We start from the raw sequence: 144,179 nt of genomic DNA on the forward strand, positions 1-144,179 counted from the left end.
ATTATCTAATCTTTATTAAGAAATCCAAAAAAAAACGAGAATTAGCGTCAACATTTTGCAAACTCAATGACCATGTGGTCACTTACCTTACTTTTCATGTGTAACAAATAAAATAGCATTACATTTTTACCACATTATTACCATTTCAATCATTTCATGTTCAAAAGATGAATAAACACATGAGGTCGTCAAATCCAACCGTCAACGTTTGTGCCTTCGTATTGAAAAATGATACAATAAACGGCTTTTTAAAAAGCAGTCAGGCTGAAATGACACCAGTGTCAGGTTTTTAAATGGAGCATGTGATGTGATATAACCGTTACGATAACATTTAAGTCAGATCTTAATTTTCCTCTAACTTCCATTGCAGTTAATTAATATTCACAGCAATTTTAATTTAAGATATAAAGGACACTGACATCATGCTAACAAAGCCCTTTTCCAGACTACCTAATGCATTCAAGTGGTCTTAATAATGCTCGTAATGGAGACGCCTGATTGCAGTTGACGACGACGATATTATCAACGCGAGAAGCTATGTGTCACAACTAATATTAAATTAAAGTTCATCGACATTTAGGTACATTTCAATTTGCTTTGACGGATGACATGACAAGTGATAAAAATGCGACCATGATATCCGCGTAGGTCATGTTTTTAGTAGGTGTCCAGTAATAATGTAGGTATATGTAGGTGCTAAAAATATGTAACGTCAAACCCAGAACTCGGTAAACATATAATAATAAAACCCGGATAAAACGAGTTCCTCTAGGAAAAAAATGGTGCAAGTAAAAAAATCGTGATGATGATGATATAATTTTTGTGAACGGAATCATATTCGCACTTGGCCCTTTTTTGGGGGGTAGGTACACGAGCTTAATTAAATTAAAAGCTTCCGAAAAAGAGCAGGTGGCTCTTTCACAAACTGATTCGTTCATTCATGCTAGTCTATCCTTCCTTTACTTATTATTCATATAAACTACGGCGCTGTTATGAGTATTAACGATATTTAATTATGAATCACACAATAACAAATCAATTAAGTACTTAAATGTGTCATCGTTTGAATGGTGACCGTTCGTATATCATCTATAGGATAGTATTTATTTACCTTATAGTTCCAGGAGGACGTCAAGGCACATCAAGCGATGGAACATGAGTCACCTATAGCCATGGTGGTGGTTTAAATTTTGTCACGTCGTACTGACACAATCAATGAGTCATGAAATGCATGGTGTTCATGCTCACAAGAATTCTTATTTAGTTAACCCTTTAGGGCCACTTGCACCATCCTACTAACCTGGGGTTAACTTGTTAAACCATTAACCCTGTGTCAAATTGTACTGGTAACCATGGTAACTCCAGGTTTAACCGGTTAACTCCGGTTTAGTGTGACGGTGCAAGTGGCGCTTATAGAGCACGCTTAAGGTAGATATTAAACGGAAAAATTTACCACCCTATAACAACAACAATTTTTTTTTTCTTATACGACTTTTCAAAACTTTTAAAGAAGCGATGAAACTTAAATCGTATTTGTTTAAATCTGGTCTGTTAAAGGGCGACGAAAAATCGAAGGTCATATGAATATGATAGGGAGAAAGGTCTTTAAGTGGAGATCATGTACCGGAAAATGCATGGAAAAGAGTGACAAAAGACCCCAAAAGGTGGACCTACAATCTTGATGAGATCTCAGCCTATCTAGATGACGATCTTTGAGGCATTTTAAATTGTGATAAAGATAAATTGTTGATCAAAAATTAAGCGTTACTTTCACCGCGCGATTGATAGAGATAGGCCATTGCATAATGATAATGACATTTCATTATTACGCTGTCACGTAGACAAGGGCGCCAGCGCCATCATAACCGTAAATACATTACAATACAGCTACATGAATACATATTATGTAGGTGTCACTTTATGAAGCGTAAATTACATACTAAATAATATATGTCAAAGCGCTTTAGTTACCAGTTTAAGTACCTTAAGTTAGAGATCAGAGCATAGATTTGCAGTTGTTGATATACATTGATAGGTGTCACAACTAATTTAACTACAATCACATAGTTTAGGCACTGGTCCCACCGCGAGCTAGTAAGCTATGAGCTATCGGCTATAAACACCAACAAAAGATAAGCACTCCCGTGTAAATAAAAGAGACACGGCGATATTTATAGCTCACCGCTGGGCGAGTAACTATAAATATCGCCGTGTCTCTTTTATTTACACGGGAGTGCTTATCTTTTGTTGGTGTTTATAGCCGATAGCTCATAGCTTACTAGCTCGCGGTGGGACCAGTGCCTTTAGCTGTCTTGCTATGAAGCCGGATTGTACTATATAATATGCATAAAATGATTAGTTAAATATTGTGAAAGAAATTGTTGGAGAGCTTTAGAACTGTATAGAATTAATAAATTGGTATTACAGATAATGGGCCCGATTCGGATTTTGAAATAGACATCTATTAGATATATTTTAGACATCACCAAGATACGATAACGATATGTTTAAGATCTAACCTGTCAAATTTGACATTTGCGCGATTCTGGAGATCTGATACTCTTGAACGATTTCCACAGGATATGACTTAGAGATCCAATTCACGTCTATATAGATATCTTACTCTATCTAACGTAAAAGTGACATTGGTTGCCCGAATTGCGCTTTAAAAGAGAACTAGTTGATATCTAAACTATAACGTATCTATAGAATGGGTCTAGTACGTGTCGTCTCTTGTGAATATCTTGAAGTTCGAATACGGCAGAATGTTGCTATTGGTATCTGTGATTAGCGACCCGCCCCGGCTTCGCACGGGTAGTTCAACCAATTCACGCGAAACCTTAGCAAAGTAAACACCTAAACCACCCTCAAGAATTACTCTACTCATAGGTGAAAACCGCATGAAAATCCGTTCAGTAGCTTTTGAGTACTAATTTATTAGGTAATTCGATACAATTACGCTTAACAATTCATGGATTTTATATTTAATAAATATCTAGTAATATTTTTATACCTAAGGACATAACTGATATACATATTAGCAATTCCGACATATTTTTTTTAATGTTTAAATTGTGCATTGCATTCAATGGTTATGTGTGAGGGTGGTGTGAGGTGTGAAGGGCAAAGCAAAGGCGTAATTGATATTTAAGAGATTTAAATTTACATAATTTACAATGAACCAGGTATAAGCCCTCTTATTAAGATTAAAGGGGTCGCCGCAGGGTGCGTACGAGGATAGGGGAAGCGGGATTACTTTTAGCAATATACTTAACTGTATGGATTTGTATAACCAAGACGTTGTAGAGCTAATAATATTTTTGTCTGAATTGGATATTCAGAGAGACATTTAATACCGGCACCAATCATGAGAGATTTAATAAAAAAATTGCAGTATGTTTGATCCCACCAAAATCATTTTCATGTAAAATGTTGCCAAAACGAGACCATATGAGCCGCACTGTCAAACGCAAAAAATATCAGATGAGCTTGTAGAGTCAAGCTTCCAACATTAGATGCCCTAACTCTACAAGCCCTAACTTCACTAAACTCTACACCTCAATCAAAATTAGATATCAGTCTAATATCAGTGTACGTTCGAATTAGCCTCTATAAAACTTTCGCATTTCTGATAGGTTAGGTTAGATTAGTAGTACATATATGTCCTAAAATTTAGTCCAGTCTCGGACGATTCAAATTATAAAGCCACCTACCGGATATCCATGAAACACTAAAGTTTAGCAGTGAACATTTGTAAGTTACCTTAGCTTCAATCACAAATTAACGTACAGTTAAATAAGCCCCTAACTGTAGCACGTGGTACCACTTGAGTTCTGTAGATGGCACTGTATAAATTGTTTACATAGATGGCGCCGCTGTGGTAAGTTTAGTTTAAGTTTGCCTGGCGCCGAGCTCTACGTGTTTTCGAGAGCTTTACCACCCGACTTAGGTTCATCACGGGAAACTTTTTAGTAACGCTGTACAATGCGGCATCTATGATGTTACCAGCAGTAACGTTACATGCTAAGCGAGTAGTGTAAGACGGTTGAGGGTTTTATAATGTTATACACAAGATGTTTGTGTTTCGTAGTGAGCTGGTGGAGTTGAGAACGCGGGACCGACACCGGGCCGCCGGTGGCAGTAGATACGTGTTCCCCGCGGTGACAGGTGGCCCGCCGCCCTCACGCAAGTAACTCGCGTTCGCGAAACCGTCGCTTTTGTTTATAACACTTGTTGTGCTCCCGGTTCGATGACAACCAGCGGGGGAGTTTCCTAAAGTTCGTTTTGAAACTTGGAATGTGAACTTTCAGTGTCGTGAAGTGTTTGGGGAAAACTAAACGGCGCGATTAGTCATGTTAACAAGTACGATTAAAGTGAGATTATTAACATAACTTTGAAGATTTTGATTGACATAGTTCCAGCATGGACTTAGCTGGTGTGATCGAGTCGAGTTCTCAACAAATTTAGTCACCGTAAGTAAATTTAAAAGTTTGTTCCCACGTTTTTTGTGGGTAGTCGAGATGGAGCATAATTTGTGTGTGAACCGGAGCGTGATGAATAGGGAGTTCTCATGAAGTATATGATGGTGATGGAACTGTGTTGTAGAACATAAAGCACTAGCGTGAGGCCATGGTCGAGTTGAATGGCCGGCGCCGCGGGCCTCGGACGTCGCCGTGCATACCCAACCACCCGGCCGGCCGCTCGCGGTCGCGGTCGCAACGTTCTTACCGGGCTGTAATAATGTGATAGGTATTATTGTTATTACGGATCTAGTCACAACATAACATCTTAAACCATTTTATCACGACCATATAAATGCTTATTAGAATGAAATAAGAATTTATTATAAATTATGGGTTTGATGTGCTGGCTGCATAAACAGCTAAAATGTTTGAGGACAAAAAACTTAACTGTTCATTTAAATTTATTACGATTTCTACGTTTTATTTCTGTACCTGGCATATTCTGAAATGAAGGATGCTAAGTGTGATAGTTAGAATCTAAACATCTTAGATGCCTACATTAGTAAATACTAGGGCTAAGTTAAGAAATCCCCAGAATTACAAAAAAATGCTAAAAAATATAAGATAGCAATTCTTACATTGTTACTTGCTCTACAATGCTGATTACGGCTGTTGCCCAGGACTTTGTTTGCGTGGATTTTTATATTGGTTGCTCTACATAACTAGTCTACATGAAAACACGTGTTACCTATTTGTGTCACAATAAAGACACTGTGACACAAATGTCACGTGTTTTCAACTGCTGGAAGAAGACTTCCAAAGTTTCAACTCCCTCAATCGGAAAAATAAGTATTTGTGCTCGACACAAACTGTCAATCTAACTACAAATATAACATAAGTCATCTGATAAGTAATCAAAGATTATCCATGCACATAAGTAAACACATTTTTTACGAGACTGATCCATTAAACAAGTAGGTAGGTAAGCCAATGTTTCTCGAGAAGCGCTTTCTTATATCAAGATGGGGAAAAACCAATATGGTAACGCTTTCTTTTGCACTATGTGGGTAATGAAGCAGCAATTTCAACCAGTTCTGCAATAAGAACCCTGTAGCAAGGCAGGCTTTTCATTCAAGCGTAAATGATTTCTTGCTTAAACTTGTCGTGCTATCAAGTTTTTAAGATCAAAAATAAGAAAACCGTGTTAAGCAGTTGAGCACTTGTCATGTACTCAATTGCCGAGTGCCAAAATTCTATTCAATAAAATCACCCAACGCCTGTTTGATGCGTCTGGTGACCAGAGGGGTGGCAGCTACTTTCGCCAAGCGGCTAAACCTGGCCATTCCAAAAGTAAACGCTGCCAGCCTGGCGCCTTTGCCTACAAAGGAGACTCTAAAGAATAGGTACATACAATATAATAAGTAAATGGACATTACAATTTTGAACCAAACTCTTAGTTTGACGTCCCTTAGGTTCCAAAATGGATCGTGAGAAATAAGAGCTCATCTACGCATGCAGTTGCATTCAGGACGAATGTTAACTAGTACTGACACCCTCCTGGCTTTTTAAACTATAGCAGCTTTCTTATCGTTATTTCCTTATATCGAATCATGATCATAACTAACGGAGATCTGCCAGAAGATGATATCACAGTGTTCCGACATTTTCTCGTAACTGTCTATAAATAATAAGTTCCTACGCGGGTGATGACGGTCTCCGGGGGGCTGCCATCTTTCTTATTTTCGATCTGGAGCTGTCAGTGATAACGAGCTCCATTTCATTTATTAGCCAGCTTCCTTCGGAATTAATGTCTTTTACCATAATTATTTGCTATCACGATTTCCGAAGGCTGATTGATTCACGATGTCGTCTAATATTTTAAATGTTTAACCAACAGCACATACATCTGAATAATTTGACTTATCACTGAGAACCAAAACAGCAGATTAAAAATTAAATGCAAACAAGCTAAATGATTGTGTTCAATAAAACACAGCAAGTAAACATGTTGCAAGATGTTTTAACTTGCCTGAAAGATTTAAAAGGATTATTCTTTGACAGCTATGAGGACCATATTTCGTGTAATGTTAAAATAATTTTAATCTACTTACTAGAGCTGCGTGGGAATTATCGTGGGTCTAAAAAGAGTGAGAATGAGTCACAGCTAGCACATGTTTTCACTTGAAAGTCGGCAGTCGGGATACATACGGCCGGCGTCTTAAGTCTTGGCGAAGGGGTCAAGTGCCCTCTTGTCCTCGATAGGGATTTGTAAAATCACGATCCGCCTTGGCACTACACACTCCCGTGGTTCATTCCGTCAATAGAGTGTATATAACCTCTGTAGACATATTGCACAAGATGGACGGACGACCTTGTTAAAGCCGCCGGAAGACGCTGGATGCGGGTGGCTTCCAACCGGTACGAATGGAGGTCCAAGGGGGAGGCCTATGTTCAGCAGTGGACGTCTTATGGCTAAGATGATGATGATGATGATGAGACATATTGCACAGTAGGTACCTTATAATTAAAATGTACCAATGCATAAGTAACAAAAGGTAAAAATCGGAACAGAAGGTTCGCCTTATTAGCGGTGTGTAATGGAGCCCCCGAAAGAAAACCTGGAACCGTAAAATATTGTATCAGATGGACATATGCATGCTTAAAATATTCTTGTTAAAGTAAAAGTTAGTAAGTTTCAAGAAATATTAACAGGTAGATATAGATCCTGAGACGCTGTTAAATCCTATTTATTAAGATCGAAAGGTTTTCAAGTTATAATTAATAAATATTTATCAATATAAGTAAAACATATATAAATATGTATTTTAAAATGGTTAGGTTATGCAAGGGCACATATTATTATTTCGGACGACCGCATGTAAAAAACGTGTCCAATCAAAACAGACACATTCAACGCAAATCTAATTACTTACAGAAGTGGGCACGTTTTTGCTCGTAAATTTTAGCACAAATTAATCGAATGACGGTTTCCGTGATCAAACGGAATCTATGTGATCCAAATCTGTATGCATGGTGTATTCAATATGAATGTGCGCGGACGGCGGGCGCGCTGACCGGCAGGCGCGGCGCGGGCAGCGGGCAGTGGCCGGTTGACAATAGAAGCCTTTGTTGCACAATGCCCATTTCCGATTACCAGATTCACCAGATTCAATTGAACGCCGTCACTGCGGCTGTGCCTCCGGTCGTTCAATTGAAATGATTTTCGCATCATATGGCTCACATGCTCTGATGCTCACAAGCTAAACAGACAAATTTCAGAATCGTAGCTATCATGTTGTGGAACCTACTTCATGCAACCGGTTTATTGGGATTATTCCGTTTTAACTCTTTAATATTTCATGTTTTCAAATGAACTAATAGGTAGAGTTAAAAACGTCTAAATATCAACGTCTTAGCTTGGTACATAAATATTTAAATACTGTAAAAGCCTTACATTTCTGGATTTACAGGGAGTATTATTAGATATAATGATGGTTCAGTATTTATATAAACCAATTCAGCCAACACTTGCTATTTTACAACGGTAGCTCAGTGCTTTGAACTCGGAATTTATACAAGCATCAAACGCGTTTCCCATCAAAGCTGTTACCGTTTCAAGATTGTTTCTGTTCTCATTAAAGGCAGAACTATCGTCTGTCGCTATCGGAACATTGTTACGGTCGTGTGAGTCGTGTGACGCCGCATTTTTCTTCTGTTTATCTTCCTTTGTTGCGTCGCAACAATCTCACGTTACCGGCAATGGCTCTGACATCGTGTTTGCAATATGTTGCCTACCTCTTACGATCGATTCTTCGTAATCATTTTCATCGGATGTTGAACATTGCTTTGAATCACGGTAAAATAAATTCAATGAGTTGGACATCATATCACTACTGAACAAATTTTATCAATATTTACCGTATTATGTACCTAAGGTTGCCCCCAGTGATTAAGTTGTAGCTGATTATGCTTTTGGCTGTGTGATATTCTTCTTCTTCTTCTTCGTTACACTCTTGACAGAGTACTCAGACTTGAAGACTACTCAGTCGTGGCCATTATGTAGACTTTTGTGTGATATTATCATATGCTTAAATATATATAATAAACCAATAAATTGTTAAGATGCCACAAATACTCATATCATTCAATACCTAATTTATAAGCCAACTATTAGGTCATCGAGCCCTCTGAACTGAACTCAAATTTGATGACGTGTGAATATATATTTCTCTTCAATCGTAACCGTCTCCTTGAAGATCTTTCTGAACTTCATTGATCATGCCGCTCTGACCTCGACAGTTAGTGTCCAATGTCCAATAAAGACTTTTTGGCAGCATAAGTAGTTCAATTCTTTCCCTTCCTTCAACTTTACCACGCTGAATTAGCCTAGCCAGAGCAACAGATTGCACTAGATCTTCCACAATTCTCAAGTTATATCTGGTTGCAGATCCTAAAACCCTTCTAATGTAAGTATCTAAGTACATTATGTAAAATGCTATTGAAAATAAAGGCTAGCTACATCTTCCGTTGTATCAATAGACTCATTCAATGTGATTTAAAGTTAAATAGATTTGCAGACAAATACTCAAATTGATGAAATAAGTTTTCTACTAATTCCTGTAAACGACTGGGCGAGGCATAATTGAATGGTGGCTAGCTGACACGCTCTGCAACTAAGTCCCAAAGCTTGACTACAGTTTTGCGGTTTCCAACTTCACCAACTTGTCATAGGACCTGATTAATTGCTTATGTCTTGTAAAATGTCGTCGTAACAACTAATATAGGTACCTACCTATGTATGTTGGTTCAGGTTTGGCTTGACATACGTCTTATTTAATAGGTCGTAATAAAACTGTATTTCAAATTTCAATACACTTTTAATAACGTGCTTCATTTTATTACTATTACCATTAAAAAAAAAGTCTTTAATATCTCTTACACGCCACTGTTACCTAACTTCTATTAAATTCAAAAACGGAGGCCAAGTCGTGCCTGAGGTTTTCTTGTTATTTCATTTAACCTTTTTGGTATGCGGGTGAGGGAGGACATTAATTAACAACTTCCATAATTGTTTCGAAATTAATATTTTCCAGTCGCCACTCAGCCATTATGATTAGCTTAGGTATTTTGTTACTTGTTTTGTTTGTTTACCTTTTTGTCAATATTCTCTGATTATTAAATATTCTAATTGTTACATAATATATTATTAATATTATACTCGTAATGTAGGTCACTTATGGACAGCGTTACCTCGGATCACATTAAACTGATCAAAAAACAATTTAAATAATGTCACTGTAATAACCAATTTTATGAAACTGCCCACGGCAAATTGATCTGTCTGGCTTTACGTTTAAATGCCCCGGGCATTCAACACTACAAACGTTTACCATTAAAAGATAATGAGCAAAAATTAATTCACTGCAAGCAAAATGTCGAATGCACTAAGTAGAATTAAATTTAGCGAGATCATGCTTGAGGGGCTCGGCGTGCTGAACACCGGCTCGTTGTAGCGAAAATTTAGACGAATTTGCGACGATTGCGTTTCATTAAGAGGCGTTTTAGTGCAGAGGCGCTTTGTGAGGCGGTACGAGTGCGGCGCAAAACAAAGTTTAGACGGGTTCTTCGTTAGTTGCTCACTCGCAAGAACAGATTACCATGCTAAGACGCCACGTTATGAAGCGTTTACGAATACTTGAGCGGTAATCACAAATATTATGCGTTCTCTGTTGTCAACCATTGACGTATATCTCAGGACGGGCCTTACGGGCACTAATAATAGTGCTAGTTCAGCGGTGTCACCGGTGTCACTCACGAATTCGAGCCAATTGTGCAGACTAACGCAACTAGTTGCGACCAATCGCGCGTGTGATGCGAACTCATCAACCAAACGCGTTGTAGTGGTGTCACACCGCCGTACTGGCCCCATTCATTCACCATTCTTATTGCCCGTAAGGCCAATCCTGAGATACACGTCAATATTGTCAACGCTACGCATATGATGATCCGCATATCCATGAAACGGCATATACATAAATGCAACTGAATTTCGTCGTTGTGCTTTCATACTCCATAAGTCAAGAAGCACTAATATCTCGTCACTTCAACTGAGAATCGTGTAAACTCCGTCTTGCGGGTAAGTAATCTATGTTCACAGGTAGAGGCGCGGTGAATATATTAATCGCGAATGTACGAACTTTATTCTTACGCAAAGGTAACTTTATACTCCGCAATGCTTGTTACTGTGAGCTCCGCTGAGCTTAAAGTGCTGAATAGAATTGTGTGCCTACCTTGTAACGCTAGGAAAGACTAGCATTCTTTTTGCAAACGTAAGCGGAAAATCTTTGCGTAGACTGCTGACTTCGATGAAGAACCAATGGTCGAATAATTATACCTTAAATTAACAATTACTCAGTGAAATATAGGTATATATATAACCTCTGACTTAGCAAAAACTCATTAAGTTATTTTTACAAAAAATCCGTCATTGTAATTCAAGATACATATTTGTTATTGGCGTCTATTTTAATAATCAGCTTTATTAAATACATAATACAAGTATTTATAAGAAGCTAAAGCGCAAATATCAAGCAATAGATGGCTAAGGCACACTAATCTTCATACGAATTGACACAAAGGAAGGATGAAGAGACAGTGTTAGGGACGCTTCCATGCCTTCTCATCTTCATATTCACTAGCAAATGGTATTATAAAGGCGCCCCGGGTGAGGCCACAGGCATTATTAATATTCCATTTAGCCGCGCCGACTAAGCTCAGCAAAATCTGAGCGCAGAGAATCCTTACGTGATAACTGCAACTTTTTAATTAACGCTGATTTAAAGCCACAAAAACTTAACGAGCCGTCCCTTCCGCAAATCCGCATCCTTCCTTTGGCTTCCGAACGCCGAGCCAGCGAAAACTTGGAGAAAGCCACTGACACCAATTTTGAAGTCAGATTTCATAAAGCGTTTCGTTCACTTAATACTTATAGAATAGCCGTTGGCCTTTTTATTTGACAGACTGCCCAACAATACACCCACAAGAACCCAGAAGATGCCCGGGCTCCAGCATAATGACAATATAATTATCGGGGTCCATAATGAATAATACGAATCTAGCATTATCCCAGGCGAGTTGAAAAATGTTAAACTGTGGGCGTGTCCGGAGGTGTATGGAGCTGAGCCGGTGAGTCCGACAGCGCGCTGCTGATTGCCGCGGAGCGGGACCGCCGCGGGCTACCTGATGTAATTTGTGAGCCAACAAATTACTCATAATAATAATGTGCCTACTAATTTTAAAAAGCAGTCTTCAAATCCTTCCTCTCGGTTTGAAAGCAAGCTACAGATTATGTGTGACTCAGCGCCGATCTTGCATAAGTAGTTTGCGTCTTTCGGTCCCGCTTGTAATTTAGTAGAGTCGTGCTCAAAGCTCCGCCCACTTTGATACAAAGTAATAAAAATATTATCCTTCATCTGGCGCCGACGTAATAATTCACTTTTGTTAAGAGTCGTGGCACAAACAAGATTTGTCAAATGATATTTATATATTAATATTTGCCCAAATATTTGTATTTTCCCCTACATTTCACATATTCAATCGTCGCCAAACCAATATGTCACTCGTAAGCCATTCGTGACTTGTTTTGGCTTCCTTCCAACAAACTACTTGTATCCAAACCGTAAGTTGAATGTATTAAAAATAAAAAAGGAATACGTTAAACTTCTCCCCATGTAATCTTCCATAGAAGGGCAGTGTTGGTTATTTTAATTTGTGTAACTTCTCAGAAACCTTACATGCTTTATACTAGTATTCAGTAAATAAAAATAAAAGAATGATAATTCCGAAGTAGGTACAGGATGTCATTACTGCTGCGGTCTACAAAGGTGTTATTTTTGTTGGGTAAAATTGTTGAAGTTTTTTTTAAAGTAGCGTGATCAGTAGATTGGGCCACTAGTTGGTGCGTCGAAGCTTGACGAGTGCCCGAGCCCGAGCCCACATCCCGCAGCCTCCGCGGCGTGTTGTGCAAACTTTACGACGTCCGTCCGTCGAGATATGGCCTCTCTGATCAATTTATGCCCTATCGTTTTACATCACACACTGTACCTAAAAGGAAACACGCAACTTACGATTAAGCGTAGCGAATGACCGTAAAAAATCGATCGGTCTCATTTGACTTAATAGGAATACATGTAATTGGTATAAAGTACTTTGAAATTGAGGTCATATTTTATGATAGACAATCTGTTGCAAACGAAAGGTAATTACATAGAGAGTGACTTACATCCCATGTTCGACGAATCGATCGATATGCATCCAATTGGAATCCTCAAAATGCAGTTTGGGCTTTATTTAGTTCTGCTGCTACAAAGCTATTCATTCATTCATGCATTGAAACGAACGAAATATTCACGTCTCGTTAGTCAAACGCATTGACAGTGGCATATCTATCAATTTTCCAATACGTTTTAGTTTATAAATATGTAGTTGAGTTGATTTAGGTATTTTGTCCATTTAAAATATCAAGGTAAAGTAGGTAGGTACCTACCTAACTGGCAGGCGGGTGTAATATAACATAGAAACGAAATATACTTATTCAATATAACATACTCGTAAGAAAAATAGTAACTTTAATTACATAGGCAAAACAACATAAGTAAACACAAATATCGATTAGCTGTATTATAATACCGGGAGGCGTATTCTGATTGTAATAACAAGTTATGAATTTGATCTGAATTTGTTATGGATACGATCCGTCTGTGTCAAAAGTCTTACCACAATAATTATAGCTTAAAGTTGGCCACAAAAGCAAATTATAACCTAAACAATGTAAATTTACTATAACAACATGATAGGTTTTGTCGAATCTTGTACAGAAGCCAGAACAAGGAAACAACACTCCTATTTGGCTGAGAACGCTATGCAGTATGCTAACTTCAATCTTTGTATGCAAAATTAAATTACTCTAGGATTTTTATGAGCTCTTTGCCTTCTATATTTCTGTTACATAAAACGGGTTTATTATGTTTACATTTTGTTGTCAACTAGTCACTCTTTCCAGATGATGTGATAAAAACCGGGCAAGTGCGAGTTGGACTCGCGCACGAAGGGTTCCGTACCATAATGCAAAAAAAAAAAAGCAAAAAAAAAACGGTCACCCATCTAAGTACTGACCCCTCCCGACGTTGCTTAACTTTGGTCAAAAATCACGTTTGTTGTATGGGAGCCCCATTTAAATCTTTATTTTATTCTGTTTTTAGTATTTGTTGTTATAACGGCAACAGAAATACATCATCTGTGAAAATTTCAACTGTCTAGCTATCACGGTTCGTGAGATACAGCCTGGTGACAGACGGACGGACGGACGGACGGACGGACGGACAGACAACGAAGTCTTAGTAATAGGGTCCCGTTTTACCCTTTGGGTACGGAACCCTAAAAACGAATTAACTGGACTAGTGTTTTGAACCACGCAAGAACCATGTTTTTTCTTATATCTCTCTGGTTTGATATTGAAGCAAAGCAATAAAGTTGTAGAAGTAGTGTCTAAGCGGCCAGCGCCATCAGTATGCGAGAGGTCTGCGCGTGTTGGTATGCATTGGCGTCCGCTCGCACCTCTTTGTTGGTGTTTAAAATGCATAGCAACCACTAACCTCAAGTCAACCAGTGTAGTTACAATCTCTGATTACCCATACCTGTTACAAATCTCGAGGTTACACTTATACTTGACGAGTGAACGATGTGTATGTAAGCAATGGCCGCAACAAGACTGTTTATATTTTAACCATAATAAAGAGTTGCGGCCCGATTCGAACTTTCAGATGCGTCAATTAATAGATCTAGAAACGATATGGATATCGATATGTCAGTGTCAAATGAGACGTTTCTTCAAACAAAAATGTCACTTTTGACACTGACGCATCTAATCCATACCGTTTCTAGATTTGTTAATTGCCATATCTTAAAGTCCGGATCGGGCAGTTATTATCGGGCTGCAAACGCCTTCCCAAATTGAGGGAGGTCTGACGTTAGATATACATAGAACAGGAGTAAAAGTTTTAGAGCGCTCGTAATTTAAAGGGTATTTTTTGGGTAATAAACGGAAATTAGGTTGTGAAAAATTGGGGATTGCTAGAATGATATCATAAAAACGTGTCGATGTTATTTGGTTGGTTTTTTCGAAGTTACTTTGTTGCTTTCTCTTAAATGCAATTTATTTTTGGTAATAACAATTTTTCTATGTTGTAAGAAGAATTGATATATTAAAAAAGGTACACATCATTTTATAAAAACTTTTTACAAAAAAAAGAAAACCGACTTCAAAAAGGATGAAATAAAATATTATCCTTTTTAAGTCTATGCGTTACCAACTGATATGTTTGAAGTCGGTGCCAAGCCAACTTTTGAAGCATTGATTTTGGTGCGATTCTATAATGATTTACGTTGGATTGCCTTACACGACGACAATGAACGTACTTTCTGTAGGTACAGTCGTCGTTAAAAATATGTTTACACTTTTCGTCTTATATTACATATTACAAAGGAGTACGGTGCAAAAGTGTAAACATATCTTTGACGTCGACTGTACCTAAGAACACACGATCAAACCTTCTTGGTACAGTCCGTACCATGTTTGTCGGCACGCAAGCGTGGGATTGGGACTGAGTTATTTCCCGTCCCTTATTCAGAGGACTACATTTCAAAATATAAAACAAATCAAGGAATTTACGTTCTTGCCAAATTTCACCTAAAGCGGTTCAGTTGTTTAGCCATGAAAAGGCGACAAAGAGGCAGACAGAATTACTTACACATTTATAATACTCATTAGTACAGTTCTAATGGGGTTTAAAGCTGATTATTTTTGACGGGTATTGTTACTACTTGGCTTGGCACCGACTTCAAACATATCAGTTGGTAACGCATAGACTTAAAAAGGATAATATTTTATTTCATCCTTTTTGAAGTCGGTTTTCTTTTTTTTGTAAAAAGTTTTTATTTTTCCATTTTTAGTTTTTAACGCATTGTTAAGTGCGCGACGCATGAATGAAAAACAACATCATGATTAACACTAAATTCGTGTACCTACTTTAATAAATATGTACTTAATCAGGAATTTTTTCGAGTCCGTCTGGGAAATTATAATTCCTGTCACTACACTAAATCCATCCTCCGCCCCGCCGCTGACCCAATCCCTCAACTCCCCGATCACTCTACCTCACAGCGCATCAACCCCTGATCCATGAACCCCTCGACCCTGAACCAGCAGCCCTTCAACCGCCATTCCCTTAACTTCGCTTTGCCTTAACTCCTAACCCTAACCCCCGATCAGTAGCCTTACCAGCTTACCAAGAGTTTGACATTGATTTATTCGCTAGCGTGTGTGTAACTTACTTTCTTTGCATCTCGCTCGTACTGGCATATTAGTGCGAGCGAGATGCATAAATAGTAAGTTACGAAGACGTTAGCGTCGCTAACTTAGCGAATATGTCAATGTCAAACTCGTGGTAAGGCTACACTTGGCTACACTTGCACTACATCAAATTGGCGGTTTTCGGAAGCAAATGCTCGAGTTACTTTAGAAAACACCGAAATCACTTTACACGTGCCTTTAAAAACTGAGGAGTTCCCTCAATTCCTCATGGATTCCATCATCAGACCAGAACCAAAAATAATACGGAAACACCTTGGAGGTTCTCCTTCCAAACAAAAAAAGAATTACTCAAATCGGATCACAGGTGCCGGAGTAATTGCTGAACATACTACATTTAAAAAATCATCATCATTATCATCAAAACAATCATCATCATCAGGTCTACTTCATCAAAGTTGTGGTTTTCGGGAGAAAAAGCTCGAGTTGCTTAAGAAAACACCCAAATCACCATGCATGTGCCTTTAAAAATTGAGGAGTTCCCTCAATTCCTCATGGATTCCATCATCAGACCAGAACCAAAAATAATACGGAAACACCGTGGAGGTAACTCCTTCCAAACAAAAAAAGAATTACTCAAATCGGATCACAGGTGCCGGAGTAATTGCTGAACATACTACATTTAAAAAAATCATCATCATTATCATCAAAACAATCATCATCATCAGGTCTACTTCATCAAAGTGGTGGTTTTCGGGAGAAAATGCTCGAGTTGCTTAAGAAAACACCCAAATCACCATGCATGTGCCTTTAAAAATTGAGGAGTTCCCTCAATTCCTCATGGATCCCATCATCAGAACAGAACCAAATTAAAATGGGACCAACTCGGAGGTAGCTCCTTTCAAACAAAAAAAGAATTACTCAAATCGGACTACGGATGTCGGAGTAATCGGTGAACGTACATAGAAAAAAAAAAAAAATAGCCACAACCGAATACAGAACCTCCTCCTTCTATGAAATGGAAGTCGGTTAAAAAACGAGTTACTAACTGACTTAGTACAGTTTTATTGCATTTCATTTTACATGCAAAAAAGGGGAAGCGGGAAAAAGGTTTTTTATAGTTTAGGTACTTTATATCAGGATCGGGAGCTTTAGTTCGTAGAAAATTTTATTTTCTTTGACCTGACTCGCTCGTATAAAAAAAATTACTTATTAAGTAGGACCCAATTGACTCTGCATTTCACTTGCAATGATTTAGTGAAATGACACTTCAACATTTTGTTTGTCAAAGCGGTGTACAGTTAGGCGAACTCATAGTTAAATTTAACCTGAGGCCTCAGCTAAAGCCCAATATAAAATTCTATGTAGATCGGTTTGTACCTTTGATAACAAACCTATTTCAAAAAATTGTGATATCCATTATTGGAAACTCTAACTACATCAAACTTTTATTTAGTGGCGTGATAATCACAATACTGCCAGCCAGCACATACGCATCGCCGTATCTTTTTATAGTCACTCTTCTCTCGCTGCATATGTTGCAAAACGACAATTACTGACAATTTATATGTATATAAAATGGTCACAACACCGCGGAAACAAAAGCGTATAAAGCTGGCCCCCCTTTTTTTTTTTTTTTTTTTTTTTTTTTTTTTTTTTTTTTTTTTTTTTTTTTTTTTTTTTTTTTTTTTTTTTTTTTTTGACGGAGTGGGAATGCATTTACGCACAGTGTGTGGGACTCGCCGCTCCTTATCCCTCTCTTAGCGAGAGGGAGGGAGAATTTGGCCCTTTAAACCCACTCCGGCGTTTCACCCTCTTTGCCGTTCGTGAGGGCGCACTGGGATCGAGGTCATTCCACCACAGCGCCCTCCGGCAGCCCCGGCTTGTCGCCAGGGCACCCTCACAATGCAGGGGGGGACCAGAAACGCTTGATCCCCACCCCTACGACGTGTGTGGGGCCGATGCGATGCGGGTTCGGTACCCACTGGCCCCACTAGGGCTCGAGGCGAGCATACGCTCCTCGCCTTCGACCCTGCCGCCTGCGTCGGAGAGGAAGCGCGTCAGCCGCCGCTTCTCGCTCCCTCTCCGCCTCCTCCTTCTGCGACATTACTTCTTCACAGAAGGAGGCCACCGCTTCCCATTTCCTCTCGCTACCCAGCATCGCCGCTATTATGCTGTGTAGCGAGAGATCCGCCACCCCCGTCGCTGCCCTGAGGGAAGCTCTTTCCACGGCCCAGCGATTACACTCTTCCAGAGTGTGCTGAGCCGTATCATCCGCCGCGCCACATTCGTGGCACTGAGGCCCCGGCTCCCTCTGTATTTTGTGCAGGTAGTGTCCGAAACAGCCGTGTCCGGACACCACCTGCGTCACCCTAAAGGTCAGGGCCCCCATGCCCCGATCCACCCACTCGTCCATTACCGGGAGAATAGCCCCTATGGTTCGGGTTCCATAGTGGCTATCCTCCAAGGCCTCCCGCCACCTCTCTCGCAGGCGCTCCGCGGCTCCCCGCATCACCCTCTCAACCTCCTCCGCGCCTGGGAGCTCCCCACGCCCCCTGGCTTCCGCCCTCAGCCGGTACCTGTCCGCCAGCACCCCCGCTTCCAGCTCCCAAGGCGGGGTGCCGGCAAGGAGGCATGCTGCTGCGTGAGAGGTGGTGCGGTAGGCCCTCACCATCCTCTGGGCCACCACCCTCTGTGGCCGACGGAGCAATGCCCTCGCGCGTCCCGTCAGTCGTCCGGCCCAAATTGGCGCTCCGTAGAGCGCCATGCTCCGGACGATCCCCGCATATAGCCGCCTACATGGGGCATTCGGCCCCCCCAGATTAGGCAGTAGGCGGCCCAGAGCCGAGGCAGCACCTATGAGACGAGGAGCCTGTCTCGCAAAGTGCTCCTCGAATGTCCATCTTCTGTCCAGGACAAGGCCCAAGTACTTGATGTGGGCCCTGACCTGGACAGCTTCGCCCCCCACCCTCACTGCAGTGCCTTCCGGCAGCTGCCCCCACGCCCTCGTTCGCCCGAGGACCATGGCCTCGGTCTTCGGCAGTGCGACCCTAAGCCCCAGGAGTCCTATGCGGTGCACCGTGAGCTCGGTCGCCACCGCTGCCCTCCTGAGCACCTCTTCCAGCTCCTTTCCCCGCACGGCCACCAGTGTATCGTCTGCATAACATATGGTGACCATGCGTGGAAGCTGCGACCCCCGGATCACCCAGTCGTAACCGAGGTTCCACAGGAGGGGACCCAGGACAGACCCCTGTGGGACCCCACACACCATGGCCCTCGCGCCCCGGACACCCCTCTGCTCATAGAGCACTACCCGCCCCGTCAGGTATTGCTCTATTACGCGCCTCAGATAGTGAGGCACTCCATGGTAGCGGAGTGCCTCCCCTATGACCGTATAGGGAAGGGACCCGAACGCGTTAGCGATGTCCAATGACACCGCCACCACTCCCTCCCCCTGGCCTGCCGCAAGTAGCCCGAAATCCCTCAACGCGCCCACCGCGTCTATAGTGGACCGCCCCCTACGGAACCCGAACTGGCTGTCATGCAAGTTCGGACCTGTTTCCACTAGGTGCTGCTGTATACGGGAGGCCAGGATTCGCTCGAAAAGCTTCCCGACCTCATCCAGCAGCACGATGGGACGGTAGCCAGCAGGCGAGTCTGGTGGGCGCCCCTCCTTCCTCAGTAGGCACAATCGCCCCTCCTTCCAGCATCCCGGGAAGCGCCCCTCCTTGAGGCAGTCGTCCAGGAGGGATTTGAGACGGTTCCCGAGGTGCTTGAGTGCCAGGAAAAGCACTTTTCCTGGCACTCCGTCCGGTCCCGGCGCTTTGCGCGAGCCCCTGAGCCGGTCCATTGCCCACTCTATCTCGTCGTCGGTGATGGGGACGACGACGAGAGGTTCCACTGGGTCCACTATTGGGGGGGCCATCGCCGGTGGGACAAAGTGCGGTGCCTCCGGAAACAGGCCCTCAACCACTCTCCGGAGGAGTTCTGGGTCCATGGATTCCATGGGTGGGGCGCTCTGCATTTTGTTGCGCACCATTCTGTAAGGGCGGCCCCATGGGTCCCTATTGAGGGTTGCCAAGAACTCCTCCCACCCCTCGTTCTTCGCCTTCTTAATGGCCTGCTGGAGGGCCCGCTTCTTCTCTGCCCATGCGGTGCGGAGGAGCTCCTCCTCCTCAGCGGTGTGCCTCCTCCTTCTGCACCGCGTGTAGGCCCGCCGGGCATTGTTGGAGGCCGTGCGGAGGGCGGCGATCTCCGGGGTCCACCAATAGACTTGTTTTTTGCCCCGGGCAGGCCGGGCCTGGGGCATGGAAGCGTCACAAACCGTCTCCAGGGACCTTCTGAAGTGGACGGCCCTCTCCTCGACTCCTCTTGGGTCCGCCTGGGGAGCGTTCCACGCCTCGATGATGGCGGCCTCTTCCGCCATTTCTCTGTCGAGGCGGGCCAACGACCATCTTGGGAACCCCCTTCTCCCGGCACGTCGGCCGTTAGGGCTGGTCGGCGCGGCCCTCTGCAGTGGGGAGACCCTCATGCGGATATATAAATGATCTGAGAGGGTCTCTTCGTCCTCCAAAACTCGCCACTCGGCAACGCGCGCTGCCAGGTCAGGGGTCGCGAAGGATAGGTCAACTATAGACCCCCCATTCCAGCGGACGCACGTCTGCGTGTTGCCGCGGTTGAGGAGGACCAAGCCCGCCGCCGCCGCCCAATCCTCAACCTCAGCCCCTCTGGGTTCGGTGTTTGGGGACCCCCATGCTCGGCTCTTGGCATTGAAGTCTCCCAACACCAGGATGGGCGCCTGGCCGGCCCTTCTCACCACCCCTTCCAGGTCCCCCAGGAAGCGCTGGAAGGCATTCAGCGGCAGGTTGGGGGAGAAGTATACCCCGACTACTATGAGTCCTCCCCATTTAGCCGCCACGAATCCCTCCCCTCTCTCTATGCCTATGAGGACCTCCCCCGGCACCGGGGCCACCAATGCCACCCGGCCGTCTCTAGACCCTACCCAGTTGGGCCGAGGAGGGACAGCGTATGGCTCTGCCACCGCAGCCAGTGCAACACCCCACTCCGCCATGTTCTGCATGAGCAGATCCTGTGCGGGAACGCAGTGGTTGATGTTGCACTGCAACACTTCCCATGGACCTTGTTGCGGGTGTACTTGCATTACTGGTCCATGGGCTGTCCCTCAAACATCTGTTCCGTCGGAAGGGGGCTTGGGTCAATGGCCGGGGTGGCATTTTCCAGAGCCCCACGGTTCCCACTGCGGGCTTCCACTCCCCTGACCTTAGGGGGGTTACAGGAGAAACCGCCCATTCTGTGCCTCGCTGGCAATTTCGCCTGGTGGCAGACTGCGCAGAAGGCCTCTGCTTGACAGTCCGCCCCTCGGTGCCCCGGCTTGCTGCAGCGGAAGCACAGATCACCTCTTTCTACCGGGGAGGGGCACGTGGCCCTAGTGTGTCCGATGCCCAGGCACTTAAAGCACCTGAGCACCCCAGGTTCAAGTGCTTTAATTCGGGCTGACGACCACCCTATTGTCATCCTACCCATCGACGCGGCGGCGCTCGCCGCCTCTATAGGGCACTGTACAAGGGCCGAACCAGTACCGCTGTAGCCAATGCGGATGTCCCCGACCCGGACATCCGCATTCGAACAACCCCCTTTGGCCGCAATTGCCCTCGCCACTGCTTCCGGTGTGGCAGCCTCGTCGAGGCCGGAGACTCGAAGACGCGCCATTTTAACCGGTCTATAGACTCGGGCCGCGTCTCCTATGGCTGCCTCCAGGCGCACCTTCAGAGCATCGGCGGTGCGGCCATTGTCTTCCCCCGCCACTTCCAGGATGCGGGCCCCGTCCGCCGTCTTCCGCACATTAACGTGCTCGAGGCCTATCTCCTCTAGCCGAAAGGCTTGAGTGGCTCTCAGCATTACGGAGGCGTACGACTCCTTCGCCTCCGGCTTAAGAGCCACCACTACGGCTGCGGTTTTCGGGACCGCCAGCTTTTTGGCTGCCGGGACCGCCGGCTTATTAGCTTTAGTCGTCGAAGCGGCAGGAGGGGTGGCCTTCTTTTTCTTTCCCCGCTTCACCACCTGCGTCCATTCCCCCTGCGTGGGGGGTGTCTGTGTGGGAGGTGCAGGCACCGGCCGGACGGCTGCCGTCGTCTTCTTGGTCCGCGGAGCAGGCGCAGGTCTCGCAGGGGGCATGAGTGTCGCCCCCGTCGCAGCGGCCTGTCTGCCACTGCCACCCAATGGCCCCCTGTTCTCCCTCAGTTGCGGGCTGTGCTGCTCCGGGGCGGTAGGCGCATTATTAGGGCCCTCTGCCCTTTTTCTGTCTGCCGCTAACGGCGGGCGGAGGATCGGCTCTGGAGGGAGGCGCCTCTGGACCTCCTGTAGCCTGGTGTTCACCATCCCTCCGATGGAGGCAAACAGCTTCTTCTCTAGCTTCTCCCTGAAGGAGTCGAGAAGCGTCTCCACCTCGGCCCTTAGGAGGTCCCCTGACCCATTATGGTCCGCGGGGGGTGCCTGAGGGGCCGCCATTCCCCTCTCGGAGAAGGCTTTCCGGAGCGCTTTAGTCTCCAATCGCATGTTGGCGAGTTCCTCCCGCATCCTTTTATTATCCGCTCTGAGGGAGCGGATCTCCTCGCTTTCGTGCCGTGCCTGCAGCTGTTCCATGGCGGCCTTAATAACGCTGCAAGCGTCGTTGATGGCGCCCCTCACGCACCCCCCGATATCGGTAGACTTCGCTGTCTGCTCCAATACTGTCTGAGCAGCTCGGCGTGCCGCCTCAATGGGGTCCTTATCCCCCAACGGGGATGCCCGACCCTCGCTCCAGTAGTCACCGACCATTGGCTCCTCATCTTCCTCCTCAGGATCCCGGCCCACGCTGTTCCGCAGATTTTCGCGGGCGGCCGACAACCCAGCGTAGGTCCCAGCGGCCTTTTTCCTACGAGCCGGGATCTTTAGTTTAAGGCGAGGAGCGCCGGGCCCTACACCGCCGACCTTCCTCCCCCTCCGAGCCGAGCTAATTTTCGGCGGCTCATTATCGGGTTCCGGTTCCCCTTCGTCGGGGTGCACCCTTTTAGCCCCCGCCTTGAGCCCCCTGCGTCCTTGAGGCGCTTTTCCCGCCTGTCGGGACGTCACTTGCACCTCACCGGGCAAAATCTGGGAAACAGGGAGGCTGTCTCCAACGCCCTTAGTCGCCGCGTTGATTTCCCGGGCCGTTTGCCGAGTGAGTCGTAGCGTCGTTTCTTTCTGGGGATTATTCCCCGAGCTTGTCGGCATCAGTTTATCCTCGCCATTGTCGTTGGCATCGGTGCGCACCGTCGGGGTGCCCACCTCCACCGCCAGATTAACAAAGTCCGTTTCATTGCCATTGTCGATTGTGTTTTCCGTCCGAGTTTTGTTTTTGTTTTTTAATTTGTCTGCCATATAGTTCCCACGAGTATGGGACGAAAGGTTTGACGCATCGGGTAACGCCCATTCCGTAATATGCGCCAGCTATGTACTGTGCAGGTCGCCAGGTATGCACAGGTTTTTACGACTTCACTGTCGGGTTTTATAGAGTTTTCCTTCTCGCGGGCCGGCCAATTAAGGCAAGCCCTCCGGTCCCAGTACTCCCAACGTACCACCATCACGCCATAGGGTGGTGGTCTTTGAAGAAAGCACCAGGTTACGGGATTCAAGGGAAGCTGGCTAATGCTTCCCTCAGAGTTCCTTTCGAAACTCCCCCCTCTTAATCCTCCTCTCCTTTATCCCTCCTTGCTCCTGGTAGTGTCCCTCACCCTTCGCCTGCCCGGTATGGGTAGCCCTGTCCGGTATAGCCTAGGAGATCATAGAGACACGCCAAGAGCACCCCCCCCCCCCCGGGATGTTCCCGGGTGTCAGGTTATTAGCAGCACCGGTAAGCAAACCCCGTAGGAGATCACTTATCGCTGCCCCCAGGGCGCACCAGCCATAAGCCATTCCCTTGACTGCGGATCCGCGAGGATCAACAGGCATTGGAATGGCCCAGACCCTCGTGGAGGTTACCCGACCTAGCGCCCCATAAAGCTGGCCCCTGCGGCGTCGCTAACGCTTCGATAATTGGCCATATTGGCTTTTTCGTGCCTATACTTATACCTACGCTACGAACATGCACTCACGTACTAGCGTAGCGTTTACACTTTTCTCAAATATCGTTAAGATAGTATACTTAGATTTAAAATAATCTTTTGGTTCTTACTCGTAATCTGTTTGGGCATAATACTTAATCCATGCAAACTCAACTTTCCACATCCGCAGTTACTATTCAAGACTAAATTTAAAGAAAAATGTAATTAATACACAGAATTAACATTATATGTATAAGTCCCCAAACAAAGAATATAAGGAAAGGTAGTAACTTTAGGCGTTGTAGAACTGTTCTTAAGAGCATAATTTTGCAGGAATAGTATTTAAAGTGACTTATGATTGGAATATTATCAGCTTACCCGTTTCTTATTCGATTTACGAGCAGTTGGTGTTCAAAAGTGCGATGTGGCGCTATATTAGATTGTGGTTCTAATTACAGGACCAAATGCAGGCCCTTTATTCCACGATAACACAAAATGGTTGTTATGTGACCGTGATCGCTTGTGGGAAAGAAAAAATAACGCGACCCCAAGATCTCAGATAAGTGCAGCAAGCTGTCGACGACTTACGTTAATGTAATAACACCTAACGAGGTTAACTATGACTCGCTGTTACGTGACGGTGAACTGATGAATACAATGAAAATAAAAGAAATTCGTTGCCTTCAAGAATATTCTTAACTATTTTATTTATCTATGGGCCCGATTCGGATTTTGACAAAGACATCTATTAAATATCTTTTAGACATCACCAAGATACGATAACGATATGTTAAAGATCTAACCTGTAAAATTTGACATTTGCTCGATTCTGGAACTATTTCCTACTCTTGAACGCAGGATACTTAGATATCCAATTCACATTTAATAGATATCTTACTCTATCTAATGTAAAAGTGATATTGGTTGCCTTGCGAATTGCGCTGCACAAGAGAACTAGTTGATATCTAAACTAATAACGTATCTAGAATGGATCTAGCACGTGTCGTCTCTTGTGAATATCTTGAAGTTCGAATACGGCAGTTAATCTAATTCTGTATCTGGCTAGATGATGTGTTTTTGTTATTTTTAGACGCACTGTTAAAGTTTAGTTAGACTTTGTAGGTACATCGTTAGGTGTTAAACTCGCACTTGGTTGATTTATTAAGGCATACCTAGTTTACCTATGTACAGTAAACATTGTAAAAACGTCTTAATAAACGCAGCAGTTATTGCAACAGTGAACCAGAAAAAGCTCACAACAAGCAAACTGCTGTTCATTGTCGGTAATCTCGTTTGTGCACATGAGAAAAGGCACTCATGAGAACGGAGTGATGAATTGACGACTGCGTAACGATGTTATCGTGGGTACGCAGTGAGAATATTGCCGTTTCTATATTAACGGGCCTAATGCGGTATCTCTGTATTGCGCGTGATTCTCGAACAAAGGGGAAAAAGAAAAACGTAGGGTTTGTTATTCTCGTTACTTACTGAGTAAGTAGTTACTTGCTTTAACAGACCAATGTAAGTGTGGTCTAGAGATCCCTAACGACTCTGCATTATCGAAGATTAGATATGGTGTGTCTATAGCCTCGGAAGGCGATGGGAAGAACTGCTCGGGAGCGAGGGGACACGCTAAGATAGACGAGAATCCCACCAGTAAATCTGCCGCGTTATCTGCTTAAGATGAAAATAAATACCACAGCCTCATTATCTGACAAGTTTAATGACACTATATGTACATTAAAGTGACATCTGTGGATTTACAGGAAGAAACAAGAAAAAAGTTCATGAATAACGAATAACTTATATGTATTTATTTTACGAAGTATCTACGGCACCATTCCGCAGGGGGATATTTTGTAATTATTTATTTTAAGTTTAGTTTTATTTATTTTTAGATTTAGTTTTTAGGTTTGGTAGGTTAGTTATTTAATTATGTTTTTTTTTTTCATTTATATATTATTTTTATGCACTAATAAATCCATTTTACGAAGTTATTTTAAAATTCCAGGTGGATTTTTTCAACAATTTCTTTCTTCTAAATCAAAAAAAGGAGTTAAATATAACATTACTTTGTTTCAATAGAGTGATTCTTGAGGAAGGTTTACGTGTATTGGTTAACCCGTGCGAAGCTGGGGCGGGTAGCCACTGTAGCCAGTACATAATAAATAACAGATTTAAAAAATCTGAATGCCGCTCCAGATCGCGCGCGGGACTCGCTCGACCCGCGCCGCGTTGCAGCGCCACGATGTCAATCGCGACTCCTCTTTTTGCTTCCGCCCAGACAATGGCGGGAAAATGTTTTCCACGTGTGGGGTGGGGTCAGGGGGCACTAATCTCTGTCGGGCTCGTTCGGATTAATGGCTCGTATTGCCGTCTCTGTTCCGTTGTTTGCTGCCTCCAAGTTCTTGGCTTGTCTAGTTGTTGGAAGTTTTGCGATGAGCTAAACGTGTTGCGTTAATGTTTGGTTTTTCTTTTGCGCGATGTTTAGCGTCAGGGATTTATTTGTTACGTCTACGGGACATTTGTTGTAAAAGAGAAAAAGTTATGTATAATAAATATCCAAAATCTGAGAGATACAACTACTAATAGAATAAGTATGATGCATTATTACAAGGTCATGTCATTGAAATGTGATGTGGGTAACATTATGATACACAATTATTTATGGTACCTACCAAACAATGCCTCACAATGTCAAACTACGCCGTTATATATTTGGTTTAGGTAACTTGTGTCTACTCGTATGTCAATTGTCAATCATTTACAACTATAGCTATAAATCCTAACAGGCAGCATTAATTGATTTTTACTTTTGATTTTGTTAGGTAACAAAATGTTTTTTTTTAGACAAACAAATCTGAAAACTGACTGATTAATATAAAATGTATTAATAAACAAACTCACAAGTAATAAATCTAAATGTTTGTGGCAGCTAATTGTTTAACAACTTGAAATTGAAATGGGAGTTCTAATAAATCTTAGTCGAGTTGAGCTCCGTAAATAATACCGCATCGGCTCATCACGTAAAATCTTAATTAATTGCGTGTCTACTTACCCATAAATAACGCAAGATTCATTTTATGGTTATGTATTAAGGTAGGTATTACTGTTTATACAAATACAGGTTTAAATCAATTACCTAATTAATTAGGTACCTCATCTATTTCATTGACCATTCGAACGTCACGTACAATATCGCGCTTAATATCCCCAATGGTAAACATTCATTTCAGATTCAAATATGTTATTTCACGTTCCTATTCCTATTTTTCCTTTTCCAAACAGGCATTACGAACGTGGTCCTTACTGTTACTTTATCGTACGAAAAACCTTTTCGAGATCACAAAAAGTCCCGCCGAATCGAATACGCCTATTAGGGAGGGCGCTGCTACTAATTAAAACAAAATTGTTAAAACACACCCTCCCTGTGCGCTCGCTCTCCCCGACTAACTTTTAACGAGTATATATTTGGTTTCGACCAACCCTTTGGTGATTTTACTATTGAGTCTGACTGCAAATTCAAATAACTCCGTAATTGACTGCAAACAACTTCTGGCTTTACGGTTAGAATACTGGGATTTGTATTAGGCTACCTGCAAGGGTTTTAATATGCCCGAAAGCGCAAAACACAAATCCAAAATATGCAGTTTCATGTTATCTCGTAAATAGGTTGGCTTTATGCTTGAAACGTACTCTCGAACAAAGCACCTAATGAATTCATTGAATTATAACCCGGGTTCACTGCAACTAATGGGATGTTAATATGGGACTTTATTATATTTGTGTTGATTTAGATAGATAGCAAATCTATCTATCAAGCCCACAACCAGATAATTTATACCCATTCTTAATAACCCTCATAACCTTGGACTATTTATCTGGCCATACAAAAATATTAGTGCCACAGGCAACAGAGTAGCGCTAAAACAAGTATTAGCTGCTTAATTAAACAGATTTTAAAGTTAAAAGTGTGCTTATTGAACAACGTTCACATTTTCTAACACTCAAGCGAGCAAAATTAAGTACCTACTCGTAAGTACCCAATCAAATCAGGGGAGGTATAATAGTTATTTACGATACAAGTGCGTAAAAGAGAAAATTCGAAACGAGTAGCGATAAATTAAAACACGACCGAAGGGAGTGTTTTAAATCGACACGAGTTGCGAATTATATCTATTCGCACGTGTATCGTACAACGTTTTACAGTACATATGGCCGTTTAAACTTTTGACATCGCACGAAAAGTTTACGCACTAGTGCGGAAAAATAGGACCATATGTACTGTAAATACATTTTTGTAACGCGTTCGAATGTTACTAGGATTTCATAATCATAACATTCATACACCTTAACTGTATCTTAGCTTTATCTTGATTCATGCCATGCAGCCACGTATTTGAACATGTAATAATTTTTCGAACTGTGAGAGGGTCCATCCGGATTGTAGTGTATGTATGTATGGTAAGCATGTTGCTAACGTGTATTTCGTTGCAGGGCGCCAGGCGCACGCAGCACGATGATGGACTGCCTGTGCCCCGCGCCGCGCACGCTGGCCTGCCGCGTCGTGCTGCTGGATGAGCGAGAACTACTCCACGAAATACAGGTCGGTACTTAGGGCATACTGAAAATTCCTGGACTGGCCACTTAGAAAAAATAAGTCGTCTCATATATCAGAATCCAGAAACTTTCAGTGTGGCCCACGTATAATACTGCCGAGCTTTTGTCGAGGGGATACAGTATGAGGTTTTTCAAAACAGGAGTGTACTTACAGGTTTTTAAAGGGTCGGCAACGCGCATAACACGTCCATAGGCGTGTCAGGCGTCCATAGGCTACGGTGACTGCTTACCATCAGCCGTATACTTGTTTGCCACCAACGTGGTATTAAAAATAAAGTAATCATAGACATACTGTAAAAACACCCAATTCCTATGTCTAAGTCTGTGTGCCAAACATATATGCAAGGTGAATGTTCCGTTTCCAAATGTTACAAAACTCATCAATGTATCACTAATACTGTCTAAATGCACAATTACTTAGTCACTGTTGACAGCTGTTAGATTATATATCATATATCCATATACAAATCCAGATGAAATGTATAACCCGTTATTACAATTATAATAAGCCTCCCTGCCTAGGTTACATTGGAGGGCATTCAGTAAGGTCATACTAACATATAAGTACTAAGTTGAAATTAAATACTATTGTTAACCGCCGCGCCTTCTAGACATTAAAATAGTCCAGATACTCCAGACTCGATAAGGTCACATTGGAGAAGCTAAAGAAATGTGATGTACGCGGTATATTATTTTAGTTTGATAGATCTTACACAATTCAATCTAGTAGGTATAAGGTAGGTATCACAGTTAGCTGATATAAATAAATAGTTATACACATAGAAAACATCCAGAACTCAGGAACAAATATTTGTGATAAACACACAAATAATTATAGGTTTCCAAGATTCGAACCCGGGACCTAGCGACTAGTGCCAAGCCCGAATCTGATTTTAATTTCTGGTTCTGAATCAACTGTTATGGTTTTGATTCGACCTATCACGTATCAACATTTGGAGTGACAGTGACTTGGCAAGAAATTAAAATCGGAACCGGGCTGGAACCCCTAAGAGACCATTAAATGTCAAAATATTAATTTTGTTTTTATAACGGATTCGTTTTAATTCAATAGGTATATTTTATGGACCGCTTAGTAACTCGTTTTTACTTCATTCCTACCCTATCCTATTAAATCGAACTGCTACGAAATTACATTCAGTGAAGATATTTAGGCACCTAGTTATTGTTTCCTTCCTACAAAGCCAAACCATTAAGCTCGGGCGATAATTCTAGTGTTCCGTTACAATTGAAAACAAGTTCACCCTTCTCTGTGATGACTTCGATTACCGTTCCTAGCTTCCTAGTAGGAACGTCGAAATTGGCCGGGGATTATTTCGAAATTCAACCTTTGCCACCTCGTCCCGGCGGACACTGGCGGTATTTTCAATTTCCCTTGTATGAAACAAAGCGTGAATTTTTTCTCGGATTCCCTTCCCTTACTTTTGAAGTGCAGCAGCTATTCCGAGACGAATTATTTGAAGTACACCCAGGGGCTCGAGGAAGGTCTTTTATATGCGAAGCTCGGGTCCAAGGTGCGGACGATGAATTCACTGAATCGTACGTCGACTCTATGAATATTAAATTCTATTTGGCTGGCATTGTCGCTGCGTAGTGAATGTGAGAGTGGTTGTGTCCCGCCGCGCGCCTGCCGCTGCAAGCCTCACTATCGGCCAATTATACTCTCCCAGCTGGCTCATCATCGCGCCCCAATAGCGATTATTCCTTCTACTTGTTGAATGGCGTCCCATATCGAAAGCTCCCGTTACACTTTCCACTTCCACGTTGGAAACTTTGATAAAACTTTTTCCAAAGCCGAGATAAGTTATGGCTCCGAAAACACCCCCGTCCGCCGAGGAATAATGGCCGCCTCTGTCGACCTCACACACAATGTCTATTATCTCCAAAACTCAGACAAACTTGGAAATATAGAGCCACAGACTTCGAACGAATACCGACCAGTTACTCTGTCATAACCGTAAACAAGGACGGAATTTGTCCTAGAAATGCTTTTGTTTGGCATGCATGGATCCTCAACTTACACATCAAACAAATTCCCCAGAAAATATATTGAGGCCAACTCATCCAATTTGGGTAAAGTGAAAGCGACGAGAATGCGACATTTTATCCTAAATTGTATGGGTATTTTAGATAAATCGCCTTTCTTCCCTCAGTTTTCCATCTACAAAGGGACATTTGTCTTAAACGGATCTAACAAAAACTTTTCTCTTTTCACACATCCAATATCCAATAAAATATCGAGATTTGTTATTCACAACCCTCGGCTAGTAAGTTTGTGGATTTGATTTCAGCTCAAACTTCTTTAAATAGTTTAAATTGATTTATGTTAATTATGTTACATAAGTTATTATCTCGAAGCACAGCTGGTGGCTTACCTACCAGTAAGAGCGTGCGACTTACAATCCGTAGGTCGCGGGTTCAAACCTCTGCTCGTACCAATGAGTTTTTTGGAACTTATGTACGAAATACCATTTGATATTTACTAGTTGCTTTTCGGTGAAGGAAAACATCCTGACGAAACTGAAATAATCCAAATAAAACTTAGTTTCCTCTCTGGGTTGGAAGCTTAAATGGCAGTCGCTTTCGTAAAAACTAGTGCCTACGTCAATACTTGGGATTAGTTGTCAAGCGAACCCCAGACTCCCATGAGCTGTGGCAAAATGCCGGTATAACGCGAGAAAGAAGATCTACTTACAGTTATTTCACTTATCAAACAGGAAAAACTATATTTTTAAATGTTTAACAAAATAAGATAAAACTAATATCTATACACAATAAGTATAAAGAGTTAATAATTTAAAATTTACTAAAACAGTGGAGCTTCATTGATTACCTATAGGCGATCGTCGAAGTTGAGGGATAGCGGAACGTATTGTAATTGGTTGCGCTTATGCTTTTATTACGTTTATTACCGAAGATTACAGCCGCGGCAGACGATCGCTCTCAGCCGCGGCCGGCGCCGCCCAAGAACTAGGTTATTCCGATCACATGCCGACCCCAAGTTAACGCTAATCTGAGGGCAACATTTATAAGTTTGAGCACTAAAATTCGGGTGTCATTCTGAATCCCTAACTGGTTTGTCCTAATGGGCACATGCCCTAACGATCAATTGTCATAACGATTATCTTCTATAATGTAAGGTTCTGAAAAATGGTTTGGTTTTAGAACTTGCTGCCACAAAAGTGGGTTAGTTTAGGGTTGGAACTTCGACCCTCGCAAAAAAGAAAATATGCTTAATAACATTAGGATAAGTAATCAATATTTAGGGAAACCAAAATTAGGGTTTTTAGTGTTAGGACAACTGATCATTATGACAAACAATATTAGGAAATGCAAAGATAGGTGAAAAGACTTTAGGGATTCAGATATATAGATCCCTCAAATTCATGGTTTATCGGAGGCGAGAGTTCACCGGCGTTTGGAAAACATTGGGAATACATAGACGGCATATATTATTTCAAATTTTGCGCGTCAGACCAACTTAGTACCTACCTAAATATAAAGCGAACTAAGTAACTATAGTCATCATAGAGTAGGTATGTATGGTGTTATGGATCTCTGTCTTAGAGCCCGGTTGGTCTACAAATGCTGCTCAGTAAATGAAAGGAATTACCTCCCAGGAGACTTTTGCTCTTCTTATAATGTCCACAATAGTCCTAAATATTTGTGATTCAGAAGTAATAGCCAGATGTCTAAGGCGTGGCATCATATAACAATAGGCTGCTCAAACAGGATAACTACAACTTGATTCAAGCTTTCTAATGTGAGTTAAATTTAATAAAACCGTCGCCAGGAAATGTTTAATTAATTAAATTAATTAATTTTTTTTGTCATGTTTCGTCGAGTCACTTTGAGGAAAAAAGAATATTCCTATTTATCCTTCGTGTGAACTAGGTCAAAGACCAACTATACAATAGGTACCTCAATAAAATTCATAATTATAGCTCACAGGACTAACGGTTTGAGGAATGTAAATACTAAAGTAATTTTGATTTTGCTAATGAACTAGGTATCAATATTAGCTATAGTTTGATTTGAGTAGCTCATCATTGTTACAAGTTTTAGGTAATTGAAAATAGAAAGTTATTGGTTGATTAATCTTGCGTCATAATTTGCCAAGCGTCAAATTCTCTATAGGTATAGCTTTTATAGATACCTAATGACTTAGGTACCTACTTGAATTTTTTTATGAATACGAGTATAACTACCCACAAATTCTTGATCATGTGCCTTCTATAAGTACGATTGTTTTGTACATTAAGAACTCTCTAGGCGATCTCTTATGATTACCTACCTATAAATTAAGAACTGAAAGTAGAATTTTCAGTAAAAGTAATTAAATTATTATGAAACGACCCTCGATTTGAAGTAATATGTAAACACGCGGAGGCTTAATTAGCTTGTAACGTGTAAGCGTTTGACTAAAACTGTAAAGAAAATGGAAGTTATCTAGATGTCAGACATAAAAGCAAGGCAAATAAAGCTTTGTCGGACTTTTCTAGCAAAGCTGTTTTTATTTGACTTAAACACTAGACGGAAAGGGAAGATAAGAAATTGCGCAGCAATTTATGAAGCGAGCCTAGTGTCGGCGACAACCATTGTGCTGTATTGCAGGAGCAAATTGACTCTGCAGAGTTTCACGGTCTGCTGCCTAGTGCTGCAGCTACAACTACTTGTGTTTCATTGATGCCTTCCTTTAACTTCCCTTCGCGTTCTAGTTTTTCTTTTAAATTACGGATTTTTGACGTCGCGCGTAGCGCTGTGTTCACGGGTTAAAAACGCAAAAGCAATCACCACATTTGCAATTTATACAGAGTTGTATATTAGATATTAATTTTTTCTGTCTTTGAGTATTTAAATACTTTTGCGTGGATAAAAACGTGTGTACGTCATCAAAAAAATAGATTTCGTCGACCTATACGAAAACGATGTGATTAATTGTAAGTATGAGGATCATATTAAGCTTAATGTTTGAATATTTTATGCAAAAATTTTAATTTTTATTATATAATGATTGACACCGTTAGAAATAAATAATTACAAGAACTATGACACTATCAAATATTTTATCTTATCTTAAAGTTCATTGTTCAATTTCAAATAGCATCTGCAACATTTTTTTATTTAAAAAATTACTAACTTGAAGCACCTACGAACTAGGTCTAAATGCACCTAGTTCGTAGGTGCTCCAAGTTACTAATTTATTTAGTATGCACTGAAGTTATCAATCACACTACTTCACCACCTACAATCACCTACTTCATAAAGTATCAAGATCAAGTAGGTGTAGGTGTACGCAATCGTGTTACTATACCTACATATTTAATATTTTTTCTACTCCCGTACTTTTATTTGTCATTTAAAGGCTCGTCCTTTAAAACTGTACCTTATAGTTGTCAAGACAAGTCTTTAGTCTATTCCCCAAAAAAGAATTTGTGCATACACGCAGTATCTTTTTGGCGATTATACGATACTTCGTGTAATGACCACTTAAAAAATATTGAATGATATACAGTGTTGCCAACCTTATTTTAAATGTCATCTTTGACAAATAAGTGAACCATAGACATGTTTTTTTTTAAATTAATTCATTCTTTCATTCTTTTCCCGCCCGTACCTTCCATTTTGCTACTTCTTGAATTAAAAAGATTTGTTAAATTTTCAATTTTATTTCAAAGTAAGTGCTTGGTCGTAGAAAAAGTATTGTATGCAACGTTGTTTAACTGAGTCTCAAAATACTCGTGGCGTCTTTATTAACAATTTTCGGCTTCGCCTCAAATTGTTACTCACGCCACTCGCCTTTTTTGACCTCTCTTAAACAACGGTTGCATAAAATACTATAACAGTTTTAATATAGCTTTACTCCTGGTAATTCATGAAAATGTGAAACTCCTTGGTCGTCTTCGTCTACCAATTTATAAATTGACTAATTAATGAAGCGAAGCGAATAAAACAGTTTATAAGGTAACTGTATTAAATCCCAGCAAATTACATCTTTATCGCTCTCAATTCCCACGTTCAACTGAGAAAATTCCGAATTTATTTTATATTCAAATGTTTATTTACCTTTCAGCTTCAGACGCTATCTTTATAATTTTGCTTTCACAATTTTCCTGACATTAGAATTGGAAACATTGAGGGTGAATTTTTATGCAAATCCAAACATTTGCACAGATGCGGAAACAAAATTAGCCCGGCTTATCTCCGCGACACAGATGCCAGCGCACTCGTATACTGACCGAGACTACTTCTGGGAAACATAACTAACTTGTTTAACGTTTCTCGTCATATGAGTTAAACTGATTTAATTGGTTCAAATTACTCTGATTATCTCAACTTGATTCCATGTTGAGAAAATGTTTGTAGAGGCAGAAGGTATAAAGTAATAGGTGTATGTAGCATGTAATGTATGGAGCTGGCAGTGAGCGCGCGGAGGCCGAGCGCCCGCGGGAGAAGGATCGCGTGCACCGCCGTACATACCGCACTTTTTAAAATCGTTTGTTATTTTTCGACCCGAACGTACGTTGGGAGCAAACGCGCTCTGTTATTAAATCATTTATTATTCAACCCAACGAACTGTTTCGCAATTTTCCCACAAACTCGGAGGCTTATGTACCAAATACAGCTCTTCTGCTGATACCTACTTGTGTGAGTTGTGCTGCATCTGTTATTGTTGCGTTTCCATATTGTGGATGTGAAGGAAGTGAGCTCGGCTTAATTACGTATTCCAGTACGCTTTGATAGGAACTTGTCGTAGCAAAAAATCTCTGAATTGGTATTACGTGCACACTGAATTATTGTAAGTAGGTACCTACGTGACCTTATATAAAACTAGAAATTAATGAAGTTAGTCATAAAAAATAGGTCTATTAATTTATACCACATTTCTTTTACTTACTAATTTTAGCATTGATATTAAATAAGGAGCCTTAACGTAACTACCAGGTTTCGGTTGAGCACAAATATCTTCCATATCATTTTCCCACATCAGGTCATTGCCCTGATCTTTCAAAAAGCACGAACATCAATTTTAGAAGAAACAAAAGGCAGTTAGTAATTTCGCGGTTCGTTTTTATAGTAATTCTAGAGTAGTTATCGCGTCATGGGCACAGAGCTCGCGCGAATATTCCGACTGGTTTCGAGTCGAATTTTTACATGAACCAATGTAACTTGGTGCTGATGCCAATACCGTTAATACGGAATCGAAAAGAGCCCTTCTACTGGACGTCCTAATCCTTGCCCGTACTTGATTGGAATGACACAGTTGCGCGCGCACGCATCACATGCGAGCGTGCGCGTGAGACCAGCCCGCTCATTATAGTTGATATCACTACTGGTCTTACTGGTCCAGCCAATGGCATCGCGTGCGAATTACCCTAATTGTGGAAAGCCAGGCTTCGGAAATGCAAATTGGAGATAGTTACGTGCCAATACCGTGGGATATTAATATTCGGCTCTCGTGCGTCTTCGCTTTCTAATGTTTAACAAAATCGATGAGCTTTTGAACAACATTTTTTAATGTAAATTGAAATTGCTCTAGTCGTAGTAGTAGACCTATTACCATTTGAGACCAGTTGCTCAGAATACTCTGTGACCGGAAACCCTTGAATATCTATTGAAAATTTTATCAGCATAGGATATCATGACAATTATTAATATGATGCGATTATGATACATATTTATTTACTTGTGTACCTACAAGGATACTAACTAGGAGGATTAGGTATTTAACTTGTGGCTACTATAGTTTTTTTAATAATGTAAATTTTAGTGATCAATAAGTTTCTTTATTTTGCTTTTTGTCAGTCATAGCCCTGAAATTTTACCCTTGCTAAAATATTACTGTACTTTAAGGAATGATTATGTGGTAACCCATAATCGGTATTATTTATACTAAGTAAATTATCCCCCATAAACTAGTGTTCAAGGCAGGAGCTTCATATGTAAGCAGTTCCCGCGCTGTGTGAAAGAATAGTGAGGAAGATAAAAATAAGTAGTTCACCGTTATCATATTTTATTATTTTATCCTGAAAGTTACATAACTAAGCTGTAATGAAAACAGAAAAGCCAGAGTTAACCCAAGAGTAACGAAGACTCCGTTCCAGACGTTTAAATTTATGACTTCAAACGTAAAGTTATTTCAAGAAACAACAGGGAAATGGAATTGCGAACAGTTAGTAGGTATTCAGTTGGGGGAACAGTTCCGAGACTTTTGTACCGCCCCGAGCAGATATAAATCTCTTGTTAGAAAATTACCCAAGAACAAACGACTCTTCTAGTACCTCATTACTCGGCTTTAAAACCGTTTAGTTACCATGGTATTCGTATTAATAATGTTCACAATTATTCATATGTTTACGTTCTGGAAAGAAAATAACATCGTTTTATTAAATGCTCCTAGTTACAGTAGGTTTGTACGTACATCTCATGAATTACAATATAATATGGCAGGTCAAATGAGTTCATTCATTAAAGTGTCAAAACGTTTCATCGTCAATGTAAACTGCCTTTATAGTAAAGTTTACAACCCAATCCCTTAAGGTGGCCACTGACGAGCCTTCCAACAGTCCAAATTGCGTGGCTGCAATCCAAAATCGGTCCGTGAAGGTCAAAAACGTACAATGTTTAATATTGGGATGCCGTCCATTTGGATGAATGCATTGTAACGGCACCCATTTGGAAGGCTCGTCAGTGGCCTGCTTTATATTATATTTGTTAACTCAGTTTATTTGACTGTGACGTCCAGGTGATACAGCGTTGTTTTTATTACAGGATAACAGTACGGGGCAGGCACTCTTGGACGTGGTTTTCCGGCATCTAGACCTCCTGGAAACAGCCTACTTCGGGCTGCGATATGTTGACCAGGACAATCAAACTGTAAGTTGAAAGTACCTTTCGATATTGCACTAATATACATTCGATATTGATAATGAAACTTAATAAAATACTACTTATTTTAAAATTAGCAAGACCGTATAAGAAAAAGTGATGAAGAATCAGGGTGCATAGCCAACGTGGAATCGTTAACGCTCCATAGCAAACGAAACGCAACTGTCACTGTCGCACTAGTGGGGAAGCTGTGGGGAAGTAATAGAGACTACGATACGCTACGGAGCGTTACCGATTGGCACTTTGGCTACACGTCCTGGCCTGTAAAAGCACCAGTGAGAAGTTGTGTTGCGAAATAAACCCTTGTTACTTGGTACCTACTCGTTGAAAGTGGTCATCGCACCAATATTCACGCATGCCACGTCAAGAGAATGTCGAAATTTCTAATCCTACCTTAAACCGACCGGATTATAAGCTTAGATTGACGACCGGTCTGGCCTAGTGGGTAGTGACCCTGCCTGCAAAGCCGATGGCCCTGGGTTCGAATCCCAGTAAGGGCATTTGATTGTGTGATGAATACAGATATTTGTTCCTGAGTCATGGGTGTTTTCAATGTATATAAGTATGTATTTATCTAAATAAGTATGTTTATATGGTCGCCTAGTAGCTATAGTACAAGCTATGCTTAGATTGCTTAGTTTGGGGCTATAGGATGTTCTGTGTAAGATGTCCCCAATTATAAAGTAAAAAATATTGATTTGTATACCTATATATGTAATAAGAGGTAATTACGTAACAAAATCGAATTAACTAACGCATTGTGTTGTGCACAGCACTGGTTGGACGCCGGGAAGCGCCTGCGTCGGCAGCTGCGCGGCTCTGACCCGCACACCTTCTACTTCGGAGTCAAGTTCTACGCCGCTGACCCTTGCAAGCTACTGGAGGAGATCACGAGGTATCTCGGGGACTTTTGATATCATCATCAAATATAATTAATTCTATCTTTGTCTAGTGGACAATTAATTAATTAATTTTATATTGGTGGTCTTTACTTATGAGGTACCTAAGTAGGTACTCGTGTGTACATGCATAGGTACACTAAACATGGTTTTAAAAAAGCTTTAAATATACATCAGCCCTTTCAACTTTCCCGTCCAGGGTCTCGTTATGTTGACTTTTAGCTGCTACGAGTAGTTTAAAAGTTTCATTTTTTTTATTGATTAAGTAAAATACATACATTTGTACGTTATTAATTAATGAACAAGAACGCAAAGAGTTTAATAATAATAATGGAATAGGTACCTAAATTTACGCATTTTTGACGTGGCTGTGGTTAAAGCGCATAAAGTTTTAACAGTTTAATTAAAAATTCTACATTGTTTTCATGCGTTTACGATTATTTTATGTTTGCATAAAAATAGAATGTTTTGTTTTCTTCTTATACTTAACTGTAAGCGTCGATGTGAAACCAGTTTGCACAACAAGACAACTCGTCTTGTACCACTGACCTTATCCCGTATAGTGCGTATATATTTCGGTTATTATAAAACGGCCGTAGGTCAGGAAATGAATGCTCAAAAAACGTTGTAGAGGGAAATGCTAGGAACACAATTTTTGACTCAGTAACTTTCTTTGGACTAGTTAGGAGGTGAACATATCAAAAGTCCCCGGCTGTAGCCCCGCTGCTGGGGGGTAGAGGGGGGTAAGAAGGTCGAATTTTTCGGTTTTTCATTGATATCTTGGAAACTTTGCGTCTTAGCGACATGACTACTAAGACAAACCGAAAGCTGATAAAATTAGTTACAAGTTTTATCCAGTCAAGTTTTTCGATATCATGAATAGTTTTTGAGATACCCGCTCTTGAAAGTTTATTTAGGGATTTTAATTTTATCTTGATATCTACGTCAGTGAAGCTGTTAGGCCATGTTTGGTATCATTTTCGTATAAATCGGGGGTGCTGAATTCATTTATGGTATCACATTGACACCATTCCGAAGTAAAACCAAAATTTAAAAATAAATAATTTTTTAAATCCCTCTTCACGCTTAAACCGCTGAACCAATTTCGTTAAAATTTGGTATAGAAAAAGTTTAAATCTCGACACACGACATAGAATAGTTTTTATAACCAAAAGCATCTTGTGAGGGTGTGAAAAGTGGGGTGGAAGTTTGTATGGGGAGTCAATAACCGCTGAACCGGTTTAGATGAAATTTAGGACGGAATACATCTGTGATTTAGATGAAAGTGATACCAAACATGACTTCAAACCTTACCTTGAGCAGTATTAACCTCAGGAATTCAGTTTCGTCGACGAAGTTGAATTCCCCCCATACTCCATTTCACAACTTTAAAGGATGATTATTGAGATAAAAAGTATCTTATGTCCTGTCTCGGGACTCGAAATATCTGTATACCAAATTTCAATTAAATCGGTTGAGCGGTTTAAGCGTGAAGATGAATTTTAAAAAAAAGGTATTTGTTTAAAGTTTATATGTTTTTTCTGAGGAATAGTGTCAATGTGATACCAAAACTGAATTCAGCACCCCCGATTTATACGAAAATGATACCAAACACGGTCTAGCAGCGTCACTAATGTAGATATCAAGATAAAATTGAAAGCCCTAAATAAACTTTCAAGAGCGGATATCTCAAAAACTATTCAAGATATCGAAAAACTTGACTGAATAAAACTTGTAACAAATTTTATCAGTTTTTGGTTTGTCTCAGTAGTCATGTCGCTAAGACGCAAAGTTTCCAAGATATAAGTTAAAAACCGAAAAATGAGACCTTCTTTCCCCCCTCTACCCCCCAGCACCGAGGCTACGGCCGGGGACTTTTGATATGTTCACCTCCTAACTAGTCCAAACAAAGTTACGTAGTCAAAAATTGTGTTCCTAGCATTTCCCTCTATAACTTCTTATTGCTTGGCCTACCGGCCGAAACCGCTAACTGTGCTTTTGAATAATAAATGATCGGAGTACATTAATATTTAATGTGGCAGGTATATTTATTTTACCTTTTGTAGCGATTTCCAAATGGAAACACAAATAAATGTGTCAATAAAATGTAGGTACATATGTTACCAGTTTCTCATGTACTTACTTTAATAAAATGTACAAACTTTTTATTTATGTATACTACGCCTGAACAATTGAACGAGATAAAATAGTATTAATTCACATTGTGTCACATTACCTATTCGCACGTGTATCGCACAAAGTTTTACAGTACATATAGCCCTTTAAACTTTTGACATACGCACGGAAATTGCTCTTTGCCGCACTATTGCGGGAAAGTAGGACCATATGTACTGTAAAACGTCTACAGTACTTGAGTGTTATAATTTTTTTCGTCTTGAACAGAAAATATAACGAGATTTTACAAATGCCAATTTACCCAACATAAGGAATTATTCGTAGGTACGCTGATAATAATATGTGGCAGACTGGCTGGGATCGAAACTATAAAAGACATCTGCGCTTCACGCTACTCAGCACTTTGCCATCACCTCGGACCCCCGGGTTATTATTAAAACTATATACTTACTTCGTGTTATTCTGAAAGGTCGCTACATGTAGGGATTTTACAGGGGTCCTTAGGGACAGCTTTTATTTTGTCTCTGAATGTTAGTAGTTAGTTGATGGCTCTAAAACAAACTTTGTTTTAGTAGACTTTAATAAATTAATTATAAGCAAAAACAATAAAGTTAAAAGTAGCGTCTCTGTTTTAAAATGTATTTGAATGAAAATGTATATGAATGAAAATGTAGGTATATGAATGATGGTTTTCATTGAAAACATATTGAAACTTACGAATACTCGTAATCAAGACTTAACTCTCGGCCCATTAACTTTATCGGTAGAACAACCAAATGTAAGCAGACATTGAGTAGTGAGACGTAGGCTCACTGAATCCATAAACCAAACAGTTAGAGCCAGATAGATAGCGCACACGAGAGAGGGATCGCTCCCACGTCCACATGCGTAGCTCTGCTTAGGAATTACGTCATGGGAAAACCACGCATGACAACTGTTCCGCTTCGCAACAACCATGATCCACATGTGTTGCTGAAAATAATAAATACTCACTAAAATGTGCGATAAATATATATTGAAATATATCCAAACAACGTGTTAGTATCCAAGCAAAAACAATCTTTTGGAAGTACCGATTTTAAAATATGAATTAAGTACAGTATCAATTTTGATGAGTGATTATTTTTATAGCGGCCCACTAGCACAGAAATAAAATTCCTTCAGTTTTTTTTTAAATATGCGCACCCGACTAGTTAATAATAAAATAATACCTAGGTACACTTTTAACGATGGCCACAAACATCTCATTAATATATGAAACTTAGAAGTAAGTCGAGTTTTAGTGCACACATGAAACACTAAAGTGCCACCTACTTTAACAACCGTAGTTTTATTGGCGACTGCAAAATTTTATGACATAAATTACAATGCGGGTGCGCAATAACTTGTGAGCCTCATAAACCCCCGCACAACACAGGCTTAATAGAAACGCTACATTAAAAAACCCTTCTAATTCAATTCTATAATATTTAAGGCATAAAACGGAGTTTCCGTTTTAATTTGTCGTTAGAACGTGGACTGTTAATTTCTTTTTCTCATTTGTATTTTTTAAGGTAGGGTTCTAATTTTTGGTTTCCCTTTTACCTCGAAAGTTTTACTCTCAACAATGGCACAATTGAAGGCAGTTAAGTGGAATATTTGAAAGTATTCATTATACTTTATTTCAACGTAGGCTTGCTACGGGAATTGAAATGTTTTATTAAAATTTCGTTATTACGACGTCCGCCGCCTCCTAAGGGCCTACCGCGAACCACGTTCGACGTGTTGCCTCCCTGTCACACTTACGTACGAATTTACAAGTGCAACAGAGAGGAACGTGGTTCGCGGTAGGCCCTCTGTTGCGGCGGCTCTGCACGTGGAAACATCTTCCTGTAGATGCTTTAGATAAGAGCCACATTTAAAGCTCGAGCATTTTTTTACAGTAATGCTCTTTTAATATTTAATCTCCCATTAAGGGCTGTATTCCCTTAGATCTTTTTTTACTAAGCGCAATACCAGAAGGAGGAAAATGAGATACAAATTAATTATATTTCTCATTTAATTATCTCGAGCCAACTTTAACAAGCATTCCAAGCGTAACTTTCTATACATTTTTCTTTGAGAAAAAGGCTCCGCTTTCGTACTTGCTTTTCTCCACTTTGCGCGACCTATTAGGGCGTCCTCTCCTGTGAGCCCGTTTACGCTCATATCTGCTTTCATGATAGGTATCGAGGCATTGCTTTTTTGGTCTGCCTTGGGGTCGGGGCCGTCGAGGGCTAGGTTAATGCCTTAGCATATGTTTCCTACGTACCTACTCAGCTGACCTGCGACAAACGTGGTCGAACCACCGGAGGCGACATTCTAATAGCATATGTTATGTAATGTACGAGTGATAGATGTGTGTGTTGTGCAGGTACCAGTTGTTCCTGCAAGTGAAGCAAGACGTGCTCCGCGGCCGGCTGCCCGTCAACTTCGACCTCGCCGCCGAGCTGGCAGCCTTTGTGCTACAATGTGAGTACAATTACATTTATATCACTTATCATCCAATGCCCTAAGTAATATAAAATAAATATTGTAACCTGCGGGACTATCAAGTGACAATGGTTTAATAAAAAAAATTCTATCGAAAGCAAGTTTTATTATTTAAGTTTATTAGGTACTTATATGAGCGTGATAAATACATACGTACAAACGTTTATCCCTCCGATACATTCATGAATTCTAAACGATTGGCTACGGTACCCGGACCACTATACCTTACTCGTAAGAGTATGTTGAAAATTAAAACGAAGAGAGAAACATCAAATATTAATTAATAATGTTATATATTTATTTTCTGTTTCAAGTGGTTTATGATTATAGCGTTATATTTAATCGTTTATAATTCTTAAGTGTATCGGGGTCATAAATGTATGTATGTATGTATTAATTAATATTAATTAAGCAATACATAATATCAATATTCCATACATTAATAACTATAGAGTACAAGGAATTCAGTCGATCGACTAAATACGGCAATGTAACGAAAGTTACATGCAAGTTCTTCATCTAAACGGGGCTTTACAATTCCAATAAGTAAAGAAATTTGACAGTAAGCTGGTTGTAACACTTGTAACTTCTCACAAAAGTATTGTATGATGATCTCGATATCGTTAGCTGTCATTGTCATTAACAAACATTGCCGATGAAACTTGTTAGGTACCTTCAGCAGAAAGTAGGTACGAGATACACAAAACAAGATAGGGAACAACATTCAATTTTGCAATAACGTCAGAAACAGAAGCGAAAACACTGTTATATTGACCAAACTCTCTCGAAAATGTACACGGCACATTGCCGACAATATCCATTTGTTCTTCACACAGAATAAGTAAAGCGTTGTTTCTCCTTTGAGGCCAATAAGCGAAATGGACTAAAGTCATAATCCTAGTACCTACTCAAGGCGTGTAAAAATCCTGGTGCGAATTAGAGTTCCCTGGGCGCGAGTAGTAGCCGTATAAAGACGTGGGCCGTGCTCGGGTTACAAAGCGTGCTCGGTCAGTAACATGCCGATTCGTCGGGTAGGGTTATCAGGCACGAATTTGTCAAAAACTCATAAATTCATAATTTTTGTATGGAATCCTGTGATTTTTGCTACTATACTTGCTCTTAGCCGACTTGAATTGGTTTTACTTTTAGGGAGATGCAACTAGTGAATTAGTGATGTGACGCGTTCCCGGAAAAGAGATTCAGAATACATATCAGAGAATTCAAATGCTAATGTTTTTGTACAGACACATTAACTATCATTGAACCATCAATTAAATGGCAAGTTTTTAAGAAAAACAAACAGAAATTCCATATACGTAATAGGTACGGATTAGAAAATGCCTTTTTGATACGCATTTTTGACGTGGTTTTAACTAGTAAGTATATAAAATATTAACTAATAAGGCTACATTGTTCTAAATCGTTTACGATCATTTTAAGTTTAGTATAAAAAGTATGACATGTTAAGTGAAATACCATACTTAATCCAAACAAGCACCATGACTTTAAAAACATCTACGTACAGTCAAAGAATTTAATTTCAGACTCATTTTGTACCTTATTGTCTCAGTGACTTGCTCAAAAAAAAATAATCCTATCGTTTCCGTATTCGTAATGCTTCCATGACATTTTTGAGACGTCGTGAATAACCCAGAACTCTGATAACCCTGACACCGAGCACCAGTGTCGACACCCGTCGTTTACCATTTCACGTAAAAGCACAACTATTTTATTAACCCGATTGTGCAGCTCCCACTGTAAGTGGAAAACTACTCCATTTGCTTTGAGAAATGTGATCTATTGTTGTGGATTTTACGTGCAGTGCTCGCGGAGGAGTTAGCAGATTAATCGTGATTTATACTGAACCTACTTAATTTATGTTATTGTCACACACGATACATGCTCGGAATTTCTAGTTAATTTAGTAGTAATTAATATAATTATCATTTATTTTTATTAATTCATAATTTAATTGTGTAATAGATTTAGGCTGAGCACATTATAATAACTTATCATAACTAAATCTTACCTAAATATATTATTTCAATTTGAGGGTTTCTAAAATAATGTTTCGGAATGTTTGGCATAGCCCAGGAGGTGTATTCTGATTGTAATAACAGGTATGGATTTCAACTTGACTGGCTATGGATATAATATGTCAGTGTGAAAAGTGACATATCTCATATCTTTAACCAGAAACGTTACTTTTGATATAACATTCATAACATTTATCTAGATCGTATACATAAGAGGTTACTACAATCAGAATGCGCCTCCGGGATGGATGATAGTTGAAAGCCATTCTTTGGGCGAGTGCTCTGGCGAGATAAGGCCAAGCCACAACAACGCTCGGGATCGCCATCTATCTTGGGAATTTTAAACTATTTTACGTTGCTTTCGTTCTGTTTTTTGTATTTATTTACCCTTACTCTTACTCGTATTTATTTTTAACCGACTTCCAAATCTCAAAGAAGGAGGTTATCAATTCGGTTGTATATATGTTTTTGGTGTATTGAATTTAAATCAACCTAATTTTACCAAACGATTATTAAATTAATGATTTGTTACAAAGCACAAACCTAAATAGAAAATGAATAACATACTAATCATAATTTTCTTTCAGCCGGATTGTGAACATGAAATTCTTGTCTTAAATTTATCAAACTAGCCATGCCCTTAAGTCATCCTTTACAAAGTTTCAAGTCATAAATTTTGCACGGAGCCTGAACACTTGTATTATCTTTTGTAAACTTGTAAGTCTAGCTTGAAGTTATCGTGGTTAATACTTGGTTTAAAGATGTATTTTATTTATTCATATTTTTTATCAATACGTTAGACAGTGTAACCCCGTTTAACATAAGATCTTCTTTGAAATTATGTCTTTAAAACGAGTAAAAAAAATATTTTGACCTCAACCACTAGAACGCTTCGCTTCGCTGTTGAAAAACAGTGAGCAAAGTTTGATTTCGCTCACTGAGTGAATGTGAGATCCAGTAACAAATAAAACAAAACAGCTAGGGAATGGTCAAACCATTTAGGGAACGTAAATAAAACTGGGGTAGGTACCTGGAAATAGAAAAAGCCCCATGGGTAACAAACTGATTGAGTCTAAATCTGCGATTTATGTGTATAGGTACTAAAGAATCTATACCCCGCCATCTATAATAGCAATAATAGGTACCTAAAGATGGTTAGGATGGGTGGATTAGTAGTATTGTTTAGTGCTATTCGGTCTATAAATACAAAGTTATTGGCGTTATTGCACAATTGAATTTAGAATAAGAAGTAATCTCACTATAATACTCTCTCGATACAATTAATTATGGCGACTTAACAAGCTGAAACTGCAAAAGGGGTATTGACCCCTTTCCCCTTCCCCCTCGGTTTTGAATTGGCTCTTGGATTGCCAAGAGCCAAATTCAAAACCGATATAAATAATTTGATGCCTAATACTTAGGTCATTAGGATAGCTTAGGTATATCTATTTTAACAGATCTGCCTTACTCAAAGTCACATATAATATATGTAAAAGGCAGAGGACGGCAATGTTGGTTCCGTAATAATGGCATGGCAGGACCAAATCAGTACCCAAATAAATTAGGGGCTGCGTCAACAAAATACAAAGCAGATCTCCGTCAAATAAGTAATGAAACCCTGCTTTATATGATCTACGAGTATAGGTAAATAATCTATGTACCTAAATCTGTACATAAATAGATTCACATTGACAATCTATCGACGCGATACAACAACCTTGCAAATTGATGCGTGTTCTCTATTTGAGTATTCCAATTTCCTAATTATAATTACCATTACAATATTAAATTACAGAATGCAATTTACTGACTATACACAAACAAATGTTTGTGTATCCTACTCCTATTTAATTTATTCAAGAGATTTGTTAGTAGGCTATTTTATTTTACTTACCTAGTTTTTTTGTTGTCAAGTACACTTATGGTTAAAATTGTTTTGAGTTTTGACGATGTATACTTAAACATCGTCAAACCTAACCACCATTTCTCGCATGATTTCTAAATCTTTCTAAAGCTAACATCTAAGGTTTCCTCAAAATCATAAGGCGTTTAACTTTACCTGATATTAATAATAGCTCTGTAGCTCGTTCATCCAAAACCAATTTTTCAAAGGGCGCGTTTTTTACCTCGCCTCGGCCCATTTACGAGTAAGTGCCGTAAACATGAGCGGGGGTAATATCGATGCGTTATTCAAGAGGTAAATGAGCCATCAGCAGTGGCGTCGTTTACATCAGATAATCTCGACCTTTATGCTACAGATTATACAGTATCATAGCAGATCCGAAGAATCATATAAATTAACATCAAAATAATCTACTTTTCCCAAGCTCGATAAATTACTTATACCCGCGCGAAATCGCCTGTTCATACAAACTTAGTCCTCATTTTCAAATATTTATCAATTGAAAATATTTTGATAGAATTGGTTTTATTCATTATTATAAGAGTTAGGAGCATTCAAAATCTGTTTGCCCTCTTCATTTTTATAATAATCAAAAAAGTCAAATGTAGGGGCATAGCTATGGTTAATATACATCAAATAATGCTAAAACATTTTTCGTTATGTCAATACTCAGAGAGGAAAATGAGGACTAACGATTGTATGGAGAAGCGGCCTTCCTCTTTTCTCTTACATAAACTGCTGCGTGGGATCAGGCCGCGTAGCCAAGATGCCAATCGCTCACGCTCCGTAGCGATCGAAACGCAACTGTCACTGTCGCGCTAATATGGAAGAGTGATAGAGAGACATAATGCTTTTCGTTGTCGAAGCGATAGCGATTGTAACCTTGGCTAGGCCGGCAGTTACACATACGAGTATCATGTTGCGGTGTGGAGTTGCCACGAGCTTTTCATAATCGTTTACCAAGGTGATTTTAGCGTACCTACGATTGTTATCATGTTGTAAAATAAATACCTATATGACTTCTATTCTATTATATTCTATAAAGTTATGGACCTGTAGCTTTTTTGCTTGGAAATATATTAGCATAAAAAAAAATCCATAATATAAATATTAACATTATAGAACTGTAATCATAACTAGATAACACTCAGGTTTATTGCAAGAGTGGTGTATCTGTAATATTTTATGGTCGGAGCCTCAACCTTTGTGCCGCATCACCGGCCCACGAGACACACCGGCGTCTCGTAATCGTGGACAATTTGTACTAACTCCCAATTACAAGAAAGCGTTAAAGTTTACAAGACTTGAAATAACTTCATTAACAGAGCCACGTTGCCGTAACTACCCTGTAGCTGTATTAGATTGCTTAAAGTTCAGGATGGTCTTAGAATGAATGAAGCTGCAGGATGCTAACGATTTTTACATTTTATACTTTGATACTTTTTGAAATTTCTATTTTTTAATCAGATCTATTCATAAAAGGTAGGATCTTATAGAAGTGCTATACGAGTGCCTCCGTGAGGGACAAAACATACGCAATGCGACACTATGATTGGTCGAATTGATTTGTTGCCCGCCATAATCCATACTAAATTTACCGTGGGAAACAAATGAAATGTGAGACTATGACAAGGACAAACAATAATAGCTCTTTCGTTGCTACTCCTACTGAAAATACTATCCTGTTCGGTCACTTCCCCCACCCCTCATGCCAGATCCAGTTATATACTAGATTCATGGATCTATTACAGAATAAATCTTACAGTCTTAGACTTCCTTGCCTACTTAAATAAGTAAGTTGAAGAAAACCAAGAAAAGAACAGCGTTTCAAGCGTCCGTTTGTGTTTTTGACAAAGCGGTGTAACCTAGTCGTAAAGAGAAATGTTCTCATTTTCCGCCCTTTTTTACTCGAAATTATCCAAACCTGTGAGAATACCTTATGGTGAGGGCGCCCGGTTTCTTTATGAGACATTCTTATGCAGAAATAAGACGAATAAAAAGTCATATTTATAAATGTCCATTCATTTTTCCAAGTCTCAAAGGTTACGGTTTCTCGGAGACAATAATTTATAGTAAAATGCTGAAGATACTGTTGTTCAAAAGTAAACAGAAGCGCATTTCAGGAAACGGCATCGAACAATTTATTACCGCAGTTGGATGCTATAGTCTATTCTTAGTTTAGTCCCATATTCACCGGCGAGAGTAGCTTCTGCTTGCGAGATGGTATCGGCTTGGTGACAATACAGTGTTCTTATTCTCGTAGCTCAACGATCATTAGACTCGGATATAGTTTTGATCTCCAACTACACAAAGTTGGAACGGATAGCAAGACAGCAGTAGCATTGGTCCGCAAGAGTCGAGTATTCGCTTATGGTAAGCTGAACACCGAGCCTAGTACTTCGAGCGGGCTCGTTCGCTCGCAACAAGTAGCGAAACACTCCTCGCATTAATCAACCGGGTAATTGCTGTCTGCACCAAAATGAGACGCTGCACGATGACCACAATATGGATATTACCACTTTACTAGAACTTAATAAAGATGATAAGCACTTGAAATGCTACATTTGAAGCTTAACGACCCTCATGAATTTTAAGCGCTGCCGAGAACTTGAAATCTAAAGTTACATGTTCTTGGAACGTTTTTATGTGTGGATTTAAATGTTTTATGAAATGTTTATTTAGGCTATCTGTTAACACATGTGATAAAATTGTTATTTGTTTATAGAAAGAAGGACTTTAAAATGTGGCTACCGTAAGTGGATGTTGCATATTCTTAATACCCTACTCATTACGCGACTGCGGGTGAGTCAAGTTCGGTGGAACCACTACAACTCAACCTCAAGTTCCATAACAATTTTCAGAGCGCACTTACACTACTTTGAGCCTTTTATCTTCCCATTACTCGGCAAGCGATAGGTATCACATTCCTGGACGGATGGGCGGTCCGCCACTTGATCGATGTTCCCTCCACAGATCATTCACATCTAAAGCAAAACAGATTCTTTGCTCCTGACTTATACTGATGGTACACACGATGGAAACCATCAGGCGCTGAAATTCTTTGATGTCGAAATTATATAAAACGAAACGCGTGGAGTGTTTGCGCTTATAGATTTACACAGATTTGATTGGATATTTTTGTTTAACGTGCCAACAAATATTCATATCGTTACCGGGTAAAATCTGTTTGATTTAAATGCGTAATCTCAATTCCATCATGAATAATTCGTTCAAACATCAGGTTTTACGATTTACATATACTTAGTAGGTATTTTGTGAAAGGTATTATTAAATTACCGATCTGAGTGTTAAGCTCTACAGTGTAGGCACCATCTACTCGTATTAAGAGTTATTTTCGTGCGGTTTCTACGGTACATGTCTTATTATCGTTGCATTTTTAATTCCGCGCGGGACAATACTAATCCAAAACGTGTAATATTCATGACGTCTTGTCTTGAGTTCATGTTAAAAAATAATAAAATCGAATTTTGTTGAGTTGAAATTAGGAATATGTGTGTACTTGCAAAGTGATTTGTCTAATTTTATTTCAACCGACATTAAATGTAAAAAATGTACACATGCATGTTTTCGTACTATGAACACTCGTACCAGATGTGACGTGATGTCCGTAGCAAAAAAAAAGATATACGGCGGGAAATGACACTCGGCTCGTCCATCCTACTTTTTCTGGAGTGTTGTTCCTAACTTACTAAGTGCTGTCAAGTCAGACTAACCAAACCAGTATATTTAGGACACGACTTAGTAACGCGACAACTAGCTTAATAGTATTTTACGAATGTATGGTGACCGCGGTACGTAGTCCTTGAGAGGTAATCCATAGGCCACAGATACTGGATGGTCTAAGGGTGTGATTTGTTTTGGCAATGGGAATAAGCAGCCAGGAAGATTATTTATTTTGCCGCAGTTCGCACGTCTGCTAAACGTGGTCAGTACAACGGAACGTACGTATGATTAATCTTTGGCTAGGAACCATGAATAATACTGTTTCTTAAGTTAGGTCTTCAACCATAACGTGTCCGCAAATAAAAGACTAAAATGTAAGCTTGAATTACCCGTCCCAAATTAGGAAATATACCGAAAAAGCCCTCATTATGCAGCAGTAAAATATTACAATCACATCCCGAACTATATAAAGGCAGAAGAAAGAGACACGACATACGCAAAAAAGTTGAAATCGTTCGTTCCTTACAGAAAAAGCGTACTACTCTGTCACAGAATTCCTTAATGATAGTTTTCTTAAGTAAATTAATATCAATAATTTGTATACATTTAATTTTAAGGCTTGATTGTGTTCCTAAATAATTCGGTTGATACTTAGCTTAAGAAAATGGTTGCAACACCCTTCTGGGGTCCATGAGAAACTTTTATACTTTGTATTTTTTGTAACAACTGCTTACCATGGTGCAATAAACGATATTATGATTATGATTATGATTATGCAAATTATTACGCTCAAACTATGAACAAATAGGTACTCGTAGTATGGATGTTACCACTTATAAAGATTAACCCAACAAATTAACTATTACGGTATTACCTATTAGAAAAATATAGGTACCTATTAAAAATATACCGTAAGATTGACCGCGAGATCTAGTTTAGCCCAAACTCAAGGACTCTTTTTGTACGACTTTACGTAAGACTTTGTAGCCTTTTTTTCTATGACTTTGTAGTTAATTTAATACTAAGTAATACTTGGTTGTCAACCTATTCATCAGTGCAGTGAAAACCAGGGTGAAAACAGACGGGTCGGCGAGTTACACTGCTAATTGTTATCTATAACGTTGTTGTACTTAACATTTAATTGAATATATGGTTATTATATGAGCATTAATTCGTTAATAAACCGCACACGTAGTTCCATGCGATAATGTCAGACAGATAATTCCATTTGTATAATCCTGGGCACACGTTCGAGCGGTAACTTATTAGATATCTACGTAGATATTGGTCTTTCGTATGATTAGTGGAAATAAGGGTTCTCTAAAAATTACCTTTATTAACTAAGAAAATACACGATTGGTAGAATGGATCGCATTTGATATTTGATAATAAAACTGACTAACGTAATGACCTTGAGGTCATGGTTACGACCAAAAATGTGATCCGAGTTTCTGATCTTCATGTTTTCTGATCTATTTATTTCTAGTGCCATTGATGACGACAGTAATACTCAGTCGTGGGCTTAACAATACTTCATGAAAGTGTTCAATTCGCCTGAACTCTGTAAGGAACGGGAATAATTCGATCAGGACAATAATAATCGTGTTAACGAGCGTAGCTACTACATAATGTAAACATCGATATTTAGTTAGATATAGAGCCCTTTGAATTGATTGGATTAATTGTTTCTGAAGATAGGGGCGGCAGGTCGGCGTTGTAATAGTGTTACGGACATCTCTCGTATACTTATATCCCATCAAAAACATAAATGTAAAAAAGGAGAGCCAAGTTCAATACAAAAATTATGCTTGGCTGTGGGGTTCGCCGCAAAAAGAATGGAGATTTAAATGAGTGCCAAGTTCTATGCAAAATCCAAATATGTATTTATAGGAACAAAATAACATTATAAACAAGTATTAAACTCTATTTCTTTGCTTTATTGGATACCTATAACAATTGCTGTTATTTAAAAAAAATGCGAGATCTTAAAGCAGGTTAGATTTGACTTGGCCAGTTTTCATTACATCAGTCATTTTATAAAGTTATTCAACATATATATTTTGTAATTCTGATAAAAACTGGCCAAGCCAAATCTAACCTACTTTAAGATCTCACATTTTTTTTAAATAACAGCAATTGTTATAGGTATCCAATAAAGCAAAGAAATAGAGTTTAATACTTGTTTATAATGTTATTTTGTTCCTATAAATACATATTTGGATTTTGCATAGAACTTGGCACTCATTTAAATCTCCATTCTTTTTGCGGCGAACCCCACAGCCAAGCATAATTTTTGTATTGAACTTGGCTCTCCTTTTTTACATTTATGTTTTTGATGGGATATCAATACTTTTTGTAAAGAAAACTAGGCAGGTATTGAGATTTAATGTTTTTTCTTGTGTTTCCGCTGCATGTTTTTTACTTCTGTTCTTTGTATTAATTATGTGGTGCCGCGCGCCGCCAACGACACACCGTTGGCCGGTTGTTTAGCGCGTATTACAGGTTTTTTGTATGGGGACCCCCCCCTATTTTTTAACTTTTTTTATTTTTAGATTTTTTCCTACGCTTACACACAATTACCGAGCTGGATTCCAAATTTCATCCTTCTAGGTCATCTGGAAGTAGGTTAGGTTTAGGTACTATATGTCAGTCACAATAAAAAAGAAATTTGTATGGGAACCCCCCCCTATTTATTAACTTTTTTTTGTTTTTAGATTTTTTCCTACGCTTACACACAATAACCGAGCTGGATTCCAAATTTCATCCTTCTAGGTCATCTGGAAGTAGGTTAGGTTTAGGTACTTATATGTCAGTCACAATAAAAAATGGTTTTTTTTGTATGGGGACCCCCCCTATTTTATAACTTTTTTTAATTTTTAGATTTTTTCCTACGCTTTCACACAATAACTGAGCCGGATTCCAAATTTCATCCTTCTAGGTCATCTGGAAGTAGGTTAGGTTTAGGTACTTATATGTCAGTCACAATAAAAAATGGTTTTTTTGTATGGGGACCCCCCCTATTTTATAACTTTTTTTAATTTTTAGATTTTTTCCTACGCTTTCACACAATAACTGAGCTGGATTCCAAATTTCATCCTTCTAGGTCATCTGGAAGTAGGTTAGGTTTAGGTACTATAGGTATGTCAGTCAGTCTTAAAATTTACGACTTTTTGACCTTCATATCTTTATAACCGTTTGAGCTAGCTTCATGAAATTTGGGCTTCTAGATGTCCTTATGGATATAATTAAACACACGTAGTTTTATGTGTTTACGTTAAAGATGTTTTGAGTTATAGAAGGGCCAAAAGTGGCACCAAGTGGTTCGTGTAATATTACACTTGGCGCTGGCTAGCCAGTTCCTTTGCTTGAACTTGGCTTGACACGCTGCCGCGTGTCTAGATATTTGTAACACCATCAGGAGCATCGGTCGATCACAATCAAAACGCTTCTAAGTTCTAGGGAACTCAAAATATCCGAGCATACCTTAATGGCTCGGTTAATAGGATTGAACAAAACCAAAACAACGAATTCACAGAAAAAAAACTCTTTGGATCCCGAAAGTTAAAAAGCCTTTAGTTAAAAAGGTACTTAACCGGTCAGATTGGTGCCAAAATAGTAGACGTTCATTTCACCTATTTTGTTAAGTAATACCTTGTTCTGTGAAGTATCTATGGTTGGAACTCTATAGTCTCCTTACAATGTTTCGTCAGTATTGTAGGTATACATTCTGGTAGTTTATCGTAAAACTATTGAACGACATTTTTAGAGGTTCAATATCTAGATAGTTTCGAAAGTTTAAACTCTAGAAGATCTCAGTTTTCGATAAATCTGCATACATTGTAGGGACCGTAGGACTGAGAAATTGTCAATTGATGCTATCTAAGAATGATGCTGATTTTATTGACGATGATCGACAATCTTTTTCATTTAACTTGGTCTGATTTTAACAATTTTCGTATGTCTACCTATACATTACGGTGCTCCAAACAAGGCATTTGTTACTAAAACGGTCTGTCGCGCTCTGGGCTATTTCTATCTACTCGTTTGAAGTGTTTCATCACCTATAAATAGACGTATTAGACTTACTTACATGATACCAAGAATTTATTTGGTTTTATTATCCTCAGCAGTGTCCCATGTGTACAAAGTCGACAATATTTTAGTTTTAGTGATTGCCTAGTTGTTTTATGGAAGGATATTTTTAAAATAGATTGTATTTATTTATTGTTTATTTAGAAATTCTCCAAACTCTGACAGTCGGTCTTAATTGACTGCTTATTAGTTTAAATCTTCTCGCTCGCTACGAGTAGGTATTATACCAGCCAACTCTACATATAACTATAATCTCTAATTATTACAATAATTTCTTGTAATATTTTACCTACCTAAGTTTCCTTCTTTTTAGCCCAAACTGCGGGTACGGGGTAATGAACGTATTAGTTGGTTATATTGCTGATTTATATTTGTTAATTAATAAAACGATTTCCATAAAAATATAATTTTAAACTACGTACCTACATATTTCACGTTAGCCAACAGTGTTATAAATTTAAGCATCTCTCAAAATGTACCTGTCTAGCAAATAGATTAATGTAACCAGCGAACCAAAGGGTAGGTACTTTAGGATATAAGGCACTCGCTCGTGATTGATGTTAACTAAAATTTGAACTTACGTGTGAGAGGTTTGGTTAGAAACGTGTTTCGGAAACATAATATACCCCTCGATAGCAATTGTTTGTCGCTGCTTGTAGAAGTGGAATGAAATATATACTCGTATGTGTGCCTTGACATCTGTTGGAAGCATAAAGAGAGGTCTGCGTTTAATGACTGCTTCGAGTATCGCAGTAGTGTTCTTTATTTTATACTTTCCAGTATAGAGTCGATCAATAAAGTAATCAAACTAATGTTTAAGTGTCTAGTGATAGGGAAATAGACAACAACCATACTATATTAGTATAGACGGTTCATGCGTTTTGAGCAGGTACACAAACTTTTTACAGTTTAACAAATTATGGCTGTGTGTAGTCTACTAAATTCTTGATATAGTATCCACCACCGATTTAGCGATCATAAATTGTAGTGATATAATTTATTGATTATGATATTTGTTTAAACAGCGGAGCTTGGTGACTACGATCCTCGTCGGCACGTGTCCGGCTACGTGTCGGAGTTTCGGTTTCTGGCTCACCAAACCCCTGAACTGGAGGCCCGCGCTGCCGACATCCACCGTACGCTCACGTGAGTCCATCTATTACTTATAGACGACCAAACTATATGCACGCCCTTACATGAGACACTCCAGTCAGTATTTCCTGACAGCGCTCATAACCCTGCTAATTAAGTGCCTACAACTATATATCTATATCTCACAGTATATCTATATCTATGTTCCAGTAAAAACCAGTTTATTAGTAAAAATGAGTTTTCCCTAGTTAAAATAGTCGATAGTCGAATTACATATTTATGTGTGATTGGTACCTGCCTGTGTGTGTGTGAAACGCAGGCAAAACTAACAACAATAAGTTCTAGACAACTTTTAACTGAACTAGAAAACTACAAGTTTCTTCTACGAGTAAAATATGCAAGTTATGAGACAACGGAAAATCTTCACCCATGCAAAGTTTTAGACATGTGTGCATCTCACAAACAATAGTAACTTCAAAAGCAGCTTGGAACAAAAAGACGCGTACCTATACACAAGCTTGTATACTATGATCACGGTAAAGAGAGTAGCAAGTTGGTTGCATCGTCAGAAGAAAGTAAGTTTCAAGGAATTAAGATTTCAGAGGGAGCAGTTTCACGCCGGAAGAGTCCCCGCCCGCGCCGGAAATTAAACTTCGTCGCGCTTCTCGCCTAATTGAATGAATTTTTAACCGTACAAAGATGCAGTCTGCGGCCGAGGGCGCGTCACAAAGCCGCAATTACATGCAAATTACGTGTACTTAGCACCAAGTGCGGCCGAGGCAGCGAACGCCGCGGGCGCCGTAACCAACTGATTATTCATTGTTAGACTTTCCCGCATAATGCCACAATTTGTAATAATTCACTTCAGCTATTCTTTATTATTGTCTTTTGTTTCAGTTACCCCTTTCGACTAAATTGCGTTATTTGTTACAGCGGCATTTCGCCGGCGCAAGCTGAACTGAGTTACCTGGATAAAGTGAAATGGCTCGACATGTATGGCGTCGATTTGCACCCCGTTCTGGTATGATATTTGTCTGGATGCCTATATTATTCATACGTGTACCTTCCAAAGTAAATCTGGGTTTCAGGTTGAATGGAAATTTTATAGTGCAAAAGGCGATCTGAATGCATAGGTAAAAATTATGCAACAAAACAAAAACAACAAGCGATGCTGAAAAAATGCCGTACAAAGTTTAATTTAATTAAAGTTGTTGTAAAATTTATTTTGTATTGCAAAATGCATGCATGTGAGATCCAATAAAATTTTAATATTTTAACTTATCTAGTTTTTAAGCTTTATGGTACTAACAAATTTATGGATATAACGTCGGAAATAAACGATTTAATTTCATTTCAAAATAATAAAATACTACATAACATAATCATAAAAAGCTTTACGGCACTAACAACAGATATTAGAACCATATTTCTTTCTATTATTGTAGGCAACATTGAAATTCAAAATTGTAAGTCCTATATTTTGTCGCGTGTTTACCTAATTATGTCCAACAGGGTGAAGACAGCGTAGAATATTTCCTCGGCCTGGCGCCCAGCGGGCTGCTACTACTGAAAGGAAAACACACCGTCGCTAACTATTACTGGCCGCGCGTCTCCAAGTTGTATTACAAGGGGCGTTACTTCATGCTTCGCGTAGCGGACAAAAATGTAAGCACTCATCTTTAATTAACGACCACGAATATTTTCCTCTTGCGACAGCCGAAGCGAAAAATCCTGCGAAAAACTTGACTAATTGAGGGACGAATAAATAAACATAATCCTGAGTCTTGACCCCGTTTCTGGTTGGCAGCTATCTCATAATCGCGCTGTGAATAGTGAAGTGGTGCAAGACGTCCACCTTCTGAGGCTTCCTTGAAAGACATTCGTAGGAAGGCAATTATAGATAAGTCAGAGGACTGAGCGGCGTATTTACTGCGCTGTGGGCGGCTGATAACCGCGCGCCCGCTCGCGGCCTACGACTTGTAGCTGGGTATAATACCCAGCTATTAGCCTATTTTTGTTACGACGGAAATATTTTTCTATTCTATATTAAACGTGTAATGTATCATAGGTAAGTTAAGTATATACGATATAAAAAAGACATCTTCTTTAAAATCTTTTTTACCAAATTCTAATAGGACGATGCTGCAATGAAAAATATTTTATCAAAAAGTTTGTGTATTGGATGATTCTTTGTTGATATTTACTACATATTTCTACTTAGGATGTTCTGCTGTTTTTTGTCTTAACAGAAGGAAAAAACTACAATTAATTTTCATAGATTTATTACATAGGATACAGCGTTTACGAAACACACCATTAAATAATAATAATCCTCGAAAATTATACCAAGTCTGGATATTTATTTATATGAATAGTTGTCAAGCTTCTTTCTTAGTTAAGGTGTAAAGTAAAGTCTTGCTTAGCAAAAAAATATACAAATACATATTATAATTATTTATCGTTCATCAGAATGAGACGTCAACATACGGCTTCGAGTCTCCAACGCGCTCGGCCTGCCGGCACCTGTGGCGATGCTGCTCCGACCACCACGCCTTCTTCCGCCTCCAACAGACTTCGCCAGCCTCCGCCGACATCTTTGCTTTAGGAACTCGGCTGAGAAACAGGTTAGAAACAATACTAACATTAATTACGTATATAAGAGTTAAAAATAATTTAAAAAAAAAGTCCGTTAAAATAATAAAAAAATATTAAAAATGATAATTAAATTATATAATTATACTTACATCAACATACGGTTTCAAATCTCGAACGCTTTCTGCCTGCTCCATTCATCACGACTTCGTCCGTCTACACTGTACTACAGAATATGTTGCCGGCTTCTACCATTTTTTTTGTTTTATAATGAAAAACTTAACTGAGGAGTAGGTTAATAAGCGCAATGATAATTTTTTCAGTCGATTTAGGCCTGATTTTTTTTTTCCTATCGGGTAGGTAGCAGTTTCTCTCCTTCCTAAATATAATTATACCTACATATTAAATATGTTTATTTATAACCAGTTTATACCTAAGTGTAGAACTGTGAGTGACATATCTAACTCCTTATTAAATAGAGAGTGGTGGCGCATTAAATATCCTTTTATAATCGACGATACTAAGATGTAAGTTGTATTTACATCCTGGAAATTTATAAATTCAAATTCAAAATTTTTTAACAGTCATAAAACTTTATAAAACCTGCTTCAGTTCAAGGAAAAACTAAATTCCGAGCTAAAACTGTCTTTTAGATCACTCTGATAGATGTTAAAAATTCTTTATTGAACTTCCACGTCCCGTAGTTTTTACACTTCGCTCTCGTAGTTTTTACTTGTTGAACTTTTCAACAATCTTTTAAAGTCGTTTGGCACCTCTTGTTTTACATATAAGTATATAAGTGTACAGGTGTATGTGTAGGAAGTATAGTGCTGCGTACTTAATTAACATTTCGAACGACTGAATCGAGTAGCAATATATTTCGTAGTGAATAAAAGCAGATTTATATTGAAACATTTTACTAAATTGGAGCCTACGAACGCTATTAAGTAGTTACAAATACATCTGTAACTACTTTATAATTATGCACTACAGTGCATAATTATTTTTCATCGTCTTTTCACGGAATCGTACGAACGTGTCTTGCTATTTCAGCCAGTCTCGGTACAAAAAAGTACTGAGGTTGACTGAAGTAGCGTGATAAATAAATACGAAGGAAAACAATTGTGCACTACATTTGTACGTGAAGTCCTGTTTCGATATCACAGACCAAACATCAGCTTCTTAATATTTTCAAATGTTTTAAAAGAATATCAAAAGAGGCATTCTTGTGAAGACATATTATATATATAAATAACAACTAAATAAGTAAACAATTTGAACAGTCCGTATACAATAAAAATTTGACTTATGGTTCAGTAGAAACGAAACTAGATTTACTTAGAAACAATATTTTTATGTTTATTTTCTCTGTAGCTAACGCATTGTTTGTTTCGACAGCGGGAGAGGAGCCCGGCCGAGGCCGCCGCCAGCCTTCACACGCACGCCGTCGCGGCGTATCGCGCGGCCTCCACACGCCTCCATGCACGACGGTAAAACCAATTAAAACAAGCCAAAAAATTGATTGAAATTCCGTTCATATTTCCTATGAAATACTCGTAGCATGTTGCATATACGTTGGAAACTATTTTCTCTCCGTAGTTATAGGTACTTAATTAAAACTTCATTGTAGCTATATTATGTATTTTTATATTCAAAGAAAAATAGATATTTGTTTTTTTTTTCAGTGCACAAACTAGAAGACTTGAGAATAAAAGACTGTCCCCCGGAAATTAAACAACCTACCTCAATACACCGCCCCATTTCGTGAGTGTCAATTACCTACCTACTTCAGATAGATTTTGATTTGATTTAATTTATTGGTACGCGGCTTGATTGGAAATATTATGACGTGATTGATTGAAGTGATTTCGCTAGGGCTTCGAAGACTTTTCCGGGTGTCTTGTTAATAGAGTGAGAATTTTGTAAGGATCATAAACACAGTCACTACATGGTTCCATATTAGGCCTAGGTTCTACGAAATCGCCATAGTAGGTACTAGGTACCTATTAGGTTTTTATTCAATGTAACTTAATCCTGTTGTACTTAATTATCATGACAGTTGCTTTGAGAATTTCCACGTTTTGTAATTTTGTTGTCAAGTCTTGCTGCTTTATTTATTAATTAAATCTGTTAATTTAGATTAAGGAATCTAAATCGTATCCAAGGGGATACGGATGTTAACACAATCAGAAAAATAATTAATTATTTTAAATTGAAATCACTTTGTATAAATCGTTCCAATTGTTTTGATTTTCAACAAAACGGATTGTGGACTACTTTATATCTAAGCTGGCTTAGCATTGCGAGGAAAAATTTAAAATTGAAACCTTCGCAGCATGAGCGTCGAAGGGACGTTAGAGCCGGCGCCAGCACCAGGCTCGCCGCGGTCGACGCGCTCAGCCCCGGCACGGCGAGGGCTGTACTCGGCGTCGCCCAGCGCCACGCGACCACCACCAGCACCCCGCCACCGCTCTGCATCCGTCGACTCGCAGAGCTCCAACGACTCGCGATCCAACCGCAGGTAATAATGGGTGACCCCAGCACTCTTTAGCCACTTTACTGTCATCAGATAGATGGCTCGACTCTCCATCTGGGATAATTGATCACGCAAAAGTTCAAGTAGAGGGGAGTCCCCAACGTTGATAACCGAAGAACTGGTTTGAATAGAAAAGTTTGAAGTCTAGTGTATACTTACCCCAGTATCGTAAATTCTTAAACTTTCTTTCTAACTCTGTTCACGCAAGCACAAAACATAAACTCAAATGTTACTAACTTGAAATTAAGATAAGAAGTTTTATTCATAAACATTATCGGTAGGTACATTCAATGTCAACTTGCAATAGTTGTACCTATAGTATGTGTTTATATGACCAGGCATAAGCACCGGTCACGAAGACAGCAGTCGGACGCCGAGAGTGAAATGTCGCGCGGTTCAGGACGCTCGGGGCGGCGGCACCGGCGGCACCGCTCGCGCCACAAGCACGAGTCCGGCTCAGAACACGACTCGCAACCCGATACCAAGTAAGGGTCCTCAACGTTTGCACTCATTTTGCTAAGTTAAGGATGACTCACGTTAGACCGGGCCGTGTCCGGGCCAGAGCTTCCGGCGCATCGTTTTATATGGAAAGCATCACGTGATCACCTGTCGTGTCATAGAAAATTAAACACCAGAAACTCCGGCCCGGACACGGCCCGGTCTAACTTGAGTCATCCCTTAGAGAGTTAAAACTTGAGGCTTTATCTTTCTGTTAAAATACCACTCACGTTCTAAAATATCGCAAGAAAACGTAAAAGAGCGTTTTCCAAAAAAAAAAAATTAGGTACATTTCATTCATGTCTTCAAAATATTGACTTATTAAGCTCACTTCAATCATTTGTACATTCACGCCTCATACATGAAAAGATGTGTCCCAGAATTTTGTATGAAAAAATATTTATCCAGTGCGTTCATACAAATAAATATAAAATCATACAAAAATGTGACGATCTGGAAAGGAAATCTTGGGACACATTGTTTCATGTATGAAGCGTGAATGCTGTATACAAATGATTCTGAGTAAAATGAGCCCAAGAAGTCAATATTTTGAAAACATTAATGAAATGTACACTTTTTTTGGAAAACGCTCAAAACATGACATGTTTTGCAGAGAATACGAGCTGGTGGAATCTGAGTCCCAGTGGAAGGAGGTACTGAGACAGACGACCGCCGGCAGCGGCGTTCAAGTAAGTGCCGACCGTAAACATAACCATCAAACTGCAGACGCTGCGCTTGCATTATTCAAATCTTAAAGATTAAGAACGTATAGAAACGGACATAGAAAGCGATACGATGGAAATTTACATTTTAATTAAATCGTTCAATTTGTAGGTTGCCAACGTTCGTCGTTCACAAATGGAACCAGAAACAGGAACGCACCGATCGTCCCACAAACACAGAAGGCACAGGAAACATCGGTAAACATTATGCCCACTCTCATACGAGTCTACTTATTATTATCTTACATATCTGTATATTCTACATATATATCGTATATATACCTACTTTTGTTGTTATGGATAGTGACTTGGCCGAAAACTTTTATCGTAACCATTACACGAAATTGAGAAAGTTTTTATCCTGCCAGTCACTTATTTTATATTACAAATAAGAAGGTAGATGGGTAATATATAAACGCAGGACTTATTCTGTATTTGATTACTTACCCTCAGGCTGAGTTGGATTTATTAACCGAAGTCAAATTGAAATCTAGATCCCAGACGGTTCCATTATTTACTCTGTCGAAATCTTACGTTTGACTTTTGAGAAGGCAGGCTTATATTCATTGTTTCATTTGATGAATTCTGCTTGCAATTTATTAAAACTGTATTTATCATTAGCCGATATAAAATATATAGGTAGGTACAGTCGACGTCAAAGAGATCTTTACGACTAACGTTACAAAAAATTATTTACACGACTTTATTGTCATAGCATTTAGGTCGTGTAAACATTTTTTTGTTATTTTGGCTGTAAATTTCTCTTTGACGTCGACGTACCTACCTAATGTCCAATTCGATATCAGAGCCGTCAGCCGATATATATATTATTTATTTTATTTGTCGTAGCATACATAACTAAGCTCGCAGTTTTAAATGCCATTGTGTCTATATGTTAGGTCTCGGTCTGGATCTCCGAACGATAAGAAATGGCTGCCTAGCGAGCTGAAGCAACACCTAGAATTTTCACTGGTCGATACGGCGGGCATGACGGAGGAACAACTCAAGGAGATCCCCTACACCGTGGTACAGACTAGCCACGCGCGGCAGACCAAACTAAGGACCTCCTCGCGGCATAGACAGTAAGTAACAGATTATTTAGCTACATCAAATGGATATCATCTCTATAACAGAATAATAAATACTAGCCTCTGTGTTGAGACTAATCCTTGTATTTATCTCGATCCGCGTCTAATATCAAACTTGACTTTACCATATAGTACCTAGGTACCTAAGCGGTATTGAATTTACGCATCACTAAAATTATTTACATTTTAATCGTTACAAACATACTGATACTATTAAGAATAGGCAATGCAAACAGGGCAGTGTAAAACTAACTTCAGTTTTATTGTCTTTGATGAAGGTTTGATTCTCGCCCTAGAATAAGGCTTATTTTTATGTTTCTTCATTCTTTCAATCAAATCTTTGTTAGGTACTCGAAATGAAAAAATACCGACCCGTACCGTTACCACAGAACAAAATAATAACACAAATTTTGTTCACTGAAATGACAAATTCGCCAATATCAGACTTATTTATAGGACGGAACACGGGTCATTAGCGAGGCGAGAGAAGAGTTCCTTAACTCACAGCAAGAGCGCCCATGACAACCATAACCAAGGATCCCTCCGATCAAGCTCGAGCACCCTCAGCACGCACCGAACCGGCATCGAGAAATACGGAAGGTACGAACTCGGGAAACCGCAAAACAGATTTATACGGTAAGCTTCGGGGTTATATAATATTACAAATGTTTTCAGGCGTGTATACCCGAGCTACGACGAGACCGTCGGCCGGAATGGAGATGACTTCTTAACAAACAACGGATATAAAGGCAACGTGACGCCTGTCTCGAACAACAACAACCCTTACAGCCCAGTGACAAATAGCAATAGCAACAGCTCAAGCGGAGAATTGATATCAGGGAGCGCGCGGGTCTCCCACGAACACACCGACTCGGGCCTGGGGGCCGATCAGGATTACGCCTATTCTTCCGAAAGGTGAACAAGCAATTTATTTAATCGTTTAATCACTTACCTACATGCAAACGTCCTTAACCAGAGTACATAAAGTACGTATAGGTAGTTACTTTGGAAATGCGAATAAATTTGTCGCGTTGAAAGTTGAAAGGCGGTAAATGATGCGATCGACTGATCCGATCACGTGTCATTCAATGCGTTTTAAATACTGCACGAAACGAATAGCTTGTTGAACATCTGAAATTCAGTGCTGCGGGAATTTGGCAGATTTACAACGTTTTCATGTCGTTGTTCAGATTATTGTGCATTTGTTCGTTGGTGGATTGATATATGTTTTAATAAACAGAGAGTATATACTACCTATATACGAGTATACATACGAGTACTTACATAGGAACTCCTCATAACTGCTCGTAGATGTATCTAACAAAGAAAATATTTTTTTTTAACTTTTTTTTTTGTTCGACACTTAGGTAATCATTGTCCGAGTTCCGAGTGGTTGTAAATTGTGGTGGTGCACTAGGTATATACAATCTAGTTAATAATGTACCTATATAGAAAAAATAATTTTCGAACGAGCGTTAGACAAGTAAAAAATATATACTTACAATATTTTTTATACGAGGATTCACAAGTGTTACCTATAATGGTATATATAACTAGAAGCAAGTAGCCCTTGCTTTCGCGGCGACACTTGAGGGAAATCTCTTTTGAGGGAAAGGGACTTCAAGTGCTTCGTTATTTCATAATATTTGAAACCAAAATGATTCGCCGTTTATATGGGGTTTTTACAAGCTGTATTTTGCAAATTGTATATCGCAGGTCGAGCGACAGCGCGAAGTGCGGCGCACCGGTGTCGGCGGCGCCAGTGAGTAGGCAGTGGCGCGTGGCGGAGGGGCCGGGCGGCGCGGCGGTGGCGCGGCGGCCGCCGACGGCGCCGCGCGCGCGCAGCTCGGCGACGGGCTCGCAGCGCTCGCTGCTGTCCGTGGCCAGCGACAGCGCCACCTCGCGCCGCCCGCGCGAGCTCCTCCCTCGCTACTACCCCCATCCTGCGGACACGGGCTTTTCTCTCTTCGTGAGTGGGCGCTTCGCTTTCTAACCGAACTTCCGCGATCCGGCGGCCCTTGGCGAGCAGATAGTAATTGAGTTCTGAAGGCTAATAAGGGTTTATATATATTACCAGTAGGTAGGTACTACCGCAACCAGAATCGCGTAGTCGCCGTTTAACTTTAGCAATTAGCACAAGGTTCAGACCGAATATAGGCGATAAAACCCGCTGGAAATAAAGGGAATAAAAACAATTACGTATTCTATTGAGAAATCATTAATTTATGGAGTTTTAATTGTACCCAATTCATTGCAAAAAAAAACTCATAAGTAATTTTAAATTGTGTTGATAAAATGGTATCTAATTGAAGACAGGGATTGAAAAGAAAAAAGCATTTACAATGTACGGCAAATAAAAAGGCGGTATTTATTAAATTGAAGACTGGCGAGCCTGAAAAACGCCTTGAACATTTCTATTTTAATTGCTTCGGCGGCGATATAAAAAGAAGCCAGTAAAGTACAATAAATTACAAAGAAGCTTACAAGGGCCGCCGGATTAATCCGCAGCTCCTGTTTCTTGGTCGCTGACGAAGCTAACCGTGTACAGGCTGCTGCCGACATCAAACCATTTACAGTTTTATAAAAAAAGTACTGGGAAACACTCTAAATAATCTTCTTTTCTAGTTTTGGTAACAATATTTAACTAATAATGTTTGCAGTTATAGTAACTTGACTGCTTTATTTAACCGTTATCTGACCAAAGTTATAACGGAAGGATATTAAGAGGCGTTTCATAATTTACATTAAGGTTGATATAACGTGTGTACTTACTAGACTACGAGTATGATATGCGCATTTTATAGTAGGCCTGAGTTGAATAGTCTAATTCACTGACGCATATATTATTAGATTTGGTGTACATTAAAATATCATATACATACACTATTCTATGCTACGGGGCTTCCAATTTTCAAAATAGCAATACACTACGAATAATAAACAGCCTACCTAGTGATAATTTAACGTTGTTTATATTACTTGTAGTGTGTTGCGTCATTTATTGCCTCTCGCTATCTGGGGATATAGATATCTTTAATTACCTACCTATGTTATACTTACATGTATAATTTTATGCCACAAGTACTGTATAAAGCTATGGTGTGCACCGGTAGTCGTTGACGCTCGTGTGATTATGGGATACGCAGAGACATGCTAGCAACAACAACATATTGGTCGGCGAGCCGGGCGGGTCGCTGGCGCGGCGGCACGGGCCGAGGCCGCAGCCGCGCGCGCCGCGGGACTCCCGCGAGGCGCGCGACCACAACGCCAACCTGGCGCGCACGCACGCGCGCATCCACCGCCACGACAACACCCTCGACATTATCCTTAAGCCTCTCATAGAAAGCACGCAGTAAGTAAGGCTCGCGCCCGACCCACCTCTGTGTCGCAACATCACGTAGCGGAATGTCCTAGCTGCACGCAACCCCGGTTTGTTCATATGTCCGCCTCCCTGCCTGCGGAGGCGTCTGTGTTTTTTGTGCATGCCGGTTGAGGGGTACGTAGTGGTTAAGAATGTGGTATCAAAGTAGACTAATCCGATTTGACTAACATATTACTACAATTGTTAATTTTCGTGTTTTATCTTATTTTTATGCACTTGTGATTGTGATTAAAATTGTACGTAACTAAACGTGTGATTCACTGTTTTACTATTACAGTATTTTCTAAATATATTAATTTAGATTTTAACATTGTTCCTACAATTTGACTATTCGCTCTGGTAATACGACTTTCCACGAAAACAGGCTGCAGAGCAACTGAATTCTTCGAGCGAGGCGCCCGGGGGCTCGGGCGCGGACGGGCCGCCGCCGGCCGGCGCCAAAACTTCGGCCACGGCTGAAATGAGCACCGAGCTGTGAACCGGCTTAATTCTATACTTAGTATATTAATATATTGTGAATATTCAATTGTGTTTTTCCAAAATGTATGTTAACGTATGTTTATATTTTATTTTATTGTCTATAAGTAATTCTCATTATGTTTAAAAAAATCTTATTAGGTAAAGCATGAAGCTCACATCAGTATTTATGTTTGTGTTGTGTACAGGATTTTGTTTTAATTCGTAAATAGACAGATTTATTTTATGTTTATATCTTGAACTAATTTTAAACTATTCAATGATACCCATCCAAGATTGTGACAATTTAAGTATATAAAATCTCAATTATATAAGATCTGTGCCAAAGACTTGTTCTTACTCTTTACTTCTGGTTACTAGACGTTGTTACTATGCTCAGATTTAATAAGGTGTAATTTATTCGTCTTATTCGGGATATCAAATTTACACATATTTTCTTTACATTCAAACTTATATTATTTTTAAGTGAAATGATATTTTTTCGTGAAAAAGACGGGTATTATTATGTACTAGGTACTTATTATCACTATTATCAGTTTCACTGAACAAGTATTGAACCATGTACAGTTGTTATGTAGATTAGTATTTTTGGAATAACGAACAAATGTGTGAAGTGTGAACATGTTCACCAATATAAGTAATATAAAGTAACTATCAGTAATCTTTTTCTAGTAATTGATTTACATGTAAATGATACTAATGGAGCGGTGAAGCATTAGGTTTGAAGTTCGTATGCTTGTGTTTGTTGACTACAAAAGTTATTTCAACACGTTCACTGTCCCCATACAACATAATATGATAAAGTCACACGTCCAGGTATGCTTTGACTTTGAAGTTGGAAACCCATAGTGGAAGCACGGACTCCTGATAAAAACCCGGACAGGAAACGCGTTAAAGTACCTATCTCCACACAAGAAAATCATAATATGTACCTAATTCTGGATGTTATAAAATAATTGGTAAGCGCAAGTCACAAGTATGTTAGAGTAAGGGGGTCAATTGGTAGGGGAAAGTGGTCAGACTGAAACCCACTAAACCCGAAAATTTGTATCCAATTACAGTTTTATATGTATTTTTTCAAAACTGTTCCGATTGTCCACAATAAACATTACTATTTGGAAGCATTTGTTTTCTTATGTCTACAAAAATACCTGCTGTGAAAGCGATTGTCACCTTGGCTAGGCCGGCTGGTCGTTGTTAGATCCTCAGCGAGGTTTTCGTCTAATAACATAATCATATCATATATCATCATATTTGGATTAGATATGAATAGCAGTACCTACCTACTAATCAAAGTAATAATATAATACAGACATAGGTACATAAATAACAAATAGGACATAGCAATCCGACATTAATTGTAACTAAATCGTTATCAGAACTATTATAATAATTCGGTATAACAAAGGGGCCCGTGGCTACGGCATTAATTAAACCGCCGTATCCGGAGTATCGTTCCGACCGCCATTACCGTTAATGAGGGCCGTTCGATTCGTCGCCGAGCTGCCTTTCATTTCATTGAGATTCGCTCGAAGCAATACACGTCATAAATACGTAACTGTCAATGGATGCTGAGCTGTCGTCGAAGAATGAACATGGGTAAGTACTAAGTATATGAACAGAACTAAAAATTTAACGATCTAAGTCGTATTTATAACAAATAAACTTGGCGAAAATCAATCAGAGTCCCCTGTTTCACAGTTGTTGCCACCAATGACAATTCACCGTACATTTGCTAGCCCAAGAAGTAAAGTAAAAAGTGATTGACGTTGTTTGTCATACCTTAAACGTAACTAAATTTGCAATACATTGCGGCTTAGAATAAACTTTAAAGTGTATTAAAAATTAAACCACAAGTTATTTTTAAAAATTGCTGAACAAATGTTGGTCACTGTGAGGAGTACAGCCTACAGTTAAATTTTTAGCTCGTTTTACAGGCCACACCCGGTATATACAGGGTGATTCCGGGGTCGTGGAGCAAGCGATCAAGGCATGATACACAAGCCCATACTGAACAACTTTTACTATGGGACCAACTCCGAAATCGCGAAAAAAAAATTGGTAGTTTCATACATTTCGGCCGATCACTGTATTATGCCTTGATCGCTGGCTTTACTATGGGACCAAATCCGAAATCGCGAAAAAAAACTGGCCTTCCCATAGAACACGACAACATGTGATCGGCCGAAATGTATGAAACTACCAATTTTTTTTTTCGCGATTTCGGAGTTGGTCCCATAGTAAAAGTTGTTCAGTATGGGCTTGTGTATCATGCCTTGATCGCTTGCTCCACGACCCCGGAATCACCCTGTATAAGAGTAGATAAACACATCCATCGATTAGAATGTAGCCTAAGTTACCCGCGTTATATTAACACCTTTTTGACCACTCTATTTAATTAATACCTAATAAGATAAACTATGCAGATATAGACCAGCTATTAAGTATACAGTGTATTGTATGCTAACTAATCTTGACATGTAACTATAGCATAAGTAAATCGAGTACTTACATACGGCTAATTGGTGCAATTTCTCTGTTATCCCGGACCCAAACAAACGTTGTCCGATTGCAACCTCTAATTCGATTCAACCACTGGTTTTGGAATCGGAGCCCCTTCGGTCCCGTCTTGCTAACCACATAGTGATGCAAGGGACATTCGATAGTAGGTACTTTGCGTCTCTTGTGACCAATGAAACTAATCAAATCACGTGAACAAGACTACCCTTCAGTACAGCTGCAATTGTGACGAAATATTCTAAGTATCCTATTATGGATGCCATTAAACGCCTCGATATATATTCAGGTACATAATAACACGTTTAGCCGTATATTCTTATTCGCAGATTATTTTACCCAGGTTATTACCCATCACCCATTTGGTATCATTATGCCAAAGCACGATGTACTGATAAAAATAATTAATTGTTGTCGCTAATTGAAAGCCAAAAGCAATGAAGTAAATTTTTGCATTTATTCCGCCTAACTAACCGGACGCCTCGCTTTTGCTCAATTTGTCAGTAAAACCAAAAGACAAAACACGACGCGGGTGGCCGTCAAAGCTCCGATGTCCATTCGTCGAAGGGTGAAAAGTCATTAACCGTGTTTAATGAAAGGGCTTCTCTGGGCGTGTATGAATACTAGTTAATTGAAAGCCGGAAAATCAGAGAGTAAGACAAAGTTACTTGTAAATTGAAAATTTAACAGGTAGAAATTATGCTGTAGGTGTAGATATACCTACAGCTATGCTTATCTACACATTTTTCACAATGATAATATTAAATAAAAAATCTTACTTTAATACATATACAGATAGGTAGACAGTATTTTTTTTTTATTTCATTACAGCGTAAGTAAGAAAACAATAGCGAGGGAAGTTTTTGTGGTTTTTATCTCCAATAAATCTTTTCAACTAGGATTTGGAATTTCAATCCCTGTAACCTGTTTAAGCCTAAGCGCGCACCACGATTTTAATTTTTGCGACACGATTTTAGAATCGCGCTGTAATTTATCGCAGAAAATTCACTGCGCGCACTGCGATGAAAAGTCAACGATTTGTTCATTCTCGACATGGATTTCGTACCAGTCGCTTGTCGTGAAACAATATGCAAACGCTGTATGACTTTGAGTATTTATACCACAAAGGTGATCTCCTTCTATTTCTATAACTAAACGGTCAACATCTAGCGTGTCATCATGTGACTCCATTGGAGAAGCAGGTTCCGATATGTTGACGCTTGGAGAGCGAAATGCCGACTGAGGTCCGGGGTGCGATTTTATTATCGCAAGGGGCCGATTTTTGAATTTCGACCACTCGATTTCGTGTATTTCGTTAAATAATATCTCCACTACTAGGCATTCAAATTCTACTAATAGAATTGAAATTGAGTGTTCAATACCACGAGATTCCAAATTTCGATCGCTCGTTTTTCAAAAATTTGCATTTCGCCGTTTTCCACCGATTTTCGAGTGACGAAATCGAGCGATCGAAATTCAAAAATCGGCCCCCAGTGCGCGCGGGGCCATACAACTCCGTACGAGTATGCTGCAATTCACTTTGCGACAATCGCGTCGCGAGCAGTCGCGGAAAAATGTGACAAATCACAATTTTAAAATCGCTGCGATTTTTTTGTCGCATATGCGCGAACTGCCATATAAACACATTCGTTACATTTCTGCGACTAAATTCTCGCGCGACAAAAAGTCGTGGTGCGCGCTTGGCCTAAGTCGCTCAAATCTCATTATAAAAGCGTGGCGCAGATACAGATATAGACGTGTGAGTAATTGAAATAAAAGCATGACGTTTAATCGAATTAGCGATTTCGTCTTGTATTTAATCAAATTATCACCTACCCATTGAAATTAACGTATCGAAGGCTTAATCTTGTTCAAACGCCGTGCATATTAAAGTAATCGTTGTAATGTATTAAACAGGGTGAAACGGAAGTAATTGCCAATGAACAATTTAGAGGCATTATAAAAGGTCCGTGATCGACCTAAAACGTTTTCAATTCGATTGTTTATGTTCGTTTTAGGCTATAGAACGCACGCAACGTTGCGTTAGGAGTTTTATTTAAACATTATATACACGGTGGCTAAAAATAACTGCATTCCCGTTGCCAGGGAGGTTTTGGGATTATACTGAGCAACTTTTACTATGGGACCAACCCCGAAATAGCGAAAGAAAAATTTACCCTCCCATAGAAAATGGACCAGCCAAAATGTATGAATTGGCCAAATTTTTTTTCGCGATTTACTCCGCCTGGTACTCTCTTACCGTTTTTTCGTGGTCACGTGACTGACACAAGCCTACGTCATCATGCGACAGCGCTATATGGTAATATGCGATAGCGCTATATAAAGTGGCAATGTTATTGTGACGTAGGCTTGTGTCACTCTGGGAAGAGAAGACCATGTTTTATTAGACTATGAGTATATTTATCTGATTTTATTTCACAATACGTAGTCACGAGCGAGATGCACTGCATAGATATATAAATAAAAATATTATACAAAGATACCTCCAAGCGAGCTGTCACCGTTATCACTTTTGTTTAGTGTACGATTAACAATGTGGCCCACCTTGCTGTAGCCATGTCGATAAAGTCATATCGATAAACTATCGACATTTCTTGCAATTTTAATTTTACTTCAAAGTTTTAACGATACCTAAAATGATCAAAAACGCTTTTATTCTTTATTGTGGTTATCAGATCACAATCTTATCGTCACGCCCCAGCAGGGAACCAAGGGAAAGTTCAGATATTTAATTAAAATACATAAATACATACTAAAATATGTGTTCCGCATTAATTGAATTATTTTATTACATTATAATATATTCATTATCCATTAGCATTTCAATTATGTTTATGTTTAACAAAGATATTGAAGCTTCAATTAATCGCTATTTCGTTCCGCTGTGTAGCGTTTATTGATATATAACATGATTAAAATAGACTTTTCACATCTCTAAAAGAGCACACATATACACTTTTACGCACACATACACAACCTGGTTCTATCTAAAACGATAACACCTGGATTTGAAGTCCATCTTGTCAACAGTATGGTTGTCCTTTTTTGACAAACGGCATTTTTAAAAGAGCGAGGAGAGAGAAATGATACTAGTTGCTGCGCCGTCAAAGAGAACAGAAAACGTTGGGGCGTTGATGCACTGCGAGACTGCGACTCCAAATCTCAAATCACTAACGTGCTACGAATATCGTAGCACATCGTAGCGCGTGTGATTCCTATGTCACAAGGAGTGAAAATTCTGATGACCTTAAAAGGCATTACACTGTAAAATAATTACGTTAAAACCTTATAAGTATGTACCTACCCTACCTTACCTTACCTTACTTTATCGGAATCGTCATAATGTATTGAAACACAACGATTATACTGTCCGATTGTTAATCGTTCTTGATGCTGTAAATGCTTTTGAGCCATGTAAAGTTATTAAAGTCGTATTAAGAGTAAGTACATAATATATATATATCTTCACGAAAATATGGGCAAAATAAGATATCAAATAATGAATTAATTTGGTAAAGATGTACATTATATATATCGGATTAAGTAGTTTTATCAAGATTAACTTAATTATGTGCGCTGTTAAAATACTTCTCGTCTTCAACTATTTATTTATTTATTTAGAAATTTAATTTGGAAAACAAGGCCCATATTACAAATACCTTACAGACTAATATACATAATTTATTTATAAACTTAAAACAAAACACTATGTAGTCGACAAAACACTACCCCTACTACTACTACTACTACTACTTAACTAAACTACTGAGTTTTGTAACTATGTAGTTACAAAATATGGATAGCTTAAGTCAAATGCTGATGCTTTATTCCAATTTTTATACAATTCTAAGCATTGCTTTATGGCCGGTATACAATATGCCTGCACTTTGACTTTGCGCTAAAAAAACCCAACAGTCTAAGTTAATTAGGATTTTTATTTGAACCGAACAGAATCGCGTCCATATTTCATGAAATAATTCTTTTATTTGGACCCAAGCAGTGACCGAACAATCCGCTAGTCTCAAATATTTTCATCGCAATCACGCTGAGTGCTTGTCGCCATTTATTAAGTTCAGACGGGATTTACTAGTGTATTTAGAGAATTACGGATCCAATGTACCTACGCCTATATTATATCAAGAAAACATATGTCTTTTATATATTGTCAAGATGAAAAGTATGTAAGTGTACCTAACTACTATAATATCATTAATTTTGGCAACAAATTCATTTTATTTTGCGTTACGGCTTAAAAGATTTCAGTCCATAAAATTCAATGCAATTTATTTAATTTACTAAATCGATACTTGTGGGAATGTCGGATAGATAAATTTAAACGTTGTAAATAGGTAGTATTTAACCAAATATTTTTTTCTTCAAATTTTTCTTAAAATTAGGTACCTACCTACCTACTAAATTATTATTTTTGTCTGTAAGTAAGTTTTAACTGTTTACTTTTCGTGTTCTGCTGAGGCTGTTGCGGATGTGATTCGGCAGGGAATGGAATATTTCATTCCGTTCTCCGACCTATCGCTCGATCACAAGACCCGAGCATGGTACAATTCGGACTGTGCTCGAGCCGAGGCCCTTAAGCACTAAGCAGTCTGCATACCAGGCTTGGGTACTAGCCCGCGATACCAAAGCTGGAGCACAGAGGGTTCGCGCGAGGAAAAAAACCTTTAACTCAGCTGCCAAGTCCTGCAAACGGGTGCTTCGAAAGGCTCGATTCGACCACGTCAGTCGAATAGGGGCCAAACTCGCCTCCTACCCTCCTGGTAGCAAGCGGTTCTGGTCCCTGTCGAAAGCGGTCGAATCCAACTTCTGCCGACCCACATTGCCACCTCTGCAGAAACCTGATGGGACACTGGCCCACTCCGCGACAGAGAAAGCTAACTTGTTTGCTTCTCTGTTTACGAGCAATTCACGTCTAGATGCAGGCTCAAAACTTCCACCTACGCTACCTCAATGCAGTTCCTCTATGCAGAGAATTGCTATACATCAAAAAGAGGTACGCCGAGCTCTGCTGAATCTTGACGTGAATAAGGCCAATGGACCAGACGGTATACCTGCACGTGTACTAAAGCAGTGTGCGCCTGAGTTGTCTCCTGTACTGACACGCCGGTACCGCCTCTCTCTCCAAACAAGAACGGTGCCGAAATCCTGGAAGCTTACAAACGTGCAGCCAGTACCCAAGAAGGGTAGTCGTGCTGGTCCCTGCAATTACCGACCAATCGCCATTACCTCCATGCTCTGTAAAGTCATGGAAAGGGTACTTAACGGCAAGCTGTTGGCATACCTCGAAGCAAATGATCTGCTCAGTGACCGTCAATATGGCTTTCGCCGAGGTCGGTCTACTGGGGATCTTTTAGCGTATGTCACGCATTGCTGCGGCGAGGCCATCGAGAGGAACGGTGAAGCGCTTGCTGTTTCACTGGACATCTCGAAGGCCTTTGACAGGGTTTGGCACGCAAGTCTCCTTAGCAAGCTTCCTGCTTACGGCATCCCTGCTGATTTTTGTAGCTGGCTATCTGATTTCTTGAGAGAACGGTCGATCAGAGTAGTTATTGATGGCTGCTCTTCGGACCTCATGGCCATTGACGCCGGTGTTCCTCAGGGGTCTGTTCTCTCCGCAACCCTTTTCCTGCTCCACATTAACGACATGCTGCAACCCAGCATTGTAGGTTATGCAGATGACAGTACGGTTGTTGAGAGATATTTGGCTAGTGCAAGGGACAGCAGGGAGGACATACGTTCACAGAGAGAGGCCATGGTTGAGCGAATGAGCTTGACCCTTAGTCTCGTTTCCCAGTGGGGTGATGACAATCTGGTCACGTTCAATGCCTCCAAAACGCAGGTGTGTCTATTTTCCGCAAAACGGAGTCCATTCGACCTGACTACTTCTTTCCGGGGTGCATCTGTACCTATTACCGACAGCCTGGAACTCGTCGGCATGGAGCTGAGTTCAGTCCTTAACTTCGGCAGTTTCATTGAGTCTAAAGCACAAACTGCGGCCAGAAAGCTGGGCGTCCTAAATAAGGTGAAGCGATACTTCACACCTGGACAGCTTCTAACACTTTACAAAGCTCAAGTCCGGTCGTGTATGGAGTATTGCAGCCACCTGTGGGATGGCTCAGCTAAATACCAAGTCGCCGCTTTGGACTCAGTGGAGCGCAGAGCCAGGAGGATGATTGGCGACAAGAAGCTAACGGCTAAGCTTCAGTCTTTGGCCCATCGGCGGAAAGTCGCCAGCCTGTCGGTATTCTACAGGTTGCACTTCGGGGAGTGTGCCCAAGAGCTACACGAGCTCATTCCACCGTCCCCATTCTACCATCGGACTTTTAGACGCACGGCCGGTTTTCATCCTTACTTGGTAGATATTCCACCAATTTGCACGAAGCGCTTTGCTTCTACTTTCCTTATGCGCACTGCCAAGGAATGGAATTCCTTGCCGGCGTCTATATTTCCGTGTTCTTATAACCCGGCAACCTTCAAATCAACAGTGAAGAGGCACCTTCTGGGCGAGCTCGCTCCATCGTAGGCCACGTCTACGCCTCGGCTAGTCTGTGGCCTTGAGTAAGCCCATTCATAATAAAAAAAATAATAATAATAAAACTTACTTTTTAGGCATACTTGCATACATCATACAAAAAGATCAAAATGAAACTCGAATTTATGGTTATTTAAATTATGTCAACTTAAATTAACTTTGCAATAGTTTGAAAAATTACTCTTCCACACAGAGTGTGCAGAAATTCCTCCACTACTTACACATTTTTATTGCACTGTGGATGTGGAACCTGCAGCGTAATATCAAGACTACATTTCGAACTTATCGTGCACTTTTATTTTAAGAGCTCGCTTGCCACAGTCGTAAACAAACCTCCTTGCGAAATATTATAAGAGTTAAGAGTAATGTAAACATGTAAAGTTTGCTTTCGAGTTCAGGCGACTCTTAGGAAGCGCATTCGAACTCAACTGCGTGGAAAAAATAATTCGAAGTCGCGGTGCCGAGGCCTCTTCCGCTCCCCCAGCCTACGTTTGCCACTTCTAACAGCTTTACTCTTACTCAACGAAATAAAAACACTATAATTACTTCTGAGATCTTTTCACTTTAGGCATAAATATCGCCCACCAAATCTATGGTATAGGTAAGTTATAACTGAAGGATGAAAAGTATAACGAATATATACATTGTTAGGATGACAACTGGTCAGTATTTGAAAACATTTTCCAATATGGCACAGGAATTTAAATATATCCCTCGCTTTAAAAAGCGATGGCGAGGAATGAAATTCAAAATTGCATATTTGGCGCATCACATAGGTGTTGTACAGAGGGAGCGAGGACGCCAGTCCTTGGCAATTAGCAGCGTGACAATGACATTCAAAACGTGTGCAAATAGAGCAGCGGCCCCGTCCTCACGCCTTACCAACGTCTGGTCTGTTATCAACGTCGCTTACAAAGCAATCGGGGTAGGAACCAGTATAAAACCATTTTTGACAACAAACAGTAACTACACGTTTGTAATTGTAATTGAACTATACATATATCGTGTATCCACATGGCTTTATTTGGATCTCTACGTAGTTGCGTTACTTAATTATCAGTCTGGGCGTGCGTGACATCGCCGACAAAATGAGCCGATAGAAGGAGACCACCAGACTACGTCGGAAATTTAGCACTACGACTTTCCATCTCCGGTAAAAGAGGCAGGGGTAAACCGAAAACAAGATGGAAGGACGTAGTGCTAAAAGATATGATTGAGTGCAAAGTGTCCGAAAAAGACGTCGAGGATAGGGCGAAGTGGAGGCAAAAAACACGGAAAGCTGACCCCATCACCATGTGGGATATATAGCTCGGAAGAGAGAGAGGTATGGTTGAATTTCGAGAAGAACGTGCTGTGTCGCAGCCTGCCTAAGGAATCCCACAAACAAATGAACCTCGACAATTGTAAAATAGTTATTTGTACAACAAGAGATCAAAGTTTGATATTTCTTCGAGTGCTTATTTTGAGCCCCGTGCAAGCGAAAGATTCTATAATAGATTCACGAGCGTAGCGAGTGAATCTAATTTAGAATCTTGAGCGTAGTAAGGGATTCAAAAGCGCACGAGATGTAAATAACTTTGATCTCGTGTAGTACACAAAATTTTTCACCCTAAGCAGTGAGAACATACCTAGAGGGACAGAGATAATAGAACCCAAGTATATCAAACTTGTATTAGACCCCGCATGTTGAAATGACATTTGACTATAAAGGTCACTTGAATTACATTTTGTCTCACTCAGTGAGCAAAATGCGATTTTGCTCACTCATTTTGTCACACCCAGTGAGCAAAATGCGATTTTGCTCACTGAGTGAGACAAAATGACTCAGTGAGCAAAATCGTATTTTGCTCACTGTTTTTAAGAAGCAAAGTACCTTTGTTCGGGCTGCTGAGGTGAAAAATAATTAACTATTGCTGGCATTCACAAAGAACAACAAGCAAGGAAGGAATAATATTCGACTCAATTAAGAGTCATCAGAATCTAGCCGCCGCCATACATTCGAAGTTCTGCTCTGAATGGCAGCGGGAGCGGAGTTCGTGTAGTGATTCTTAAGTAACAGAGAATTTGCAAACGACGAATGAAAACAAATTAATCAAGTAACTCTTAAATTCAACATGAAAGTTTTACAGCAAAAAGGACGAACGTGAAGTATATATAGTTATAAACTTATCCAATTTGCGATCGTTAACAATAGCCATTGAAAATGTCCAGTGACTCGTAACAATAGGGCCAGAGTCCGGTACAGTGAAAACGTGCTGTCGCCGGGCGATGGTATTCACTCAAAAAAAATCGGCCAAGTTCGAGTCGGACTCACGTTCTAAGGGCTCCATTTTTTATATGTGAAACGCCAGAATTGCCTTTAAAAACCTGTAGGGGTCGGATCAAAAAGTAAGTAAGATTAATCCGACTCACGCTTGACTGCATATTTCTATTTTCTGTCATCTATAATAGGTAAAGCTAAAGACCCATTTTGTATATTATTTCAAAATTTTAGACCCAGTAGTTTGGAGATAATGGGGGGGGGGGGTCATTTTTTGCCTATTTTCTTAAATAACTTCTAAACTATTTATTTAAAAAATTACAAAAAAAATATACATATTTGAGATTTTCAAAATGAGATCTTTCATTTGATATGTAACACAATATAGTTTAAAAACATTATTTTTTAATTTTCTCATTTACCCCCCAAAAGTGGCCTCCATGTTTAAAATTCATTTTGTCCGTCTTTGGGTCGCAAATTCACATATGTGTACCAAATTTCAACTCAATTGGTGCAGTACTTTTGGAGAAAATGGGCTGTGACAGACGGACAGACAGACACACTAGTGATCCTATAAGGGTTCCGTTTTTTCATTTTGAGGTACGGAACCCTAAAAATAGGAAAAAACTTATTACATTCTAACTAAAATGTTTTATTCCCTATTCTCTTTTATTTGTATGGCGTAATTAGTGTAATAAATAGACATCAAAACTAGATTGTGTTCCGCATGTACAACGTCAACATAAGTAAATGGAAATACCGTATTATTTGTGAAAGAGTAGCTAAATCAAAAATCAATACCGCGGCTGCCTCAAGGAGTGCTAAAATTTTAATCCAATTAGCGAGAGTTCCCCTTATCTTTTAACGTCAAAATTAATTTAACAATAAATTTAATCTCCTAATTCAGCTTTGTCAGTGTACATTGTTCGGATGGTACATTTTTATTTGATTTTATTGTACTTATTACTGAAAAGGTTATTTTTCCTTTCAAAAACGTCACATTACATAACAAAATTAACATAAATTGCGACCACTTCAAAGCAATGATTAGTAACAAACCTTCGTCATCTGGCTAGATAGGTAGACAAAGAACGGGACAGGAATTAAATTACACAAAGGACATTGAAACATGGCTTAGACTAACTTGTCAGACAGGTACTTGTTTTAGTCGACGCGACGTCTGGCTATATAATTCCCTCTCATATGATTATTAGATCGGATACAATGTCGAAGCAGACTCAGCGCCGCGACGGAAATCACTCTCCGAACATAATAAGCTCAAAGACACACCTGTACCTGTCTGCTACACTTACGTAATATTGTGCCTTTAGATGTTAGGATAAATAAGAACACACTTAGGTAAATATATGTAAAATATGCGACTGTTAAGAACTTTATAGTTAAAAAGTAATACAAATGTAGTTATTTACATTTGAGAGTTTATTTAGTATAGGGAAGAAAGTGAAAATAGATAAACGTTTCTTTGCCCATTAAAGATACGGATTTTTATTCAATGTTAACCCGATAACGAACTAATTAGTTCAAAGAAAAACAAAAAGGTTTAGCCAAAAATTCCAAGACATGAATCTCCAGAGTCCCAACTTCACGAAATTATATCTTAAATCTATGGATTCCGCGATCTATGGATCACTGTTATACCTAACACAATTTTCTATTAAGATAAAATACACTTTATGATGTGGCTTTATTACGCATATAATATGTATTTGTTATTGAGAGAATGCTTACAATTGGTGAAACCTGTAGGTGCAAACGAAGGCCTGTAACAATATGTCTGTTATAGAACAAGTTTGATCCAATTAATCACCTAGTTAATACATGGGCGTACCGTACATTTAGACATCCATTATATATATTAAATGTGCTCACCTCAGTAACAAGCTCAGTTTATCAAAGGCTGCGGGGTGATTAAAGGCTTCACTGCAATTGACGTTTGATTTAGCTTTGAGGGCAACACGTAAACCAGGGCATGTCGGCATGCCCGGCCGTATTGAGCAGGCCGAGTTCACCTGTAGCCGCTTCGCAAATTAATTTCTATTCGAAGACCTTCGAATTCATGAGCGGGCCACAATCACAACCTGTGCGCTCTATTTTCCTTAACAATATTACAGGGCAACGGACGTATTCTGTAACTTTATTACAATTTCCTTGTTTGGAAATAACAAGCGGCAGGGATCCCGACCCCCGCCTCTAATATCTGTTTTGTTATTAATGTCCTTATCCGGATCTCCAATTATCTCGTAACAGCGAACCTCGCGCTTCAATAAGCGACGCAACATGTACTATGTATGTTTGCTATAATGAAATAACGCTTAATGGTGCTACCACATTGGCTGTTACAAAATGTAACATTTTGTAACATTTTGGGATCACCATAATACTTCCCTGTACGTATAAAGATAAAAACATAGGGTTGTTACTCTCTTATTAAGACGGACGACAATATGGGGTTAAATGTAGGCAAGTTTCTAAATTGTTCCAAAATTTTATAGTATTAAATAAATTCATATACGAAAGATTTTCATTACTATTTTCACATGAACGTAATAACCTACGTATATTTGTAATCACTTTAATTACAATCAATGTCTGTACAATAGCTGAAATCCAGCAGATACTCAACTCATTCCTATTAGCTAAGTAATATGTAGCAGTAAAGTACGTACTTTTCTTAGCTTTCTATGTAATAATATTTGACGGCAACATATTGCTTTAAGTAGTCAAAACAATTTTACTATAGATACCTATTAATAGTAGAGAAGATTGATTTTATAGAAATGGAATAAATGAAACATTATAGTGTAACAACATTACAGCACCAATTCTCGAAGTGTGTTTACGAACTAGACCAATTTAATATTATTGGCAAGAACATCTAGCGTGTAGACTGTAGTGCGATACGGCCACGTTACGTCGTCGTCTGCAATTTGTCTAGCGCGCACAGCCTGCGGCGCCTGTGATTGAAATTCTTCCCGCTCCTTCTGCAACACGACTTTACAAACGCCAAAAGTCCTACAACATGTTAAAGAATTTCTACACTTAAGTCTTTTGCGCAATCCACTTCAACGCAACCTGCTTCAAGTGTAGAGTTTTCTAGTCGTGCTCTTGTGTCGGATTTTTAAGTCACAGAATATTGGCAACGATATAAAATCGCCAGCAATTACGAAAACAAGAAACGCTATATAATTACTAGGTACTTTATACTGGTTGACTTCGGAAGTAGTTAAGGTTTCCTTCCAAGATAGTTTCGATACTACAACTCAGTACACTACTTGATTAATTTTGACGACGTCGTTTGACTGCGAAGTTTTCGTATGTAGTTTGCCCAACAACCACTATAAGTAAATGTGTAAAGCAAAACTGACCCGTGGACTAAGTCATATACTGACTTATACTGTAACTTACAAAGTAGCAACTACTATTATTATTATAAAATTATGTTTAACACTTTATTTTACCTAAAACTTCTACTTTGTGATATGACATATACGATATTAACAGTGAAAAGCCTTTCTTTCGTATATTTGTAAAATATTTGTTACTATAAATGATGCTACTTAGGATAAATATAAGGGTAATAAATAATGAGATAATGAATATCTCTTCAATAAAATATTATAATTGTATTGCTTCACCGCACCGCATTAACAGGATAGGAGAAAGGTGAAATAACGCGAAATGGGTCCTAAGAGTTATTTCCATTTGCGACGTCGTATTTCCTGGGAAACAAAGCGGGACTTTGAAACTGGCCAAACAGTAATAAATAATTTACAAAAGCGGTCATGTGAAAGAGAATCCCCTCTTCAGTGGGAGTAACCATGCGGTGGTTAGGTATTTGAATTGCTAATGACTTCCCGAACCGAATAACTTGGGGCACAGCGTTAACTGGTTTCGGAGACACGGGATACATCGCGCTCGTTGTTCTACGAGTTTGCGGGCACGAGGACCTCATACCAAAAAACTATATTTTTGGGTTGATGCTATGAAAATACACAATATTTTTTTTTCCTGGCAGTCAATTAATAAATCTCTCGCTGGTAATTTCCGAAATTAAACTACACGCAGATTGGCACTATTTAAATACATTTATCCAAAAATTGTAGTGGTTATATAGGAAAGCTAGCTAAAGTATGTAAAACAAACCGTATCAGACTGCCAGTGTCGAACTCTATTAGTTAATTACATCGCAAAGATTGGAGGCACAAAAAATCCCGACGCAAAATAGAATAAACAATTTCACGCACCCTATCAAATTGGGTGTCGTTGGAAAAGCTCTTTTATACGCCATGTGGATTTTTGTTTCCACCCCTGCTCTTTGAAGGGCCTAGTATGTTCATACTCGTAGTTATTTGGGAATAATTCATTAAAATTTTTAATACTTTATAAACGAGAATTTGTAATTTAACGATGTAAATTGAAATTTCGTATTTAGTTAAATCTGACCATGCTTTTCATAATGCGCGGTTAAATAACGCACGTGGGTTTGTAGTCGAGGTCTGTCGCGGTCGCCGCTGTGGAGTAATTAATTGCAAATTGTGGTAATTGCCCCTCGCTATATGTTTGTGTGTGTGAGAGCCTCCCGTCTGCGTCACTAGAATGCTACAATGCTGCAACACCCCGTGCTATTGTGGATGCCCGGCTTTCACCGGCCATCCGCCTATAAATAATAGGACCTTAATTACTTGTTAACAGTCATATAAATCGGAGCTGCTATAATTCCGCAATTATAATACAAAGTACCTCTACTACGGCTTTCTGTCTACCTATCTGTATTTTGCTTTGATAAAATATTTACTTTTGTTGTGTGTTGGAGGCTGCTCCACAACAGCACAAAAGTAAATAATACCACACAACAAAGCAATAACAACATTGAGAAATGAGGGACGAATATTCAAATATTGTGACTTTAAAGTAGAGATATTATTCTACATAGTTACTCGTGTCCACTAATTTTAGGGGCAGGTGCGTTATCTGCGACGAAGCAAAACATTGTTATTTCCTTCGGGCTGCTACCACGCAAAGTAATGATACGGGTTGGTTAGTAAATAACTTTGTGTACGAGTAAAGGCTGCTGGCAGGCTAAATTACAACAGAGTACCTACACTGTGAAATAGGGTGAAAAACATGTTTTGTTTAGGATGGGAAGCCTTAACAAGTGCTATTTTACTATACCTATATTATACTTAATCTATTTTTAGAAAAGACATTATCATAAAAAAATATGATTTCATGAAACAGAAATAGAGTATAATTTCATCAGCAAAATACTTTTAATGATAGGGCACTGATATAAACGCCTCCAGCAATTTAACGCCGAATATCAATATTCTAACTTTAATCATTAGGACTTTAATAGCTATGAAGATTAAAGTAATGTTAGTTCTTTATTTACTCGTAACTTCAGCACTTAAGGGCAATTTGCACATCGATAAAACTATTAAGGAGCGCCTTAACGGTGATAAAGTATGGTTTAGAACGTCGAAAACAATGTAATTTGTACGAAACTGTCCTGTTTGTGAGTAACGAAGCCATTGAAACAATATAACTTTATTAGTACTGAAAGAATATAAATACCTATATTTTAAGTAGGTACTTACGTACCTAAAGAAAATGTGTATTGTGTTCTGATTTTAAAGAGAGAAATAATAAATGCTTCAAACGCTCTGAAATTAACTGTTGTTAGCCTTAATGACCCTTACCATAATTATTCAAATCCCGCTTCAACTGAACCGATACATTTCTCCATTATTTTCCTTCAAATTTAAAATAATAATTTGACTCGGCAGACCGGCTGCGCTTTGCAAAACATAAATTAAACAAGCAATTATTTAGTTATCCATGGTAACTTCGGCATACTTAGCTATAAGTTTAACAGGCTCCAATTCATTGGTCGCTGCAGTTTGGTTTCAATTAGACAGAGTCAACAGCCGTTGCGGAGTGGACTTAATTGATTTTCTTCCGGTCAGTCTGGGAAATTTGATCACCGGACATTAAAGAAAAGCCGAGCTTTCCCAACGAAGTGCTTTAATGGAATCATTATGAAAATTGTTTGACTCGAACAAATGAACGATAAAATAGTCAAAAAATCTGTTGTTTTAAACGTTGTAAAACTACCATTGCACTAGTATAATAGTTATCGTCATTCCCCATTTGTAAAATTGCTACACTGTGGCAGACATTATTAAACGAACAATATTAATGTATATAAGTAAAATCATTTTTTTTAGAAATTGACAATTAATAAAATCGTATCATATATGCTACGAAGACGAGAACGGACTATTTAGTGGCTTATATGGTATGTTCTGTGTTATTTTCTTCTTTTATTTTACGCCTCGAATAAATGCTCTCTATTCTATTCTATTCTAGAATATATAAGCTTGGTCTAGTTAATTTTTTGGAAAAAAATCGCTTTCCTGTATTTTCTCGGTACTCGGATATTAAACATTGTGTGCGTAAAGTTGATCAAAATTGAAGATTTATTAAAGGACTACTAACAACTAAACAATAATTTTAAAAACTATTCCAAGCACTTTTCAATCAATTGTGTATTTAAAACACTGTTCTGACATATCCAAAGGCTCACGTCCTACAAGAAAGTCGTAAAAGAACGACGGTTTTACGTCGCACGTAGACAACATAATTTTCCCCCTTAAGTGCAGGAGTTAGTAGATTATTTAATACAGTTTTGACTTTATTACGATGGATTAAGGTACAAAAGTGTTAACATATCTTTGTCGTCGACAGTACAAACAAGTGCGGTGATAAAGTGCGCGGCGATTCGTAGTATTAGCGCAGAAGAGTTAAATCACCTGCCTGCGAAGCCATTTCACGAATTAGCCCACTACATTACACTACCCACTTATCGCGCGTGTAATGGAGCTTTGTTTGTTTGTATCCGACAACATAGTTCCTTAATCCCATTTCACCGGCCATTTGCAGGAGGACTTCGAAATGCTGTATATGTATTATTGCGTAGGTAAACTTTACGTTTAGAGAAAATATAGAGTGGTATCAAATAAGTAGGTAGTAGGCATCAAAGACTTTCTTGAATCACACATGGAATTAATCTTTTTTTTTTTCAAGAATACGAAGGTGATGGTAACAAAGGCTTTGCACTTGTTTGAATAGGAATGATGACAAATATTGAATTTTATAACAAAATTTAGATAGATAGCATACCTATACAATTTGTCATAATATAGTATATTGAACACTAAAAAATATGGAAATGATTAAAAATACAATACCTCAAAAATTCAAATTTAAAGTTATTTTTGTAACTATACAAAACCAGATGACTATTTAAATAAGAAGCGAACACAATTTTCAAAGTCTCTCCGCAAATCTACGTATTGTATGTGACTTAGATTTTTTACAAAAAGCTAGAGGTCTAAAAAGAAATTGCTTATCAGTTTACTAAAATGTACCCCGTATTCCACAACTGGCAGCCAAGGGGTCATTCCGAGAGTGAAACCCTTTCGCGGGCGTTGCGGGTCTAGCGGAAAATTGAATTGTAACCTTCGCCGGACTTATCTGCGCGCAACGTGTCGACTTGTGCTCCGCTGCAGCCGACGTCGCTACAAAATGCTCGCTCTCGTAGCCCCTACGTGTTAAAGATTTATTTCAATTATAGTAGCTCTACTGTCATGTTAAGGACGAAGAGTTCGCAACGCAAAGTAAATACATATATTAGCTCGTTCACGTAATGTATCTAAATGTATTTGTATTCTGTGAAAGATATTAACTTAGTTGAAAACACTGAGTTAATATCTTATGTAGCAACGCAATTTAACAAAAACTTGATAATGTTGTTTTGATGCAGTATAATCATAACTACCTACTTATGATTATGATTACCATATTAAGATTTAATTTTTTTAAGGATTGAGCCCGTAAGCATAGAGATAATGACGGGTAAGAATTAAATAAAACAGTTACATCTAAAACGCATGTAAATAATAAAATCGACGCACTGATCAATATTAATTTTAATTTAAAACATAAATATGAACCTCAAAATTGTATCCATATACATTTTCTCTTCCCCGAATGCCTCTCATATTTATACCAGAATCAATAACTCAAATTATTTGACAAACGCACTAAACCTCAAACCAAGGAAGAGGGAATATTCGGGAATTCCTTTGAGAGCGGAATTTTGATGTTCAAAGAATTTTAGCTTATGGTTGCGGGCGCAATCCAAACTTTATCTTGGCTCCTATTATTTTAAAACAATCATGAAAGGACCAGGATGATAAAACGCTTTGTTCATTTCTCGACAAACCGCCTAAAGCACAATATCTTGAACATTATTTCCATACTTGCATTTGAAATTAAAAATATCAGCAGAATTGAAATTGAAATTAATGCAATATTATTCATCAGCTGAGTTTTTAATTAAGATAACGAACACTTCTCGTTTTCCCTATTTTCAAAGTTTATTAACTGATTTATTAAAAATAAGCTTTGGTTTGATTTTATAAAAACCTGAATAACGCAATAAACGTTAACCGTTTTTAAATTTAAACTAGTGACCTAACAAATGTTATATCGGTGTGCAGGTATGTATATATATTTTTTTTTACTACAACATTACCAGTGTTTGGCCCTAGCTTCAAAATCTATTGGATCCGTTTGCAAGTGGTAATAGGCCTAAAGCACAGATATATATGAATATGAGTAGGTACTCTATGTATGCTCTGAGATCTAAAGTAAGTCTATAAAGGCTTTTAACTACTTATTACATTTTCCCGGTAGTTCGATATAAAATACACGGAGAGATACAAGATACAAGAAAAAACATTGTTTCGCAAGTCATCCCATGGTGGCAAAAAATTAATTCTGTTAAGAATCTTTTGCGAGTTAATAACTTTTGTCAAAAGAAACATTAAATACTGTCTGACCAGGCTAAGTGAAAAGCCGCGGTCGACGAGGGGAAAATTTATACTAGGCCAAGAATTTGTGCTCGGAAAACTTTTTCCAAAGAATTATTTTCAAGGAAAATACAAGACTTTTAGAACTATAAATTATTTCTGCAGGCACTCCAACAAGTTCAATTTTCAGTTTTGTAATATTAACGCGGCCTTTTTAAAATAGGGAGGATTAAATATTTAATTTGATCGTAAAGTCTGTTCGCTATTTTTATCGAATTAAAACCTCATCTGTGTTGAAAGTGAGGGGTAGAGCGTAATAACAGCATTTAGAGCGAGGAGTAAGGAGCAAGTGTACGTTAGAATCGCCCCGTCGGAAAACTTATTGCAAGTTGTTTACCTCCCTGTCTTCGTTGCCCTTTGTTCTTGGGGTGTTATACCAATCGCTTACCAAAAGGAAGGGAGTCGAATACTTTGACAGGCACGTTTAACAGTCACCTCAAGATATTTAAAAACTATGTGTAATCAGAGGTACACACTTAAACTGGTTTTTCTACGTTTGACTCACTTGCACACGGCAAGCGATAGGAACACGTAGCATGGCACAACTTCCCAGGCGCCCGCGGACACTTAATTCACTCCCTATAAATATAATTTACATTTATTACGCGCTCTCTCTCAAAACTCACGAAATAAGCACAATAATAGGTAGTTGACGGCAAATAGAAGCAAATTATTCAGTTTCTTCAGTTTTTGTTGGTCAAAAACAAAACATAGTCAAGTTCAGCTGTAGGCAGTCAACAGTCTGAAGGTAAATATACCTATAGTGAGTAGAGTTGACCAAGGTTTATTCCTACATTATTAGGTACTTACTTGGTAGTATATGTATACATATAAGGTCAATAAAGATTGTGTTATGGGTACTAGATGACGATATTTATAAATAATGTTTTATTTTTCTACAAAATACAGGATGACTTATGTCTGAATATACTAGGTGAATATTACGAGTATGTAGATTATATCAAACAACTTCTACTATGGACCAGCCCCCAAAACCTAAAAAAACAGCTATTGAAATGTATGAAATAGATGGTTTATAAAAGTTATTTAGTAAGACCAACAAATTCACCGATAAGTCTATGGTCAGATATGACATAATCTACCAGTAAGTATAGCGATAAACTAAAGCACTATTATTTATCTACTTAGCTAGTCATATATTAGAATGATCCAGTCACATGTCTTGTTTCTTAACATTGACTTAAATTATTAAAGGAACAAGCTAAAGACAAAAAATAAATAAATATAGAGGGAGTTTTAGTTACTAGAGTAACTATTAGCATCTACATATACATAAACATATAGCTTAGTGTAACGGGATGTAGCAGGAAATTGTCCGCTCTTAAAAGTTATTTACTTTTAGGTAATTCTATTGGCCATAAAGGCACGGCTCAGCAGAGAACGAAGTGGTCGTAAAAGTCACTTTTCGAGACAATGTCTGAAAATAACAGTCAGGGGTGGCAACAAACCGCTTACGGTGAGGCTAAGCTTAATGCATTTACACTATATCGTGCCCGAGGAGGCGTTTACGTTGTGTTGAGAACTCGTTTTTTTATAGAAATCTCTTAATGCATGTACTTATTGGTTTAAATATAAAGGGATCTAAGCAAAGAATATAATAAAACGGCTGGCAAGCCAGGGGTAAATTTATTAGCAGCAATAAAGCTAAATCAATCGCATTGAGGAAGAGGGATCTCAATCGGACCCTATCGGTCAGATCTCTTAGCAGTGCCGGTCCCTTGACTGCCCTAATTCCTATTTACAATGGAGAGTGGTCGAGGCGCAAAGCTGGCGGCGTGCACCGCCGTGTGGTTACGCAACGCTATTGAAGAGAATAGGGGAAAACTTATGGGGATCAGAATTTATAAAAACCGGGCAAGTGCGAGTCGGACTCGCGCACGAAGGGTTCCGTACCATAATGCAAAAAAAGGCATAAAAAAAACGGTCACCCATCCAAGTACTGACCCCGCCCGGCGTTGCTTAACTTCGGTCAAAAATCACGTTTGTTGTATGGGAGCCCCACTTAAATCTTTATTTTATTCTGTTTTTAGTATTTGTTGTTATAGCGGCAACAGAAATACATCATCTGTGAAAATTTCAACTGTCTAGCTATCACGGTTCGTGAGATGCAGCCTGGTGACAAAACGGACGGACGGACGGACGGACGGACGAACAGCAGAGTCTTAATAGGGTCCCGTTTTACCCTTTGGGTACGGAACCCTAATAATATATTATCTTTCGATATACTTAGTGGAGTTTTATTCACTAATTTTTATCGTAAGGCACCTTTTTATTTGAATGTTGCTTAATATAAGAAATACATAATACCTATGTACAGTCACCTGCAATAATATGTTACTCTCCGAAGGTCGCAAAAATATGTGACACACTCTTATGGCTCTACAAATAAGACCGTGTCAGATGTTTTTGCGGCCTTCGTTATGTAACATATTATTGCAGGTGACTGTACATACTTTTATCACTAATAATAAACTTAATATTTTTTCCATTTACAATCAAGTCTTTTTAAACCATCCTTTACTTTTTGAAGTACGGAAAGAATACTTTCGGAGGGTTGTACATATCTGACCCACAAATATCAACCTTTTATAGATTATTCACAAACATAGCTAAATTTCATGAATCAGAAATAATTGAACTCGGGCCTTAAAAAATACCTTTATTTCTCGACGAACGTCGATTTAAATCACATCGTGCATATTTCCGGCACGCCTGAGACATATCGATATGTGCTCTTTAAATCAACAAAGTCTCTCTCTAAGATAAACATTTTTATTTATCTTAGCAAATACTCTTTGCTAAGATAAATGTAATATTTGAACTGCAGCTGAAAAATGCGTCAAAGACAGAAAAGAATCTCGAAAAAGTAAATCTTAGAATGAGCACATTTCGCGGCTGAGTGCTCGCCGGATATCGACTTAATGAAGAACACTCCCCGGCATCAGCCGAGGCTCCACTATTTAACAGGACTGTTGCCTATTCTCGCTCCACCCTGGGGACCAAGAGGATCTCACGCTTTAATGAGCCACATTTTGATTAAAAGTCGGCAGAGATCTGCGGCGAAGAGGTTCGCGCTATTACTCTAATTTTTTTAATGGCGTAATCCGAGCATTTCATTAGAATGTCACCCGGCCGTAAAAAATAAGCGCACCGTTTTTATCACCCGGGAAATTCAAGAGGTAAGTGTCCGCTTATATTATACTAGCTTTTGCCCGCTACTTCGTCTGTGTAGAATGATGATGATAATGATCGATAAAAAATATCCTATGTCCTTCCTCGGGCTCCAGAGTATCTCCATAACGCAATTTCAACTAAATCGATTCAGCGGTTTAAGCGTGAAGAGGTAACAGACAGACAGACACACTTTCGCATATATATATATATATATATATATATATATATATATATATATATATATATATATATTAGTAGGTATGGGTTATTGTAGGAATTTCACTTCGATCACTTTTACGCCATATATTAGGAAGACAGACACATAAGGATTTATGAATTTTTATTATAATATTCTCCGCCACATACATGAAACGGTACCTATACCTAAAGAAGGGACGAGGGTTAGTTTTTATGACCATCTTTAACGGTTATGTCCGTAAATGAATGAGCATACGTCATAAGCTATAAAAGCATGGGAAGAGGAAGAAAAGAGGTTTATTATAGGTATCGACGCCACATCATGGAAGTTACAGCATTATTAAATACCAGCTTTATAAGGTAGGTATAGTCGCGATGTAGAATAAGAGCGATATAGGCAAAATGTTACATTAGTCATTTTGCGTTCTGGACCGTCCGCATATAACCTTTTTATAACAGACCCTTCAAAATATTCTTCGATAAGGTATGTCTTAGGTAAGCCAAAATCGAAAGTGACCAACGACGGAAGAACCCCGCTCGTGATTCCCTTAATCAAGTGCACACGAAAGGGCGCTCCGTTACCTTAACATATCGTCGATTCGCCGTCCGCCCTCCCTCGTCAATCTTCTCTAATAACCTTTATATGGTACATACTCAAGCGTACGTGATACGTTAGGAAAACTGATTGGAAAGCGCTTGGTTTCCGAGAAACTCTTTATAGTTGTTTTTCAGGTCTAAGTGTTGTAAGCCGGACCGTAGATTGTAGACCAAGCATTATTTGTAAAGAATGGAGGATTAAAATTTAATTTGTGAGATACGAGGCCGCGTTGATTTATGTTTATTTTTAACTTAGATTTTCTAAGACGCTTAAATATCAAATCATTTATCATTTTATAATTTGTATATGAGGATGTTTCTGGTATGCTTAACATATTAAATCTTCAACGTACCATGCTAAATTGCGTTGTGTAGCTGAGTTTATACGTTATATTACCATCGGTATATAAAATATGTTTTTCATGTAGCTCTTTCTTGTCATAATTAAATTGACGAGAGCCTATTTTCATGTTAATATTCAGTGTAGCGTGTTTTACGCTAATTATACACGGTTCAGTACACTAACGACATAATTGAAAGCCGTTTTCAATCCAAATATATTCAAAGAATACATATTGAAGTTATGATTGCTACAAATATTTAAAAAGAATTAAGAAAGATTATCGGCGGCATAAAGTATATAGTAAATAGGTCGATTTGCGTAGAGTTTTCCTTGATCTTTTTTCATATGCACTCAGAATCCGTGATACTTAGTACAATTGATTGTGCAACAAGAAGGGTAAGTGAAATACTGGAAACTAGGTCACTAAATTCACGACAGCCGCAAGCTGGAGTGAATTAAAGACTCGAGTCCCCCAAAGTTACACACGATGGTTTTTTGAAGAAAATATATATTTCTTAACGTCTGACGATACAGGCCTTTGTCCTGCATGAACTAAAATCTGTTTCGAGCAAGTGTGATGAAAAAATATAATATAAGTACATAATTTCATTTTCATAATACCTATAAGTACATAATTTCATTTTCTAATTTAATTAATCCACTTTGTTACGTACATCGAAGAGTGTTATGTAGCTGTTATACCTAGTCGTATTTATTTGTGGCTTTTTTTTGGTATTTGAGTGTTAAGGTAAACTACGCACTAGTACGTTTACCCTATACCTTATTCTTTAATGCCTATAATAGAAATGGAACATTTTAACATTTGAAAATCGACGTTGTGATTGAATAAACAGTATTGATCTGCGTATAACTTGTGATATATTTGTGATATATGTATGCAATATGCATTATTATTCACAAACAAAATACTGTACCGCCAATGACATTATTTAGTTATCATTCGACAAGTGAAACAAACAAGCTATCAAAAATGCGAAATAGCCTATCCCGGTTAAACTCGCTTAATTGAAGCAAACATGCACTATCGTGTATGTATTTATGTTTCATTAAAATACTATTTGTGTTTAAATATTTAATAAGTTAAAATTCGACTGCACCAAATTCATATAAATATATATTCCGCTCACGCATATACTTTATTATCTGCCCTATTTAACATCAAAGGCATTTTAATGGATATAAGTACCGTGTCAAAAATGGAAAATATTTTCGCGAGGTTTGTCCCGATGCTGGCGAGTTGGTGCGGGGGTGAGAGAAAGCGTTCGCAAATTAATTCCGGTACCGTTCTTTGATCTCGGCAGTAGGTATTGTTGGCTTGCAGTACAAATAAGCACAGAGGCGCGCCGCCGCCGCGCCGCGCCGGCCCGTCTGTGATGTCTCCATAATTGCTCTCTCCCAGGTGACTCGTGTCGACGGTGAACTCATATCACGGGACTGTCAATTTATACAAGCGACTTAGCTCGGTACATTTGCTACTCCTGATATAAATTCTAGGAACCAGGACTGTATAATGCCTATAGGGATTGTTTCATACTGAATGTATGCTGGCTAGGATGATGAATAAGGAAATATTCAACTAGGTATGAACAATTTATACCTAAATTGTTTTAATTATTTCATAAGTACCTACTCTATTTTTCGATGCGTTCTCTTATAGACAGGTAGGTCTGTACATCGTCACCAAAGTAATCAAGTTTCGTATTCTGGTTATCAATATTTGTTTTGAGATGGTTTGTGCGATTGCAAGTCGTATTTACGAATGGGGAAATGTATTTTAAAAGTCTCTCGTGTCGTGCTTGCAGACCGTCAATGAAAAGTGTGAAAGAAAAACATTTGTGCCCGTAATAGGATTCGGTCATTAAAAGTCTCTTCACATCTCATCAGTTCTAGTGTTGTTTCATTAGTTGATTTGAATATGCTTCAGTACCTATATTTTTTAAACGTTCGAATACTAGGTAGACTGCCTAGTCAATGATTATTTTTTGGACATGTTATCATCTATTGATAAATAATAACCTCTTTTTAGTGTTCCGCACAAAACTTTGTTCACGGAACACTTATAAGATCACATCAGTCTTGCAAATCAATTAAATGCGTTTTTCTCAGAGACCGTTTGAGAAAAACGCATTATACGACGTTTTTATAAAAAAAGAAACCAATCCAAAAGTATGACTGTAACTCTGTAAGATATATATCTAAGATCAGTGATGTCAAAAATAGATATTATGTTACCCTTTATACGAGTATGCTCCTTTTAGAGTTCATACGTTCTTTTGTCGTCATCAAAAAAATATATACACAAAAATAATGTGATTTATCAAGTGTCATTGTGAACTGTATCAGAGGGTTGTATTAAGGAAAATAGCCTTATCAGTGGCCCAGTGCCTCGGGAGCGGGAATAAAAAATAACAAAGTATCTGTTACACGGGGATAAGCCAGCAAAGGGGCAGCTTTCAATTCGCCGGCGCTATCTCGACGAGCCACAAAAACATCGCCCTAAGCCTAAGATCCTTGTGTTGCGACTCGTGGGGAAAACGACCACTACACCGCATACACGCCGCCGCGATTTATACGCTAGATATTCTTAAGCGCCCCATTATTTCCAAGGAAATTCTATGCTGTGAAGTTCTATGCGGTGTTCACTTAAAATTTGGAGATAAACGTGCACGGCCTGGCTTTTACCTCTAATCAGCGACAGAAAAAATACCCTTCAACGATTTGACATTCAAGTATTTGATTCTTTCATGTACCCATCCACCCATCTCAGCCATAAGACGTCCACTGCTGAACATAGGCCTCCCCCTTAGACCTGCATGATGGGGGGTGAATGCCATAATCGCCACGCTTGGCGGGCGGGTTGGCGATCGCAGTCGAGTAAGGTAAACGGCCCCAAGTTCGTGTTAGTACGTTATTTCGTTAGTTTTTTTTCTGGCGCAAATAATAAGGAATTCAAATATCTTTTATTCAAATTATACATATGAAAAAAATCTGTATTATTTAATCTCTTCAATAAAATGATAACCAATATTTTAGTGATTAAACTAAGAGTAATACGACGGTCGAAACTGTTAGACGGCCGCGAATAGCTGTGTTGTATGCGTGCACTTTTTTTAGGCGTAAGGTGCGCGCTCTCACTTGTTAAGCTTATAGGAAGGAAAAGCTAAACCCATTCGAATAAAAGTTTTTGGGAGTGTTTCTGTGGGTTCCTTAGTAATTGATTTGATAAGAAAAAAGATTGAATATATGCATAGAAATAACTTAAAATTGCAATAAATCGACTCACGAAATAGCGGTCATTTTATCTTACGTGTGTCTCCTATTTCGTGCCACTAACGAATCAAGGATTTTCTAGATACATTTTGAGTGCTTGTTTTTAAATATAACAACAAAGATAATTAAAAAAATAAATTAGAAAACAATTAATGTATTTCATGAAGTTTCGTATGAGCGAAATTCGGTATATGTTTTTTTCACTAGAATTCTCATAAAACGAGTTTGAATGTGACCCGAGTTAAAAATTTTAAGGTATGTTCCACGTATTCTCATATTAACTACTAGCACAATTTTATTTATTATTGAAATTTGATTTATTTTTGTGTATGTTTATTTTTAACATATAAGATAGTAAATTATTTTTTGTAAATAGTTATTATTTTTAATTATTTTTTATTTTTTTAATTCTATTTTTTTATTTTTTATTTAAAATAAAATAAAATAAAGTAAATTAAATAGTTTGACTTTTAATCAAGTATTAAAGTACCCATATGGTTTACCTAAGTCTTAATTCAACCATTAAAGTCGACGAGTACAAAAAACTTTAAGCTAGCTCTCAATTTAACCTTTTTTTTATTATTATTTTTAATTTGACCTTACAATTATTCGTAAGTAGGTAAGACCGTTAAATATTTAAAATGATTATCAGCAAATTATCAATTTATCACCAACTACTCTAAGAAAACTTTATGCCGAAACAGGGGACACGAATTCACGAATTTAGGAGCTGACCTAAATTTGTATCACGAAATGGGAGCCAAATAAGAGGTTCACGAAAAAATTCATATAAAAAAAAGTTTCAACTAAAACCCTACAGTTTATACATTAAATTATTAACAAAGAACTAATATATCATATTCAAAAGCTTTCAAGGTAATGATATGATAATAATATTTTAAACAAATACACAAACTCTCAACTCACTCTCAAGAGCCTTAACCTGCCGAAACAGGGGCCGTTTACCTTACACCGAATTTGAGGGACGCTGCTGCCCGTCCACCGGTGGTCTTGGACGTAGTTTAAGGACATACCCGGGTTCATGTACAGTCGACGTCAAATATATGTTTAAATTTTTCGCCTTATTGCAAAGGAATAAGGTGCAAAAGTGTAAACATATCTTTGACGTCGACTGGTATATGTTACCGATTTTATATTGTTTAACTGAATGATTTTAAGTTTGTAATGTCTAATGACTCTATGTGTAAGTATTTTAATTCATGATTTTTGGAAATGAAAACTTCTTTAGCGGCGGTGTGCACTTTATGTGACGGGGAAAAAATGTTAAACTCGCGACAGGTCACGCGACCGTAAGATTCGTAAGACGTAAGACGGACACGTGACCTGATCGAAAAACTGTTACAATGTCAACAGTTTTCACTTCTGCCGGCACTCCCGGAGTGCAACCCGTTGTTTTTAGGGTTCCGTACCTCAAAAGGAAAAAACGGAACCCTTATAGGATCACTCGTGCGTCTGTCTGTCCGTCTGTCCGTCTGTCACAGCCAATTTGCTCCGAAACTACCGGACCAATAAAGTTGAAATTTGGTACACATATGTAAGTCTGTGACCCAAAGACGGATATGTAACGTCAACAAATGAATTTTAAACATAGGGGCTACTTTTGGGGGGTAAACGATAAAATTAAAAAACAAAGTTTTGAAAACTATATCGTGTTACATATCAAACGAAAGAGCTTATTTTAAGAATCTCAAATATATTTTTGTTATAAATTTAGGATAAAAAGTTTAGAAGTTATTCAAGAAAATAGACAAAAAATGACCATTCCCCCCCTCTATCTCCGAAACTACTGGGTCTAAAATTCTGAAAAAAATACACAAAATAGTCCTTTACCTAAAGATGACAGGAAAACCTATTAGAAATCTAGAGTCAAGCGTGAGTCGGATTTAAGAACATAAATGCGGTTAACGTTTTTTTAGGGACACAGCCGCAATGGTTTAAGTGAAACGTGATGTAGACAGCTATTGCGAAGGCCATAGGCCGATATCCGCATAAGGCCGAAGTCCCGAAGCGTCCCAAAGTGGCGTGCCTTTAGCTTCAAGCGTGAGTCGGACTGAAGACAAAAAATGCAACTAGGCTGTAACTGGCGCATAGCCGCAATGGTACTTGTAGTACAGTCAACAGCAGAAGTTGCTAAGCGGGCGGGCGACAAGGTGTTCAAAATTACCTTAACATGCTCTTATTGTCTTAACTATAAAGTCGCGTCCAGATCATTTAAAACCACTCACCCGCTTAGCAACTTCTGTTGCTGACTGTACTGATTGATTAGGTTACTATTGTTACGTGTTTTAAAAAGCATTAGGTATACAGGGTGGCTAAAAAATAAACTAAGTGTATCCCGTTGCCAACGTGCAACCCTGAAATCGCGAGGAAAAATTTGGCTGTTTCATACATTTAGGCTGGTCCGTTTTCTATGGGAGGATACTTCTTTTTTCGCGATTTCGGGGTTGGTCCCATACTAAAAGTTGCTCAGTATAATCCCAAAACCTCCCTGGCTACGGAAATACACTTTTATTTTTGGCCACCCTGTAGGTATTATCTCTCTTCGGCCTTCGCTTTCAAAAGTTGTAGGAAGCGCGACCCGTCGGACGCTCGAGTTTTCACTGTTTTCAGCTCTACGCATTTGACTAGGGCATGCTCCCGGGAATTCCCGAGACTGATTGTTCTCGAGAATTCCCGGGAACGGGCACTTTCAGCCAGTATCGGAACTGGAGACAAAATTCCCGGAAAAATATCGAAATTTCGGGAAATTTATAAATGTTATGTTATATCGATTTATGTCTAATTGCGAATTGGCTACAAGCCAAAATTATGTTGTACATATATATATACATATATATATATATATACATATATATATATATATATATATATATATATATATATTTTTTCCTAATACAATATTTTGTTCAACAGACCAATGGTATATGAGTACGTTTTCTTCGACTGGTTACATTTGTAACAGATTAAGATCCAGTTTAAGTGACAGAGTTTAGATGCGATCAGTTATTTACCGTCAGTGTCATCTGTCCAGTCCACAAAAAAGGCTCGAAAAAGAGATGCTCAAACTATCGAGGAGTTGCTTTACTCACTACAGCGTACAAAGTTTTGTCCAACGTACTGCTCAAGAGGCTGGAACCATATTCTGAAAGAATCCTTGGGGATTACCAATGTGGTTTCCGCAGAAACCGCAGCACGACGGACCAGATTTTCTTGCTCAAAGAGATTATGAAGAAGAAGTGGGAGTACGCCCAAAGCGTTCACTCTTTGTTTTTGGACTTCACTAAGGCCTATGACAGCATAGATAGGGACGCTCCGTATGCCATTCTTGTAAATTTTAATATCCCTAGAAAACTAGTAGTACAGCAACAAAAGAGTGTAGGATGCGTGTCAGGGTAGGCGGTGAGCTGTCCGAGGAATTCAAGGTGATGACCGGTCTAAAGCAGGGAGATGCCTTATCACCCATGCTCTTCAACTTAGCCCTTGAACATGTTGTCCGAAAAGTGTTAACGTTGGACATAAGGCTGGCATTGAGCGGCAAACACAAAGTGATAGGGTACGCGGACGACCTGGCTTTATTAGGGGAAAGCCGCGATGAAGTAGTACAGGCAGCCAGTGTCTTGGAGCGAGAGGCCCCTAGGATAGGTCACAGGATTAACCAGTCAAAACTGAATACATGAAGCGCTACAAAAATACACGAGTTCAGCGCGGAAGTCTCCATGTTGGGGGTAGGAGGAGATCAATATTCGCATCTAAAACGCCATGCGATGCAGCGCAGCCCTCCATAAAGTGTTGATGTCCAGGCTTCTCAGTAGAAATACTAAGTTAAGGATATATAAGACCGTTATCCGACCAATCCTTATGTATGGGTGCGAGGCCTGAACACTAACACAAAAAGAGGAAAGTCAGCTCCTGGTAGCGGTAAGAAAGATCTTTCGCAAGATCCTGGGACCTATCAAAAGAGACAACGGCACGTGGAGGATACGGGAGAACCCCGAAATCGAGGAGTTTGGTGGCTGGACCCAATATCATCGGCGAAACGAAATCCCACAGACTTCGCTGGTTCGGTCACCTATTAAGAATAGGAGAGGATCGGGCTACCAAGAGGGCATACCTGGGAAGACCGACTGGTGGCCGCCCGGTAGGTCGACCCAAGTACCACTGGGGAGACAGTGTGGAAGCAGATCTGCGTCAGCTTTAAGCCGATAATTGGCAGGAAACGGCGCAGGATCGGGAAAAGTGGCGTGCTTTCGTTTCAGAGGCTAAGACCCTCTTTGGGTTGCTGAGCCGTATTAGTTACTTAGTTAGTTGATTCTTAGAAAACGTCTGAATTTGAATATTGACATTATAGATAGGTATATTTTAGTCGAAATATCAACCGTTAAGTATGATTTAGTTTAAAAACTAATAGAAATATTAACTAATCATTTGGTTATAATAATTTCAATCAAAATGTTAACCTTATTAATTTTCCCGAAATTTCCCGAATTCCCTGGAATTTTCGGAACTGGTCCTGACCCAATCCCGGGAAATTTGAAACCTTTCCCGAGACTGACATTGCATGCTCTAATTTGGACACTTGTACTATATTGTTCGGCATTTAATCTTCAGAGATGTAAAGATATAAGCCACCACGCCAGAAAACTTCATGTTACATCTGGTTTTTGATTGACCCATTCACGTACAAAAAAATGTTGAAAATTGTGTGATGTACGGAACCCTTGAAAGGCGAGTCCGACTCGCACTTGACCCGTTTTTTTTTTATTTGGTAACTATGTAGTATGTAAGCGACTTGGACATGATGCTTATTATGTATTATTAATAAATCAATCCATCATAACCCCGTTTTAGTGAAAATGCGTTTTCCCTGGTAGTTTTCCGTAAGGCTTCGGTAAAAACTAGTTTCAACTGGGATTTTTAGTCAAACTAGTTTTTGCCGTAATTTAGTGCGCGTTGTCAACCTTCAAGGAGTTTACAAACATTGAGTGAGAACCATTATCAATCAATATATTAATGTAGACGGTAATAGACGTTAGGTAGAAATTCGTTTAATATTAGCTTCAATTACATATCCTATCTCAGAAGTTTATTTTTATTAAGACATATTATGCCTTGTTATTATTTTTGTGTATTTATTAACACAATATTCTGTTATTTTATGCTTTCTCCAGTGACTTATATTTTGCATAGGTACAGCGCAAAAGACTTAAAATGAGTTTTCTATAGCTAAACTCGGGTCTTAATAAATTCTAATTAAAACTTCGTCGAGATACAGATAGCCAAGAGTTTTACAAGATGTACGGAACTTTTGACTTGCAACATGTTCCCAGTTTCGAGCTTGAAGGTGACGTTTCCATCAGCGTAGGAGCTGGAAATTCGGATTTAAAGTCTAGAACAGGAACACGGCACCGTGTGAGCGCCAAATGCGAAACACTTATCGCCCTCTCCGACTGCATATTGCTAAGATTTTCACGAATATAAGTGAGGCATAAAAATTTAAAACGAAATTACACTACGCTGTAGGTACTGTATGTAATAACTACGCGAGTTGGTTATGGTTCCTAAGAAGTATTTATAAGCATGCATTATTGTATGAAGAAATTAAGTGTAATAAACTAAGGTAGGTCATAATGAAGCCCCGGTGGCCTAGCGGTGAGAGCGTGCGACTTGCAATCTGGAGGTCGCGGGTTCAAAACCCGGCTCGTACCAATGAGTTTTTCGGAACTTATGTACGAAATATCATTTGATATTTACCAGTCGCTTTGGGCGGAGGCGGGTCCATATGCAAGGAATAATTTGCGGCCGGTCGCTGCTTGCGATGGGTCTGCCTCTATGGTAGCTACCTGTCCGGTAGTTGGCATGGTGAATGGTCTCGGGGGGAGCACAAGTTGCAGAGATCCTCGAGGCAAAACTGGTTGTGCTCCTTCCCGAGGTTACTGCCTGTTAACTGCCTGGTTCTACCGTAGAAACAGGCAGAACGGAAACAACCAGTTGAACTATCTCAGGGTGAGTTTTGCAACGGATCGAACGCCGGGCTCGGAAGTCGATGATGTCATCCGTATGACTTCATCTACAACGGGGCCAGGTAAGTGAACCAGTGCAAAGAACACCCTTCACGTAATCCCAACCTAGCCCTATCCCTCAGATGGATCTGTATTTGTGTGCCAACATCGAGAGGCCACTGTAGGTTCGTCTCCTTTGACGGAGGCGAGCATGCAGGGGCGGGAAGATTGGTGGCCGCAAATAACGATCCATATCCTACGTAACCAGCCGTAAGCGATGATGTGGCATGTCGCAGCGGGCTTCTCATCCACAAAGAAGGATGATTAGCGGTAGAATGCCACCCGCGTGTTTGTGCCGTGCGCGGGGACCCGTACGGGTGGAGAAGGAGATCCTGGGAGCGGGCGCGAAGCGGGGGTCTGTTGTCGTTATCCCCGTTAGAAGAAGTTCCTTTGGCTCTAGATTCATCTCACACGGGAGGTCTAGACCTAGCCAGTCAAGATCAATCGGCTGTTGTGTCCAGTCAGATGGCCACATGGCGAGTGTCCTGGGGTGTAGGGGTCCATAATCGGCGGAGCACGACTCCCATGTCGGCTGTGGAGCTGACTAGGGTTTTGGCACCGTGCGGATTCATGGGCAACGCACTTTGGGACGCTATATCAGCTTGGTATCCCTGATGCGTCAAAGCATCCCAAATGTGAGGCTCCGAGGAGGGTGGGGAGCCAAGCTGCTGAAATTTTCACTGGTGGTTTATGGACAACATAATACCAAAAACGACGGAAGGAGGAGAAGCCGGACCCGTACGGGATGAGGCAAAGGCGCATAGCGCAAAAGTTGCTGCACCAGCTCTTAGTGGGCCTGTCCCTGACAGGAACGCGAGAGTAGGTAGCGGTAAGGTTTGGAGGTCCGCGAGGACGGAGGACGCGCACGGCGCGAAAGGCAGAGGCCATGGTGGAGCAGGCCACTCCAAAGGTACCACTCGCGCCGAGCAAGTTCCCCCAGGGGGACCGACTAGCGCAGGTGCCGGAGGAGTAGGCAGCGGAACGATGGCCTACTGCAAGAGGCAAACGGGAGCACCGCTTCCAAATCCTGCTGGCGTTGCTCCGGGCGCCCTCGACAGCGCGGCCATGCCTAAGGGCGTGGACGTGCAGTCGGGTGGAGGAGCCGCTAAGTCCAGGAGGCAGAAGAGGCGTGCGAAGGCGCGACTAAGAACGGACGCGGAATCGGTGGCCGGACCCTCCACAAGTGGAGCGGGAAGGCCACAGAATAAGAGGTCACTGGGGGCCAGTGGCGACTCATCTCTGCTCGCCGGTGACTCCAAGAGAGCGAAGGTAGGGGGATCGTTCGCGGAAGTCACGGCGAGCGAGAAGATGGCCATCGTCCCAGTGGCCTTTCCTGCCGAGAAAGTGGTGCAGGAGCATATGTCGGCCATCGTAGGAGCTCTGCTCCTATTTCTTGACAAGGCCGAAGAACCCATGCCCGACATCACACTCGGCAACCTCGTGGGGGGCGCGCTCAACGTCACCTGCAAGGGGAGGGAATCCGCGGCATGGCTCGGCACGGTAATCGGAGGTGGAGAGATTGCCGGGCTGCGCCTGAAGGTCGTGAGTGCCAAAGATCTGCCGAAACCGGTCAAGATGGCCTGGAGAACGGTGGTCGATGGCACTCAGGACATGGCGAGAGCCCTCAGGGTGCTGCAGAGGAGGAACCCTAGGCTGCGCACGAGCGAGTGGAAGGTAGTCGACACCGTGGAGTCGGGGCCGAGCACCAGGCGAATCGTACTGATGGACCGGGTGTCGGCCGCCGTCATCAAGGAGGCCGACTACGTTCTGCACACGGGGCTCGACACCAGCCACTTCAAGCTTCTGGAGGAAGCGCGGGAGCAGGGGCCTGGGGTGGCTGAGGTCGAGCCGTGTAGGGAGGGGGGAGAGGGGGGGGAGGTAGCCCAGAAGGCTACGGTCGCTGTGGCGACAGGAGGGGCCCCGGAACGGGAGGCGCCACCAGCCGGTGACGCACCTGTGGAGGTGGCGGAGGACCAGCCGGAGGAGGCGGGGGGCATGGTGCAGCCAGGAGAGGACCATGCTGGACCGCGCATGACTCGAGCATCGTCACCGATCTCATCGATGGCGGGCTCAGAGGATCTGCGTGGTCTGGCGGAACTCTACCTGGAGGGTACCATGTCACCTATGTCCTTCGACGACACGGTCCAGGAGGTGGCTGCTGATCTCAGCACCACCAAACAATAAACGCCGCAATGGAGGGCTTAAGGTGCGTACAGATTAATCTCCAGCACAATAAAGCAGCCACTGCCCTTCTGGCTAAGCTGTTAAAAAGCGATAAATTCGATATTGCTCTTATACAAGAACCATACATTTACAAAGGTGAGATAAGAGGCTTAAACGGTACTGGCGGGACATTGTTATATGTTTGTCCTGAGAGTACTATGAGGACATGTATCTATGTTAAAAATGGCATTGACGCTCTGCTTCTACATGCTTTCTGTTCCAGGGATCTGACTACGGTCAAGATCCAAAACAAGGGGGGGGGTAAGGCACTAATCATCTCATCAGCCTACCTTCCCTACGAGGCAGCGGATCCAATCACTGGGCAACTGAGGGATCTCGCTGCTTACGGCAGCCAGGCGAACACCGACCTGATCATCGGCTGCGATGCAAATGCTCACCACGTCATCTGGGGGAGCTCGGATGTCAACAGAAGAGGAGAGAAGGTACTGGATTTTCTGGTAAGCTCTTCTTTACAACTATTAAATAAAGGCAATGAACCGACATTCGTCAATGCAAGGCGGGGGGAGGTTATTGATATAACGCTAGCGTCCAACAACGCGAGTAATAAGATTAGCTCATGGCATGTCTCTGGGGAGATTTCTTTATCGGACCACAGATATATATGCTTCAGGTATAAGACTAAAATCCAATTAGAAACTATACGCAAACGGAATCCCAGGAACACCAACTGGTTAGCATTCAAAAGTGACCTGGAGGTGGAACTGGGAGACCCTAAAGGCAAGTTAAACTCTATTATTGACATAGAACTTGAAACAGACAGAATAGCACAAGCTGTCTATACAGCTTGGACAAACAACTGCCCGGAAAAGAAAATCCTGGCGAAGAAGGTGCCCTGGTGGAACCCGGAGATTGCAAAACTCCGGAAGGAAACCAGAGCTGTCTTCAATGATGCTAAAAGGACCAATGACTTCGAGCATTACGCGCGAAAACTCACGGAATACAGCAAAGCTGTGAGGAAAGCAAAAAGGAAAGCATGGATGAACCATTGCGATCAAATCAGGTCCATACCGGAAGGCATGAGACTTACAAAGGCACTAGCTGCAACAAAGTCAGTTCCACTCACTTCCATCAGAAGAAGTGACGGAAGAATGACTGAAACGGGGCTAGAAACCCTCAAAGTTATGTGTGACACACACTTCCCAGGCTCGATAATACATCAGAGCGTATCGGACGATGTAGCAACCGGTGCAATGGAACAATCCATCAGCACGACCAGGTACAACTGGGACACGTCTAAAAAGGTAGTAGATCACGATAAGATACAATGGGCACTATCCACATTTCAACCATACAAAGCCCCGGGGCCAGATGGAATCTACCCCATACTACTACAAGAGGGCGCTAATGTACTAATACCGCACTTAGGTAGACTGTACAGAGCGTGCATAGCCTTCGGACACGTACCGCGTGTGTGGAGGATGGTAAAGGTAACGTACTTGCCTAAACCAGGCAAAGCAGATTACACAGAAGCCAAATCATACAGGCCGATAAGTCTGTCATCGTTTTTCCTCAAAACACTGGAGAAACTGGTAGACAGACACATAAGGGATGGTCCTCTTAAGAGGCATCCGCTGCACCAATTGCAGTGTGCGTATCAGCCGGGTAAATCGACTGAAACGGCACTACACCTGGTGACAACCAGAGCGGAACAAAGAACTATGTCTGGCCACTTTTATAGACGTGGAGGGGGCATTTGACCGCACCACGTATCAGGCAATCAATATTGCAGCATCTAAACATGGCATAGAACCAACAATCTGTAGATGGATTGGTACTATGCTAAATAGCCGACTAATAAAATCCTCCCTTATGGGAGATGAAATATTAGCTACGGCTACGAAGGGTTGTCCACAGGGTGGGGTTCTCTCACCAACTCTCTGGAGTCTGGTAGTTAACTCACTGTTGGAAGAACTAAACAAAGGCCCAATACATACGGTAGGGTACGCAGATGATTTAGTGATTCTTGTAAACGGGAAATTCCCGGGAACAGTATCGGAAATCATGAATAAAGCACTGAAGCAAGTGGAAAGATGGTGCAACTGTCATCAACTCTCCATAAACCCAGGCAAAACAGTAGTAATACCGTTTACCAGGAAAAAGACCCTTAATGGCATGAAGCAGCTGAAGCTTTATGGAAGGGTACTGGAAATGTCCAATGAAGTGAAATATCTAGGCGTTACACTAGATAAAGAGCTGAACTGGAGAAAGCATGTCGAACTAACAACCACCAAGGCACTTAGAGTGTTTGGAATGTGTAGATCGGCTTATGGCAAAACGTGGGGTCTAAACCCAAAGGTACTAAGATGGATCTATACCATGATGGTAAGGCCTATCATCTTGTACGGATGCCTGGCATGGTGGCCAAGGACACTAAAGAGCACATGCAGGGATGCCCTTATGAAAATACAAAGAACGGCATGCATGGCTATTACTGGTGCGTTTAGAACGACGCCAACAGCGGCGATGGAGGTACTGCTAGACCTCTCGCCGCTACACCTAGTGATACAATCTGAGGCGCGGAAATCGCTACACAGGTTGACCCTAACAGGACTCTGGAGCGATAGCAAGCCAAAGACCAAACACACAAACATGGAATGCGACAATTTCATGGAAAGGATTACGAACATGGGCTGCGATAAGATGCAACCCAAGTTTGTGTTCCATAAGAATTTTAACGTTAAAATTCCAACAAGGGCTGAGTGGACCGAAGGTCTTGAAGCACCAATCTCTGATGAAAACGACATTATATGGTACACAGATGGGTCTAAGACAGAATCTGGTACGGGGGCAGGCATTTATGCAAATGACTTTAGTAGTAGCATAAGCATGGGCAATTACGCCACTGTCTTCCAAGCCGAGACATTCGCTATAATTGCCTGTGTTCATGAGAATATAGTTAGGCGAACCCAAGGGAAGAATATCTAATTACTCAGCGACAGTCAGGCCGCTCTCAAAGCGCTCGAAGCTCCCAGAGTGGACTCTAGACTGGTATATAATGGCGTCCAAGCTCTGAACCAGCTTGGAAGGCAAAACAGGGTGCAACTGGTATGGATCCCAGGGCACGAGGGATTCATAGGCAATGAAAATGCAGATGAACTCGCCAGAGCCGGATCTGTAAGTAACCTTATAGGTCCGGAACCATTCGTGGGGCTCTCACAGGGAACCATCACAACGGCTATTAAAGACCATACCAAAACTAAACACCAGGAAGAATGGGATAGTCTGACGGGTCTAAAGCATGCAAAGCTCTTTATGCAAGGAATAGACTCCGGCTGGAGCAAAAAGCTTTGGAAACTTAGCAAAAGACAACTCCAAATCATAACGGGGGTGTTTACTGGCCACTACGGGGTCAAAGGATTTCTGGCCAAGATGGGACACTCTGACAACACCGATTGTCGTATGTGTGGCGAAGAGGAAGAGACAGTAAGACACTTAATGTGTGAATGTCACGCCCTCGCCAGACAAAGAATGAAGGACTTTGGAGCAGGATACCTGGAACCAAAGGACTTTAAAACGCTACCCATGAGCTCCATCATCCGACACATGGATATGGTGGGAAAAGCTCTTGAGTAGTTGACGGATCTCTTCTAGGGGGTAACTGCACAAAAGATCCCTATGGGTCGAAGTGTATCCGCAAGGGCCCCCGAAAACAATAAGATAAGATAAGATAAGATACCAGTCGCTTTTCGATGAAGGAAAACATCGTGAGGAAACCGGACTAATCCCAATAAGGCCTAGTTTACCCTCTGGGTTGGAAGATCAGATGGCAGTCGCTTTCGTAAAAACTAGTGCCTACGTCAAATCATGGGATTAGTTGTCAAGCGGACCCCAGGCTCTCATGAGCCGTGGCGAAATGCCGGGATAACGCGAGGAAGAAGATAATGAAACTGGGCTGGTGGATGGTGCAAATGGGTCCGGTCAAACCAACGACCGACCTCTGGTTAGGAAGCTTTACCGACCAGTTACCAGCGCTTCACCTTTTCTTAGTTAAGGTAATTAAATGTATAATTATTAATTTTACTTAAAATGTAATAAGGTGCCAATTGTTATAAAAAAAATCGAAACTGATGAAATTAAACCAATAAGTCGGTCAATGTTCTGAACCAATCTATGGTGCCCTGCCGGTGGTTTGATGGTTATCAATTATTTACAGGGCCGGGTATACAGAGTATTTTTTTAACCCTTGTTAGCCACATTCTGTGCGGGTCATACTAAAACATTTCAGTATGAATCTAACTTATCAAAGTTCGCAAAAAACATTTTTAATGCCCCATAAAAAAATCGACATCTAATCTACTAGATTCTTGAAACGATTTTTTTTGTATTTTATGTGTTTGGTCTAAATAGGACCTACTCGTATGTACATAAAAGTAGTTCAGTTTGACTTATACCTATTCACGTCGCACTAAAGGTTAAAAAAGCATCCAGTATAAAAATAACTATTAACTGAGTATAAGAAATACAATTTTCTTGCAAATCTCAGAACTTATATTATCACAATGATAACCGAAGCGATCCTATTTGGGGAATAGGCAATAGGAAGCTGGCCGCCAGGCAGTCGCGCCTCGGCCACGCGTGCTCACTCCGACCTATTTGCCGGAATAGCACAGATATCCTGCCATTGAGTAGCAAATTGCTCTCCATGAGCGTGATCCCGCATTTCATTAAGTGTTTGTTAGCAAAGGAAATGGATACAAATTTCTTGCTTTCTAGACAATATGTTTTGATGTGCAGATAAGAGATAAATTGATGCAGAAGCGATGGAATCGATGCAGTGACTTTACCTGCTACTTCCAGAATAATTATTGTGGTAACCTTTGTATTTATGCAATTATACCTGTACTAATACTCTGATAGTAGAGTAAACATACTTATTTGCTTTATTTTATCATCTATGTCGAAAATCCCGTCCAGAAGGTCTGGTGACGATCGCTATTTTGTCAAATTCTCCTGAATTTGATCTACTCTAGAATAGATGAATCGATGTGTCCACGATATTCTTAGTATATTACACTGAAACTACGCAGATATCAGATAGATAGAGATTTTACGTTTACAAAGCTAAGTAAAGTATTACTTATTGTATAATGTAAACCTGTTTATATTTATTGATATGTTGAAACTAGTAAGTCACATTTTCGGCCTCTTAGTTAGCCTAGTCGATAGTAACCCTGTACACGAAAGTACACAAGCCTTACCTATTGAAAGTACCTACTATTGGATTAGGTCAAGTTGTGTTAAGAATGCCATATAATATACTTACAAGGAAGGGTACCCAACTGTCCGGCTCCGATTTTATTAATTTTTATATTCATATTTTATAGAGTAGTCTAAAATAACGGACACGTTAGACAGGCAATCCAAAGTATTTCGACTGACTCTATACGTACAGGAACCTTGTTAGATTGCAAGCACTTCTCTTCCCCGTCGCTATGAGAGGCTGGAGGTGCTTTGTAACTTACCGATGTATTTGCATAGGAAACACATAAACAAACACGTTAAGCCATATCAAACCTCATACCTAGGCCATTAAGCGCATATTTCCATAATCCAACCTTGTGACACGAGTGATCTGACCGAGTATGTATGCAAGGTTTACGCAGTAGCAACATCAAATACGTAATAAGGAATGTTTTCATTCGAGCATGAAGTGTGCAGGGTCAAACGTATAGTAAAACTCTATCACAAATATATAAGTAGGTGCTTCTGTCGAAAATAAAACTGTTTCTGTATCATGGCGTGTGAAGCAAGTGAAGTGGATAAAAGTAGGAGTGATAAAGGTGTTGAAAACGAATTTTCATTATGGTACATTTGGTAGGAAACCGTCTTAACTTTTTGAATTTGAAAAGACGAAAATCAGCCACTTCGCTTGTTCCCAATGCGAATGTTTCCGAGCACGCTGGAGAAAACTCAATCTGCCCGATTCGAACTTTAAGATACGTCAATGAATAGATCTAGAAACGATATGGTTGATGAGATGTGTCAGTGTCAAAAGTGACGTTTTTGTTTGAAGAAACGTCACATTTGAAATCGTTACTAGATCTATTAATTGACGTGTCTTAAGGTTCGAATCGGGCCGAATGTTTGTTTATGTTCCCAAAATAACGTAAAATTTTCCGCACAGTGGATTCAGAACCGATTCGAGTCCGCGCAAACAAGGAAACTTTGGCTATTTAGTGCGGTGGGTGGGAAATTTTATACGAGGCGCATTAATTCGAGACAAGGCACTATGGAGCGGCCGGAAACTATGTAGTTGCATCTTCCCCGGAAACGGAAATACTCCAACTGTGACTTTGATGGAGAACAATGCCCTTTGATGTTTATTTAAACTATTTTTTTCATAAAAAATGAGCAATAAACTTAAAAATAAAACCTCATACAGAATGAAATCAACCAATTTTAACATACTTCAGAAAATACAAGTAGAAAAGGAGTAGAATATTTTTTATTCATTTAGCTTATGGTAACAATTGCCTACGCAAACATTACCATAATTACCCAACAGATATAGGTATAAGTAATAAGTAAGTCTAACGTAAGCTTCCTGCCGACTATTTTTCGATGGACTTACAATGGGGCCATTAAAAAAGAATTGCATAGGTTCAACGATTGACAACGTACATGTGTGTAAACAACACCTCTTGATTAAAAATCATCGTATATAAATCGGTTTCTTCAAAGTTAATTAGATGATAATTACAAAGCCTTTTAATTACTTGTTAATTACGCAACATAATACAAACACTTAAATATGACCCAATCCACTTATTAGAATATAGGTATATTGCTTCCAAGTATTCAGTAAGTAAATGGATATTAACTGGATATTAACTGTTAATACCCTCAACACCGGTCAACCGTACCTGGTTTACCAACGGTCTTATTCGTGATCGAAAATTTACTATTTCTAAACAAAATATGAGTGTGTCACACTCACACACATGTGCCAGCCTTCTAGTGTGAGCAAGCGAATTCAATGCAAGTTCATGGGTTCAATGCACGTTCTAGAATAGGGGCCCAGTCAGCTCGTATTACTCAGACGCAAGATTTTCCAGGAGGTATTCCATTAACTAAGCTTGTGACGGGACGCGGTAAGCGGATCAGAGAATAGGTTTACGTCTTGGATAAACGTTAAACGCAGTACCAGACATATTTACATGGATATTTGGTATACAAGTGTGACCCCATAAGACTAAAATCATTGTTATGAGTAGGTATTTATAAATATCTATAATATTTCTTTCGACTTTTACATATTGCCTCATATTATAACTTACTACAACTTACAACTTTTTTTAATCTATAGATACAATATTTAGACATTCAATTTTATGAAATTCTAAGCGCCATGATCATTAAATTTACAACCGAATACCAACTGAAGTTAGAAATGTGGTGACTAGTTTCATGTTTGAGGTTTACTCCTAGCGTCGACGCTCAGTGGATAGATATTTGAGGTTCCAGCTTGTAAGTGGTTGGAGAATTATTTTATACTTACCTACCTCAGAATAGCTCGACATTTATATTAAATTATATAGTCCAGATAATCTATAGATATCCAAAGTACAATGAGCAAACTGCAAAAATCATAAGTTTGTTTTCAGCGATCCATGATCATAATCAGTGCCTATGATATGAGTGATGTGACACCTACAAAGGAACTATTTCCTCTTTTCGTAAAATAGACCAGGAGACAGAATAAATATAGTTAACTCGGCTACTTACAGAAACGATGATAAAACTTAAGAAATACGCAATGTTTTGTTGTATCCATAAACGAGATTTCCTTTTATGATTTCCCATGAGTCCTTACAGAAAATGTTTAGGTCTGATATTATTTTATTTGTGATTATTATCCATTCATGTAATATAGAAACCATACATACATAGTATAGTACTTATATATTGTTCACACAAACTACTGGGAATTTTGGTGTTCGCTGTAGCATCGAACATGATACAATTAAGCACATAGGTAGAATTTGAGTTATATTATTAATACACGTCAAATTCTTCTGTACTTAAGTAAATACTTACTTTTCTGTTCTGACTGAGTTCTTCGGGATTGACTATAAGTATTTTTCCAAAATATGTTATTTAATTTCAGCTACATAACAACTTAATACATCCTTCAAAGAAATTCTACGCTACATTATATGAATAAACGCGTGCAAAATGAAATGTTTGGCACAAAAACGACGTTCTGTGCCTCTACTATCAGTTGGCAGAGTATTTTTCACTTACTTTCAGTGAATAAACGTGCCGTGTGTCACGTTTTACGTTTCTTTACGGTCTTATGTACCTAACTTCACTCCACTCCAAACGATGTTGTCCCTTTCTAAGTATACTATAAAACAGAGCAAGAGTTATATCGGAGTTTTATACAGCGCCTCTAGGATTCACCTATAGAACTAAATAACAAAATTGACACATTTTCTCACGTCTACGTAATTTACTATCTATGCATCTCGCTCTCGCATATTAGTGCAAGTGAGATGCACAGAAAGTAATGTTACATATACTGATGGTAGCCGTGAATATGGAGGGTAGAGGTAAGGAGAATCCTTTATGACTTTATGAGAAAACTCCTTTAAGGGAGAATATTTGCAAAAAGTGGGCACGCTGTCAGCTATTATAATTTTTCTAAATCTCTCCAGAGTAGCGAAAATAAGAAAACCCATAAACCTAGTTTTTCATTGTATCAATACCGTACTAATAATCATGGGGAATGGAAGATACTCGTATTTACAAGTGGAAAAACGTTTTCTCTTTTTGTATGGACGATTACGTAGTATACTTCCCTCTTAAGGTTTTTGACGGCCACTTTTTCATTATTAATTACATTGAGATTGTATTCCTTACCTCTACCATCCACTAAGAGCATTTAGAAGGGACATGTCATCGCTGTCATTTTCTTTACAAAACAGTCTGCCGATTTTTGCGGGGGAGGGGACGTCAAATGTATTGCTATTTCTACATGATTTGTACGTAACGTACAAATAGCCATGTCAGGCCATACAAAAGTTTGCACAATTGTGTTTTTCGGCAGAGGGGTAAGTAATAATGTCAACAAAAAAATAAAGAGTATACCTACGAGACTACTACGACTATGATATTTGATTTATTCGGTTGTCAATATAAAACAAATGTAGGTGTTCTTTCTTCCCGTATGAGACGCCATTACTATGTAGTCTTGCTTGAGATTAATAAACATTACCTATATGGTGTTAAAACAAGCTTTTCTTTCCTGCTTGGAACCCTAATCCTAAATCCTAACAGTAAGCACTCAATGGCCACTCCAGTTATTAAATGCTCTAAGACCAATTTTGTCACTTTGTTATTGACTCAACCTTCATTCTACAATTTTTTAAAGATGTGACGTTGCCATAGTTACGAAAATAATAAACACATCAATGTTAGTAAACAATGTATAAATTATAAAAACTTTTTACAAAAAAAAAGAAAACCGACTTCAAAAAGGATGAAATAAAATATTATCCTTTTTAAGTCTATGCGTTACCAACTGATATGTTTGAAGTCGGTGCCAAGCCAACTTTTGAAGCATACTATGACTTTGGTGCGATTCGATAAGGATGTACGTTGGATTGCCTTACACGACGATAATGAACGTACTTTCTGTAGGTACAGTCGACGTTAAAAATATGTTTAGGTACACTTTTCGTCTTATTACAAAGGAGTAAGGTGCAAAAGTGTAAACATATCTTTGACGTCGACTGTACTAAGAACACACCTCAGAACACACGATCAAACCTTCTTGGCACAGTCCGTACCATGTTTGTCGGCACGCAAGCGTGGGATTGGGACTGAGTTATTTCCCGTTCCTTATTCAGAGGACTACATTTCAAAATATAAAACAATTCAAGGAATTTACGTTCTTGCCAAATTTCACCTAAAGCGGTTCAGTTGTTTAGCCATGAAAAGGCGACAAAGAGGCAGACAGAATTACTTACACATTTATAATAGTTATTAGTACAGTTCTAATGGGATTTATAGTCATAAAGCTGATTATTTTTGACGGGTATTGTTACTACTTGGCTTGGCACCGACTTCAAACATATCAGTTGGTAACGCATAGACTTAAAAAGGATAATATTTTATTTCATCCTTTTTGAAGTCGGTTTTCTTTTTTTTTGTAAAAAGTTTTTATTTTTCAATTTTTAGTTTTAATGCATTGTTAAGAGCAGGACGCATGAATTAAAAACAACATCATGATTAAAATTAAATGCGGGTACCTACTTTAATAAATATGTAATCAGGAATTTTCTCGAGTCCGTCTGGGAAATTATAATTCCTGTCACTACACTAAATCCATCCTCCGCCCCGTCACTGACCCAATCCCTCAACCCCCCGATCACTCTACCTCACAGCGCATCAACCCCTGATCCATGAACCCCTCGACCCTGAACCAGCAGCCCTTCAACCGCCATTCCCCGACCCCTTAACTCCTAACCCTAACCCCCGATCAGTAGCCTTACCAGCTTACCAAGAGTTTGACATTGATTTATTCGCTAGCGTGTGTGTAACTTACTTTCTTTGCATCTCGCTCGTACTGGCATATTAGTGCGAGCGAGATGCATAAAAAGTAAGTTACAAAGACGTTAGCGTCGCTAACTTAGCGAATATGTCAATGTCAAACTCGTGGTAGGGCTACACTTGCACTACATCAAATTGGCGGTTTTCGGAAGCAAATGCTCGAGTTACTTTAGAAAACACTGAAATCACTTTACACGTGCCTTTAAAAACTGAGGAGTTCCCTCAATTCCTCATGGATTCCATCATCAGACCAGAACCAAAAATAATTTGGAAACACCTTGGAGGTAACTCCTTCCAAACAAAAAAATAATTACTCAAATCGGATCACAGGTGCCGGAGTAATCGCTGAACATACATTTCAAAAAATCATCATCATTATCATCAAAACAATCATCATCATCAGGTCTACTTCATCAAAGTAGTGGTTTTCGGGAGAAAATGCTCGAGTTGCTTAAGAAAACACCCAAATCACCATGCACGTGCCTTTAAAAATTGAGGAGTTCCCTCAATTCCTCATGGATTCCATCATCAGAACAGAACCAAATTAAAATGGGACCAACTCGGAGGTAGCTCCTTTCAAACAAAAAAAGAATTACTCAAATCGGACCACGGATGTCGGAGTAATCGGTGAACGTACATAGAAAAAAAAAAAAATAGCCACAACCGAATACAGAACCTCCTCCTTCTATGAAATGGAAGTCGGTTAAAAATATATTGTATTCAAGACAAAAATTGCAAAATATGATAATTACGTAAACATCATTAATAATCGAGTTAAAATTATGACTTTGCGTGTTAAAAAATAGGAAGCAAAGTATACGGCGCGATTATACAGGCTACTTTTGGCTACATATTTATTACCTATGATGATAAAAACTTTTTACAAAAAAAAGAAAACCGACTTCAAAAAGGATGAAATAAAATATTATCCTTTTTAAGTCTATGCGTTACCAACTGATATGTTTGAACTCGGTGCCAAGCCAACTTTAGAAGCATACCATGATTTTGGTGCGATTCGATAAGGATGTACGTTGGATTGCCTTACAATGAACGTACTTGCTGTAGGTACAGTCGACGTTAAAAATATGTTTACACTTTTCGTCATATTACAAAGGAGTAAGGTGCAAAAGTGTATAATACATATCTTTGACGTCGACTGTACCTAAGAACACACCTCAGAACACACGATCAAACCTTCTTGGCACAGTCCGTACCATGTTTGTCGGCACGCAAGCGTGGGATTGGGAATGAAGTTATTTCCCGTCCCTTATTCAGAGGACTACATTTCAAAATATAAAACAATTCAAGGCATTTACGTTCTTGCCAAATTTCACCTAAAGCGGTTCAGTTGTTTAGCCATGAAAAGGCGACAAAGAGGCAGACAGAATTACTTACACATTTATAATAGTTCTAATGGTACAGTTCTAATGGGATTTATAGTCATAAAGCTAATTATTTTTGACGGGTATTCTTTACTACTTGGCTTGGCACCGACTTCAAACATATCAGTTGGTAACGCATAGACTTAAAAAGGATAATATTTTATTTCATCCTTTTTGAAGTCGGTTTTCTTTTTTTTGTAAAAAGTTTTTATTTTTCCATTTTTAGTTTTAACGCATTATTGTTAATAGGGCGACGCATGAATGAAAAACAACATCATGATTAACACTAAATTCGTGTATCTACTTTAATAAATATGTAATCTGGAATTTTCTCGAGTCCGTCTGGGAAATTATAATTCCTGTCACTACACTAAATCCATCCTCCGCCCCGCCAATGACCCAATCCCTCAACCCCCCCCCCCCTTCAACCACCATTACCCGACCCCTTAATCCCCGACCCCTTAACTCCTAACCCTAACCCCCGATCAGTAGCCTTACCAGCTTACCAAGAGTTTGACATTGATTTATTCGCTAGCGTGTGTGTAACTTACTTTCTTTGCATCTCGCTCGTACTGGCATATTAGTGCGAGCGAGATGCATAAAAAGTAAGTTACGAAGACGTTAGCGTCGCTAACTTAGCGAATATGTCAATGTCAAACTCGTGGTAAGGCTACACTTGCACTACATCAAATTAGCGGTGTTCGGAAGCAAATGCTCGAGTTACTTTAGAAAACACCGAAATCACTTTACACGTGCCTTTAAAAACTGAGGAGTTCCCTCAATTCCTCATGGATTCCATCATCAGACCAGAACCAAAAATAATACGGAAACACCTTGGAGGCAACTCCTTCCAAACAAAAAAAGAATTACACAAATCGGATCACAGGTGCCGGAGTAATCGCTGAAGGTGGTTCGCCTAGGTTACTCAAAACTTAACTCTCGCTAGATGGCACCACTTTTGCAAAATTTCAGATTTAATTTTTTTGTGAAATGGTCTTGGTATTTGTATACTTAAAAGTATGTTTCGCGCACTCTTTAAGTAAATATTGAACTATTAAAATAAACATTGAATACTTCATTGTGCAAAAACCACCTTTTTAATTCGACGGAATGTTGCTGTCACGTTTTTTCCTACTATTACTCACACATGCAAACAGTGTTTCCGTGATCCTTGTAGTAGACAATTTCACACAACGTAAGTATGTTGCAATAGCGTAACGGTATGTTCGTGGAAATACGTGCAAGAGGATTGGGGTTCAAGACTGGTGCGAGTAGGTAGTTTCTTTTTGTTTCTCCTTTGTGTTATCTTACCTTTAAACGAGCAATTATTAGATATATAATTATTTATTTATATATTTGGATGGTATCAGAAACGGCTCTAACGATTTCGATGAAATTTGCTATAAGGGGTTTGATCTCTTAGCTAGGTCTATGAGAAAACGCGCATTTTTGAGTTTTTATGTTTTGTAAGCTTTGGTCGGTCTCCCAGATATTCAATCTCCGCTTGGCAACTAATCCCAGAATTGGCATGCGCACTAGTTTTTACGAAAGCGACTGCCCTGACCTTCCAACCCAGAGAGTAAACTTATTTGGATTAGTCCGGTTTCCTCACATTGTTTTCTTTCACCGAAAAATAGGTATCGGTGTATAAATAGGTAGGTATCAAATGCTATTTCGTACAAAAGTTCGAAAAATCATTGGTACGAGCCGGGGTTAGAACCCGCGACCTCCGAATTGCTTTCCGCTAGGCCAGCAGCGCTTCCCCCACATACTCAGTGTTATCAGGTTTTTTAAAAATCAAAAACGATTACTTATGAAAGCAGAAGAATATAAATGATCGTATTAGATTTATAATTGTTACATATTTGCCGTAACTTATTTTTAAAATGTGTTTTTCAATTAAAAGACACGTCAAGATTGTTTACCTTATTTCTAATGCTAAAAAAACAAACTATAGTAATAATTGTGTTTTTCATTCATAGACAAAATCCATTATTTTTAACCACAGGAAATTTTATACACTTCTTTTTAGGGTTCCGTACCCAAAGGGTAAAACGGGACCCTATTACTAAGACTTCGCTGTCCGTCCGTCCGTCCGTCTGTCACCAGGCTGTATCTCACGAACCGTAACAAACAACAAACGTGATTTTTGACCAAAGTTAAGCAACGTCGGGAGTGGTCAATACTTGGATGGGTGACCGTTTTTTTTTGTTTTTTTTTGTTTTTTTTTTTGCATTATGGCACGGAACCCTTCGTGCGCGAGTCCGACTCGCACTTGCCCGGTTTTTATTGCAGTGAGGATGTCCTGATTGTAAAAATCAGAGAGATTAGGTAGAGTATAATTTCTAATTATCTTTGTAAAAATAAAAGAATACGTGTAGCCCATACTTAATAATCGATTTATGATAATAAGAAAAATTAAATAAAAATAAAAAAACAATACGAAATTTAGGTGTAACAAAAATACAAAAAGTTATGTTCCAGCATACAATATGACTGGGGATCGAACCGGGAATCTTCCGTTTGCAAGCAAAAAAGCGACTGTTTGCATAACACGCCATGATAGTTCTTAGCTAAGCTGACGAACTTCTCGCTTAGGTCAATTAACTACCTGTCAAGTATCAGTGTCAACAAAATTGCACTAAACATGACGGCACTCCAAATTCGAGCCGTGGTCAGCCCGGCAACGTCGGAAATGGTATGGCAACGTCGCATATGTATCTGTACACGACATTTGTGACACACACATACGTAAAATTGATGAAAAGTTAACTATGATTTTTGCATGATTTCTGTATGAAACATTGTTTTCCTGTTAATTTCGCGCAAACGAATATTCGAAAGAAGATAAATGCGGAAATATTTGTGTACTAATAGTGTGTAGTTACTTAATGAGCTTTGATTGAATTTTGTATGAAAAGCGAACCACCTGAACGTACTACATTTAATAAATCATCATCATTATCATTAAAACAATTATCATCATCGGGTCTACTTCATCAAAGTGGTGGTTTTCGGGAGAAAATGCTCGAGTTGCTTAAGAAAACACCCAAATCACCATGCATGTGCCTTTAAAAATTGAGGAGTTCCCTCAATTCCTCATGGATCCCATCATCAGAACAGAACCAAATTAAAATGGGACCAACTCGGAGGTAGCTCCTTTCAAACAAAAAAATAATTACTCAAATCGGACTACGGATGTCGGAGTAATCGGTGAACGTACATAGAAAAAAAAAAAAAAAAAAATAGCCACAACCGAATACAGAACCTCCTCCTTCTATGAAATGGAAGTCGGTTAAAAATAGTACACACATGAAAAGAAATCTTAAAATATTAAAATCGGTATGTATTATAATGGTCCGCATCATGACAGCGGCCGTCTCCTACTGCTAAGTAACATTATCTAATAGAGTGTGCGGAAAGAGAAGAGTCGTGAAATTTAGGGGAGCCCATACATTATACCTACGACTCTTCTCTTTCCGCACAGACCCTATGTTAACCTTAATAGCGATCTTAATTTTATACTACCTATATGATCTCGAGTATATTTCAGTCACAAGCGCCCCATTTCCAATACAAAATGAACCCACGCAGCGGGTTTTTGGCAATAAATGTGTTTTAAATTTTCAGATTCTGAACCACCAGCAAAAGTTTTTGAAGAAAGTTTTATATTTCCTGTTACCAAGTTGACATGAAAAACGAGTACCTACCAAACACAATAATTTGAACAACGGAAAATAAAATAATACTTAGTAAAGAAAAATAAATAAACTCACAGAACATTTGTATGTTTTATTTTATTTAAGATAATAATGCTTAGTAAAATACGTAGCAATTCTTGTGTAAATATTCTTACTATGTGTTATGTGCACCCAGCAACAAAAACAGCAACATGTCTATGTACCGCTCCTTGTATTGAGCCTTAATTCTTAATACATATGTAACTTCTACATGCATACGCATGCATACATGATGCAATCCGGGTTTTCAGGGAAATGTTGTTTTCAATCAGCTTCTTGCCTAAAACCAAAAACTGCTCGTAAGCAATGTGATTTTCGCAAATGTAGCAGTAGAAATAGGAAAATATGATGTCAAGTATAACTCATTACCTTTGTACTAAATCAGCCTTTTATCGAACTATTAATTGATTTATCCCTTAAAGTTTTGCTTGAAGTTCACATACTGTTATAAATTTATACATATTACGTTGAAAATTGCATTAATATTCGTGAAAAATCTGCGTATTTGTTGTGTTTACAAGTTGACAGAAATGTCACGTTGGAAACGCACGTATTTTTCCATAACATCTGTCACGTTTACTCGCGTAAAGTATTTACGCAGAATAATTCTGGCTCAGTTTTCATTATATAATTAGAAAGAGAGCGTTGGTAGTGTGTTTGTGCCGCTTTTGGATCAGAACTTTTCCGCCAGAGGGCGACAGTATGTATGCGCAAGGTAGTGACAATTTAGTTCACCCTACTCCTCGCTAGATGGCGCCACTGTCTATGCGCAACGTTAGTTCCAAAGGTCTCCGCTAGATGGCGCCACTGGTTAGTTCACCCTACTCCCCGCTAGATGGCGCCACTGTGTATGCGCAGCGTTAGTTCCAAAGGTCTCCGCTAGATGGCGCCACTGGTTAGTTCACCCTACTCCCCGCTAGAGGCGCCACTGTCTATGCGCAACGTTAGTTCCGAAAATATCCGCCAGCCCCGCCGGAGGGCGACAGTATGTATGCGCCGCTGGTTAGTTCACTCTACTCCCCGCTAGAGGCGCCACTGTGTATGCGTAACGTTAGTTCCAAAAATCCCCGCCAGCCCTGCCTGGGGGCGACAGTATGTATGCGCAACGTTAGTTCTAAAAATCCCCACCAGCCCTGCGTGGGGGCGACAGTATGTATGCGCAAGGTTAGTTCTAAAAATCCCCACCAGCCCTGCCTGGGGGCGACAGTATGTATGCGCAACGTTAGTTCTAAAATTCTCCTGCCAGAGGGCGCCTTCGTCGGTGGACACCGCTAGTTAATTCCAAAAATCCCCGCCAGCCCTGCCTGGGGGCGACAGTATGTATGCGCAAGGTTAGTTCTAAAAATCCCCACCAGCCCTGCCTGGGGGCGACAGTATGTATGCGCAACGTTAGTTCCAAAAATCCCCGCCAGCCCTGCCTGGGGGCGACAGTATGTATGCGCAACGTTAGTTCTAAAAATCCCCACCAGCCCTGCGTGGGGGCGACAGTATGTATGCGCAAGGTTAGTTCTAAAAATCCCCACCAGCCCTGCCTGGGGGCGACAGTATGTATGCGCAACGTTAGTTCTAAAATTCTCCTGCCAGAGGGCGCCTTCGTCGGTGGACACCGCTAGTTAATTCCAAAAATCCCCGCCAGCCCCGCCAGAGGGCGACAGTATGTATGCGCAACGTTAGTTCCAAAAATCCCCGCCAGCCCCGCCCGAGGGCGACAGTATGTATGCGCGACGTTAGTTCCAAAAATCCTCGGCTGAGGGCGACAGTATGTATGCGCAACGTTAGTTCCAAAAATTTCCGCCAGCCCGGCCAGAGGGCGACAGTATGTATGCACAACGTTAGTTCCAAAAATCCCCGCTAGCCCCGCCTGAGGGCGACAGTATGTATGCGCAACGTTAGTTCACTCTACTCCCCGCTAGAGGCGCCACTGTGTATGCGCAACGTCAGTTCCAAAAATATCCGCCAGCCCCGCCGGAGGGCGACAGTATGTATACGCAACGTTAGTTTCAAAACCATCCGCTATGAAATGAATAGATGTCTCCACTTTGTATGTGAGTTGTTGAATCGCTTAAATGAATAGATATCCCTAGTGGCGCCTTCGTCGGTGGACGCCGCTAGTTAGTTCCAAAAATCCCCGCCAGGCCCGCCAGAGGGCGACAGTATGTATGCGCAACGTTAGTTCCAAAAATCCCCACCAGCCCTGCCTGAGGGCGACAGTATGTATGCGCAACGTTAGTTCTAAAATTCTCCTGCCAGAGGGCGATAGTATGTATGCGCAACGTTAGTTTCAAAACCATCCGCTATGAAATGAATAGATGTCTCCACTTTGTATGTGAGTTGTTGAATCGCTTAAATGAATAGATATCCCTAGTGGCGCCTTCGTCGGTGGACACCGCTAGTTAGTTCCAAAAATCCCCGCCAGGCCCGCCAGAGGGCGACAGTATGTGCGCAACGTTAGTTCCAAAAATCCCCGCTAGCCCCGCCTGAGGGCGACAGTATGTATGCGCAACGTTAGTTCTAAACTTTCCCCGCCAGAGGGCGACTGTATGTATGCGCAACGTTAGTTCTAAAACCATCCGCTATGATATGTATAGATGAGCAGCCGTCTGAGTATTTCTAAAAAAGTCCGCAGAGTCAGAGGGGGTTCATGGTAAGTTAATTAATCTTGGTCAAGCAAATCTAGTCAGTAGAAAAAGGCGGCAAATTTGAAAAATCGTGGGCTACCAACACTACGTTTGAATAGTTCGAAAATCGTGTGTCATTTATATCTTATCTGTGGAACTGTTTTGTTTACATTTCATCGCTGTTCGATGTACATTCCTGCCTTTTGTTCGTTTCCTAGGGTTACCATACTTTAGTTTGCTTTACATTGCTTCTGACATATCCGGCTTGACAGACTATCGATTCGCTTAACAATATAGATGTCGCTAGTGGCGCCTCGTCAGTGGACACCGCTAGTTAGTTCCAAAAACATCCGCTATGAAATTGCAAAAAGGCCCATCATGTTTGTTTTAAAATATGAGACATATATCGGCGTTTTTTGTTAATACCACGTCAGTGGCAAACAAGCAGACGACCCCGCCTGGCAGTAAGCAGTCACCGTAGCCTATGAACGCCTGCGAATTCTATAGTTTACACGGATGCACTTTTATTTGCGGTTGGTTTTGTCGCTTGTGCTTATCAAATGTATGGAGTTTGTAGTTTACCAACCGTAAAGGGGTTTTTCTTTTATTATACCACATTGGTGGCAAATAAGCATACAGTCCGTCTGATGGTAAGTTGTTACCGTAGCCTTTGGACGCCTGCAACTCCAGGGTGGATACAAGCGCGCTGCCGACTGCCCAAAGATTCAATAACTTTGTTTTAAAATATGAGGCTTATATCGGCGTTTTTTTTAATACCACGTCAGTGGCAAACAAGCAGACGACCCCACCTGACAGTAAGCAGTCACCGTAGCCCATGGACGCCTGCGAATTCAATAGTTTACACGGATGCACTTTTATTTGCGGTTGGTTTTGTCGCTTGTGCTTATCAAATGTATGGAGTTTGTAGTTTACCAACCGTAAAGGGGTTTTTCTTTTATTATACCACATTGGTGGCAAATAAGCATACAGTCCGTCTGATGGTAAGTTGTTACCGTAGCCTTTGGACGCCTGCAACTCCAGGGTGGATACAAGCGCGCTGCCGACTGCCCAAAGATTCAATAACTTTGTTTTAAAATATGAGGCTTATATCGGCGTTTTTTTTTAATACCACGTCAGTGGCAAACAAGCAAACGACCCCACCTGACAGTAAGCAGTCACCGTAGCCCATGGACGCCTGCGAATTCAATAGTTTACACGGATGCACTTTTATTTGCGGTTGGTTTTGTCGCTTGTGCTTATCAAATGTATGGAGTTTGTAGTTTACCAACCGTAAAGGGGTTTTTCTTTTATTATACCACATTGGTGGCAAATAAGCATACAGTCCGTCTGATGGTAAGTTGTTACCGTAGCCTTTGGACGCCTGCAACTCCAGGGTGGATACAAGCGCGCTGCCGACTGCCCAAAGATTCAATAACTTTGTTTTAAAATATGAGGCTTATATCGGCGTTTTTTTTAATACCACGTCAGTGGCAAACAAGCAGACGACCTCGCCTGACAGTAAGCAGTCATCGTAGCCCATGGACGCCTGCGAATTCTATTGTTACCACGGATGCATTTTTATTTGCGGTTGGTTTTGTCGCTTGTGCTTATCAAATGTATGGAGTTTGTAGTTTACCGACCGCAAAAAGATCCAGATTTTTTTTTTTTATATACTACGTCGGTGGCAAACAAGCATCCGGCTCACCTGATGGTAAGCAGCCACCGTAGCCTTTGGACGCTTGCAAGTTCAGACTTTTGAAACCTATACATCATCATCATCATCATCATCATCATTATTATCATTAGACCCTCAGGAAAACCTCGACAGGGGACACCTCCGGCCCCCCTGCTCATGTAGTATTTAGGGTTTCTAGCACACTTATTTACGGTTGATTTTGTCTCTTTTGGTTATCAAATGTAGTTTGTAGTTTGCAGACTGCAAAAAGGCCCAGACTTTTTTTTTTTGATAATACGTCGGTGGCAAACAAGCATCCGGCTCACATGATGGTAAGCAGTCAACGTAGCCTATGGATGCCTGCAACTTTAGAGTTGTTACATGCGCGTTGCCGACTGCAAAAAGGTTCAATAAGTTTTTTTTCTTTTTTTATATACCACGTCGGTGGCAAACAAGCACACGGCCCGTCTGGTAGTGAGCAGTCACCGTAGCCTATGGACGCCTGCAATTTCGAGATGTTACATGCGCGTTGCCGATCGTTGAGATGTAGACCGTGACGTTCGAAAACAAAAAGTCGTATGTGACTGTAAACTTCCATTCACCGTAGAATTTGACAGATAGAGAGAGTTTGAATTAAGTATTGTAACCTTAGTCAGATAATGAAGCTTATTTGAAAGATTATTAACTCTAAGTACTAGAAATAAAGTAGATTTTACTAATGCTGTAATTCTGTAATGCGACATGGTCATGAAACTCGTGCGATGTTGGTGGTATACTCTTCAATCTTTTCAATCGGAATGGTCAGAGGTCAGAGTTCAGAGGTCAGAAAGTCCGTGAGGGACAGAACATACGCAAAGTGAAGAAATTGAAAACACGTTTTAATATACCTGACAACATATCAAGCATAACCTACGTAACTTGGTCGGGTTATTTGTTACCTAACATAAACCATACTAAATTCACTGTGGGGAATTTAAAAAAAAATGTGAGTGTGTGACAAGGACAAACAATAATAACGCTTTCTCTGCTACTCCTACTGAAAGATTACATAAGACTATCTCGTTTGGTCATTTCCCCCTCCCAGTCCCTCCCCCCACCAGTTCCAATTATAATATCATAAATGAGATCACAATACCTGCAACCTGTAACTGACGCATACGCTTTCTAAAATTAATTAAAAAATCAGAAAATAACAATGGAGTACGTCATTGAACTCGTTGCGAGGCTGTGGTTTAGTAACAAGGGGTTAGGGTACAATTATAAATGTGGAGATAGCGACGAAACAAATATTGCATTCATCTCATCAATCGAGGCGCTGGCACCTGACGTGGACATTTACAAGTGGGAGGCGGCCCGGATCGATCTCAAGAAGCTGATCAAAGAACTTCTGGAGGAGAGGAGCATCCTTCAGTTACACTCGGGATACCATGCGGAGGGGCTTTTGCTGGAGGTGCTAAGAAAACACAACATTAGATCATTCCTCTCCGTGCCTCTTAAACAGAAAACTTTAATCTGGAAAGACGCGGGGGTGTGGTTCGTAGAGGTGACCAACCCGAAAATCATCAAGAGAACTTATGTGTTTTTTGACTTCGAATAAGTGTACGTCTGTGTATGTCTGAAATAAAAAAATGTTTAAAAGTGAATGACTATTTATTTATTTACCAATCATTTAGGTATTTTATAATGTTCCCAATGCGAGTACAAAAAAAATGCAAAAGCTGGTTTTTCAAAATTCGTTGTTAAGGGGCTCCATGGCGCTAATGACATTCGAACTGAATCCTTTAGTTTTCTAATGTTTTTAAAGTGAGAACTTCTTTGGCGGCGTTGGGCACTTTCTGAGACAGCGATCACGTGATCGTAACGTTTAGATGGCCACTCAAATAGATGGCAATTAAATCAATAAAGAAAAACTCAATGACATTACATGAAAAAGGTTCTAATCTTGTACGGGTTGAAATACGAGGATCTCACAGTTACATTCAAACTTTATATCACTCAAATATAATTCAATAAAGCTACATCTTGATGAAATCGCTAATAAAAGTGAACTCTAGTAATGGTGAATAAAACTCAAAATATCATGATCAAATATATTTAGATGCGAGATCTGCAAGGTAACTTTACAATTTCTATTCGAATTTTAAAGAATTAACTGTACAAATTTGAATTTTAAACAAGCTCACTGACCAGCAATTTCGGACTAAAGTTTTTCAATAGAAAGGAGGATACATAGTGCTGCAGACATTTTGGCCTAGTCATTGAGTTTTCACTTCTGTCGGCACTCCCGGAGTGCAATCCGTTGTTTTTTTGTAGCTATAATAGCAACGACTTTTAGCAATATAGTATGCCATATTTACTTCAAAGTTCATTGTCTTCGAGATATTCGACATCAAGTTGAACAATTTTAGGCCAACAACCTGGTTTTCAGGCCATAGCTTTTGTGTTAATTATTTTAAAATTTACATCTCTGACCAGTTTTTAGACACGTCAAAGACAAACCCAAATATGCAGATTTCGTACATGTAAGATCCTTCACAGCAATCCAGCTACGAAAAAAGTGTTATTTTTAGACAATGTTTAAAAAAATCATAAAAAAATAAGTATTCATTAGTTTCAAAATCCGGTAGACAAGAATGGAGATTAAAGATTGAAGGATCGGTAGCCATTTGTCTTATAATTCTATCTGAAGTGTAAATGTAGAAGTAACGGCTCAAACCTTGTCAAATATCGATGAAAACCGCGGGGAGCCCCTTAAGGTGAGGTTGTGTAGAGCAATGTTTCAGAGTTACTAAGCGTGTGTCATCATCGTCGTTAAAAATATATCAAGTTCGATTTCAAACAAAAACAAGACCTAACCTAATCAAAGCAAGTGCTATACCATCTACATATTATGCATAGTAGGTTCTGCCATCTTGTGGGTCCCATTGGAAGTATAAACGTCACATTTACGTCTCGCGCCAAAAATCAGATGGCTCCTATGCTGTATAGTTCATGCATGCTCCCTATTGTCAGTTCAGTACGGTGGCGCTTAAGCAATGTCAATGTGAAAACAAATCCGTTTAAAATTACAAGGAGGGATTTCATATCATCGCTAAGTAGGCGAAAGTGTGTCTGTCTGTCTGTTTGTCTGTTACCTCTTCACGCTTAAGCCGCTGAACCGATTTAGTTGAAATTTGGTATAGAGATAGTTCGAGTCCTGGGGAAAATCAGGGATATCATTCCTGAAGAGAGTGCAAAGGCGGGTGGAATTGAAAGGTTTAATGGCATTGCCTAATAATTGAAGTAAGCAATGAGCATATTGAATGATTGCTATTAGCATTATCCAGGCGCTATACCTACTTTAGCTGCTGTCACTAATTCCACGCAGACGAAGTCGCGGGCAAAAGCTAGTATTTCAATATTTTCGCTAGGATTTTTTGATTGTTTAGTACAAAAATCAACTTTACTTAAATGTAATAAGGTTGACATCTGTTGCGGGGTAGCAGAACTTCTGTGATTGTAGCTCAACTATGCGACGCTAGATGGGCTACTCGTATCTTCAAAAATAAAAATCGTAGATGCAATTTCGACATAATTTCCTTTACTGTAAAGTTCAAATTATTGTAATGGGCTAGGGCTCATAGGATAATCTCTTTCGAAATAAGAAAATATGGTCAATCATCCTTTAGATAACGTTGCGTTTGTAGTAGTGTGCATGTTGACGACATAGGTTTCCAGACCGCAGGGAAGCATCATATATTTGTTAATGCCTGGAAGATTGAGGCCTGTCTGCCCATGCTGATGCTAGCTCTGAGCTTATTGAATTGCCTTTCTTGGAACTCTTCAACGTACTTTCGGTCATTGGTTCATTTGTCTTAGAGTTTGGTAAAATGACATTCGGTGTATATGTTCAGTGGGCATGCTAAGGGTTATATTTGCAAAAACCCAGGTGTTGAGTTTGGTTAATGCTTGAGAGCTCCATGTGCATTTGGCCTGTTTAGTGTCCATATTATGCAGACGCACTGCTTGCCACCATTTGAATATTGTCTTTAGAGCTCTTTGCATTAGGTTGGATATCGTGTGGAAGAAGAAGTTTTGGGTAGAAACGATGTTGGACTAATAATGGACTGACGGATATAGGCTGTCAGTAGTCCTTTTTCCCTGCTTTTGCTATGAAGTTTACCTTGACCCGAGTCCAATTATCTGGTACGATTCACCACGCGAAACTTGCTCTGAATATTATGGCCAGATGCAGATTGCTGTAAAAGCGCCGCTGATTTAAATCAAAAAGTTTGGTCTAAAGATGTTTCTTGCTATATTCCAGTCGATATTGCGTGCCACTGTGGATTCGAGGATTCCTATGGGCGCAAAGCTGTGTTTATTACTGGTTGAGTATGAACCGGGGAAGTGGGTGTCTCTGAGCAAGTTCCTCTTCCGTGTTCATAAATGTGCCATCTAGTGTTTAAGGAGACCGAGATAGTTGGTTGGTGTCTTGGAGAGTATTATGTAAGTTCATGCTCCTTTATGAGTTTGGGCAATATCAGGAGGCACCCCGTACGATTGCCCTGTCTAGACGGAACCTTCTCCATTATCTTATTTTTGCCTCCCATATTTGTTTATTATATTCAGTAAATGCTCTATGATACGCGTAGTACCATACCCATTCTGTTAACAATTAAAACAGATCAATTCCAAAACCTGTTCTGTTGTGATCTGTTCTGTTCTATCTTGTTCTGTTCTGTTCTATCTTGTTCTGTTCTGTTCTATCTTTTTCTGTTCTAACCTGTTCTGTTGAGAGCTGTTCTGTTGTGATCTGTTCTGTTCTAACCTGATCTGTTATGATCTGTTCTGTTGTGACCTGTTCTGTTGTGACTTGTTCTTTTGCCGCGCGCACCCGAGTTGCATACATTGCCATTGTTAGTAGCTCGGTACCACTTACAGGGCTAGCGGGTCTTATTTGAAATGTTCTTTGTCTTATGAGCAGTTGTGTTAAAGTCTGTCACAACCCTACTGTGTTCTTATGCGGTGTCTGCATTAACGCATATATCAAAGGCGTCGGTTCACTGTTACTTTTTATACTGTGGTTCCGTCTAGACAGGGCAATCGTACGGGGTGCCTCCTGATATTGCCCAAACTCATAAAGGAGCATGAACTTACATAATACTCTCCAAGACACCAACCAACTATCTCGGTCTCCTTAAACACTAGATGGCACATTTATGAACACGGAAGAGGAACTTGCTCAGAGACACCCACTTCCCCGGTTCATACTCAACCAGTAATAAACACAGCTTTGCGCCCATAGGAATCCTCGAATCCACAGTGGCACGCAATATCGACTGGAATATAGCAAGAAACATCTTTAGACCAAACTTTTTGATTTAAATCAGCGGCGCTTTTACAGCAATCTGCATCTGGCCATAATATTCAGAGCAAGTTTCGCGTGGTGAATCGTACCAGATAATTGGACTCGGGTCAAGGTAAACTTCATAGCAAAAGCAGGGAAAAAGGACTACTGACAGCCTATATCCGTCAGTCCATTATTAGTCCAACATCGTTTCTACCCAAAACTTCTTCTTCCACACGATATCCAACCTAATGCAAAGAGCTCTAAAGACAATATTCAAATGGTGGCAAGCAGTGCGTCTGCATAATATGGACACTAAACAGGCCAAATGCACATGGAGCTCTCAAGCATTAACCAAACTCAACACCTGGGTTTTTGCAAATATAACCCTTAGCATGCCCACTGAACATATACACCGAATGTCATTTTACCAAACTCTAAGACAAATGAACCAATGACCGAAAGTACGTTGAAGAGTTCCAAGAAAGGCAATTCAATAAGCTCAGAGCTAGCATCAGCATGGGCAGACAGGCCTCAATCTTCCAGGCATTAACAAATATATGATGCTTCCCTGCGGTCTGGAAACCTATGTCGTCAACATGCACACTACTACAAACGCAACGTTATCTAAAGGATGATTGACCATATTTTCTTATTTCGAAAGAGATTATCCTATGAGCCCTAGCCCATTACAATAATTTGAACTTTACAGTAAAGGAAATTATGTCGAAATTGCATCTACGATTTTTATTTTTGAAGATACGAGTAGCCCATCTAGCGTCGCATAGTTGAGCTACAATCACAGAAGTTCTGCTACCCCGCAACAGATGTCAACCTTATTACATTTAAGTAAAGTTGATTTTTGTACTAAACAATCAAAAAATCCTAGCGAAAATATTGAAATACTAGCTTTTGCCCGCGACTTCGTCTGCGTGGAATTAGTGACAGCAGCTAAAGTAGGTATAGCGCCTGGATAATGCTAATAGCAATCATTCAATATGCTCATTGCTTACTTCAATTATTAGGCAATGCCATTAAACCTTTCAATTCCACCCGCCTTTGCACTCTCTTCAGGAATGATATCCCTGATTTTCCCCAGGACTCGAACTATCTCTATACCAAATTTCAACTAAATCGGTTCAGCGGCTTAAGCGTGAAGAGGTAACAGACAAACAGACAGACAGACACACTTTCGCCTACTTAGCGATGATATGAAATCCCTCCTTGTAATTTTAAACGGATTTGTTTTCACATTGACATTGCTTAAGCGCCACCGTACTGAACTGACAATAGGGAGCATGCATGAACTATACAGCATAGGAGCCATCTGATTTTTGGCGCGAGACGTAAATGTGACGTTTATACTTCCAATGGGACCCACAAGATGGCAGAACCTACTATGCATAATATGTAGATGGTATAGCACTTGCTTTGATTAGGTTAGGTCTTGTTTTTGTTTGAAATCGAACTTGATATATTTTTAACGACGATGATGACACACGCTTAGTAACTCTGAAACATTGCTCTACACAACCTCACCTTAAGGGGCTCCCCGCGGTTTTCATCGATATTTGACAAGGTTTGAGCCGTTACTTCTACATTTACACTTCAGATAGAATTATAAGACAAATGGCTACCGATCCTTCAATCTTTAATCTCCATTCTTGTCTACCGGATTTTGAAACTAATGAATACTTATTTTTTTATGATTTTTTTAAACATTGTCTAAAAATAACACTTTTTTCGTAGCTGGATTGCTGTGAAGGATCTTACATGTACGAAATCTGCATATTTGGGTTTGTCTTTGACGTGTCTAAAAACTGGTCAGAGATGTAAATTTTAAAATAATTAACACAAAAGCTATGGCCTGAAAACCAGGTTGTTGGCCTAAAATTGTTCAACTTGATGTCGAATATCTCGAAGACAATGAACTTTGAAGTAAATATGGCATACTATATTGCTAAAAGTCGTTGCTATTATAGCTACAAAAAAACAACGGATTGCACTCCGGGAGTGCCGACAGAAGTGAAAACTCAATGACTAGGCCAAAATGTCTGCAGCACTATGTATCCTCCTTTCTATTGAAAAACTTTAGTCCGAAATTGCTGGTCAGTGAGCTTGTTTAAAATTCAAATTTGTACAGTTAATTCTTTAAAATTCGAATAGAAATTGTAAAGTTACCTTGCAGATCTCGCATCTAAATATATTTGATCATGATATTTTGAGTTTTATTCACCATTACTAGAGTTCACTTTTATTAGCGATTTCATCAAGATGTAGCTTTATTGAATTATATTTGAGTGATATAAAGTTTGAATGTAACTGTGAGATCCTCGTATTTCAACCCGTACAAGATTAGAACCTTTTTCATGTAATGTCATTGAGTTTTTCTTTATTGATTTAATTGCCATCTATTTGAGTGGCCATCTAAACGTTACGATCGCGTGATCGCTGTCTCAGAAAGTGCCCAACGCCGCTAAAGAAGTTCTCACTTTAAAAACATTAGAAAACTAAAGGATTCAGATCGAATGTCATTAGCGCCAAGGAGCCCCTTAACAACGAATTTTGAAAAACCAGCTTTTGCATTTTTTTTGTACTCGCATTTGGAACATTATAAAATACCCAAATGATTGGTAAATAAATAAATAGTCATTCACTTTTAAACATTTTTTTTATTTCAGACATACACAGACGTACACTTATTCGAAGTCAAAAAACACATAAGTTCTCTTGATGATTTTCGGGTTGGTCACCTCTACGAACCACACCCCCGCGTCTTTCCAGATTAAAGTTTTCTGTTTAAGAGGCACGGAGAGGAATGATCTAATGTTGTGTTTTCTTAGCACCTCCAGCAAAAGCCCCTCCGCATGGTATCCCGAGTGTAACTGAAGGATGCTCCTCTCCTCCAGAAGTTCTTTGATCAGCTTCTTGAGATCGATCCGGGCCGCCTCCCACTTGTAAATGTCCACGTCAGGTGCCAGCGCCTCGATTGATGAGATGAATGCAATATTTGTTTCGTCGCTATCTCCACATTTATAATTGTACCCTAACCCCTTGTTACTAAACCACAGCCTCGCAACGAGTTCAATGACGTACTCCATTGTTATTTTCTGATTTTTTAATTAATTTTAGAAAGCGTATGCGTCAGTTACAGGTTGCAGGTATTGTGATCTCATTTATGATATTATAATTGGAACTGGTGGGGGGAGGGGGAGGGGGAGGGGGAAATGACCAAACGAGATAGTCTTATGTAATCTTTCAGTAGGAGTAGCAGAGAAAGCGTTATTATTGTTTGTCCTTGTCACATTCTCACATTTTTTTTTAATTCCCCACAGTGAATTTAGTATGGTTTATGTTAGGTAACAAATAACCCGACCAAGTTACGTAGGTTATGCTTGATATGTTGTCAGGTATATTAAAACGTGTTTTCAATTTCGTCACTTTGCGTATGTTCTGTCCCTCACGGACTTTCTGACCTCTGGACTCTGACCTCTGACCATTCCGATTGAAAAGATTGAAGAGTATACCCCCAACATCGCACGAGTTTCATGACCATGTCGCATTACAGAATTACAGCATTAGTAAAATCTACTTTATTTCTAGTACTTAGAGTTAATAATCTTTCAAATAAGCTTCATTATCTGACTAAGGTTACAATACTTAATTCAAACTCTCTCTATCTGTCAAATTCTACGGTGAATGGAAGTTTACAGTCACATACGACTTTTTGTTTTCGAACGTCACGGTCTACATCTCAACGATCGGCAACGCGCATGTAACATCTCGAAATTGCAGGCGTCCATAGGCTACGGTGACTGCTCACTACCAGACGGGCCGTGTGCTTGTTTGCCACCGACGTGGTATATAAAAAAAGAAAAAAACTTATTGAACCTTTTTGCAGTCGGCAACGCGCATGTAACAACTCTAAAGTTGCAGGCATCCATAGGCTACGTTGACTGCTTACCATCATGTGAGCCGGATGCTTGTTTGCCACCGACGTATTATAAAAAAAAAAAAATCTGGGCCTTTTTGCAGTCTGCAAACTACAAACTACATTTGATAACCAAAAGAGACAAAATCAACCGTAAATAAGTGTGCTAGAAACCCTAAATACTACATGAGCAGGGGGGCTGGAGGTGTCCCCTGTCGAGGTTTTCCTGAGGGTCTAATGATAATAATGATGATGATGATGATGATGATGTATAGGTTTCAAAAGTCTGAACTTGCAAGCGTCCAAAGGCTACGGTGGCTGCTTACCATCAGGTGAGCCGGATGCTTGTTTGCCACCGACGTAGTATATAAAAAAAAAAATCTGGATCTTTTTGCGGTCGGTAAACTACAAACTCCATACATTTGATAAGCACAAGCGACAAAACCAACCGCAAATAAAAATGCATCCGTGGTAACAATAGAATTCGCAGGCGTCCATGGGCTACGGTGACTGCTTACTGTCAGGCGAGGTCGTCTGCTTATTTGCCACCGACGTGGTATTAAAAAAAACGCCGATATAAGCCTCATATTTTAAAACAAAGTTATTGAATCTTTGGGCAGTCGGCAGCGCGCTTGTATCCACCCTGGAGTTGCAGGCGTCCAAAGGCTACCGTAACAACTTACCATCAGACGGACTGTATGCTTATTTGCCACCAATGTGGTATAATAAAAGAAAAACCCCTTTACAGTTGGTAAACTACAAACTCCCTACATTTGATAAGCACAAGCGACAAAACCAACCGCAAATAAAAGTGCATCCGTGTAAACTATAGAATTCGCAGGCGTTCATAGGCTACGGTGACTGCTTACTGTCAGGCGAGGTCGTCTGCTTATTTGCCACCGACGTGGTATTAAAAAAAACGCCGATATAAGCCTCATATTTTAAAACAAAGTTATTGAATCTTTGGGCAGTCGGCAGCGCGCTTGTATCCACCCTGGAGTTGCAGGCGTCCAAAGGCTACCGTAACAACTTACCATCAGACGGACTGTATGCTTATTTGCCACCAATGTGGTATAATAAAAGAAAAACCCCTTTACAGTTGGTAAACTACAAACTCCCTACATTTGATAAGCACAAGCGACAAAACCAACCGCAAATAAAAGTGCATCCGTGTAAACTATAGAATTCGCAGGCGTTCATAGGCTACGGTGACTGCTTACTGCCAGGCGGGGTCGTCTGCTTGTTTGCCACTGACGTGGTATTAACAAAAAACGCCGATATATGTCTCATATTTTAAAACAAACATGATGGGCCTTTTTGCAATTTCATAGCGGATGTTTTTGGAACTAACTAGCGGTGTCCACTGACGAGGCGCCTCTAGCGACATCTATATTGTTAAGCGAATCGATAGTCTGTCAAGCCGGATATGTCAGAAGCAATGTAAAGCAAACTAAAGTATGGTAACCCTAGGAAACGAACAAAAGGCAGGAATGTACATCGAACAGCGATGAAATGTAAACAAAACAGTTCCACAGATAAGATATAAATGACACACGATTTTCGAACTATTCAAACGTAGTGTTGGTAGCCCACGATTTTTCAAATTTGCCGCCTTTTTCTACTGACTAGATTTGCTTGACCAAGATTAATTAACTTACCATGAACCCCCTCTGACTCTGCGGACTTTTTTAGAAATACTCAGACGGCTGCTCATCTATACATATCATAGCGGATGGTTTTAGAACTAACGTTGCGCATACATACAGTCGCCCTCTGGCGGGGAAAGTTTAGAACTAACGTTGCGCATACATACTGTCGCCCTCAGGCGGGGCTAGCGGGGATTTTTGGAACTAACGTTGCGCATACATACTGTCGCCCTCTGGCGGGCCTGGCGGGGATTTTTGGAACTAACTAGCGGTGTCCACCGACGAAGGCGCCACTAGGGATATCTATTCATTTAAGCGATTCAACAACTCACATACAAAGTGGAGACATCTATTCATTTCATAGCGGATGGTTTTGAAACTAACGTTGCGCATACATACTGTCGCCCTCTGGCAGGAGAATTTTAGAACTAACGTTGCGCATACATACTGTCGCCCTCAGGCAGGGCTGGTGGGGATTTTTGGAACTAACGTTGCGCATACATACTGTCGCCCTCTGGCGGGGGCTTTTTAGAACTAACCTTGCGCATACATACTGTCGCCCTCCAGCGGGGCTGGCGGAAATTTTAGGAACTAACGTTGCGCATACATACTGTCGCCCGCAGGCAGGGCTGGTGGGGATTTTAGGAACTAACGTTGCGCATACATACTGTCGCCCTCTGGCGGGGGCTTTTTAGAACTAACCTTACGCATACATACTGTCGCCCTCCAGCGGGGCTGGCGGAAATTTTAGGAACTAACGTTGCGCATACATACTGTCGCCCCCAGGCAGGGCTGGTGGGGATTTTAGGAACTAACGTTGCGCATACATACTGTCGCCCCCAGGCAGGGCTGGTGGAGATTTTTGGAACTAACGTTGCGCATACATACTGTCGCCCTCTGGCGGGAGAATTTTAGAACTAACGTTGCGCATACATACTGTCGCCCCCAGGCAGGGCTGGCGGGGATTTTTGGAACTAACGTTACGCATACATACTGTCGCCCCCAGGCAGGGCTGGTGGGGATTTTTAGAACTAACCTTGCGCATACATACTGTCGCCCCCAGGCAGGGCTGGTGGGGATTTTTGGAACTAACGTTACGCATACACAGTGGCGCCTCTAGCGGGGAGTAGAGTGAACTAACCAGCGGCGCATACATACCGTCGCCCTCCGGCGGGGCTGGCGGATATTTTCGGAACTAACGTTGCGCATAGACAGTGGCGCCTCTAGCGGGGAGTAGGGTGAACTAACCAGTGGCGCCATCTAGCGGAGACCTTTGGAACTAACGCTGCGCATACACAGTGGCGCCATCTAGCGGGGAGTAGAGTGAACTAACCAGTGGCGCCATCTAGCGGAGACCTTTGGAACTAACGTTGCGCATAGACAGTGGCGCCATCTAGCGGGGAGTAGGGTGAACTAAATTGTCACTACCTTGCGCATACATACTGTCGCCCTCTGGCGGAAAAGTTCTGATCCAAAAGCGGCACAAACACACTACTACGCAGGGCTGGTGAGGATTTTTGGAACTAACGTTGCGCATACATACTGTCGCCCTCTGGCGGGAGAATTTTAGAACTAACGTTGCGCATACATACTGTCGCCCCCAGGCAGGGCTGGCGGATAATTTTGGAACTAACGTTACGCATACATACTGTCGCCCCCAGGCAGGGCTGGTGGGGATTTTAGGAACTAACCTTGCGCATACATACTGTCGCCCCCAGGCGGGGCTGGCGGATAATTTTGGAACTAACGTTACGCATACATACTGTCGCCCCCAGGCAGGGCTGGTGGGGATTTTTGGAACTAACGTTGTGCATACACAGTGGCGCCTCTAGCGGGGAGTAGGGTGAACTAACCAGTGGCGCCATCTAGCGGAGACCTTTGGAACTAACGCTGCGCATACACAGTGGCGCCATCTAGCGGGGAGTAGGGTGAACTAACCAGTGGCGCCATCTAGCGGAGACCTTTGGAATTAACGTTGCGCATAGACAGTGGCGCCATCTAGCGAGGAGTAGGGTGAACTAAATTGTCACTACCTTGCGCATACATACTGTCGCCCTCTGGCGGAAAAGTTCTGATCCAAAAGCGGCACAAACACACTACTAGCGTTTTAGGTGTGAAGTTAGGCAAGTATGGAAAACTCGCGTAAAAACGTTTGTAACTCATGGTACAAATTGAAATTTTTAGTTCTTTACGTGACCGGTAGAGGCACTGTACAATTACTCCATACATTTTCCTTAACTTTCTCACTATCTTCACTTCTCACTGTCATTCACGGAACTCATAGTAGAGCTACTGGTGCCTACTTAGGTATTTAAAAATATAGTTGGTGAATTGTTATTAAGGTCCTACACACATGATGTGACGACGAGACGAGGTGAACTTTTAACAAAAATCGGTGGATAAAAATATCTAAGTCAAAATATCAATACTAATGAGATTTATGGGATGCTGGTCTATTTTCGCGCACTAAATATTATCGTAATTACAGGTTGCTTGGATTTTGCTTCTATAATTAAACCTATAGTTAATATATGTAATCCGCGAAACAATCTTGATGTGCACACTATACCTATGTGTGAAGAAAGTGGTCTGCTATTTCACTTTTGTTGGTCTTTGAAAGTGTGTTTCCTTACATATGCTTAAAAAGATATAACCAGAGCATCTAAAATGTACCTACCTATCAACAATGCCGTCTCAACACATCTCTTCGTACAGCAATACAAATGTAGATTTACTCTACGCAAAAGCTCACCGGTTTCAAAGAAACTCGGAGCTAATGAAGACGCCACGCAATAAAGTTTTAAGGACGACAGGTGTGACGGGAAGTAATACGAGTTCTGTTTGCAATTTCGCAATCCGCAGAGATGTACGCGGTGTGGAAGGGCTTAGCGTATTCTCACGGTGCTGCTGGGTTCAAACATTGGTGGTATATAAAATTAAAAAAAAACATACGCAGCGTTTTTGTTGGATATAATAAAACCTCCATAGATATACTTGACTAGTTTATAGTTTGGTCGGAGTTGTAACTATCTAACTCTTGTATAAAAGTTAGGCTTATTTACTTTGCAAACATTTTTTTCTAAATATGTTAAATTTGTGTACTTAAATGAGCCAACATTGTTTTAGAAAATAACAAGAGTTGGAAAAGAGATGTAAGCTGTACGTGTATAAGCTTAGTATTTTTAATTAGAAAGACCATCAGAGATCTGCTTTAACGAATTATTTGCAAAATAATCCTAAAAGTAATAAACTACTTAATACGTGCACCGCGGTTTCTACTACAACTAAAAACTTTAAAATAAAGGTACCTATTATTAGTTAGACCAAGTCAAGTTGGCTGCGATTATGATAGCCCAGACTGTGCAAATTTTATTTTAAACGTCACTCTAACGTGACTCTGTAGTAATTTTTGGTGTTCCGTACAAAACTTTGTTCACGGAACACTTATTAATTTATTACGAGCATTGGCAATAACTGTAGTGATACTCTGCCACAGTATCTCTGTGTAAGCCAATGGTTGGCATGTACTTAGGGCGGTGACGATCAGTGAGTTTGTCACCCGGCCCGCGCCGCCCGCGACAATTTAAGCGCTCAAGCCTTTGTTGCCTCGCAATACTTCCAGTTATGTTGCATTGATGGAAATTTAAATGAAGAGCTTGTTTTTTAATTCGTCCTTTGAAATTTTAACAATAGAGGGGTACTTAAGTATCTATTCGGATGCAAATCAAATGCAACCAATAAAAATATAGTCATTAAACTAATAACATAGTCATTACTTTTCATTGTACCTTCGTCAGAAGCAGAACTCATGTTTTTATATTTACGAATCTCAAAAAAATGCAGTGAAATTGCATTAGCTCATTACAAATTTGATATGTTCAAACCATGGTATCACCGTTATTACAATAACAGCCGCGCCGCGGGTGAATTGTACCGTCCCCCCAGGCACAATGACGGGTGCATCACGCAAATTGTGTTCCCTCTCACACATGCGTAATAACTCCACACACAGAAACATTTTACTGTAAATAGAAGATGCGCCGCTCATTGTATCCACATAAATCGCATTTGCATTTCATTCATTTGTTGACGATGCGCTACACGAACGAAATAACGTGCGACACACATAAAGCCTAATACACACAGGGTGTATTTGTTCCGTGGTAGGGGTGTTTGCGTATGCTTAGCAGCAATATCGGAGACTTCTGTTTAAACATGCCCTGTGTGCTTCAAGCTTAAATGCTCCGCTAACAATAGCCACAAAAATATTTCGGTTTGTAACTGCAAGCTGGAAAATTGTAGCATTAATGCTAGCAATAAAATTTGGCTGCAGGTGGCCATTAGTGTACCTACCTATGTATTTGCTAATAAATTGTAATCACCAATAAACCGGAGAAGAGAAATCTCTATTTCTCTGATGCATTTATAAGTACCTAATATGTACGAAGATGTTGTGAAACAGCATGTCTTTAAGATAGCTGCCAAAAAAACGCCTTATTAATATCTAAGTTATGGACGTCATAGTGTATTTTGGTAGAGTTTGTTTTATTTTAGTAGAGTTTCAGCTCTCTTCGTTGGGGAAGAGAGCTGAAACTTTATGGAGAATTGGGAAATGAATCACCAAACTGATCGGTTTGGGACCTCAGTTGCTCACGAAGAATTGGCACCGTGAATCGCGCTCCATATAGGTATACGGAGAGGCCTTATGGCACTGGCAATAACGACAAACTCAACTCTCTATTCTCGTGTCCTCGAAAATGTTGTAAATTTGATGTTTACCATGGTATAATAATATACTCCGCCTGGTACTCTCTTCCCGTCTTTTCGTGGTCACGTGACTGACACAAGCCTACGTCATCATGCGACAGCGCTATATGATAATATGCGATAGCGCTATACATAGCGGCCATGTTATTGTGACGTAGGCTTGTGTCACTCTGGGAAGAGAAGACCATGTTTTCTATCTATGTCTAATGACTATGATGTTTACGATGAAACCAAACTGTAATTGGAATTAATATGGCGTAAAGCACAAAGGGCCGCGGTTAATTGTTCCTGGCTATAATTGGGAAACTCATACCCTAACGTACCGACCGACCCAAAAGGCTTTCCCTAAATCTATATTAGTGGTTAATGATTACGATTAATGTACTGCGGCCAATCTCAATAAATGCGTGTGTGCCTTTTTTCATTGCCGAGACCCCATATGTACACATGTAGTGCATAATTGTTTTCCATCGTATTTTCTCGGAAACGTTCGTATTTGTCATGCTGGTTCAGTCAATCTCAATACTTTTTGTACCGAGAATGACTGAAATAGCAAGGCACGTTCGTACGTTTCCGTAAAAATACGATAAAACATAATCATGCACTAAGTACATCTAATGTAAAATGTGTATGTATGTTAACATTATCACCTATTTGTATTTGAATTTTGCATGTAAGACGGATTATAACCGCGCGGTGTTAAAGTGATGGGTGCTTTTCATCATACACCCGCTGGACTACATTGCATGTATATAATACGTAATATGTTATCATATCACTTAAAGTGTCAAAACCACCGGACATTTCAGCATCCGGATTCCAAAGTAGCAACATAAAAGATACCTCGCACCATTTCACGTCGACACTGACAGGACAATTAAACTAAAGCAAACATTCTACTCAAGCGACGAGGGCAAGTCGGCGAGAGTTGTGCTGATTACTAACTTGCTAGTCTGCCGTAGTTTCATTTTGTGTTGCCATATATACAAATTTATCCGCATTTCTATAAATCTTGAGCTTCCTATATAGATTACAGATTAATACGTATAAATGACGATGACGTTTTCAGTACGAATCAATTGAAATCCATTGATAAACCTGACGAATAATAAAAGTTTGACCCCCGTGTACGTTCATCAAAAATTAATAAATTAAAAAAGTTTCGAAGAAATTCTCGATTTCGTGTGTCAGAGTGTATTGGAGTTTTTAGTAGTTTCTTTTCTCCGTAGTTTAATTTTACCTTTGAAATATTTATAAATAAAAATATCGGAGGATACATCCCGCGATATTTTGGGTCTAAGACTAATGGGTCACTTTTAACCCTTGGTTATCAATCAACTATTTTTGGTTTTATTTATTTGGTAACACTGCTCTAAGTTGGTAAACTAGCAAATTATAATACCAGAACCATTGTGCTTACTGCGAAATGATGTCTCGCCTTGTTGCTTAACACCAACTTCTCATTCACAGGTGCGAGTTAGATAATTATATTTGCTTAAACAATTTTGATAACTAGGTATATGTATGAACTGGAAGTAAAGACTGTTTAAATTTTTTTTTTGCCTGGCTAAGTGTCCCACTGCTGGGCAAAGGCCTCCCCTCGCTTTCTCCACTCAACCCTGTCTTTTGAAGTTTCCCGCCAATCCGGACAAAATACGTCCAAGTCGTCCCGCCATCTCCTTTTTGGTCTGCCTGCACTCCGACTAGCACCACTGACTGACTGACTTAGACTGTTTAAATATTACTAAAAATTTGGCTGTATCATACTCGTAGTTGTGTGGGATCCGGATTACAAATAATTAGTACAAATATACACATTTACCCTTAGATAAGTGTTACAATGCTTTAGTTAATCATTTACAATTTTATAGTTCATGGTGGTATGTAGCACAGATGGTTCATGCACTTCTCATAACGCTACCCTAAATAAGTAGGGTAGGTATTACGCAATATAAATCTGTTACTCTAATTTAAGCCTAAGCGATATTTCATAGTATGTTGATTTCCATTGAAAAAGTATACTAACATCCAATTCTGTGTGTGAATAGTAGGATAAATAAGTTTTCCACGAAAATATCCTAATAATATTCGGGAAGCGGGTGGATAAAGCCGGGCAATTGTCGAAGGCCGCATTGAATGTGAGGATTCAATTTTCTTGGACGCCGAGGTTGCCACCCACTGATTCAATCAGCCGCAAAGGAAATTAAACTGTTGAATTATTAACGGATTCGAAGATATAATCATCCTTTATAACTGCCTCAAATACCTACTCAATTATTCCCACACATATTTATACAAAGGATCTATTCAGGCTCATTATGAAGAGAATATTTAAATAGAAATAGAATATGAAACGTCTGCATAGTTACAATGAAATAACGGGTTATCCGCAGATGGTCTAGAATGCAAAATGACTAGTGTGTTGTTTTGCCTAAATCGCAATTAGTCTACATCGCAAACGGTCTAGAACGCAAAATGCCCGAATTATTTTTTCAGTTTTATCTTAACTTTATAGCAATGTCGACGGAGCCCCGCTTCCGCGGGGCTCCTATTCTTTGATGTTTGGCCTTCGGCCATTTGAAGATACCTAACGGACCTAACCTAACTATGTAAAATGTGGTGATATAAAAAGTAGGCATTTTGCGTTCTAGACCGTTTGCGATGTAGACTAATTGCGATTTAGGCAAAACAACACACTAGTCATTTTGCGTTTCAGACCATCTGCGGATAACCCCTTGTAAGCTTCAAGTAAGTATAGTCCCGACCGAAAGAAATCATAAAACTGGAATTCGTATTAGCTTATGTATTTAGGTATGAAAAAAATAGAAGTGGAAGCAACTTGTCAAGTGAATGCTCCCCCATTTTCCCATATTTACTCCTATATCCCATTTTGCAGCAAAACTATTGAAGTTACAAGAGCACTGCCAATAAACAATATTGTCCATAACTCAGCTCAAAGGATCAGGCACTATAGTGAGAAGTCGGTATTTTTCTACTTATAATTATTACAAAACACATTTTGCTAAAATTTACAATAGGTAACTAACTATGTTCTTTTTTGGTACCGCTGGTTTATTAATTAACAAAGCTTTAATAAAGTCTGCACTCAAATAACCTTCCAGACCATTTGTCACAGTAAGGTTACAAAAGTTTAGGCGGCCGTAGAAAGAGTTCAGGAAGTGGATGGACCCCGGAGTCGGCCCTCAAGATTGATGGCTTCCCCTGCCACGTTGTTTGGGTGTCCACTCTTCACAAATGTACCCTTTATTTTCATTAGCATATACGCTTTTAGAATCCTCATTAATGACAATAATGACCGACTCGATTTCTGTAGGTACTGTGGACTTTCACTAATCTACTCCCTTTTTATTTTTGCTGAGAAGTAAATAAACCTAATGCCTTAATGAAACTAGAGATATGAACTCTTTAGAAAACACAACCAAAGGTACAAAGGTTTTTTTCTCGTCTAGATGTGACATTTTTTTACGGTTTGCTAATAAATACGAAAGCTTTATCATCAAGCGGACTTTGTTTTCTCGGTTTAATTATTACCAATCTCTTAATAAAAGCTCCAACGCTCAGTAAGATAAATTAAAGCCGAATAATTTAAATTTCATAAACCGGGGAAGGTGTTTAACGTCGATTCTCTATATCAATAACGGTCTGAATTTAATTTGGCCGAGTCCCTTTCACCTACGATATTTCATAGATATTTGCCGACAATATGAATAATTCAAAAGGAGAGTGTGGCGTGAAAGAGTCTCAAAGGGAAGACGAGCTCCTATCAGAGTTTAAAATTGACGGTTCTATCGCGTCTGCTTGCTCGCTAACCACTTTGCATAGACTTCAGACATTTAAATGCAGTCACGATTTTGAAACACATCTAACTCTTTCATTCATCATCATTCATTTAAGAGTTAGACTCTTGTCGGTGGAGCGATTTCTTTCATTATTTACTAATAATTCCACCATGCCAAATCCAAATATAACTGAATACCTCCCTACTTACCTAAATGTAACAGTAAAACTAACATATAAATCAAGCATAATAAAATGAATTGAAAAACATACTTAATCCTCACTTTACATTTATAACATAGACGCTTTTAATTATTGCCTAAAATCTACCTTTCTACGTCTTGACACAAATAAGAACAAAATTACAAATCCGTTCGTTTTTTGTTCGTGACAGCATGCCGTAGCGCATTGCATCAAATTACCAAGATCAGAGCAAGTCACGACCTCCAAATTTTATGACGTAGTATCGACACATGACACTGAATTTCTGAACGTACAGTAGTACTGGTACTGTAATTATAGGTACTCTTGAAAAAAACATATCTGCACGAACTAAGACATTAGTATTATTAATTAAAGAAATCGTTTATGTTATTTAAAACTAATTTTCCATAATGCCTTTTGAAAACTACAGCCATATAAGTCAGCAAGTTACAGGCCAATTCGAGTTTTAGTCGTTCAACTTGTTTCCGATGTGATATTGGTCTGTCTGTGTCAAAAGTGGCGTTTCTTCATTCAAAAATTGCTTAATAATGTAATATGAGCCCCTTAAAGTAAATGCAGTCCCTCGGCCCTTCAAAACACTAGGATTTTCCTTTCCTATACTATACTTATACGTATACCCTATGCACCTATACTTTATTATAAGTATAAGTACAGGTACTGGCATGAACGGTATATCATATCTAGGTACAAGTGTTCATTGTAGGTTTACCGGACCTTAAAGTACCTCATTGATAAAACCGCGATGAATTCCGCTCATTACACGTTTCATCAGGCAGGTTTAGAAGTCCAAACACAGATTAAATTATATTAGCAGACACTTACATGTACATGATACAAGTCTAAAATTAAAACATCAGGTAGAAGCTGGTACAAGCGTCTGTCGTGTCATTAAAAACGACAGTGTCAATCTGTGCCTGATTAAAAAATAGATATCCTTATAACATCCAATTACCAGTAAAAAACTATAATCCCGCGCTAAGATTAATTTTCGTTCCTATTCGATTGATCGGATCCTTTTGCTTGCACCCCGCTGAGGCTGTTATTAAAATCAGAATACGCCTATTTGTCTCGTGTCAGGCTTATCTATGTGTGATTTACCTGATTTACTGGTATTGGATGCCGGGGACAGTATTATAAATAGCTGTGCCAGCGACTCCATAGCTTCCTCGGTAGCTTTCAT

At 39.7% G+C, this 144,179-nt stretch overlaps 1 protein-coding gene across 2 annotated transcripts; it reads left to right on the plus strand.

Moving 5' to 3' along the window:
* The first annotated feature begins 4,120 nt into the window (after positions 1 to 4,120).
* Positions 4,121 to 68,208, plus strand: LOC134680068 (band 4.1-like protein 4). Of its 2 annotated transcripts, XM_063539077.1 has the most exons (21): positions 4,121 to 4,472; positions 28,410 to 28,518; positions 37,323 to 37,427; positions 38,213 to 38,334; positions 42,867 to 42,964; positions 55,726 to 55,846; positions 56,726 to 56,813; positions 57,305 to 57,457; positions 58,262 to 58,416; positions 59,783 to 59,874; positions 60,070 to 60,148; positions 60,720 to 60,905; positions 61,259 to 61,405; positions 62,032 to 62,107; positions 62,253 to 62,338; positions 63,040 to 63,222; positions 63,685 to 63,828; positions 63,904 to 64,143; positions 64,945 to 65,197; positions 66,375 to 66,580; positions 66,975 to 68,208. In XM_063539077.1, the coding sequence occupies exons 2-21, from the start codon at positions 28,432 to 28,434 to the stop codon at positions 66,988 to 66,990; spliced, it is 2,637 nt and encodes an 878-aa protein (XP_063395147.1). In that variant the 5' UTR covers positions 4,121 to 4,472; positions 28,410 to 28,431; the 3' UTR covers positions 66,991 to 68,208. The 2 variants fall into 2 exon arrangements, with proteins under 2 accessions (XP_063395147.1, XP_063395149.1); XM_063539079.1 differs by lacking the exon at positions 66,375 to 66,580 and having other exon boundaries at positions 4,125 to 4,472; positions 64,945 to 64,990.
* The last annotated feature ends 75,971 nt before the right edge of the window (positions 68,209 to 144,179 follow it).

Source organism: Cydia fagiglandana, chromosome 3 (genome assembly GCF_963556715.1).
Source record: "Cydia fagiglandana chromosome 3, ilCydFagi1.1, whole genome shotgun sequence".
Classification (NCBI taxonomy): Eukaryota; Metazoa; Arthropoda; class Insecta; order Lepidoptera; family Tortricidae; genus Cydia; species Cydia fagiglandana.

Coding starts and splice junctions, on each gene's coding strand:
- LOC134680068 (XM_063539077.1), top strand. CDS start 28,432: ATGATGGACTGCCTGTGCCCCGCGCCGCGCACGCTGGCCTGCCGCGTC. Junction 37,428..38,212: donor TTGACCAGGACAATCAAACT/GTAAGTTGAAAG, acceptor TGTTGTGCACAG/CACTGGTTGGACGCCGGGAA. Junction 60,149..60,719: donor TCAATACACCGCCCCATTTC/GTGAGTGTCAAT, acceptor AAACCTTCGCAG/CATGAGCGTCGAAGGGACGT.